The 116,548-nt window shown below is 43.5% G+C and overlaps 5 protein-coding genes across 9 annotated transcripts; 2 read left to right on the top strand and 3 right to left on the bottom strand.

Moving 5' to 3' along the window:
- The first annotated feature begins 4,854 nt into the window (after positions 1-4,854).
- Positions 4,855-7,815, top strand: LOC124033264 (phospholipid phosphatase 5-like). 2 transcript variants are annotated; one of them, XM_046345246.1, is made up of 8 exons: positions 4,855-5,227; positions 5,698-5,819; positions 5,932-6,040; positions 6,279-6,369; positions 6,473-6,536; positions 6,773-6,897; positions 7,170-7,340; positions 7,473-7,815. In XM_046345246.1, exons 2-8 carry the CDS (start codon positions 5,761-5,763, stop codon positions 7,640-7,642), a joined length of 789 nt encoding a protein of 262 aa, XP_046201202.1. In that variant the 5' UTR covers positions 4,855-5,227; positions 5,698-5,760; the 3' UTR covers positions 7,643-7,815. The 2 variants fall into 2 exon arrangements, with proteins under 2 accessions (XP_046201202.1, XP_046201203.1); XM_046345247.1 differs by having other exon boundaries at positions 4,948-5,183.
- A 27,366-nt stretch (positions 7,816-35,181) lies between these two features.
- On the bottom strand, positions 35,182-42,774 carry gp1bb (glycoprotein Ib platelet subunit beta). Of its 2 annotated transcripts, none has more exons than XM_046347103.1 (2): positions 42,391-42,774; positions 35,182-36,073 (listed from the first exon to the last, which is right to left on the bottom strand). In XM_046347103.1, the coding sequence occupies exon 2, from the start codon at positions 36,057-36,059 to the stop codon at positions 35,403-35,405; it is 657 nt and encodes a 218-aa protein (XP_046203059.1). In that variant the 5' UTR covers positions 36,060-36,073; positions 42,391-42,774; the 3' UTR covers positions 35,182-35,402. The 2 variants fall into 2 exon arrangements, with proteins under 2 accessions (XP_046203059.1, XP_046203058.1); XM_046347102.1 differs by lacking the exon at positions 42,391-42,774 and adding an exon at positions 41,345-41,522.
- Positions 42,775-43,425: 651 nt separating this feature from the next.
- On the bottom strand, positions 43,426-57,822 carry LOC124034217 (septin-5). Of its 2 annotated transcripts, XM_046347099.1 has the most exons (12): positions 57,390-57,822; positions 57,214-57,227; positions 48,185-48,275; positions 47,467-47,553; positions 47,229-47,352; positions 46,301-46,435; positions 45,923-46,040; positions 45,675-45,776; positions 45,465-45,561; positions 45,007-45,142; positions 44,722-44,824; positions 43,426-44,615 (listed from the first exon to the last, which is right to left on the bottom strand). In XM_046347099.1, the coding sequence occupies exons 1-12, from the start codon at positions 57,433-57,435 to the stop codon at positions 44,550-44,552; spliced, it is 1,119 nt and encodes a 372-aa protein (XP_046203055.1). In that variant the 5' UTR covers positions 57,436-57,822; the 3' UTR covers positions 43,426-44,549. The 2 variants fall into 2 exon arrangements, with proteins under 2 accessions (XP_046203055.1, XP_046203054.1); XM_046347098.1 differs by lacking the exons at positions 57,214-57,227; positions 57,390-57,822 and adding an exon at positions 49,289-49,465.
- Positions 57,823-57,994: 172 nt separating this feature from the next.
- On the bottom strand, positions 57,995-106,045 carry LOC124034218 (septin-2-like). 2 transcript variants are annotated; one of them, XM_046347101.1, is made up of 13 exons: positions 105,907-106,022; positions 96,922-97,082; positions 96,005-96,056; positions 95,654-95,753; positions 95,331-95,417; positions 94,496-94,619; positions 92,955-93,089; positions 92,550-92,667; positions 66,490-66,591; positions 65,624-65,769; positions 62,056-62,139; positions 61,887-61,944; positions 57,995-60,579 (listed from the first exon to the last, which is right to left on the bottom strand). In XM_046347101.1, exons 3-13 carry the CDS (start codon positions 96,029-96,031, stop codon positions 60,514-60,516), a joined length of 1,047 nt encoding a protein of 348 aa, XP_046203057.1. In that variant the 5' UTR covers positions 96,032-96,056; positions 96,922-97,082; positions 105,907-106,022; the 3' UTR covers positions 57,995-60,513. The 2 variants fall into 2 exon arrangements, with proteins under 2 accessions (XP_046203057.1, XP_046203056.1); XM_046347100.1 differs by lacking the exon at positions 96,922-97,082 and having other exon boundaries at positions 105,907-106,045.
- A 1,026-nt stretch (positions 106,046-107,071) lies between these two features.
- Positions 107,072-108,801, top strand: LOC124034221 (claudin-4-like). Its single transcript, XM_046347104.1, has one exon. The coding sequence runs from the start codon at positions 107,290-107,292 to the stop codon at positions 107,941-107,943; it is 654 nt and encodes a 217-aa protein (XP_046203060.1). The 5' UTR covers positions 107,072-107,289; the 3' UTR covers positions 107,944-108,801.
- Positions 108,802-116,548: the final 7,747 nt, after the last annotated feature.

The following is a 116,548-nucleotide window of genomic DNA, read 5'->3' as shown; positions in this document are numbered from 1 at the left end:
AGCTGGTCCCAGATGAATCCGCAGGTGAAGAAGCCAGATGTGGAGGTCCTGGGCTGGCGTGGTTACACATGGTTTGTGGTTATGAGGCCGGTTGGACCTACTGCCAAATTCTCCAAAACGAAGTTGGAGGTGGCTTATGGTAGAGGAATGAACATTAAATGATCTGGCAACAGCTTTGTTGGACATTTCTGCAGTCAGCATGCCGATTGCACGCTCCCTCAACTTGAGACATCTGTGGCATTGTTGTGACAAAACTGCACAACTGCACGTTTTAGTGGCCTTTTATTGTCCCCAGCACAAGGTTTACCTGTGTAATGATCATGCTGTTTAATCAGCTTCTTGATATTTACATTTACATTTAAGTCATTTAGCAGACGCTCTTATCCAGAGCGACTTACAAATTGGTGCATTCACCTTATGCCACCCCTGTCATGTGGATGGATTATTTTGGCAAAGATTACATTTGTATTTTTGTTCAGTGTGTGTATGTAATAAATATATATATATATACACACACACACACACACACACATTCACTAAGTGGTCAGTTTATTAGGTACACCAGCCCATTCACAAAAATGGTTCACTCCTACAGACAGTGAGTCACGTAACCATGGTTTTCTATATAAAGCAGGCAGGTAGGCATTGAGACATTCAGTTAATGTTTGATTAAATGTTAAATGGGAAAAATGAGAGACCTAAGTGACTTTGAGTGTGGTATGATTGTCGGTACCAGGCAAGCCCGGTGCTAGTATCTCAGAAACGGCCGGCCTGGGCTTTTCACGCATGAGTGTCTAGGGTTTACCGAGAATGATCCGACAAACAAAAAGCATCCAGTCAGCGGTAGTTCTCCGGACGATAAAACAGCTCGTAGATGACAAGTCGCAGGAGAATGGCAGGAATCGTGCAAGCTAACAGGCAGGCCTCAAACAGGGAAAGAATGCAGTACAACAGTGGTGTGCAGAAAGGCATCTCGGAACACACAAGTCGTTAATCCGGGTGGGCTATTGTAGCAGACGACCACACCGGGTTCCACTCCTATCAACTAAAAACAAGAATAAGTGGCTCCAGTGGGTACGCAATCACCAACACTGGACAATTTGAGGAGTGGAAAAACATTGCCTGGTCCGAAGTGTCCCGGTTACTGTTGCATCATGCTGAGTCAAGATTTTGCATAAGCAGCATGAGTCCAAGGCTCCATCCAGCCTGGTGTCAACGGTACAGGCTGGCGGTGTAATGGTGTGGGGAATGTTTTCCTGGAACATGTTAGGTCCTTTGATACCAATTGAGCAACGTTTCCATGCCTCAAATAATTCAGGCTGTTCTGGAGGCAAAGTTGGGTCCGATTCGCTAGATGGGTGTACCTAATAAACTGGGGGTCCGATACGCTAGATGGGTGTACCTAATAAACTGGGTCCGATACGCTAGATGGGTGTACCTAATAAACTGGGTCCGATACGCTAGATGGGTGTACCTAATAAACTGGGTCCGATACGCTAGATGGGTGTACCTAATAAACTGGGTCCGATACGCTAGATGGGTGTACCTAATAAATTGGGGGTCCAATACGCTAGATGGGTGTACCTAATAAATTGGCCTGTGTGTGTGTGTGTATACATACTCAGTGGCCAGTTTATATATATTTGTTAATGTTTACAAACAGATTATCTCACTTCATCTCGGTGAATGGTGTATTGTTTGTTTAGGTGTTTAGAATTGTGCAGATCTCCTTGTGAACATAGTCCTTCTAATAAGGTGACTTATAAGGGCATATAGTGTAATGTATGACATCACATCATTACATTTAAGTTCCATTTGTCAGTTCCCCAGTCTCGCTCTCCATTGTGGACATAATTGGTTCATATTGTAAACCACAAGTGTTTAAGAGGAGGAGAGGGGAGGCATTCTCACTCTTCTATGACTGTCCCCCTTCACTGAAACAGACAGGGATGCATTTTTGGAGAGGAAGTTACATTTCATTCAAATTGAGAGGTTGAGCAGCATACTTTCTGGTGATTATTTCCTCCTAGGATTTAGTGTTACACTTCATTAGATTAGTGAAGTGTTATATTATACAAATATGGTCAAAGTCTGTTTGTACATGGTAATGCAGCCAGCCTTGAGGGACTAATTTCCAACATACTGACCTGAGAGAGAGGTGGCTGTTCATTGGCTCTGTGTGTACTGTACTGTACACACAAATGTTATGTTTTAAATTGTTCTGCTAAACCTTTTTAAAGCACTTTCACAGTTTATTGCTACATACTTTTGGTAGGTCATAACACACATGTATGTAATACATGACATTGTACATGCTTGAAATGGATACCTCTTTTCTGTAGTAACGTAGGAATTTTCAACTGTTTTGTAACTTCTGGTATAGGTCCAACGACATGATAAAATATCTTTGGGTCTGAAAACGTTCTCTCATACAAGTTACTGCAGATCACATTTTTTTTTTATCATAGTAGAACGACTAACGCCCTCATCTTAATTCAAGGTATTTAGTACATTCTGTATTTTGACCTGGTGGGTATTTATTTTCACCTTTTTGTATGACTCTGTACATCTCCACAAATTGGTTTTGTATCAACATTAGGTTGTAGAGTACTTTGGTATCAGATAAGTAAAGAAAATGTACAGTGTTTTTAATCTCGTCCTCCTATGACAGATTTTTGAAATTACATCACACCCTTTATACTAGTTGATTGATGTATCAAAAACACCTATTGGAAAACCGCACCCACCCAAAGTATTAAGTAACAAGACTATAAAACAATAGGGAGCTTTAAAATGGATGATTCTGTATGTAGTTGTCGTTTACGTTTCATATATTTTCTATTCGTGTAATGCTACCGCTGTTTGGTAACAGCTGCTCCTCATAGGCCAAGCTCTCTGTATTGTGACTCACTGTACTCCTGTTAACGCAGTTGAAAGCAATTGAACATTGTGATGTGAAGTTAACGAGCACTTAATTCAGCCTAAACTCACATGATCATGTTGAACCTAGAACAGTAGTCTGCTACTCTTGTCTGAGCCCGTGTCTCTTCTCTGGAACATTACTGGTTTATGTATCCATGCCTTTTAAAAACCATAGCTCACAGAAAAATACACGTTTGTCAAATGTTTCCATAGCTCTTGTCGTCTTGTGTCAAACTGTGTCCACGTTCATGTCTCAACGAAATAGAATTAGATTGTGCCAATGTCTTACATTCATTTGGGATCGAAGCCTGTTGATTTCTCCTAATGCATATAGCAGGGTAAACACAATTGAATGGAATATAGACTCGGTGGCTCTCAAACCTGCCAAACAATAGTATTTTCTTTCGATAGGTGTTAGATTTAGATCATTTCAGTACTAGGCTGTGGTCCACGCAGCACACGATCATATAGGTGCATCAAGGCACTGTCATATTTTTAACAACTTTTTAAAACTTGAATTATATTTTGTTCTTTAATTTCATTATTTTTGTATTGTTTGGTACTACAAATCAATATGTTCACAAACATGAGTATTTTATTGATAACTGATTTGACATGGTAGATATCTATGATGGATATTAGGCCTATTCATTCTGAGCCACATCTCAAGTCCTCTGGCTGTCTTGTCATGGTTTGTAAGGAGTACCTAGTCTTTAAGCCTTCTCTGACCTTCAATTAGTGACCATTGTAAACTGGACCATTGTATGCTTACCCCAACACAAAAGCAATTTGTGCAGAACTAATATCATTTTCACCCAAGACTGGATGCACCCCTTCCATTCTGAAAGGAAGGCAAATCAGAATCCGTTTTACCAGTTGGGGACATATTTTGTATCCGTTTGTAATGCTCATTTGTTGTTATGTTCAAAAAACAAAAAACAGGTGGATTGTCTTAGGTCATTGTGTTCTGATTTGATCCTCTATTGGTATTGCACAAAGATTATCCAGGCCAACCCAATAGCCTTCTTTTTTTTTTGCACCTGTTTTGAAACTTACTCACTTTATGCTAGTTGGACTTGAACACAACATTCAGTCTGTACAATGACCATATAGTTGTCATTCTGTTTGCCACAGACATTATAGATTTGAACCATGTTTTTACATGATCCTCGCTGAAGAGGATGTCAAACAGTAGGGTTACGAAGACTGAGTTATCAAAGTATTACCTTCCAACACAGACTTTGGAAGGGGCCCTTTCTGAATCATATGTTTCTGTTCCACACCTTCCAGTTATTTTTTATTTTGTGCAATAATATTTGTTAATTCTGTCATTACAGGTGATTGACATGCTCTCCCAGATATTAGGAAAAAGTGTTTTCAGAGGAACTAATTTCTCCAGTCATATAGTGAAACTGCTTTGGGGATTACGCCGGGGTCGTATCTATCAATGTTGCTTCAATGAAAAAGTGGATGAACACAGAGTTACCATATTGTTTTACTGTTCAGCAGTCATTATTGCATAATGTTAAGACTTGTACATAAATTGCATTTAACTTGCATAGGATGTTACTGTGGCGTGCTATTGCCTGTAAAATGCTGCTTCTAAATGTGTGTGTGACTGTGAGGATGCCGCTCTTTTGTACATGACTGCCTTTTTATTTTTTTCATTCTAAAGGAGGTTGAGTTGGAGCTGAGGAGTTCAGACATACCTGAAGTTTGACTTAAATAAAGCTGTACTGTGTCTCAGTGGAAGTAAATTGTCAATCTCTTCGTGGAAAATAGAATAGGACTTTACATTGCCAGATTAAAATAATCGATAGTAATTGCGTTTTTATTTATTTTTTTGTCAATGAGCCCAAGACACTCTTGGGTCATAATAATCACATTTGTTATTTTACCATTTCCCCACTAGAGGTCTTCCCGTTATGTGACGTGGCATCGCACTTTATGCTGCGTTAAAGACAACTGGAAACTCGTGAAAAACGGGCTCCGACTGGGAAATATCGTTTTGTATGGTCACCCAACTCGGAATTCCAAGTTGAAAACTCGGGCATCTTGGTAGAGCTCCAACTTTCCGTTCTGAAGATCATTAAAGTCATGATTTGACCTCGTTTTTTCCCGAGTTCCCAGTTGTCTTGAAAGCGCCATTATACTTAAACACGACCAACAAAGCTTTCTCCTCTGGGCATCTTTCTCGCTATACCGGTTTAGCGGATGGGTGAAGGTTGATGATGGAGAGGCCCAGGTCACGGTAGCTAGCAGTGCGTGTATGCGGAGAAAGATTTAGTTAAACACCGAGTTTCAGGTTGGTCCTCCTGGTTTAGACCGCTGGAAATACGGAAATGCCCCCAAATGTTATTCACAGATGTGTGGCAAGAGACAGATGATGTAGCTAGGCTAACGTTACTAGCAATAATATAAGATGTATCCAGCTATCTATACAAGAGCAGGGCACTGTTTAAAATGAATAAATTATGAATAATTTGTTTGGGATATGCATTCTACGATTTAGTTGGTCATTTTAAAGAGCACCAGGAGGAAGGTGTATCCTATCAATTTATCGTGACGCTTGGTTCGATATGGAACAAGAAAGACTAGCATGCCTTCTCTCCTGTACCTGTTCTTGAACCAATCGATTTATTTGATTTGGTTCACACTGCCACCTGTCAACAAAGTCGGACTTAAATATTTGTTATACATTGTGTTTATACGTGTGTTAAATGTATCATTTTGAACCCATGTTCTTTCTTCCCCCCCCCCCCCCTTTCCTCCCAGTTTTGGAGAGGATTCTAGTGGATTTGCCAAGTGATCTGTCTGGAAATTAACCTGATAAACAAGATGAAGAGGGGCTTACTGCCAGAGGTGTCTATCCGACTGCTGCTTCTGGTTGTCTTCCTGTGAGTTATTCAAATTGAAACATCGCAATAGCATTGACAAATGTGTTCCTTATGGACTTGTCTGGTGCGCAACACAAATGAACTAAACTCTTGTGTGTGTTATCTCCCTCAGTGTGACAGAGCAGCTTCCACCCTTTATTCGTGAGATCCAGGCAGAGGAGATGTGGCTGTATAGATTTCACAGAGTGGAGAATGACCATGTCCCCACCTCTCTCATGTTTGTGAGTACTGGTGTGTGTCAGGGGGGAAGCACTGACTGAATTCACTGGAATCATGGAATTTTGAATGTGAATATTTGTTCTGCTGGTAGTACTTTAGATTATAGCACAGGATAAACTGGAGAGCAACAATAACTTGTTGCCATGTTATTACCAGGTACTCTTGTGCTGTAATGTAAAGTGCTACCATTCTGTCTTACTAATTCTATTGCTATGGTACTGACCATGTCCCTCGTATCAGAGCGTGGCGTGTTTCACTCCATTCCTGGTGATCCTGCTTTTCACCTTTCTGAAGAGAGTTGAGAGAGGAGACGTGAGAGAGGCCTCGCTAGGTAAGGACTGACTGTAGAACTACACATGGTGTTTGGCCTCAGAGCAGCTGCACAGAGATGTGTGAGAGAAATACTGAGCCAGTTGTTTGCCTCTGTACCTCAGCGGTGACTCTGGCTCTGGTACTGAACGGAGTTTTCACCAACGCCATCAAGCTGGTCGTGGGCCGGTGAGTACTAGTCTGGAGTACTAGTTTGGAATACTAGTCTGGAAATTTACGGTTAGGGTTACATTGCTACAAGCTCAGTATTATGCTGACTGAATGTGATGTAGTGTGTGTGCTTCAGGCCAGCTCAGTATTATGCTGACTGAATGTGATGTAGTGTGTGTTCTGTGTGTGCTTCAGGCCAGCTCAGTATTCTGATGACTGGATGTGATGTAGTGTGTGTTCTGTGTGTGCTTCAGGCCACGGCCAGACTTCTTCTACCGCTGTTTCCCAGACGGACAGATGAACCTGGAGATGCACTGCAGCGGCGACCCAGAAGTGGTCATGGAGGGCAGGAAGAGCTTTCCCAGTGGACACTCCTCCTGTAAGGCCCAATCTGATTGGCTAGTCCTCTTGCGAGAGCAGATCTGATTGGCTGTGAGACTACAGTGGGCTCGTTCAGATTAAAAGATAGTTAGGCTGGACCTGTGTGTGTGTGCAGTAACTTTGATAAACAATGTTGTGTTTATTCAGGCACTGGCCTAAGCATTCTCATGCCAAGCCTTCTCATATCATTATGAATAAAACTGTTGATCCTACTTTGATACATGTGCCTGCCCCATCTCTGATCCCCTCTCTCCTCTCGTCTTGTCCAAGTTGCATTCACTGGACTGGGCTTCACAGCGCTGTATGTGGGGGGTAAGCTGCGGTGCTTTAATCTGGGGGGTCGGGGCAGGGCCTGGACACTGTGTCTCTTCCTCGCTCCGCTCCTCCTCGCCTTCATGATCGCTCTCTCCAGGACCTGCGACTACAAACACCACTGGCAAGGTGAGAGTGCTAGCCATTAACCATGTTCAATTTGAAAAGCGCTATAAACATATAAGAAAATATTATTCTAATCCATTATTGAGAGACGTGCTAAGATCTTTGTGTCACTTCCGTCGTCCCCTCTGTGTTTAGATGTGTTGGTGGGTTCTGGTCTGGGTCTGGTGTTCTCTTGGCTCTGCTACAGACAGCACTACCCCTCCCTCCAGGACCCTGACTGTCACCGGCCACTACGCCACAGAGAGACTGTTCCTGCTGTGCAGGAACGCAAGCTGGCCAACTCCAACTACATATTACCTCTATAGCTGGCCAACTACACATTACCCCTATAGTGCTACTCCAACTATATATTGGAATCAAATTAAATTGTATTTGACACACGCGCCGAATAAAACAGGTGTAGACCTTACAGTGAAATGCTTACTTACAAGCCCTTAACCAACAATGCAGTTTTAAGAAAAAATATGTGTTAAAGTATTTACTAAATAAACTGACGTAAACAATACATAAATAAAAATGGAAAAAAATCTAATAGAAAAATAACAAATAATTAAAGAGCAACAATAAAATAACAGTTACGAGGCTATATACAGGAGTAACCGGTACAGAGTCAATGTGCTGGGGCACAGGTTAGTCTAGTTAATTGAGGTAATATGTACATGTAGGTAGAGAGGGGGGGGGGGGGGGCAGCGCACAATTGGCCCGGTGTAGGCCGTCGTTGTAAATAAGAATCTGTTCTTAACTGACTTGCCTAGTTAAATAAAGGTTAAATACATGTCGTTTTTTATTCAGGAATCTTATGGCTTGTCTGTAAAAGCTGTTAAGAACCCTTTTTTTTTACCTAGACTTGGTGCTCCTGTACCGCTTGCTGTAAGGTAGCAGAGAGAACCGTCTATGCCTATGGTGGCTGGAGACTTTGGCAATTTTTAGGGCCTTCCTCTGACACCGCCTGGTATAGAGGTCCTCGATGGCAGGCAGCTAAGCCCCAGTGATGTACTGGGCTGTACACACTACCCTCTGTAGTAACTTGCGGTCGGAAGCCGAGCAGTTGCCATACCAGGTGGTGATGCAGCCAGTCAGGATACTCTCGATGGTGCAGCTGTATAACGTTTTGAGGATCTGAGGACCCATGCCAAATCTTGTCAGTCTCCTGAGGGGGAATAAGCATTGCCCTTCACGACTGTCTTGGTGTGTTTGGACCATGACAGTTCGTTGGTGATGTAGCCACCAAGGAACTTGAAGCTCTCAACCTGCTCCACTACAGCCCAGTCGATGAGAATGGGGGTGTGCTTGGCCCTCTTTCTCCTGTGGTCCACGATCATCTCCTTTGTCTTGATCACGTTGAGGGAGAGGTTGTTATCCTGGCACCACACTGTCTCATCGCTGTTGTGTCGTCGGCAAACTTAATGATGGTGTAGGAGTCATGCTTGGCCATGCAGTCATGGGTGAACAGGGAGTACAGGAGGGGACTGAGAACACACACCTGAGGGCCCCCTTGTTGAGGATCCGCATGAGAGATGTATTGTTACCTACCCTTACTACCTGGGTCGGCCTGTCAGGAAGTCCAGGATCCAGTTACAGAGGGAGGTGTTTAGTCCCAGGGTCCTTCAGTTGGACAACTGAATAGGTATCCCCCTTTCCTCTTAGCTTATTGATGAGCTTTGAGGGCAATGTGGTGTTGAGCTGTTGTCAACGAATAGCATTCTCACGTAGGTGTTCCTTTTATCTTGGTGGGAAAGGGCTCCCGGCTCCTAAGTAGGACAGCGGTCTATGGCCATGCCGTGGCAGCAGGGTAGCCTAGAGGTTGTACTAGTAACCGGAAGGTTGCAAGTTCAAACCCCCGAGCTGACAAGGTATGGATCTGTCGTTCTGCCCCTGAACAGGCAGTTAACCCACTGTTCCTAGGCCGTCATTGAAAATAAGAATTTGTTCTTAACTGACTTGCCTAGTTAAATAAAGTTTTTTTTTAATTAAAAAATAAAAATCTCAGTGCTAGAGGCGTCACTACAGACCCTGGTTCGATTCCAGGCTGTATCACAACCGGCCGTGATTGGAATCCCATAGGGTGCACAATTGGCCCAGCGTCGTTAGGGTTTATCCAGGGTAGGCCGTCAATGTAAATAAGAATTTGTTTGTAACTGACTTGCCTAGTTAAATAAAGGTTCAATAAAAAAAGGACAATGTGAAGCACAATAGAGATTGCGTCGTCTGTGGATCTGTTGGGGCGGTATGCAAATTGGAGTGGGTCTAGGGTTTCTTGGATAATGGTGTTGATGTGAGCCGTGACCAGCCTTTCAAAGCACTTTATGACTACAGATGTGAATGCTACGGGTCAGTAGTCATTTAGGCAGGTTACCTTTGTGTTCTTTGGCACAGGGACTATGGTGGTCTGCTTGAAACATGTTGGTGCTACAGCTCAAATCGTACTACATACTAGTCCTATAGTGCAAATCCAACTACATACTACCCCTCTAGTGAAATAGCATTTACATACTACCCCTGGAGTCTTTAACCTCAACTATATACTACCCCTTCATCCCGGGTTCTTTATATCAGGCCAAAATTTTAACCCTGAGTGGGGAGGAGAGGGACTGTAATTTTTGAGCCCACCAGATACCAGGTGCTAAGCTGTCAGTGCTACTGAAATCATTTGTATTCCCTGGAAGTAGGAAAGTCCTCAACGCACACACTGGATTAACCACAGCAGTTAATGATTTTTTCCTCATATTATGATATCCTATTTGTTTTGTCTGATTTATAGTGCACTACTTTTGACCATAGCCCTATAGGCCCTGATCAAAAGTAGTGCACTGTAAATGGAATAGGGTGCCATTTGGGAGGCAGACCCATCTGTGGAGGCGAGGGTGCACTTTTCTGTAGAGTTCAGTGTCAACACTAGGATTACAGTGGCCTAGAATCACATTACAGTTTGTACATTTAGAGTTCATCCTTTACATCAGTGGTCACCATCTGGTTGATCGTGATCAGATTTCCAAGCCATTCCTAATCGATCACCAAACATTTCTGTAAAAAAACGCAACAATAAAGCCTTGCAATCCTAGTTTTTAAAATTGGTTTTGTGCTTTTCGGGGTAGGTACACTTGGTTCAGCAGACCATGCACCGGGAAGTGTTCCCATTTTGAACCATTTCATGTGTCTGAATGTAGAACACCGCCTACCCGGCAGGCCCAGAGAGCAAAACAAGTGTACCTATAGGTTTACCGCTGACCAATCAGCTCAGATTATCGTGTCTGCACAGTTTCTTTGCGCCATAGACTGTAAAAACAAGCCTCGAACGCACAGCAAAGTTGATGTGAGATTTCAAAACTTTTTAAACCATAACTATAAAGACTCAACGAATACAGCAAAGAGCTGCTGTTTTTATAAGTAAGTTTATGATTAAATTGTTATTCAGCACTGTCAACACTTTGTTCAGCAGTTTTATAATCCATAAAATGTGTGTTCTCGCTATTTCCACTCGCGCTACAACCAGCACTGCAGCTGCAATTAATGAGTTTAGCAAAGCTTGCATTATTATTTGCGGCTTGTTTTTTCAAATATATATCAAGGAATATTTCTCTTTCTCAAAGGAGTAACAACAGGAATTGGTGCATGAGGCAGAAATAATGCAGTGTGACTTATGTTTCGCAATTAGTTGGAAGACTGTCCCCTTTTCTTAGTGGATGGAGGGAGAGAGAGGAGGGATGGTGAGTCGGGTGAGAGGAGGGAGGGAGAGAGGAGGGCTGGTGAGTCGGGTGAGAGGAGGGCTGGTGAGAGGAGGGCTGGTGAGTCGGGTGAGAGGAGGGATGGTGAGTCGGGTGAGAGGAGGGAGGGATGGTGAGTTGGGTGAGAGGAGGGAGGGATGGTGAGTTGGGTGAGAGGAGGGAGGGATGGTGAGTTGGGTGAGAGGAGGGAGGGATGGTGAGTTGGGTGAGAGGAGGGAGGGATGGTGAGTTGGGTGAGAGGAGGGAGGGATGGTGAGTTGGGTGAGAGGAGGGAGGGATGGTGAGTCGGGTGAGAGGAGGGCTGGTGAGTCGGGTGAGAGGAGGGATGGTGAGTCGGGTGAGAGGAGGGAGGGATGGTGAGTTGGGTGAGAGGAGGGAGGGATGGTGAGTTGGGTGAGAGGAGGGAGGGATGGTGAGTTGGGTGAGAGGAGGGAGGGATGGTGAGTCGGGTGAGAGGAGGGAGGGATGGTGAGTCGGGTGAGAGGAGAGAGGAGGGAGAGAGAGAGGAGGGATGGTGAGTCGGGAGAGGAGGAGGGATGGTGAGTCGGGTGAGAGGAGGGTGGGATGGTGAGTCGGGTGAGAGGAGGGAGGGAGGGAGGGAGGAGGGATGGTGAGTCGGGTGAGAGGAGGGATGGTGAGTCGGGTGAGAGGAGGGATGGTGAGTCGGGTGAGAGGAGGGAGGGAGAGGAGGGATGGTGAGTCGAGGGAGGGAGAGGAGGGATGGTGAGTCGGGTGAGTGGGGATGGGAGGGAGTGGGGATGGTGAGTCGGGTGAGAGGAGGGAGGGATGGTGAGTCGGGTGAGAGGAGGGAGGGATGGTGAGTCGGGTGAGGGGAGGGAGAGGAGGGATGGTGAGTCGGGTGAGGGGAGGGAGAGGAGGGATGGTGAGTCGGGTGAGGGGAGGGAGAGTGGGAGGGATGGTGAGTCGGGTGAGGGGGAGGGAGAGGAGGGATGGTGAGTCTGGTGAGAGGAGGGAGGGAGGGAGAGGAGGGATGGTGAGTGGTGAGAGGGAGGGGGAGGGATGATGAGTCGGTGAGAGGAGGAGGGAGGGATGGTGAGTCGGGTGAGAGGAGGGAGGGATGGTGAGTTGGGTGAGAGGAGGGAGGGATGGTGAGTTGGGTGAGAGGAGGGAGGGATGGGAGTTGGGTGAGAGGAGGGGGGATGGTGAGTCGGGTGAGAGGAGGGAGGGATGGTGAGTCGGGTGAGAGGAGGGAGGGAGGGAGGGGGGGATGGTGGAGAGGGAGGATGGGAGTCGGGTGAGAGGAGGGTGGGATGGTGAGTCGGGTGAGAGGAGGGAGGGATGGTGAGTCGGGTGAGAGGAGGAGGGAGGGATGGGAGGGAGGAGGGATGGTGAGTCGGGTGAGAGGAGGGAGGGATGGTGAGTCGGGTGAGAGGAGGGATGGTGAGTCGGGTGAGAGGAGGGAGGGATGGTGAGTCGGGTGAGAGGAGGGAGGGAGAGGAGGGGATGGTGAGAGGAGGGAGGGGAGGAGGGATGGTGAGTCGGGTGAGAGTGGGGATGGTGAGTCGGGTGAGAGTGGGGATGGTGAGTCGGGTGAGAGGAGGGAGGGATGGTGAGTCGGGTGAGAGGAGGGAGGGATGGTGAGTCGGGTGAGGGGAGGGAGAGGAGGGATGGTGAGTCGGGTGAGGGGAGGGAGAGGAGGGATGGTGAGTCGGGTGAGGGAGGGAGAGGAGGGATGGTGAGTCGGGTGAGGGGAGGGAGAGGAGGGATGGTGAGTCTGGTGAGAGGAGGGAGGGAGGGAGAGGAGGGATGGTGAGTCGGGTGAGAGGTGGGAGGGAGAGGAGGGATGGTGAGTCGGGTGAGAGGAGGGAGGGAGGGATGATGAGTCGGTGAGAGGAGGGAGGGAGGGATGGTGAGTCGGGTGAGAGGAGGGATGGTGAGTCGGGTGAGAGGAGGGATGGTGAGTCGGTGAGAGGAGGGAGGGAGGGAGGGAGAGAGAGGAGGGATGGTGAGTCGGGTGAGAGGAGGGAGGGAGGGAGAGAGGAGGGATGGTGAGTCGGGTGAGAGGAGGGAGGGCTGGTGAGAGGAGGGAGGGAGAGTTGAGTGAGAGGAGGGAGGGTGACAGGAGGGATGGTGAGTTGAGTGAGAGGAGGGATGGTGAGTTGGGTGAGAGGAGGGAGGGAGAGAGGAGGGATGGTGAGAGGAGGGAGGGAGAGAGGAGGGACGGTGAGTCGGGTGAGAGGAGGGAAGGGCTGGTGAGAGGAGGGAGGGAGAGAGAGGAGGGATGGTGAGTCGGGTGAGAGGAGGGAGGGAGGGAGAGAGGAGGGATGGTGAGTCGGGTGAGAGGAGGGAGGGTGAGAGGAGGGATGGTGAGTTGAGTGAGAGGAGAGATGGTGAGTTGGGTGAGCGGAGGGATGGTGAGTCAGGTGAGAGGAGGGAGGGAGGGAGAGAGGAGGGACGGTGAGTCGGGTGAGAGGAGGGAGAGAGAGAGGAGGGATGGGGAGTCAGGTGAGAGGAGGGATGGTGGTCGGGTGAGAGGAGGAGGAAGGGAGACGGGAGGGATGGTGAGTTGAGTGAGAGGAGGGAGGGAGAGAGGAGGGAGGGAGAGTCGGGTGAGAGGAGGGATGGAGGGAGGGAGAGAGGAGGGACGGTGAGTCGGGTGAGAGGCAGCATCACCGCTGCTCCCTGCCTCCCCTCAGACGGAACATCAGATGCTGGCCGTTAGTCCAGTTTAAAAAATGTAAAAAGGCAAGTATTATGCTCTCAGCTGTGTCTCACAGGTAATACAACAAATTATTTTTTACCAGTCTGATCATATACCAACATTTCTTAAATATAATTTCAAAATGATCTGAGAAGAACAACATTGGCAGGGCAATTCAAGAGTAGCCAATATGCAGTGATAATGTATTGGGCCTATAGCCTACTGCATAAATCTCATTGCTACAAAACTGCTTTCAATTGGTTAATGTTGCATAGGCTTATGTTTTTTAAGTAATGTTTAAAAAAAATGACTGGTAGGATCTCAGCTTGCATTTTGTCTCGGAAAGTGATCTTGACTCAGAAAAGGTTGGTGACCACTGCTTTACATGGTTTGTATTCCTGTGTATTTATTCCCGTTCAGGACAGTTGTTTCTGCAGATAAGTTACTTAGTTGTACTGTGATGCTGGTAAAACTGATACCAGTATGCAAACTGCTGTATGTCTGACACCATGGAAATGTTTGGACTTTGGAAGCAGTTCTGTGATGGCAGTAGCCCCAGTAAAGGCAATCGGATGGAGATGGTTTGGGATGTGAGGAAGAAACAGTTTCCAGCAGAAACAGCTGACCGACTGATTGATGTGTGCCTTTTTCAATATTTGATTTATTTTTTACATTCCTCTTTAAACCAATAAGCTATTCACTCATTGCATGTACTGCACATACAGTTGAACTCGGAAGTTTACATACACCTTAGCCAGATACATTTAAACTCAGTTTTCACAATTCTTGACATTTAATCCTAGTAAAAAATTCCTGTCTTAGGTAAATTGGACCATTCCTCCTGACAGAGCTGGTGTAACTGAGTCAGGTTTGTAGGCCTCTTTGCTCGGACACGCATTTTCAGTTCTGCCCACAAATTGACTCAAATGATGTGAATTAGCATATCAGAAGCTTCTAAATCCATGACATAATTTTCTGGAATTTTCCAAACTGATTCAAGGCAGTTAACTTAGTGTATGTAAACTTCTGACCCACTGGAAATGTGATACAGTGAAATAATCTGTCTGTAAACAATTGTTGGAAAAATTACTTGTCATGCACAAAGTAGATGTCCTAACCGACTTTCCAAAACTATAGTTTGTTAACAAGAAATGTGTGGAGTGGTTAAAAAACGAGTTTTAATGACTCCAACCTAAGTGTATGTAAACTTCCAACTTCAACTGTATATACTTTAGTGTATGCTTCCTTGTTCTGCTTAAGTATTGTCTGTAGAAAACAACTTGGTCAAAGCGCATCTTGAACCTTCACCCGACTCTCATTGACATCAAGGAATGGTTTTCAGGAAACTTCGACTCGCATGCATTTTTCAAGTTTTGTCATTACTGTGTACAAGCGTACATTGATTGATTGTTTAACATCAATATGATCAGATAGAATTTAACATGACAATGTGTATAGATTTGATTCCAACTTGTTGTATTGACTTTTTACTTCATCCAACGTGGTCGTTGGTTAAACGTCTGTAGACATGGTGGCGTTTTGTAGATTGTGTAAGGATACACAGGGTGTGTTTAGAATGGAATCGGGCCGACATACTGCTTCTAGAATGAAGTGGCAGAGGGAGTCAGTATAAATGAATCTGAATGTAATTTTTAATCAGAATCTGAAGTTATAGAAATTGGCAAGGGGTGTTGGAAGTTTTATTGAAATTATAATGGGTCCTTTTACTTATAACTAATGTTTTTTTCTTTGTAGCTCATTTGTGTGGTAATGTCAGTTGGCAATGAAGATAATTCATTTTAGGGCTGAATTAAAATGTTATTTAGTTGCTAGGTTCCTGCTCCATAGACTACTGATTGTGCCCAATTGTTTTATATTTTGGTGAAGATAATTTAGGCACACTAATGAATGTGGTGCCAACTTGCATGTTCCGCTGCTCAAAAGTCTCTAATTTATCAGGGTATAGGGGTTGTTTTAATATTAGACTACTGCTTGTGTCCTTCCAGCTTCTACTTATCTGCCTTTGCCTGTAGAGGAGACGACTACAAGCTGCTCCTGTTAACACTGTAGGCGGATTGTATTTGTTGTGATGAACTTATTGGTGACACACTTTTACTATTACGTTTCTTAATAAACCACTCAAATCTACACATCGTCTGCTGCCTATTCTTCAACTGAACCATCAATAATGAACTATTTGTCGCAGTAGAACAAATGAATGGCCACATCTTCAAAGATCAACAGATTCAAGCTGCTAAAACAGATTGGAAAGCGCCCTTACAAGGCGGGATAATGATTTAAATCGTTTCACTGTCCAGACCCATCTACACTTGTGAGATATCCAGACACAATGCGTGCCTGACTACCTCCGGAGGAAGGAAGGAAGAGAGAAGGAAGATCACTACCAGATCGCGTCTTTTGATCGTGTACAAATGTGGACACAATCAGGACAACAGGTGCATGTCAGCAGGTAGCCTAGTGATTAAGCACGTTGGGCCAGAAACTGAAAGGTCACTGGTTTGAAACTCTGAGCCGGCAGGGTTGGAAAATCTGCTGTTCTTCCCTTGAGCAAGGCAGTTAACCCCCAACAACTGGACGTCGATTAAAAAACTCTTAAGGATCCGCCCCCTTTTTACATTTTCACCTAAAATGACATACCCAAATCTAACTGCCTGTAGCTCAGGACCTGAAGCAAGGATATGCTTCATATATTTGAAAGGAAACACTTTGAAGCTTGTGGAAATGTGAAATGAATGTAGGAGAATAGAACACATTAGATCTGGTAAAAGATAATACAAAGGAAAAGCCAACTGTTTTGTTTCATTTTTTTGTACCATCTTTGAAATGCATGAGAAAGGCCATAATGTATTATTCTAGCCCAGTTGCAATTGCAAGTTTGGCTACTAGATGGCAGCAGTGTATATGCAAAGTTTTAGACTGAACTAATGAACCATTGTATTTCTGTTGAAAGTTTTTAGTCAAGACTGCCCAAATGAGCCTAATTGGTTTATTAAACACTTTTCAAGTTCATTACTGTGCACTCTCCTCAAACAATAGCATGATATCATTTCACTGTAATAGCTACTGTAAATTGGACAGTACTGTTAGATTAACAATTATCAGTACAATGTATTATAAAACATTTTCTTGATCAAATAAGCCACACATAGCAAAAAAGCCATTACATTTTTTGTAACTCATTGACCTCCATATAAAAACAAATCGCTTGGTGAGAGGGGCTGCCTAAATCGACCTCGTCGGTCCCCAGATGTTGGGCAGCTAACTACCTTGCTCAAGGGAAGAACTGCAGATTTTTCAACCTTGCAAGCTCGGGGATTTGAACCAGGGACCTTTCAGTTACTGGCCCAATGCGATATGGTGACCACTTGACCTTTCCTCTAGCGACACCATCAGGCCTTTCCATTTTGTTTTCCATTTTTCATTTCCACTTTTACAGCAGCTTATTTTCTAGTCGGTATGTGTACTTAGTTCAAAAATCTGCTGCTGATTTTATTATTTTGTTTGTTATATCATTCTATAGATGATAATGTTGATTTATTTTAATTGAAGAGATTAATGTATGTTTAAGTTATATTTATTTTAAGTTATTCATCAATGTTATGAGAACTTTCCATTCAAGAATGGTACCATTAAAATGACATTTAGACTGTAAAAGATGGCCTTTAGTACTTTTCTTATAGAGGGTATCAGTCTTGCATCAAATAGTGAATTCCACTGTATGCAGAATGTTGCATGCATGTCTGCACAGTGTTACATTTTCACAGCCAACTGTCAGTAAATATCGCACAGTAAATATTGGACTATTTAGGTAAATTTATTTAAAGCTTTGAATGGGTTGATTGGGTTCTGGAGGTGTGTGGTTAGAGCAATTGCGAAGTGTTGGTGTGGCCTGTGGAGGTGGGGCCCAATGTGTTATCTTTTCATGGGGCCCAAAATCCCTAGCGGAGCCCATTCCTGTTGTTCACACATGTATCTGCCCTCTCATTGGCTAGAGTCTTCCCAACAGCATTCCATTTTTGAAGACATTTCTCTTCACTGTTAGAACAGCCGCTTGAGTATCTGGTCAATAGAATGGATAATCTGTGATATCGTTCTAGACTTTTTAGGTAATTTCTTATTGAAAGGAAAGGGAACGGGGGATACCTAGTCAGTTGTACAACGAATGGATTCAACTGAAATGTGTCTTTCTGTATTTAACTCAACCCCTCTGAATCAGAGATGTGCGGGGGGCTGCCATAATCGGCACCCACGTCATCGGCACCCGGGGAACAGTGGGTTAACTGCCTTGCCCAGGGACAGAGCCGACATTGCAGTGTTTACCATGAATGCAGTCTCCACTATAACGTGGGAACAATACCTTTACATCTCAATAATGCCGTAACTCTAAATTTCCAGGAAATCTGGTCACAATGTGGACGAATAAGGCTGCTTCTACACAGGCACCCCAATTTGGTTCTTTTTTTCCCTAGGCAAGTTAGCTAAGAACAAATTCTTATTTACAATGACGGCCTACCCCGGCCAAACCCTCTCCTAACCCGGACGACGCTGGGCCAACTGTGTGCCGCCTTATGGGACTCCCAATCACAGCCGGTTGTGATACAGTCTGGGATCAAACCAGGGTCTGTAGTGACACCTCTAGCACTGAGATGCAGTGCCTTAGACCGCTGCGTCACTCGTGAGTGTAGGCATTTGTAGAGGCATATCTGAAAATGTGGGCACAATCAGAATGTGGACAAAATTAGGACACAGGACCAATGTTAGCACCAGGTATAAACGAGGCCAGAGATGCCTTTCTCTTTCACTGTCTCATACCATTTGAATGAAGGAATCCACTGCTAATTGTAGATGTAGCAGTTGTGGTTTCCTTAATTCAAACGGTTTTCTGACAGACTGTTCTCACAGTATCAGTAAGGCAGAGAGTAACAGCTTCTACACCTGCATTGCTGTTTGGGGATTTAGTCTGGGTTTCTGTACAGCACTTTGTGACATCAGCTGATGTAAGAAGGGCTTTATAAATACATTTGATTGATTGATTGACCATCAAACTGAGACACTGAGAACATAATTTCTGCTACAAGGTAAGTATCTATTCATTTAGGAAACACCATGACATAGGAGGGTGGGGGGGGGTTAGAGTAATTGATATGTTTGAACAAAGTTTCAGGCTACTTTTGAACTTTTTCAGTTGAAAAAGGATATTCCGAGTGTAACTAATAGTAATATAAAGACATTGAGCCAAATGGCGATATTTAGATAAACATTGTTTTCCCCAAAACTTCAGAAATGACCACATAAGGAAATGTATCATTTCCTGTTGTACACTTGTTCTGAGTTTACTGGATGGGCAAATTTCCATAATATTTATATATTTTTTGCAGTTTAGTATTTCATCTCAAAATAACCCCAGTTGGTAGGCTGTGAAATATGTGGTAGTTTGAGGGTACATTTTTCAACCTGTAACTCCACCAACTTGGTGAAAGTTTCAGGCCATTTACAAAAACCTGTTAAAGGGAAATTTCACCACTTTTAAACATATTCATCATCTACTGTGGAAACACCTATTCAGGCTTGAGATCAAATGTATATTTAACTTCATGTTTTATTTATTGAAATCTGTTTTAAAGATGCAATATGCAGAAATCACTTCACCATTTCCTGGTTGCTAAAATTCTAATAGTTCACCTAATGTGTCATAGTAAGTATAGTGTAGTGAATCATTGTACCATCTAAACCGCTGAGAAATATATCATCAAAAATGAAACTTAAGAACAGGAAGCACTGAAATAGCGCACATAGAACAAATCTACCTATAATGACACAGGACAAGACCCAAATGCAGACACAGGAGGCAGATGGTTAGAGTCTCTGATATTTATTAATAGACAAGGGGCAGGCAAGAGGCAGGTCGAGGACAGGCAGAAGTTAGTAAACCAGGTCAGAGTCAGATGGGTACAGGATGGCAGGCAGGTTCGAGGTCAGACAGAAAATGTTGGAACCGGAGGGGCTAGAAAACGGGGACTAGACAAACAGGAGCATGGAAAAACACACTGGTACGCTTGACAAGACAAATTGGCAACAGACAAACAGAAACCACCGGTATAAATATACAGGGGATAATGGGAACAATAGGGTGGCCCCCTGGTGGGTGTGGAGACAAGCACAAGACAGGTGAAACAGATCAGAGTGTGACACTTCCGCTTCTTGGAATTCTATGTGAATGACACATTGCAGCTTTATGTCTACTTATCTCAAGTCTTGTAGTGGAGATCAAGTTTATACATTGCTTGGCTGGGCTGATGAGACAGTGGATTGCGTAGTCAGATGGAACAGAGTAAATAGGCATTATAACGTCCTAAATTTAGCCGGTGGTAACTTGTGGAAAAGACACCGGCTGGAATGAGGTTTTAACCAATCAGCATACAGAACTAGACCCACCCGTTGTACAATCTGCCATGTGTAATGTGCAGTAGCCTACATAATACAGTATACAGTGGGGCAAAAAAGTATTTAGTCAGCCACCAATTGTGCAAGTTCTCCCACTTAAAAGTATGAGAGGCCTGTAATTTTCATCATAGGTACACTTCAACTATGACAGACAAAATGAGGGGGAAAAAATCCAGAAAATCACATAAATTTACAACAAAAAATTGTTTTTTCAAATGTGTGTCAGGCTTCATCTTCAAAAAGAGATCCACATCGATTTTTCTTCCGTTCAACAATCTAATCACCAGGATTTAGACGAGCATGGTCACTCTTAAAAATCCATCAAAGTACAACCAGAGAAGGACACATGGTCCAAGTAAAAGACTTGCCCTTTCCCTGAACCCTTCTTTACAGAACAGCCAAAATAGTGTTTCTTGTGGCTGGCTGAGTAATGTGTATCTGGTATAGGTAATGGGGTTGGGTTGTGGGTACTGTAGTAGTATGGCTGGTTTGGTTATGGGTGCTTGGCATGCAACAGTGTCCGTATCAGTGTCCTCAGTCTTAGATGTGAGGCCAGGTCTTAGCCACATCCTGGTGCTTAGCTTTATGGATCTACTGGCAGTATGCAGACCAGAGGACTGGGATGAGAGAAATATGGATACAATTAAGAGAAGAATAAGGGACAGATTGCAATTTAATGAGGGGGGGTCCAAAGTAGGGGAGGGTTGTCAAAAACATTTTTTTTGCTTTGGAGAGGTTTTTTTATTAGGCACAGGGGAGGGTCATGCGTTTTTTTTCCTGGTTTACATTCACTCTTTGGCAAGTTTTACTATATAATTTCTTCCATCATAGACACATTTCCTGCCTCCCCTATATCAAGGTGTTTTGGTACTTCCCTTATGCACTAGGCTTTTTCATGTGCTAACATTTACTATACCACAGGTCAGTATAGTCCACCAGTCTAACGGTCTATCCTGTCATCTATCCAACATTCAACGTGACAATAGTGGTAGGTGGGTCGTTTGTCCAGTTCTGCAATAGGCTAACTAGCAATCATACCACACATAACAACGTTCAAAGCTGTATAAATGTTTAACATTAATCGACAAGTAAGAACAACAGAGAGGCCAGCTGCATCACTGCACATGAAATAACAGTGAAGACATGAAACACAAATCTCTATTGATCTTGTTTAGGGACAGTACAAGTACCCTTCCTAGACTAACCGACAACACCACAATGCAACGAATAATTGCATTATTGTTTTCAAGTGAGTACAACATTCTACTCTAGGCTGAGGTGAAAATGTCATTTGAAGTCATGCGATGTTTCATTCGATTTAGATCAGTTGTGGGTCTACTCTCGACAGTTTATAAGGTATAGAAAGGCACAGTAACAGGCCAGTCTGGCTGTATTTTTAAAAACTTCTGATACTGAATGCGCAGTCTGTTGCAGATCATCATTCTCCATGTATGCTCCCGGCAAGCCCAGTTATTCAGGAAAGTTTAACACGCGCTCTGCCTCCTCTCAAATCCGAGCGGCCATTCCTCGCATACTAAATATTGATCTTTTAACTTTTTAAATGTATTACCATTTATATGTGGCATAAAGACAACCAGTCACAATGTTTTAATCTGATTGGGCTACTTCAAAAGTCTTCCGTGGGCATGCTCACGTTCATCCAAATATAATTCCAGCATCCTCAAAATGGCTTGACATAGACCAGGTTTCCATCCAACCTTTTTATGTGAGTAAAGTAGCATACATGTCTAACAATACATTTCACCACATCATGGGAAAGCATGCAGTTTATTACGCGACAGATAACATCAATTGTAATGAACTTCACAGGGTGGTGAAAGTGCACAGCGATGAGGTTGATGTTCCTTTCAATAGATATGGAAGGTTTTATTCTGGTGACATGATGATCGTGTTTATTTTACAAATAAAAATAATCTTGCACTTGTGTCCATAATAATCTCTTAATGTGGTCGCACTTTATTTGCAAACTGTTGGCTAGGGCGCACGTTCCAATACCAGTTTGGGCACATTATCTATTGCAATGATTTTTGTGACAACCATCAGTAGACCTAGAGTTAAAAATGTGATGGAAACCCATTGAACTTGTAATTTTTTATCTGGTACATGGGAATTTAACCTCCAAAGTTATTTTTATGTGCACTACGCCCAGACTTTTATCTGAAACAGGTCAATTGGATGGAAACGCAACTCTGATGGAAAAATGCGCCAGGATTTCCCTTAGCTGGTAATTGACTGTATTTGGCTAATCATTTTTTTTTTTTTAAATCTGATAAATGAAAGTGTCTATCACAGCCTACACTCCGAATTTGCACTTCAGTACCATTCTCTCATACATTGCACACATGTGGTCTGCTGCTGAGAAGAGACAGCAGTTAAGAACAACTTCTTATTTACAGCCTAGGAACTGTGGGTTAACTGCCTGTTCAGGGGTAGAACGACAGATTTGTACCATGTCAGCTCAGGGGTTTGAACTTGCAACCTTCCGGTTATTAGTCCAACGCTCTAGGCTACCCTGCTGCCCCTGCTGTTCCAACCACTAGGCTACCCTGCTGCCCCTGCTGCCTTGGCTGCCTTGGCCACTGTTGATTGTGAAGATGGAGGCCTTTTTCATTGAAGTAAAACAGAAGAGAGGTAAAAGAGTGTGCCTGTAGTGAAAAGCCTACAAGGGGAATTTAATATTGTAGTGGACTAAGATGAGAAGAATGCAGGTTACCATGGAACTCTCTATTTAGGTGATGCAATTTTGGAACTTACATTTATTTATAATTATTTGTTTTATAATTATTATTAGTTTAAGATAGGTTATAAGTAGGTCTGATGTAAAATAAATCACATTAGCCTATTTCTTTCATTTGTTGGGTATGGTTGGCACTTGCCTTTTTTGGTAATTGCAGCAATATGGCCTGTTCAAAACGTTTGTGAAGGTTTAAACCAGTTCGTAAGTGTTTTGTTTCTGTTGAGCCAGTTTCTTTGGCCAAATTAAGTTCCAACTGTAATGCTCTGTTTTCCGCAATATAATAGCCTGCTCGTATTTTCCCTATAAACAATGGCTTGACTTACTTTTGATATTATCCTAATACATTTTAGAATGTTTTGTGAAGGTTTGGTATGTTCTGGCTTTTGTTAAGCTTTAGCTACGGCAAGCCTATAATAAGAAGGGAGTGTGCACTGGTGCTCAAACTGACTCCAACAGTTGAACTTGAGGTGAGGAAGAATGTTTCAGACCTACCAGAGTTACTCCTATAATCTAACAATATAATGCCTATCTTTATACAAAATATTCTGATAGTCAATTTACGAATTAGTCTCCTGTACATCTACTATATCTGAATAGCAGACGCAGTAGACATCTGACATAAAGAAGTGCGTGTCGGTGTCGTAACATGCCGCCGGAATATCTCTATTTCTCTGGAGCTAGGCCTAAGTTTCTCTTCTTTGATATAGGTTACATATTTTTTCTAAATATCATACTGAGCAAAAATATAAACACAACATGCAACAATGTCAAGGATTTTACTGAGTCACAGTTTATGGGAAGAAATCAGTCAATTGAAATGAATTCATTAGGCTGTCATGTTTTGTCTTATATTGTCTTGTCATTATGCTTTCCCTTCTGTTTGTTTCCCCCTGCTGGTCTTATTAGGTTCGTTCCCTTTTTCTATCCCTCTCTCTCTCCCTCCCTCTCTCTCCTCTCTCTATCGTTCCGTTCCTGCTCCCAGCTGTTCCTCATTCTCCTACTCACTCATTTAGTCTTTCCACACCTGTTCCCTATCTTGCCCTCTGATTAGAGTCCCTATTTCTCCCCTTGTCTTCCGTTTCTGTCCTGTCGGATCCTTGTATATTGTTCACCGTGCTGTGTCTTTGTCTCGCCCTGTCGTGTCGTGTTTCCCTCAGATGCTGCGTGTGAGCAGGTGTCTGAGTCTGCTACGGTCGGTGCCTTCCCGAGGCAACCTACAGTTTATGGTCGAGTCTCCAGTCTGTCCTCGTCACCACGAGTGGAATTAGTTTTTTATGCTTTGTTTACCGCTCCGATTTGTCTAGGATTATTGCATATTTCCTTTACTGGAATAAAGACTCTGTTTTCGCCAAGTCGCTTTTGGGTCCTCATTCATCTGCATAACAGAAGGATCCGACCCAGAATGGACCCAGCGACTATGGATTCTCTCTACTCTACTCTCGAGTTCCAGGGAGCGATGCTCGGCAGACACGAGCAGGAATTGTCTGCTGCTCGGCATGCCGTTGAGACCCTGGCCGCTCAGGTCTCCGACCTCTCAGGACAGTATCAGAGTCTTCATCTCGTGCCACCAGCTACTTCCGGGTCTTCCGAGCCTCCGGAACCTAGGGTTAATAACCCACCATGTTATTCTGGGCAGCCCACTGAGTGCCGCTCCTTTCTCACCCAGTGTGATATAGTGTTCTCTCTCCAACCCAACACATACTCAAGAGAGAGAGCTCGGATTGCCTACGTCATATCACTCCTTACTGGTCGGGCTCGGCAGTGGGGCACAGCTATCTGGGAGGCAAGCGCTGAGTGTACTAACAATTATCTGAACTTTAAAGAGGAGATGATAAGGGTTTTTGATCGTTCAGTTTTTGGGAAAGAAGCTTCCTGGTCCCTGTCTTCCCTATGTCAAGGTAATCGATCCATAACGGATTACTCTATAGAGTTTCGGACTCTTGCTGCCTCCAGTAACTGGAACGAGCAGGCGTTGCTCGCTCGTTTTCTGGAGGGACTCCACGCTAAGGTTAAGGATGAGATTCTCTCTCGGGAGGTTCCATCCAGCGTGGATTCTTTGATTGAACTCGCTATTCGCATTGAACGACGGGTAGATCTTCGTCACCGAGCTCATAGAAGAGAGCTCGCGTTAACTGTGTCTCCCCTCTCTCCGACACTACCATCTTTCCCCACTGACTCAGGTGTTGAGCCCATGCAGCTGGGGGTATTCGCATTTCGACTAAGGAGAGGGAACGGAGAATCACCAACCGCCTCTGTCTCTATTGCGGTTCCGCTGGTCATTTTGTCATTTCATGTCCAGTTAAAGGCCAGAGCTCATCAGTAAGCGGAGGGCGACTGATAAGCGCTACTAGACGGTCCTCTCCGTCAAGTACCTGTACTACCTTACCGGTCCATCTACGCTGGACCGGATCGGCAGCTTCCTGCAGTGCATTAATAGACTCTGGGGCGGAGGGCTGTTTTATGGACGAAGCCTGGGCTCGGGAACATGACATTCCTCTCAGACAGTTAGGGAGCCCACGGTCATGTTTGCCTTGGATGGTAGTCCTCTCCCCAGTATATTATGTGAAACACTACCTTTAACCCTCACTGTATCTGGTAACCATAGTGAGACCATTTCTTTTTTGATTTTTTGTTCACCTTTTACACCTGTTGTTTTGGGTCATCCCTGGCTTGTGTGTCATAATCCTTCTTTTGATTGGTCTAGTAATTCTATCCTTTCCTGGAACGTTTCTTGTCATGTGAAGTGTTTAATGTCTGCATTTTCTCCTGTTTGTTCTGCTCCCTCTTCACAGGAGGAACCTGGTGATTTGACAGGAGTGCCGGAGGAATATCATGGTCTGCGCACGGTCTTCAGTCGGTCCAGAACCAACTCCCTTCCTCCTCACCGGTCGTATGATTGTTGTTCTGATCTCCTCAAGAAGCGTTTTGCATCCGCTCCTATCCTTGTTGCACCTGACGTCACTAAACAGTTTATTGTCGAGGTTGACGCGTCGAGGGTGGGCGTGGGAGCCATTCTGTCCCAGCGCTCCGATACTGACGATGGGGTCCACCCTTGCGCGTATTTTTCTCATCGCCTGTCACCGTCGGAACGTAACTATGATGTGGCTAACCGTGAACTGCTCGCCACCCGTTTAGCCCTAGGCAAATGGCGACAGTGGTTGGAGGGGGCGACCGTTCCTTTTGTCGTTTGGACTGACCAAAGGAACCTTGAGTACATCCGTTCTGCCAAACGACTGAATGCGCGTCATGCTCGTTGGGCGTTGTTTTTCGCTCGTTTCGAGTTCGTTATTTCTTATTGCCCTGGTACTAAGAACACCAAGCCTCATGCTTTATCCCGTCTCTTTAGTTCTTCTGTGGCTTCTACTGTTCCCGAGGGGATCCTTCATGTTGGGCGTGTTGTCGGGTTGACTGTCTGGGGAATTGAGAGACAGGTTAAGCAAGCACTCACGCACACTGCGTCGCCGCGCGCTTGTCCTAGTAACCTTCTTTTCGTTCCTGTTTCTACTCGTCTGGCTGTTCTTCAGTGGGCTCACTCTGCCAAGTTAGCTGGCCATCCCGGCGTTCGTGGTACTCTTGCTTCTATTCGCCAGCGCTTTTGGTGGCCTACTCAGGAGCGTGACACGCGCCGTTTCGTGGCTGCGTGTTCGGACTGCGCGCAGAATAAGTCTGGTAATTTTTTTTCTGCTTCTGCTCCTGGTCTTGCTGGGTCTCAGTCTGTTCCCTGCCATCGCATCTCTCCTGTTCTTGTTCCTGCCCTTGCTGTGTCTCAGTCTGTCCCTAGTTGTTACTCTCCTGGCCTGTTTGGTCCTGTTTGCTCTAAAGCTTTCAGTTCTCTACCCGTGTCTCATTTTTTTTTTTAGAGTAGTACCCTAGTTTCCCTTTTTATCGTTTTCCGTTACGGTCCTGAGGAGAGGAGTTGGGTTCTTTCTCGGGACGTGCTGGACCGTTTGTGATCTATGATTTCCTCCGTTGCCGCCAGTGTTCCTCCTCGAGAGCGCCAGGAGGCGCTCGGTGAGTGGGGGGGTACTGTCATGTTTTGTCTTATATTGTCTTGTCATTATGCTTTCCCTTCTGTTCGTTTCCCCCTGCTGGTCTTATTAGGTTCGTTCCCTTTTTCTATCCCTCTCTCTCTCCCTCCCTCTCTCTCCTCTCTCTATCGTTCCGTTCCTGCTCCCAGCTGTTCCTCATTCTCCTACTCACTCATTTAGTCTTTCCACACCTGTTCCCTATCTTGCCCTCTGATTAGAGTCCCTATTTCTCCCCTTGTCTTCCGTTTCTGTCCTGTCGGATCCTTGTATATTGTTCACCGTGCTGTGTCTTTGTCTCGCCCTGTCGTGTCGTGTTTCCCTCAGATGCTGCATGTGAGCAGGTGTCTGAGTCTGCTACGGTCGGTGCCTTCCCGAGGCAACCTACAGTTTATGGTCGAGTCTCCAGTCTGTCCTCGTCACCACGAGTGGAATTAGTTTTTTATGCTTTGTTTACCGCTCCGATTTGTCTAGGAGTATTGCATATTTCCTTTACTGGAATAAAGACTCTGTTTTCGCCAAGTCGCTTTTGGGTCCTCATTCATCTGCATAACATAGGCACTCTATGGATCCATCTATGGATTTCACATGACTGGGAATACAGATATGCATCTTTTGGTCACAGATACCTTGAAAAAAAGGTAGGGGCGTGGATCAGAAAACCAGTCAGTAGCTGTTGTGAACAACATTTTGCCCTCTCCTTTGCATAGAGTTGGTCAGGCTGCATAGAGTTGATCAGGCTGTTGATTGTGGCCTGTGGAATGTTGTCCCACTCCTCTTCAATGGCTGTGTGAAGTTTCTGGATATTGGCAGGAACTGGAACACGCTGTCGTACACGTCGATCCAGAGCATGCCAAACGTGCTCAATGGGTGAGATGTCTGGTGAGTATGCAGGCCATGGAAGAACTGGGACATTTTCACCTTCCTGGAATTGTGTACAGATCCTTGCGACATGGGGCCGTACATTATCATGATGATGGGGGATGAATGGCACCACAAAGGGCCTCAGGTATCTGCAATTTTGTTCGTTGTCCGTAGCTTATACCTGCCCATACCATAACCCCACCATGGGGCACTCTGTTCACAACGTTGACATCAGCAAACCGCTCACCCACACAACGCCATACACATTGTCTGTGGCTGTGTAGCTGGTTAGACGTACTGCCAAATTCTCTAAAATGACGTTGGAGGCAGCTTATGGTGGAGAAGTTAACATTAAATTCTCTGGCTACAGCTTGGGTGGACATTCGTGTAGTCAGCATGCCTATTGCACATCTGTAGCATTGTGTTGTGTGACAAAACTGCACATTTTAGAGTGGCCTTTTATTGTCCCGGACACAAGGTGCACCTGTGTAATGATCATGTTGATGAATCAGCTTCTTGATATGCCACACCTGTCAGGTGGATGGATTATCTTGGCAGAGGAGATATGCTCACTAACAAATTTGTGCACAAAATTTGAGATTAATAATATTTTTGTGTTGGGTTTGCGCCAGACATAGTGTTTTCAATTTTAGTCTCATCTGACCAGAGTACCTTCTTCCATATGTTTGGGGAGTCTCCCACATGCTTTTTGGCGAACACCAAACGTGTTTGCTTATTTTTTCTTTAAAGCCTCAACCTCCCCCAGTAGCTAATAGATCCAGTTTTTTAACTGCTCGGTCATGGTTGTAAGTAATGCTCTCTCTTCTGGAGACGTAATTATAAAAACGTCCTCCTCCAATGTTACATTTTGAATTTTAGACCGCGATTTCACTTCAGTTTCGCTTGCAGAGCTTGAGGAAAGGTCTTCTCTTGTTTGCCTTTATCTGATTATTTTTCGAGCATATCAAAATGCTGATCAATAAATAGTTCAAGGTTCACTATATTATCCAGAATGTTTGTTTTGCAGTAATCAGCGAATCCTCAATTCTTCATATTAATTCATGGCACAAGCTGAGCCTGCCTGCCGTCATAACTGATTATAAACCTCTGCCTGTCCATCGACCTGCCCTTTGCCTGCCCCGTGTTATAATAAATGATCTGAGAACTGTACTATCCGTCTCCTGTGTCTGCATCTGGATCATATCCTGAGGTGTGATAGCCTGGGCAGGGCCTGACTCCTCTCTCCCCTCCTCCTTTTTACTGGGAGGCCTGACTTCTCTCTTCTTCTCCTTTTTACTGGGGGGCTGACCCTGACTCCTCTCCTCTCCTCCTTTTTACTGGGAGGCCTGACTTCTCTCTTCTTCTCCTTTTTACTGGGGGGCTGACCCTGACTCCTCTCTCCACATTTTTTTACTGGGGGGCTGACCCTGACTCCTCTCTCCTCTCCTCCTTTTTACTGGGGTGATGGGGCTGACTCCTCTCTCCTCTCCTACTTTTTACTGGGGAGATGGGCCTGACTTCTCCCCCCTCTCCTACTTTTTACTGGGGAGATGGGCCTGACTCCTCTTCTCTCCTACTTTTTACTGGGGAGATGGGCCTGACTCCTCTTCTCTCCTACTTTTTACTGGGGAGATGGGCCTGACTCCTCTTCTCTCCTACTTTTTACTGGGGAGATGGACCTGACTCCTCTCTCCTCTCCTACTTTTTACTGGGGAGATGGGCCTGACTCCTCTCTCCTCTCCTACTTTTTACTGGGGAGATGGGCCTGACTCCTCTCTCCTCTCCTACTTTTTACTGGGGAGATGGGCCTGACTCCTCTTCTCTCCTACTTTTTACTGGGGAGATGAGCCTGACTCCTCTCTCCTCTCCTACTTTTTACTGGGGAGATGAGCCTGACTTCTCTCTGCTCTCCTCCTTTTTCTCTTCATTCTTTCCCTTTTTCACCTCCTCCACCTCAATCTCATGACAGGAGGAGGCCGGCTCTTTAGATTCAGGGACATCAGTGGCCTCCAACCCTCCATTCTCCATCATCCACCTCTTCATCAGATTATGTGTCCAACCACTACTCTTCTCCTTTTCCTCCTACTCTTCCTGTGCTCTTCGTTTCCTCTTCCTGTTGAATCCACGCAGGCTGCTGATCCAACTCCCTGAGGCTCCATCAACTACCTCATCAGCAGTCCTGAGAGACATAGAACACCACAGAGGATCATAAACAAGCCTACAGTACATCATCACTCCAACTAATCTATTCCCTGTTAATCAGCCCACCTGAGCATATGGAAAGTGTTACTAAACCAAATGCTGCTGCTACAATGGCATGGCACAGTCCCACTCCCTTACTGTTGGGTCTGGTACTGCTTGTCTCCTGTGCCCAGTATTAAGGTGGTGTAAAGCAACTTTAGTTCAGTCAGGCAGCTGCACCTCACCCAGCTTGGACAGGATGTCTGCCCTCTGGGGGTCAAAGGAGGGAGATGATGATGAATAGAGTACTTTGTGTTTAATGGCCAGAACTATTTCCAATGACACAGCTCATAATTATACACCAACAGAAACTGGGCTGGTCTGGCTCGGAGAAGGCAGATGTAACATGTTATCTTGACTTTCTTCTCTTTGACCTCCAGGACTTTCTGCAGATGTTTGCTTTGTTTCTTGGTCAGGGCTGTTTCTTTGGAAACATCCTGCTTCTGTCCCTTCCAGTTGTGCCTCTTCCTCAGTCGCCCCATCTCACAGCACTCGGCAGACAGGAATTCTACAGTATGTATTGCACAAAGAGAGCATAGCATTGACAAAGAAGTGAGTGAAGCAAGTACCCATTTAAATACTGTACGTCGGTACTTGATACTAATGCCTTGCTAACTGATTTTGAACACATACAACTGGTAGGAAGATTTGTAAGTCGCTCTGGATAAGAGCGTCTGCTAAATGACTTAAATGTAAATGTAAATGTAAGAGCCCAAACAGCTAGATGGGTCATTTCTGTCCCCAGGAAATATCAGTTCATATTTAGTGTAAAATGTCGATTCCAAAAGGCTATGAATATAAATTCAGGTGTCCTTTACCTTAAAAAGACCAAAATATGGATCCTGAAATTTGTTTATCTGTTATTTTACCAGGTAAGTTGACTGGGAACACATTCTCATTTGCAGCAACGACCTGGGGAATAGTTACAGGGGAGAGGAGGGGGATGAATGAGCCAATTGTAAACTGGGGATTATTAGGTGACTGTGATGGTTTGAGGGCCAGATGGGGAATTTAGCCAAGACACTGGGGTTAACACCCCTACTCTTACAATAAGTGCCATGGGATCTTTAATGACCTCAGAGAGTCAGGACACCCGTTTAACTTCCCATCCGAAAGACGGCACCCTACACAGGGCAGTGTCCCCAATCACTGCCCTGGGGCATTGGGATATTTTTTTAGACCAGAGGAAAGAGTGCCTCCTACTTGCCCTCCAACACCACTTCCAGCAGCATCTGGTCTCCCATCCAGGAACTGACCAGGACCAACCCTGCTTAGCTTCAGAAGCAAACCAGCAGTGGTATGCAGGGTGGTATGCTGCTGGTAAAAAGTAGTTTTCTGCATTTCTGTCGCTTTTGTCAGAGGATTTAGCAGTTTTTGCCATGTCCCCAGGACATTATCAACTTCCACAAGAAATATAAGCGGCAAAATAATATTTATTATAATGTTTATTATTCATGTTTAAAATCTTCATTATTTTATAGTCCTAGTTAAAGTCTTTCACCAATAACGTTTTTTTTCATGATTATTGTATTTATTATTTTATTTCAGCTTTTTCTGTATGTCCCTGATATCACTTTCCATCCTGTTAGTTGTAATTCTCCATTTAAGAAAACAACCCTTCCTACAATGACACCACATTCAGGAAGTGTGATCATTTCTTTGGTGGAAAAACTATGGTGCAAAGCTACATAAATACAAACACTCAGTTTTATCTATTTGCCCATGTTTCATGTTGTTGGTCTGTAAAGTATATCCCAGTCATAAATGTCCACCCTGTTTGGCTAAATTATATATATATATATAAAAAATATATATATATATACAGTACCAGTCAAATGTTTGGACACACCTACTCATTCCAGGGTCTTTCTTTATTTTTACTATTATCTACATTGTAGAACAATAGTTACCCTATTCGGTAAAAGACCAAGTCCATATTATGGCAAGAACAGCTCAAATAAGCAAAGAGAAACGACAGTCCATCATTACTTTAAGACATGAAGGTCAGTCAATATGGAACATGTCATAAACTTTGAACATTTCTTCAAGTGCGGTCGCAAAAACCATCAAAAGCTATGATGAAACTGGCTCTCATGAGGAGCGCCACAGGAAAGGAAGACCCAGAGTTACCTCTGCTGCAGAGGATAAGTTCATTACAGTTAACTGCACATCAGATTGCAGCCCAAATAAATTCTTCACAGAGTTCAAGTAACAGACACATCTCAACATCAACTTTTTAGACTAGAGACTTGCTTGGGCCAAGAAACACGAGCAATGGACATTAGACCGCTGGAAATCTCTCCTTTCGTCTGATGGGTCCAAATTTGAAATTTTTGGTTCCAACTGCCGTGTCTTTGTGAGACGCAGAGTAGGTGAACGGATGATCTCCGCATGTGTGGTTCCCACCGTGACGCATAGAGGAGGAGGTGTGATGGTGTGAGGTGTGATGGTGTGGCTTTTCTGGTGACCCTGTCAGTGATTTGTTTAGAATTCAAGGCACACTTAACCAGCATAGATATCACAGCATTCTGCAGTGACATGCCACCCGATCTGGTTTGCACTATCGTTTGTTTTTCAGCAGGACAATGACCCAAAACACACCTCCAGGCTGTGTAAGGGCTATTTGACCAAGAAGGAGAGTGATGAAGTGCTGCATCAGATGACCTGGCCTCCACAATCACCCGACCTCAACCCAGTTGAGATGGTTTCGGATGAGTTGGACGGCAGAGTGAAGGAAAAGCAGCCAACAAGTGCCAATCAGCTTATGTGGGAACTCCTTCAAAACTGTTGGAAAAGCATTCCTCAAGAAGCTGGTTGACAAAATGTCAAGAGTGTGCAAAGTTGTTGTCAAGGCAAAGGGTGGCTACTTTGAAGAATCTAAAATCTATTTTGTTTAACACTTTGTTGGGTACTACATGATCCCATATGTGTTATTTCATAGTTGTGATGTCATCACTATTATTCTTCAATGTAGAAAATAGTCAAAATAAAGAAAAACCCTTGAAAGAGTAGGTGTGTCCAAACTTTAGACTGGCACTGTACATGTTCAAATATGTTTGATAGAGAAGATCAAAAGTGTTCACCATTATGCTAGCTAATTTTCCACCGAAGCTCACGTGTAAACAACATGAATCGTTGTGTTCTGACACAGAGTAGGAAAGTTCCTTCCTTAAAACTTTATTCTGCAAGCTATTTCTTTATGCATTGCAATATTTTTGAATGATCCAGTGATCCAATAATATGTTTTATGTGATGAAAGTGACAAACAATAGCTATTATGACAAAGCTATACTGTGTATTTGTATGTTGGTGTTCTCCACTGCGCTCTGTGGAAGTATATGGAGTAGCCTATTGTAGTTAGATCAATGTATAGAGTAGAAATACATGGCTCTGGCTGTAGTTATTAGGTCTAAAAAAAATGGATGTCATTGCAGGCAATTAGACAAGCTTCTACTTCGACTGGAATGAAAATTCACAAACATATTTCCAATGTCATTTTTAATGGGCTGGATTAGGAATGTTATATAATGAAAACCTCCAAATAAAATATAGAAAATAGCCAACAGCTAACGTGCTGTATCAAAGTACATAAACACAAACATGTATTACAAGTCAATATAAATTGTGCTGATTCACCATCATATTGTAATTACACTGAACAAAAACATAAATGCAACATGTAAAGTGTTGGTCCCATGTTTCATGAGCTGAAATGAAAGATAAGTGAAATGTTCCATACACACAAAAAGCTTATTTCTCTCAAACGTTGGGCATAAATTTGTTTACATACCTGTTAGTGAGCCTTTGCCAGGATAATCCATCCACCTGACAGGTGTGGAATATCAAAAGCTGATTAAACAGCATGATCATTACACAGATGCACCTTGTGCTGTAAACATTAAAAGGCCACTCTAAAATGTGCAGTTTTGTAACACAACACAATGCCACAGATGTCTCAAGTTTTGCGGGAGCGTGCAATTGGTATGCTGACTAAGTCCACCAGAGCTGTTCCCAGAAAGTGTTATGTTAATTTCTCTACCATAAGCCATCTCCAATGTATGTTTTAGGGATTTTGGCAGTACGTCCAACCGGCCTCACAACCGTAGACCACGTATGGTGTTGTGTGGGCGAGCGGTTTGCTAATGTCAACGTTGTAAACAGAGTGCCCCATAGTGGCGGTGGGGTTATGGAAAGGGCAGTCATAAACTATGGACAATGAACAAAATCGCATTTTATCAATGCCAATTTGAATGCAGAGATACCTTAATGAGATCCTGAGGCCCATTGCCGTGCCATTCATCCGCTGCCATCACCTCATGTTTCAGCATAATGCACGGCACCATGTCGCAAGGATCTGTACACAATTCCTGGAAGCTGAAAATGTTCCAGTTCTTCCTTGGCTTGCATACTCACCAGACATTGCACCATTGAGCATGTTTGGGATGCTCTGGATCGACGTGTACAACAGCATGTTCCAGATACCGCCAATATCCAGAAAGTTTTCACAACCATTGAAGAGGAGTGGGACAACATGCTACTGGACACAATCAACAGCCGGATCAACTCTATGCGGAGGGGATGTGTTGCGCTCCATGAGGCAAATGGTGGTCACACCAGACACTGACTGGTTTTCGGATCTTTTTTTAAAAGGTATCCGTGACCAACAGATGCATATCTGTATTCCTTGTCATGTGAAATTTCAATTGACTGATTTCCTTTTATCAACTCTAACTCAGTAAAATCTTTGAAATTGTTGCATGTCGCATTTATATTTTTGTTAAGTATATATACATCCAAAAACCTTTAAAAATGCACCCATTTACAATTGTTTTTTTTTATTATTGCGATCTAAATAAATGATAAATAGCAGCTTTAAAACAATGACATAAAACAGCATTATTAAATGTAAATTAAATGTTATATTCTATGTACTATTGATTCATAGCATGATATATTATTCTAACAGTGTTATTGACTGATGTAACCAACAAACACATTGTAACAAGTCTCTGATAATATAATAATATATGCCATTTAGCAGACGCTTTTATCCAAAGCGACTTACAGTCATGTGTGCATACATTCTACGTATGGGTGGTAATAGATGCAGAACCACTTCAATTTAGCCTAATTTCTTGTCCTGCGAGTTTCTCTGGAATCTCCTGTTTCCAGTGAATCTAACAAGCCCTTTTCTCCTCATCCTCATTCTTTTCTTACCACAGACCTGAAAGGGCTCCATCATTTTATTGCTCACCAGCTTGTCCCCTTCAAGTGTCTCCTCTCCCTCTTAACTCTCCTTGCCTACCTGACCCTTCCCTCCCCTCGTCAGATGATGCTTTCCTTCATTGGCTCATACTCACTATACTCATTACTCGTAAGCCCCTCCCCCCCAGCAAAGCTCTCCTCTGTGGTCCACCGGGCCTCGCGTGACAGGCTCTCAAACCTCCTCAGGAACACGACCACAGCAGCCAGCAGCCCCGCCTGCACCGCCACAAACACAAACAAACACACCTGGGAGGCCAGTGCCAAGTCACAGTACCAGTAGTGACAGGACTCCAGCACCTCCTCCTCAGCCAGGTAGACCACCAGCGTCCCTCGCAGGTGGGGAGGGGAACTGCATGTGATGTTGCTGTGGCTGGTGTAGCTGGCAGGTTGTCGGAGCAGCCAGGCACGCAGGTAGAGCACACTGCAGTCACAGGCCCAGGGGTTTCCATGGAGCGACACGGAGCGGAGGGAGGAGAGGAAGTCCAGAAGGCTGTTTGGGAGCGTGGTCAGCTGGTTGTCATGGAGACGGAGCTCGGTGGTGGCAGGAGGGAAGCGGGAGGGTAAGGAAGAGGTGGTGAGGGCACGGCTGCTGCAGTCTACCTGAGCACCATGACAGGAGCAGTACAGGGGACAGCTTGATGACCCTTGAACCCTCCCTGGGGTCAACAAGATGAGAAGACCCAGTAGTGGGGTCACACATGGCAGGAACCCCCTCATCCTTACTGTCAACTCTAAAGAGAGAGAGAGAGAGAGAGAGAGAGAGAGAGAGAGAGAGAGAGAGAGAGAGGATATGTCATACTGAAAGGGTGGAGGGGAAACAATTACAACTAATGTTTGTGGACGTCTCTGCCATGTGAGGGATGTAGATATCATTTTAGTATGAGAAATTAGTCATTAAAAGAGAACATGTCATTCCAAACAAGGGAGATAGCCACGCAAAGGAATACATATTTCCGGAGAGCGGGTGCCAAAGATGCTAGTTTGAATTCTTGAAAAAAAGTGATGATTAACAACACTGGAATAGTCCCCTTGTTAAATAAAATGTGAGAAAATAGGGACAGTGAGGATTCACAATTTGGGACAGCGTTGCAGGGTCAGGCAGATGACCCTGCCCATCTCCATGTAACAGTTAAAGTTGGAGTTAGTGTTAACCTAATATTATAAACATAACCAACATCTAACCATGAACGGAAGAATGAGTTACTACTGTGTAATGTATATTTTGAGGATTTGAAAATGACATCTAACCTTTGAATTTAATAACAATTCAGGGTAACACTACACTTACACGTGTAATTAGACCGAAACATGTATTGTAGTTAATTGTAATAACTCGTAGTTACACTGTAATAACAACATCTAGCTGGTGGTAATTGCAGTCTGTAATTATAGCGGTGTAACAACAAATGCTTGTTACCATGCCTGTTACAAATGGGCAAGTTTCCACTCAGCTGCATCTGATTCAGTACTGACTATCACTAGGTTGTAACCCCCTGTGAACAAAGGCTCTGGGTGTCTGAAACTACAACGGTTGGAGACTCAAAAGACTCAAATTACCTGTCCATGAATGCCCACTCTTCAAAATCTCCACTCAAGGTTGTTGCTAGCACTTTCTCCCAAAAGGGTTAACTTGGTTGAGTTTCCAAGTCAGAAAATCAACACAGTAATACACCACAGAGTACATATCTGTAATATCTGCATAAATACAAGGTTGTCGCTAGTTGTTACACAGGATTTTGCTATTTAAAGTTAAGTGTAACTTTATACTTACATGTGAGCAAGTTCTATATAATGACTTATTACTAATTACCAAGTGAAAATACCTACAAACAAAAGATGAGCTTCTACTTTAGTCAACTTTATTGCAACATGTAAAATACCTTACATTTCTTTACCTTACATATCAAATCAAATCAAACTTTATTTGTCACATGCGCCGAATACAAGTGTAGACCTTAGCGTGAAATGGTTACTTACCAGCCCTTAACCAACAGTGCAGTTCAAGAAGAGTTAAGAAAATATTTACCAAATAAACTAAAGTAAAAAATAATTAAAAGTAACACAAAACATAACAATAACAAGGCTATATATATACAGGGGGTACTGGTACCGAGTCAGTGTGTGGGGGTACAGGTTAGAGGTCATTTGTACATGTAGGAAGGATGAAGTGACTATGCATAGATAATAAACAGCGAGTAGCAGCAGTGAACAAAACAATTGGAGGGTGGGGGGGGGGATTTGATTCGTTGTTCAGCAGTCTTATGGCTTGAGGGTAGAAGCTGTTACGGAGCCTTTTGGTCCAAGACTTGGCGCTCCGGCACCGCTTGCCGTGTCTATGACTTGGGTGACCGAAGTCTCTGACAACTTTGTGGGGTTTCCTCTTACACCTCCTATTTTATAGGTCCTGGATTGCAGTAAGCTTGGCCCCAGTGATGTACTGGGCCGTACGCACTACCCTCTGTAGTGCTTTACGGTCAGATGCCGAGCAGTTACCACACCAGGCAGTGATGCAACCGGTCAGGATGCTCTCGATGGTGCAGCTGTAAAACTTTTTTGAGGATCTGGGGCCCCATGCCAAATATTTTCAGTCTCCTTTTGTCGTGCCCTCTTCACGACTGTCTTGGTGTGTTTGGACAATTATAGATCGTTGGTGATGTGGACACCAAGAAACTCTGGACCCGCTCCACTACGGCCCCGTTGATGTTAATGGGGGGCAGTTTAGCCTGCCTTTTCCTGTAGTCCACGATCCGCTCCTTTGTCTTGCTGACATTGAGGAAGAGGTTGTTGTCCTGGCACCACACTGCCGGTTCTCTGACCTCCTCCCTATAGGCTGTCTCATCATTGTCGGTCATCAGGCCTACCACTGTTGTGTCGTCAGCAAACTTAATGATGGTGTTGGAGTCGTGTTTGGCCACGCAGTCGTGGGTGAACAGCGAGTACAGGAGGGGAAAGTACATACCCCTGAGGAGCCCCAGTGTTAAGAATCAGCATGGCAGATGTGTTGTTGCCTACCCTTACCACCTGGGGGGCAGCCCGTCAGGAAGTCCAGTATCCAGTTGCAGAGGGAGGTGTTTAGTTCCAGGGTCCTTAGCTTAGTGATGAGATTTGTGGGCACTATGGTGTTGAATGCTGAGCTATAGTCAATGAACAGCATTCTCACATACTGTAGGTGTTCCTTTTGTCCAGGTGGGAAAGGGCAGTGTGGAGTGCAATTGAGATTGCATCATCTGTGGATCTGTTGGGGCGGTATGCAAATTGGTGTGGGTCTAGGGTATCCGGGAGGCTGCTGTTGATGTGAGCCATGACCAGCCTTTCAAAGCACCTCATGGCTACAGACATGAGTGCTACAGGGGCGGTAATCATTTAGGCAGTTTACCTTCGCTTCCTTGGGCACAGGGACTATGGTGGTCTGCTTGAAACATTTAGGTATTACAGACTCAGTCAGGGAGAGGTTGAAAATGTCAGTGAAGACACTTGCCAGTTGGTCCACGCATGCTTTGAGTACACGTCCTGGTAATCCATCTGGCCCCGCGGTTTTGTGAATGTTGACCTGTTTAAAGGTCTTGCTCACATTGGCTACCGAGAGCGTTATCACACAGTCATCCAGAACAGCTGGTGCTTTCGTGCAGGTAATACCCTTGGGGTACAGGGATACCTAAATAACTACCTACTAACTACCTACTATGCTAAATTGAAGTATAAAAAAAGGCTAAACAAATTGCATGGAAAACCAACTTTCTCATTCCCGCAATGACGTTTTTGACCTACACCACTTTCTCAGCCATCGTGTCTGGATTTTGCAAACGGACCTTCTCCGCCTGTTCTTTGCTCACTGTTACATGATGTCAGCGTCAACTCCTGAGGGGAGGTTCGAGGTCTTCTTTATTTTGAGTGTGTTGAGCAGATGGGCAGATCTTGACATGGATAAATAAATAATTGCACCAATGCATCCCATCCAAAAGTGAGAATGTTCCTCAACAGTGAAACCCTTGCAAGGTTACATTATGGTCTTATGACCCTTTTAAGTGCATTTTTAAACCATTCAGTGGCGACGCAGGCGGGGCTCTGCCCCAAATGTTTCTAAAAAACAAATGGGCTTGCCTGTTTTGCATGTTATTTTTCCATTAATATGTGTCACATATCAGTTTGCAAACAATGCAGAAAAAAATATATAATTGAGTTAATAAAGCCGCTTGCAAACCTGGTCTCCTTTTTGTTTTCTTGAGTAAGGCAGCTCCAAAATTGAAGTGTTTCAGCCTAGCTCAGTGCTTCTGTGGTAGCGGGGCAAGCCAGCAGAAAATATGGAGTGTTGCGCCGTGATTGGCTCAGTGTTCTGTCACTCATGGGGATACTATGTCACCGCCAAGTCTAATGGTAGATTTAGAAAATGCAATCCCCCTGGGTGCTGGCCACAGATAAAATTATGTCAAATCACATTATATCTACGGTAGCTTTGATTGGACTGATCATACTTTCAAAATCTTAGCTAGCTGTCATTATCATGAATGAAGTCGACAATATACTGGAAAATCCTTTTTAATCCTTGTCATATGAAGATAAATAATTAAGAGAAATTATAGATAAAATGTGTATGTGCTCATCGGCCATTGGACATAAACATGAGACAAATGGGAAATTGCAAATTGAACAATGAGTGGCGAGTCCAAAAATCTATTGTATGCTGCTGCATAAATTATGTAATATGCCAGGGAGATATGTATACTGTAGCTAAGAAAGTAATACAAAGTGTATGTTGTGTAGTAAGCTGTTGGTAGCCCATGTGCCTCACCCTAATAATTTGGTCTATTTTCACCTCTTAATTTTGCCTACTGTTCTGACTTGGTGGTGCACATGTAGTCTGTAACCTGTTTTTGAGAAATGTAATCATAGAATATTGTAAAAGCTTTCATTCTCTGCTTATATGCCCACTTTATTTATTCTACGGTTCTGACTTGGTGTACAGGGAGAACAATGTAAAAATGGCCCATGTTCTGAATTCTATCGCTGTATATGTCAAAAGTGCTGAACAAATAGTTATGACTACGTCGGTCCTAGCTCGCTCATTGATGTCTTAATCAAAATTATGGATAGCCTTTTATCCGCTTGTCATCCCCTTATCCATAGTTTGTACATCTCAATTGTCAGTAGAAACCACATTTGTTTAAGCAAGTAAGCCGTATCAGCTATGTTTTTTTATAAGGCAGAAAATTAGGCTGAATTAACTGTTTCGCTGCTAGACAAGGTTCAGCTGTCGCAGAGTATAGTGCAATTAATGTATTGTTTAGTATTGTGTTGTAGCTTTGCTGGCATGCATCCCATAATTTTTTTTCTGTTGCCCCACCAACATTTACATGCTAAAATTGCCACTGAAACCGTTATTCAAACAAGCTTATTAGACTTACAATGTAACGTGTCTAAAATGGTTTAATTAGTGCTTAAAGGTATTGACCCATTATTTAACAATTGAATGTATTTTTTGACGTGAACAGTTTGTAAACCCGTTTTTGCCATTGGGCCTGGGATTCAGACTCCAGATCTTTATTGGAGAGTTGTCTCAATGAGGTGGTCGGTTTTCAATTGGCTAACACTTATCATGTGGTTTGTGCAGGGTGAGATGCTATCGGAATCTTTAACATTTGTAACAAGCACGGTAAGAAGCATTCCTTGTTACAACCCTGTAATTACAGACTGCAATTGCCACCCGTTTACATGTTATTAAAGTGTAACTATGAAATATTACAATTACAATACTTGTTAGTGTAATTACATATGTAATTACACTGTAATAAGGACCCTTTAAAATGAAGTGTTACGCAGTTCAGTTATACACCACAGTAGTTCTCTACAACTACCGCTGGAAGAAAAACTTCTCTTTGACATGGTTATTCAGACGTCTGAGACCGTTCTCCAATCATACACTGAGACAGCCTAATAAAACAGTAAAGTTATGGTCACACTGAAAGGTGTAATGGTCTTGTCATGGTTAGGAGATGGTGACTTACCTTGGCGTGTGTTCGTGGCAGGCAGGGTTGGTGAGACTGTGCTACTAAGTCACTCAGAGGCATGAGCGTGTATGAAGTCACAGCTGGCTTGCACTGATAAAGCACCCTGACACTCACATGCACACACACACACTCTTCTGATGGGACACAGGAAGGACATGTCTATTTGATGCCAGCAGCATTTTTATTCCTTATTTACTGACCACAGAGGCTCCTGTCTGGGAGGCCAGATGTAAGTTTCAGGGGGATTTATGTATACAGTTAATACTTCCTTCTCTCTTGGTACCACCCAGGGTAAACTGTCCCTACAGCGGCTCGTAGGGTTCACCATCTCCCACAGTAACTATACTATAGCTGCAGCAAGGCCCTTCCCATCATTCAGCTCCATACAGTCAGTTGAGTTAGTGATGGATCTGACACTGTGGGCCAGAGGGGTAGTGAGGTCCAAGGAGATAAATTGTGACTCAGTGCTTTGTTCAGCTACGGGTGTATTGTGTCTTTGGCATCATTAAATTGAAGACTGTTATTTTATCAAATCAATTCTCTGTAATTATTATTATGTGATTAAAATAATGATGTAAATGTAATTAACTAGGAAGTCGGGGCACTCAGGAAAATCTTCAGATTACAAAGTTATAATTATCCGAATATAACTCTTCAGATATTTTAATATCTGATCAATTAGTCTTCTAATTTATGAATGATTCTTTACCTCACGTTAGTCTCATTCCAAATGTCGTAAATTGTTGGTTATCTGCACGAACCCAGTCTTTGCTATGATTCATTCATACATCAATTGTCTTAATCGTTTATTTACTAACTAAATAATCACAGAAATGCATAACAAACAAACAGTAGGCATGGTTACAAGGGGATGTGCCCTAGTGGGTTAAACCGGTATGACGGCTTGGTAGACAAAGGGACTGAGAAGTGCGCGAAAGACAAAAGTCACTACACAGTTGATCATTATAATAATTGAAATGCTAATCCTTTGCACATGAACGCTCACTCATTCGGGAATAATTGCAATCAATATTTATATTTACGCTCAGCGTGTCGTCATGATCTCTGTTGGAATCGTCCATCTTTCTGCTGGAAAGTTCAGCTTAATTTCTCTCTCCCATGAAGTCTTTCGTTGTTGGAATGAATACTTCAGAGGCCCATTAAGAAATGTTCTCATAGAATAAATGTTTCGGTGGTTGTCGATCTTCGCATTCAGTCAACATATATTCTAGCTGCAGACTAGAAATTAGTATGGAAGATTTACTCTTATTCTGTCGGTATCGATAGTCTCAAGAGGTTAACAACCATTACAACCTTAGCTTATACTGAAGGTACGCATGGTTTCTACTCAAACCTTAGCCCTCTCCATAATCGAGGTACAGCATGGTCGAAAGTGGGCTTCTCCAGGTGGGGGTTTTATTCGGACTGTGGAAAAGCTTTCCCATGATGCCAGATCGATGTCTGTGCTCATGGGGGCGGGCCAATGACTTAGTGAAACTTTAAACAGAAATACAATTTTAAAATCACATTACACAATTAGTTATCTTTACTCATTAATTTTATACAATAATTAGATGCAAGCTTCAGAACGGAGGCTCCTGTATAAACAGAGTTATGGTAATGTGCTGTCCTGAGGTCACAATCATAAAACAAAATGGACAGGTCGTAGCTGAATTTTCCACCGACCGTTTCCACATTCTCCAAAACATGGATATTGTTCAGTTCAAGTTCTGTGATGTATTTGAAGTTCCTTTGTTCTGTGAAACTCTGACTATAATGCCTGGCCATGAGGAGAGAGAGTCCTCTAGAAATGTACGAGCCGAGATAACAGAACCTGGGTGTAAGATGGAGAAAGGCACTCGCTATACTCAGAGGGCCACGTCATGACAGTAGGAAGACATCTCTCACACAGGCCTGCCTGCGTGGGGCCTACAGGAGATCTCAGGGCTGTGTCTCAAATGGTACCCTGTTCTGTGCCATTTGGGCTCCGTACTTGCCTAAATATTAGTGTCCTGTAGATTGTACTAGAAACCATATACTTTATTTAGGAAATAATTCAGCTAAATAAAACAAACACATGAATCCAGACTGTTTATTCATCATCATAAATGGGTCACTAGTTCCCCCATGGTTTCTGAGCAAAAGCACTATAAAAAGCCAAACACCATCCTGAACACAACAGGCAGAGGGCAGCATACACCACACACTATATGCTATATTGGACAAAAGCATATACAGTAGCTGCTCTTAAAAGTTTGCCTATTTTTACAGTCACATAGTGGTACCGAGGCATAGCTCAAAATGCATTTAAGAACAAACACATTGCATCATATGAGTGGAAATTAAGCTCTAAGCAGTTATGAGTAACTTTAGCATGCTCGCACATGCACCACTTACCGAACCTACCCTTTCATTAGCTATGTAAGTCAAACGGGTCTCAATGCACTGTAAGGTAAGCAAATGGCGCTGAAGACATTCTCAATCTGACTTGCAAGCGCCAAGACATTGTTAAAAAAAAACGAAAAACGAAAAGGGTCTCCCCAACAAGTTGAAGTAGAGACCAGCAGTAAAAAGGTAATACGTTACATGTGTTTAGATTCTTAGGTAGCCTATTATTAAGTCTGTACCAAAAGCACAAGAAATGCCACTGAAAGGGTAAACAGATTCTCACAGTATCAAAGCAGAATAAGGTTCTCCTAATAGAGTGTCATACATCTCGAATCACACAGACACACTCACTCAAAATCAACAGACTCAAACCTTAACATCAGTAATATTGCCGTTTTACAAAACATCTTATGCGTATTCATAACCTGACAGAATATCCCAAAAGTATTCAGCATATTTATAAATTAGATACATTTAACAGGTCATTTAAATAAAATGCTTATATTATGACATACGCTAGGACTGTTCATAATATTAAATGGGGTTCAAAACGGACACCAGGTTCAGTAAAAAACTAAATCCACACCACATTTCTCCTTGCAGGACAGACCAAATTAAAAAAAGCACCAAAAAAACAAATGACCAATGAATGAATATATAGCAACTGTCCCTCCCCCAACACAATGCTGATTATATCAGTAAATAACATGTTGGTATGTATGGTATTGTTTGCATTTGTTCATCTGAAGTTATGGATGTAAATCAGTGGCTGGCCAGCAGGTGGGGCTGTAGTCTGGGTCTGCCAGGGAGGGGCTCACTGGTCCTTCCCATCATGGATCTGCTGCTGCATCTTATTCAGCATCTCCTGCATCCTCGCCAACTGCAGAGAAAGAGAGTGAGTGGTAATGTCATTTGTGTCTTTTCGCGCAGGACATCTTTCTATAAACTGGAGACTAGCCTGTATGGGCGGTGTTACCCATAATTACCTCTTCATCTTTCATCTTGATGAGTCTATCAGTCTCCACGTCGGGGGTGGGCTGGGGCAACATGGGAATCGGGCTCTCCATTCGGTTGTCCTGCGTCAGTTTACTGAGGGGAAAACACACAGGGAACATGAATACAGACTCACACACAACGGCATGCGATATAAACAAAACTAAAGACAAATCTCAACACCAGCAATAAACCAAACTACTCATACTTTCTTTTGTATTCTCTCTGACCTCTACAGTAATATGTATATATACACATACATGCAAGCACACACACACCTGGTCATGTCCTGTATACACTGCGCTCTGTAGTTCTCATAGTGCATGTCACAGGTCACGTCTTTGAGGTCGTGCATGTGGGAGCGGATCAATATGTTCCTCAGCTTCACAAAGTCACAGTGAGACTGGTTCTCCACTGAAACACAAAACAGACAAACTGGGTCATATTATACTGACAGGATTTGCTAAGATAAACCATTCCTTCTGTTGTATCCACCAGAACTGATGCACTGTGTAATATTAGGGACATGGATTTCTACTTGACCAAGTGTTCTGAGCAAGAACTCCTGAGCCTAATCATAATGCTTTGGTTGAGACATAGCGATAGTTGGTCGTTTTTCATAGTTTTAGTTAGTAATTTTTCCTTCAAAAATTGTGAGGAAAAGCATGCTCTACCATGCAACTTAAGAGTCAAAGCCTTGAGTAATATTGTTATGTCCTCCATTGTTGTCACCCACCTTCCACAATGCCCCATGGATAGAGTCTCCCTCTCACTCTCTGGCCCCTGGCCTCAACCACAGTGTTACTGCCAATCACTGCAAACGGACAGCACTCCTACGCACACACAGGATTTGGCATGATAGATTGACAAGGGATGGTTGAGTTTAGTGGTCTCGTTCCACTTGTAGGTGTCTTACTGATGTTCAGTCTTCAGCTGTGTGTCTCACCTTCAGTTCTTTGTCCAGTTGTTTAAACTCCTCATCCTCATCAGAGTCACACTCTGGGAACTGGTACACCTTAATGCCAAACCTCTCAATCTCATCACGGACCTACACACACACACACACACACACAACTGGGTAAGACATTGCTTGGAGGGGGAGTGCAGAAGCTCTGAGGGACTTGCTCTTAAATAAACCAAATTAACCCGAGACATGATTCAGCAGTTGCAGTCTGTCTGCTCTGATGGACTAACCCGGTCTTTGAGTTTCTTGATCTCGCTGGGAGTGAGACAGTCAGCCTTGGCGATGAGAGGAACCACGTTCACCTTCTCATGGAGAGCCTTCATAAACTCCACATCTACTGGACGCAGTCTACAAGGGATAGGAGGAAACAACCTGGTCAGTGTGTGTGTGTGTGTGTGTGTCATGGAGGAAAAGCACACACTGACTATGAGTAAGGTTGAGAATTCTAACAGTGTTTGTGATTGAGTTGTATTGGTGCTGTTTACATAGGATCCTAAAGGTATATCCTCCTCCTGTCATCACACTCAGGATGTTGCATTACGATCTAGTCATCACAGCTATACCGGTCATTAGCCCATCACATTCCTCCGTCTGTGTATGCTTGTTACCCATGTCCAAATGGAGGTATGAAGTAGAGGCAGCAGTGGACTCTGTTGTCCTGGATGTTCTTCCTGTTCAGTCCACTCTCGTCCCTGAAGTACTGCTCAAACTGCTGGTCAATGTAGTCGGTGATCGGCTTCCAGCTACACTCACACACGGCACAATCAGTCAAGGTTTACAGGAACAACATACAAGATTCATTGCCGCCATCATTCCTATTTTAGGTCAATCTACTAACCCATACAGAAGCCGTACCCCTTTCCTGCAGTCAAAATGACCAAATCACCCTCTAGTGGCCTCATGGCTGGAATGTTATTCATTTTTTTTTTAAATGTAAAGCTGAAAATCGGGTGTTTCTATGTCAAATGGTTTCATTGCATTACAGTCTTCTGGGATGTATATAATTAAGCAATAAGGCCATTGGGAGGTTTGGTATATGGCCAGAATATCACGGCTAAGGGCTGTTCTTATCCACGACGCAACACAGAGTGCCTGGATACAGCCCTTAGCTGTGGTATATTGGCCATATACCACAAACGCCGCAGGTGCCTTATTGCTTTTATAAAACTGGTTACCAACGTAATTAGAGCAGTAAACATTTATAAAAAAATAAAAATGGGGGTATACTGTCTGATATTCAATGGCTTTCAGCCAACCAGCATTCAGGGCTCGAACCACACAGTTTATGAAGTGTAATATTGGGATGCAAACTCAAAATGTAATAGATTTTAACTCTATATATGACATGGTACAGGTGTCTTCTTTTTAAGGCCACAACCCATGTGTGTGAGGTGTATACTTCTGTTTCAAAGTAGATTTGTTTAAGACTTCCAAGAATCCCCTGTGTGACCCTGATTTAGCCCACTACAGTAAAAGGTAAAAGAGTCTGTAGGACAGGACAGGGCCAGGATTAGTAGAGGACCAGAGAGGTCTCACCATTCATTGTTGTTGACAGCGTCTCCAAAGCCTGGTGTGTCTACAATGGTCAGCTTCAGCTTCACTCCTTTCTCCTCAATGTCCACCGTGTGCTTAATGATCTCTACTGTCTGGTTGATACGCTCTGAGAAAGGGAAGGCGAGAGGTAGAGATGGAGGGAGGGAGGGAAGAGAACCTCTGATGAGATGGCACTTTATTTAGCTGTTGACGTTTGAAGGTGTGTGTGTGCGTTTCTCACCCTCAGCATTGAGAAGTTTCCTGTCCTTGTACAAGTCTGTGAGGAACAGGCTGTTGACCAGAGTAGATTTACCCATACCAGACTCTCCTGTAACATGACAAACATACAGCATTATACAACATGTTTCTAACAGTCAGCAACACACACACAGCCTACACTAACTGATTTTTTACCCATTTTTCTCCCCAAATTTCGTGGTATCCAATCGGTAGTTACGGTCTTGTCTCATCGCTGCAACTCCCGTACGGACGCGGGAGAAGGTTGAGAGCCGTGCGTCCTCCGAAACACGACCCAACCAAGCCGCACTGCTTCTTGACACAATGCCCACTTAACCCTGAAGCCAGCCGCACCAATGTATCGGAGGAAATACTGTACACCTGGCGACAGTGTCAGCGGGCATTGCGTCCGGCCCACCACAGGGGTCGCTAGTGCGCGATGGGACAAGAACATCCCTGCCGGCCAAACCTCCCCTAACCCGGATGACGCTGGTACAATTGTGCGCAGCCCCATTGGTCTCCCGGTCGGGGCCGGCTGCAACAGAGCCTGGATTCTAATAACCCAGAATCTTAGTGGCACAGCTAGCAACTGCGATGCAATGCCTTAGACCACTGCGCAACTCAGGAGGCCAGAGTGAACATACATGAACACACACTAAGTACTTAATAGCACTGGGTCGTTTTACTTTTTTAAGAAGGCTACAATCAATACTTTCACTGACCGGCGACCATGAGGGTGAAGTCAAATCCCTTTTTCACTGACTTCCTGTGCACCTGGTTAGGGAGGGTAGCAAAACCCACATACTGCTTCTCCTGAGCGAGAGAGAGAGCGAGAAAGAGAGAGCGAGAGAGATCAGTTCAAAGCAACATTTCCAAAAGCTGAAGGAGCGCAAAACTACCATTGAAATTAAAATACAATTGAAATTTAAACCCACCATGCTACAATTACAGTTTGGAGAAATCCATTGACAATAGGAGGAAGGGAAAGGGGGGAAATGCATTCATAACATTCCATTTTGAAATCTAAGACCTGGCGCTGTGCTTTTTCCACACACAGTGAGAGAAAAGTATGACTGATCTATGACTTTGCGACTACACAATGGAGTGCACAGCTGTCTATCTGGCAGCTCTCCCCATCCCCTTCTGACACCATTCACACATCATCCAAAGCTGCTCCTTACTCTGCCCTTACAAAACTGAAGACACACACACACACACACACACACACACACACACACACACACACACACCCTTGCCAGTCTACCAAGGCCAGAGTCTGGCAGCCAACAGAGGCTGACAGAGGCTGTATTGACCAGACCTGAATGGTCCTTTTTAAACCCAAAAACAAACACACATGCCAAAGAAATACTCAGTCAGGGTCTATTATAAGTTGTCATATGCATTTCCGACAGCCCCTAGGGCACGGCTTAACTAACCACACATACACACAGCATGCGTAGACATGGACTAGATCCAGGGCTGAAGTCACACACAGAGAACACGGAAATCTACAGCGCTGGATTCATAACCTATGAGGAATCATACAAACTTCTGGTTTACTTCTAGGGTGTGTGTGGGAACACAAATCCCACAGACAGAACAAACAAACTATCCATAAATCATTCATGAACCCATCAGGACATGACATAAGACAACAGTATGTCCTACACACCTCCATACTAACATGACATGTTAGAGACAGAGAAAGGTGTTTTTATGAGAGTTAACTGGCGTGAGCGTGTGAGACATTGACCCCGCTCTCCCTTCTCTTTCCTCTCTCCTCAGTGTCCCTCTATCCCCTCTCTCGCCTGATCCAGATGATTTACCTTCTGCCTGGAGGTTCTGACTCGAGGGCAAAGCAAGCGTTCCACCAGTTTCTCCTGCAGCATGATAGCATCCATACCAAGCCAACACCACACCAATAGGAGAAATGTTTTCCAACAGAGGACAAAAACAGAGCGACCTCTTCACACGCAGCCAGAACGCTTCTCTTATGCACCCTCTACTCCTCTGTAATCCTCCGTTCGTCCACACTCGTCTTTCCTGTTATGTCCTTTGTTCCTACTCCTTCTCTCCTCATCTCCCTTTATTTCCACCCTTTCTCCTCTGCCCCACTGCTCCCTGTTCAGACAGGTAGGGAGGAATACTGTCAGAGAGAGAGCTAATGGGGGTAGCAGTTTAGGTAGCAGAGAAAGGTAGTAAGAGGTAGCGAGGGGATGGGGGAGAGTGAGGGGTGGGGGGGGGTGAAGGCATAAAAGACACTTATTCATTCACCCAGTTGTCCCTCCCCCCCTTTTGACCGTTAGATAAATAAAACACTGACTGCTACAGTAACGACCTATAGCAGCCCAGAGCGAGAGACAGACAGGAGGGCTGAACAATCTAGCCCATATCGGACCATAATAGTGATCATTTGTCAAAGAACAACACAGTGTCTTTTAACAGAGACACAAACCCTCTGTGTGGTTCAAGTGTGGACTTGTACGAGTCAGTAACTCGTCACACAGAGCTTAGTGAAGCTTAGTAGGGACTCTCAACCCACCCCTGGGATAACACTAGCCAGAGATGAATGATAAAATGAAGAACCTAGCCAACGTCTAGACTGCACATCAGCCATGCACCAAGTCATGTAGCGGTACCAGAGTGGTACCAGAGGCCCAACTACTCCAAACACTGAAACAAGACAGGGCGTGGTGAACAATTGTTGCCAGATGTTGGCCTACGGTGTGTGTGGGTGGGCTCAGTGGTGGGTTCAGGACGGGACACAGGTTTCAGGACAACTGGAGCTCAGAAACCTATGATACCCCAGACAGAATGGGCAACATCTACAGAGGACATTCTAACTACTAATCAAGCTCTTGAATAGCTGTAGCAGATGTATTAGTGCAGGGTTGGAACGAAAGCCTGAACACACTGTGGATCCCAAGGACCTTTCTTCATGGGACGTCTCCAGAAGCTGTAATACCAAGCTACTTCACATGAGGGAGACAGAGCTTTTATTTAAAAAATGTATTTAACCTCTATTTAATTAGGCAAGTCAGTTAAGAACAAATTCTTATTTACAATGACAGCCTACCCCAGCCAAACCCAGACGACACTGGGCCAATTGTGCACCACCCTATGGGACTCCCAATCACAGCCGGATGTCTCTTGCACTGAGATGCAGTGCCTTAGACCGCTGTGCCACTTGGGAGCCCACCTTAACAGAACAGGGTACAGTACATTATGAAGGCATTGGCAACAGAAATGTTCTTTACTATATAGCCAGGCTAATGTTTTTTAGGAAGAGATAGGAACACATCAGATACTAGCAATTGAAGGAAAACTTGACTCTTGAGAGAGAAACAAAAAAAGGGGGATTCATTTGAATAGAACAGATGTCATAGAGTGACATCACAATATACTCCTTCAGGCCCCTCCCTCTTTCACTCAGTGTCCAGCTGTCCCTCTAGTAGGTCACTGCACCTTGAGCTCTCTCACTCAACTTCACACACACACCGACACAACCTGATGCACGTGCACACATGTAAACATACACACATGGAAACAGCTGACATCATCAGTTTAATAAAGCACATCCTATGGACAGTGTTTAAGGGAGGCCATGTGGAAGACACTTTTCAGGGACACAGTCAGGCAGTAATAACCATCTCCAGCCCATCCATTACCTCCTGTATCTGTCTGTCCTGACCTCTGTGGATGAAATATGATCGGAGAAACCAGTAAGCTGTCTGTCTGCTGCGACTATCATGCTGTATGCTTCCCAAATGGCACCCTATTCCATTTATAGAGCACTACTTTTGACCAGGGCCCATTGGGACACAACCACAGATACCTTGGGCTCTGCTAATGTGTTATTAGGGGCTAGTCAGTCAAAACATTCCACAATGTGAGGTGCTGGGTATTAAACGTTGACAGCCATCGGAGGCCAAGCCCAGTCCTCCTGATGACAGAGTGACACACACACACACACACACACAGCTGACCGCAACTAGAAATCAAATATATACAGTCTGAATGCTCAGTGACTTCCTTCCCTTTAGAGAGACACACAGCCTTCGTGCTGGGTCCAGAGGCATGGGTCCAGAGGCATGGGTCCAGAGGCATGGGTCCAGAGATCAGTCAGTCACACAGTTAGATGCACTGGTCTACTTGTTGGCTGTTGGTCTTTTCGGAAGCTCTTCTGAAAAAGGCCACAGCAGTAAACTACACACCTATTACTGTGGACAAGTACGCAAATACATAAACACTCGTGCCACACACACACGTCTAGAGACAGAAGATGTGGAGAGGATGCATTCTGTGACATAGATATAAAGAGAGGTGACCTTTCCTGAAGACATCTCAGTCCTGCCCAACCATGCCTTTACACACAATTAAGTCCAAAAGCAGAAACAAAACTGTGGCAGGGTGTTAGACCAAAGACAGAGAAAAGGGAAAGTGATAGAGAGAGCAGAATGGAGGGAGGTAGAGGGGGTGAAGGGGGAAAAGACGGGGAATGACAGTTGAATTTGAAAGATTGAGAGACTGAAGATGAGAATGAGTGTGAGAGAGGCTCTTTGGACCCCCATCCCCCCATCCGTAGTGTTTGTTCTACTTGGAGACGTGAGTCTCCGGGTGCTAGGCTCTTCAGCATGCTAATCTAACAGCATGTAATTGGCCTGGCAACAATAGGCCTTCTAAAGAACACTTGGCTAGCATAGCGTAGCCTAGCGTTAGCGTCTGTCCATTCAGCAAAACAATAGGCTCTTCCACAGCCTAGCTCCAAATGGACCCGTAGCCCATCCTTGTAAGCACTTCAGTAGATCTCTAAAGACCCATCAGATCACAAGGTGGAACTGTTAGCCACCACATACATTCGGAAAGTATTCATACCTCTTGACTTTTTCCACATTGTTAAGTTACAGCCTTATTCTAAAATGGATTCAATTGTCCCCCCCTCCCCAATCTACACACACTACCCCATAATGACAAAGCAAAAACATGTTTAGAAAGTTTTGCAAATGTGTAAAAAAAAAAAATGAAATATCACATTAACATAACTATTCAGACCCTTAACTCAATACTTTGTTGAAGCACCTTTGCCAGCGATTACAGCCTCAAGTCTTCTTAGGTATGACACTACACGTTTGGCACACCTATATTTGGTCCCATTCTTCTCCGCAGATCCTCTCAACCTCTGTCAGGTTGGATGGGGAGCATCGCTGCACAGCTATTTTCAGGTCTCTCCAGAGATGTTCAATCAGGTTCAAGTCGGGCACTGGCTGGGCCACTCAAGGACATTCAGAGACTTGTCACGAAGCCACTCCTGCATTGTCTTGGCTGTGTGCTTAGAGTCACTGTCCCGTTGGAAGGTGAATCCTTCACCCAAGTCTGGAGGTCCTAAGCGCTCTGGAGCAGGTTATTTTCAAGGAACTCTCTGTACTTTGCTACGTTCATCTTTCCCTCGATCCTGACGAGTGTCCCAGTCCCTGCCTTTGAAAAAGATCCCCACAGCATGATTTCCTCCAGACGTGAAGGCAAAAGAGTTCAATCTTTGGCCTTCTCATGATCTGAGTCCATTAGGTGCCCTTTGGCAAACCAAGTGGGCTGTCATGTGCCTTTTACTGAGGAGTAGCTTCCGTCTGGCCACTCTACCATAAAGCCCTGATTGGTAGAATGCTGCAGAGATGGGAGAACATTCCAGAAGGACAACCATCTCCACAGAGGACCTCCGGAGCTCTGCCAGAGTGACCATCGGGTTCTTGGTAATCTCCCTGACCAGGGCCCTTCTCCCCCAATTGCTCAGCCAGCTCTAGGAAGAATCTTGGTGGTTGCAAACTTCTTCCATTTAAGAATGACGGAGGCCACTGTACTTGGGGACCTTCAATGCTGCAGACTTTTTTTTTGTTGGTACCCTTCCCCAGAACTGTGCCTCGACACAATCATGTCTCGGAACTCTACGGACAATTCCTTTGACCTCATGGCTTGGTTTTTGCTCTGACGTGCACTGCCAACTGTGGAACCTTATATAGATAGGTGTGTGTGCGCGCCTTTCCAAATCATGTCCAATCAATTGAATTTCCCATAGGGGAACTCCAATCAAGTTGTGGAAACAGCTCAAGGATGATCAACGGAAACAGGATGCACCTGAGCTCAATTTTGAGTCTCATAGCAAAGGGTCTAAATACTTTGGTTTTTTTTTAATACAAATGCAACAACAAAAAATCTCAAACTGTTCTCTTTGTCATTATGGGTTATTGTGTATAGATTGATGATGAAAACAATGTAATTTAATCAATTTTAGAGTAAGGTAACAAAATGTGGATAAAGTCAAGGGGTCTGAATACTTTCCGAATGCACTGCATGATCCTTTCAGATCTACATGAATTGCCGAGGCGGGAATGGAACAGGGGTTTAAGTGGGGGAATAGAGGGACACTTGACCAGCGCATCCTAGCATTTGCATCTGCCCATTCAGCAGCAAGGGGCTGGTCACCAGGGAGTCCCCCAGGATACAATACAGTGGAAAGTAAAGAGATATTGCGTCACAGGTACTGGGAACTAGACATTCCTGCAGACGAGTCACACACTGATGACCTTTATTGTGTTTGCCAAGGACAGGTTTAACTGGGCATGCCATAATGACAACACATTTTATTATTTCATTATCAGATCATGTTTGGTAATGTCCTCTAAACGAGGCGGAATCTGTGTTCAGCGTTTATCAGCTCAATTTGCACCACCATAGTAAGAAGGTTCCGCTTCCTAATGGTTCACTATATGGCTTTCATTCATCTTACAGTTGTCAGTTAAGCAGCTTTCAAAATTCCTCAAGGGAGCTTTTCTTCCCACAGTAGGAGGCTAAGGTAGTCCTCTAATTCTCCTTATCATTAGATCTTAGATTAGACCCAAATCTCTGATTCCTCGCCCCCTAACATCATCTAATCTCAAAGTTATCGAGGTCACCCAAACTCTTCATTCTTGAAAATGGGTTTGGAATCCTTCTATCTGGGCCAGGGATGGGTTATTTTCAACAGCTTTTTAAATGCCTACCCAAAGCCTGAGACATGGCAAGCTGTACAGGGAAAGAGGGAGACCAGGGGTTAGAGATAAACTTGTTATTCACGTGTGTGGTTGTGAACTCCCTCTCTGAACTCTCGCTCTACTGGATCATTGGCATTGCATACATGTTTTCAGCATGACAATGACATCAGATGCCAGAGAGCAGAAACATTTCAGTTTAGATAAAGAACAAAGACAAACACACAAAAGACACTCAGGAGAGTTGAAAGTTGAGCTAACAGGTCAGGCAATTTACTGTAAACAACCATAAACAGATAGGGGCCTTTTCTATTAAAAGTGCAATGTGAATCTAGTGGAGGGTGTGGAGTGCTGTACAGAGTGCCAGTAGGAACATGGTAACGAATCAAAATAGGCTTGGAATTCCCATGACAACCATGAATGGATGGCCTCGGCTGATAAATACATTGTGTGAATACTAACCTACACTATCTTTTCAATCAGAAACTCTGAGGCACGTGTGTTCATAGGTAGCTAAGTTAATGAGTACATCTTTCCTCACGCCTGATTTAGACCTGAGAAACCATGCCATGCGAGTATACGGGTGCCAAGGAGAACTATAGATTCCACAGCATCGTAGATCTGTCATAACTGGGTGTCGTTAAATCTACGCCTAAACACGTCAATCAATCATCCTGAGGAATTGCGGATAGGTTCCTCTCCCAGCGTCTCAGAGTGAGGAAAATGGATAAAATTGTTCCCTAGCAACGTGCCAGCACACCAGACTGTGATTGGCAGGCCCAGTTTGGTGAAGCATAAGAGAAAGATGCTTCCAAGAAACAATAATTATCATAGCAGGAGGAAAGAAAGAGGGCAAAGGGGGACGAAGGGCTTGATTTGAATGTGATTTACTCAGACTATCCTCTGCATCTCCCTCATACACACACCCTGACCCCACTCTGAGGGTCTCAGGTGGAGTGGGATGTGCAAAAAACACATTTCCATTTCATACTACACACTTGTACATATGTGAAACAGGACAAATATAAGCAATCCCTATCAGACCTTTTGACTGACACACACACACACACACACACACACACACACACACACACACACACACACACACACACACACACACACACACACACACACACACACACACACACACACACACACACACACACACACACACACACACACACACACACACACACACACACACACACACACACACGTGTTAGTCCCTCTCACTATCCAAGAAACCACTCCCCCTAAGCACCCGGCCAGGTCAGGCAGAGTGTGTGATGTGGCAACAGACATGCTACTTGAATATCTCCAACACAGTTTTGCATCGCACAAACAGTATGATACTATCTCAGCAATATAAATAAAAAAGAGAAAAGTTCTTACAGGGAAAAACAATTGAAGAAATTCCTTGGGGGACACGCACCCACGCTGAACACGCACCCACCCACGCTGAACACGCTGAACACGCACCCACCCACGCTGAACACGCACCCACCCACGCTGAACACGCACCCACCCACGCTGAACACGCACCCACCCACGCTGAACACGCTGAATACGCACCCACCCACTCTGAACACGCACCCACCCACGCTGAACACGCACCCACCCACGCTGAACACGCACCCACGCTGAACATGCACCCACGCTGAACATTTCCAAATCCACACACAGGCTATTGTGTGTATTAACTGCACTGTAGTAATCAAGGTCAAGGTCTTCAAGCGAGGTTCATTCCGCAATGCTGCCCATGTGATTTCACAGGCTTACTGAAAATCTATCTGCTTACAGCTCAAACAATATGAATTATGTCTGCTTGCAGTATGTGTGAACACCAGAAAGATCAGCAAGGACCAGTGGACCTACGGGAGCCATAGCCTCTGAATGACCGTAACACTATACTGTCAACAAGGTCAGGATATAGAAGCCTTACAATATGTTTCGCAATTAGCTTTGACTGAGATAGACTTCTGCTAACATTATGCCTTAAGTTACCATTGCTGCATGCTGCCTACTTACAATGTAGCTACACAAGGTTCCAGCAACAACCTTCAAACAGAACAGCATCTAAAGCTTCTGTCATCATCACCCCCAGAGCAAAGAGAGAGGAGATCGATACACCTGAGACTCAGTGTGCTGCTGGTCTCCCACCAAGCTACACCTGAGCTACATACGGACACACACAGGGCTCACTCAAGGAAATCTATAAAATTGCAAGCAACCCCGGGATTACAGAGGGAAAGACCAATAGGCTGACTAGTAACTATAGGGAGCGGGTCACTTTCACACCCACAACAAGTGGCTTGCCTAGAATGATGCATGGATGCCCGAGGATGAGAGGCGAGCCCTTGGGTACCACTCGCTGCGTATGCATCTTGTGTCTGTATGCATAAATGACATCTTATCCTTCTGGCTGTGTGATGCTCCCTCTACCCTGTATTGCGGTGGCAAGACAACAACAGTAGTAATCTTTAGGGCATCGGAATGATGATGCAGCTCACGTTTGCTAGGCCAAGGCATGCTACGTAGGCTATCTAGGCTATATGACGCCATACGAAGCGAATTTGGGGGAAAAAACTGTGTCTCTAGGCTACCACGCTTGATATGAAATATGATTCTATGTATCGCCTAAAAGCCTAGACCTAGATCAAAAGCGTTGAACACAAATAACAATTTTGTACATATTTTTTAATAGAAATAGGAATAAACGTTGTCCTTACCTCAACTGTCTCGTCTGTTGGTCATTGTGGGGGATGAAACACAGGTGGAGAGATGCAGAACGACGCCCATAGAGAATTTATAAGGCCAGAGAGACCGACAGAGAAAGACAATAATTGAAATGGACCGCGTTATAATTGCATTTATGCATAATCGTAATTATTATCCTTATGCTTACCCGATTTGATCGGGATACGGCTCTTGTATCGGATGTTGGTCGTCATTTTCGCCGCTCTCCTCCCCTCGGTGTCGCTTCAGAACGGACGGACTGCTCGGTAAAACGTACGCGTCCGTTCCTTCTCCGCGCTACCACAGCAGCCAGACAGGTTGTGGGAGAGCGTGTTGCAATATCGTGCAGAACCCCGCCCTCATCTATGTGGTACCCAATCGTGGTTGAGAGGTTTCCGATGATCTTACTTGTCCATATCATCAATATTGTATGCAGCTTCCATAATTAATGCTGTTCAAACTTCTCACTCATATGTTTGAAATCTTAATTTTTCAACATCTAGACGTGCACCAAGTATAAGGGAATAAGACTGTGGCATGCTTCCTATCCATGCATCATTCTGTGATATCAGCTTTTCACCATTTAGCAACACTGCTACACCAACCTCCACAGCAGCTTCTTATCTAGTGTTTTCAATTTGATAGAGGTCTAGAAGGCTTGACAACTAGAAACCTTCGTCTCCATTCAATCTCATTGGCTTTGTTTTTCTACATGGCCACTCAAATGCACATCATCATACCTATGACCTGTAAACAAAGCACTCTGACAACAAGTGTGTTTCTATGGAAACTGTATTTCTGAAAATGGAGTACAAAAGTTGAGATACTACTAAAAAACGTTTCAAGCACAGTTAGGTTAATTATGGTGTTTCCCAAATTAAGTTCTAGGGACCTTAAGGAGTACACGTTTCCCCCATCCCCCTAGCATTACACAGCTGATTCAAATGATTCAAGCTTGATGAGTTGATTATTTGAATCAGCTGTGTAGTGCTTGGGCAAACAACTAAATATGCACCTCTTGGGGTCCCCAGGACCGAGTTTGGGAAACGCTGGGTTAATGCCTCCAGGGTTCAAAGGTACAAATCTGTTGATCAACTTGGTAGAAAGAAACAAGTTACATGGACAATGACACACTGACTGACGATAACGCTCTTAAACACGAAGGACACATTGAGAGGTGTTAGTGTGTTCACTGTATAACAGTCAGCAGCCGAAAGTGGGCTGGCAGACATGGTGAATCAGAATATAGTTAGGAATTCAGAAAATTGAATTGTGTTCAATACTGTAAGTTCCATGGAGCAAGCCAATATCAGAAGATGTCAGTATGTCTGTGCATACAGTAAATCATTGTGATAAAATGAAGACACCCTTTAGGAAAACCCAAAAGAACATGACCAAATAAACAAAAACACACATCTATACTAAGGCCGCTCATAATATAATGTAGCTATTAAAGACAAAGGGTGATGTAAGGTTTTGTAGTGCAAGTCTTAGGCGATTAAAAAAAAGTGTATTAACCAACACACGGTTGTGCATGGTTTGAAAACACTTGAATTAACATGATCACTTAACAAGCATTTCATCAGTTGCATCTTGAATGCACCAACATTTATTCTAGACAGTACGTCCACCCACATGATGCATACATATTTTAGCTATCAAGTCACTTCAGAGCATTCCTCAAACACAAGGGCAAATATTCTCTGTATAATGACGACACAACCAACAGCCCTCTGCTGTTGATACTTGACTTATAAGATTACATGGTGAGGAATTCAGCTCAGTAAAACCTCGTCTGAGGAGACTGACCCAGAGAGACCAATGCAAACCGTCTCCATCAGTGGAGGCTGGTGGGAGGAGCTATAGGAAAACAGACTCATTGTAATGGCTGGAATGGAATAAATGGAACATTATCAAACACATTAAACATATGGAAACCACATTGACTTCGTTCCATTTATTTCATTCCGCCATTCCAGCCACTACAATGAGCCCGTCCCCCTATAGTTCCTTCCACCAGCCTGCACTAGTCTCCATCCAATACAACAGAGGCACAGACAAAGTTATGTTACATAAATCTTTCATAATATAGAGCAAAAGTGATAAAGTTTAAAATAAAATGTGAGACTGTGGGATACTTCCACACAAGCCTGTATTACCCTTATATATTATTACCCTTATAGTTATTTTCCATGTGTTGTGCTGTTGAACATAGACTACAGCGCCACCCGAGGGACACTATTATTACTACACCTACAGCTTGGACTGAGTCCTCAGCTGTGCTCCAAATGTGAAAGCAAAGACAGGTTGCAAATGGTAAAAACACAACATCCAGCTCTCAACAAACCTTCCTTTAAAGGGGCAATCAGCAGTTGCTACCATCGTTTTTGGATTTATAAATGAATTATATGTACCTATTGATTCTTGAAGAATATAACTTACAAAAGCCTCATGAGCAAAGCACAACTGTCATACCCAAACAGAAACCAAAATATAATATTTTTGACTCCAATGGTTGTAAACAAAGTAAATGTAAACAAACACTGTATAGCCTAAAAACATGGTTAAAACTATCATTTTGATATAATGGATGGTCAGTCCTTGCATCCATAACTCTTGTCTTTGAATTTGAGTGGTCACATTTCTCCAGTCCTTCTTCCCCCCAGCTTTTAACCGTAACAACAGTGGGGTGAAAGCTTTGCTATTGTTTCAACTGCTGATAGCCACTTTAAATTACACAAAACATTCCCCAAACATTCTGTAAACACTGAAGTCTTATTGTTGTCTAACCAATGAGATATTAGTACTGTTGGCAATGCAAGATCTACATTGTACATGAGACAGAATACTAGTGCGGATGAAAACACATGGACATCATCTTTAGTCACCTATTGGGAGAACATGGAATTTCTGTCTTTACAGTATGCCTTAACATTATATCATAACCCATATCATAACATTACACAATAAAGGAAAACACTCCAGACAAACATACCTTAGTATGAAACGTGTTACAACGGGAGTAACAGTTCCCAAAACAATACTGAGACTTGCAGATCAGTGGATCTCAGTACCATGGTAAAATAAAGGCCAAATTTAAAGATTTTATAATTACAATTATGTTAGAGAGGGGAACATCCAATTGCTTGATTGATTGACTGACACACAGAGATACAGAGTGATGTGTGTGTCCAGCAGAACGTCCATGATGGAGATGCAGACGCACAGTGGGGTTGAGGGGTGTGGGGCTCCTCTCATCTCTTCCCCAACTCCCTCTTTCAATCCCTCTATTTTCACTCGTCTCCCTTCATCTTCATCTGCGCCTGCATCTGGGAAATCATCTGCTGCATACGCCTCAGCTACAGAGAGAAGGAAACAGACAGTTGAGTGAAACAAATACCAGAGACTATCAGTCATTCCAAACATGACAAATTGTATCCATTGTAAAAAGATAATACAATGAGCCACGTAACTTTTTGAGAGCCTTAATGTAAAAAAAAGACATTTACACAATAGAAAATATATCCATCTAGTGGTTGTGGATAAGACTTCAAGTGGAACATTTGACTTCACTCAATCGGGGTAAAATGGACTCCAACTCATTTTCACAGTTGGGTAGGGGCGTGTGACTGAATAATAGATTTACTTTCATATTTAAATCTACATCAAACCAGGTTTGTACTTTATAGAACTCTGTGTGTTGCAAACTGAAGGAATGCGATCAAACGTAACACTTTGCTAAACTGATCTGTTATCCCAAGCTGCTTTTCTACAGGAATGTGGGTCTGTGACTCTGCTTATAGGGTTACATCCCTAATTTGGTACTAGTGTTAAAAACTACACCACTACAAGTGCAAACACTAAGGTTCTTCAGAATTCAGCAAACAATGTGCCAAATCTCTAAAGAATATTAGGCTGTTTGACTGAAAAGCTCTTAACATCAGTTATTGAACATAAACCTTGAACACATAGTGTAGCTTCTTGCTAGCTGAATACTAGTGCTCTCAGAACCATGTTGTGGAGTTGATAACATTATTTGAAGGTGCTGAATGGGTGAGATGAGAATCTGTTCCATTTGGGGTTAGGGTATCATGTGGACATTGGGTTTAAAACAGAGCCACTACCGTTTATGCATTGTACCTTGTACTTATTGTATTCAGATTGTTTTTATGCACATTACTAGCAGATGTATTTCACTTGATTGTGATTTAGACTGAACTTTACGGTGACAAAGTGTTAGGTGTTAAGCCTGTTGAAAATATGCTTAAAATGGTTAAAAGACAAAAAAGCGATTATGATTGTGTTGAATTTTGTTTGTAAATTAAGATAGACGTGGTTTTAAAAGGTAGAGGTAATATTTTATTCAGTACATACATTTGTAGGCGGCTTAACGTACCCTGTCCCGTGGCTCAACTTACCCCATTCATTTATTACCTAGGACCTAGTTAACCCTATGAGAGCATCCTAGGACCTAGTTAACCCTATGAGAGCATCCTAGGACCTAGTTAACCCTATGAGAGCATCCTAGGACCTAGTTAACCCTATGAGAGCATCCTAGGACTTAGTTAACCCTATGAGAGCATCCTAGGACCTAGTTAACCCTATGAGAGCATCCTAGGACCTAGTTAACCCTATGAGAGCATCCAGTGCTGCAGTAGCTACTCACCTCAGCCTCCTTCTGCAGGAGAATCTGGTCTTTGTCCATCATATCCTCCTCCACAGCTCTGTAGGGAATGTTTAAGGGAACATATTAACTACTGTAATATGTTAGAGTAGTATCAGCCCAGACAGAGTGTGTGTGAGAGAGAGAGAAACACTGCAGATAGGAGACTGACCTGCCAGGTCTCTTCAGTCTCTCTGAACGGAAGTTCTCGTAGTGAAGGTCCTGAGTGACCTCCTGGAGGTCCTGCATGTGGGTGCTGGAAACACACACAACCATCACACATTTCAATATCACAATTTGGCTTGTGCAAACCCCCATAAAACCCACTAGACTAGACTACTACACTGTGCAACAGATGGACAGATTTGAAGTTCTCTGTTCAACCACTAAGTGGCAGTATAGTAATACATATCCAACATAAGTAAGAGCATAAGAGCATGCATAGATGACTTTTACATTTACTCTAAATCAGGGAGGGGTACGCCAAATAAAAATGTGGTTCTCTTATTTTTCTCACATTTTCAAACATATACATTTTCCAACAGGGCCATACATTTGGGTGAGGTTTTTTTCTCGCCTGAGTAGCCTCGTTTTACAGTACTGCACCTGCACCTGTCGACAACACAAGTTGTTCTGCTTCCACGAGTACATCCAATGCTAGCATCAGTAATTTTACATTTGTTGTTAGCCCAGCTAGCATGGACACTGACAGTTGTGAATCTGATGCAGCTGAAGAGCTACTGCCTCCTTACCCGGAAAAGCCCCGAACAACCGACAGGGATGTTAGACCATCGGAGAGGCACAAATAAGATGAGAGCTACATTGATTTGGGTTTCACTTATATTGGGAGTAGTGCCTTCCCTCAGCCACAGTGTGATGTATGTGCAAAGGTACTGCCTCACAACTCGATGAAACCTTCACTGTTGCGCAGACATTTAGAAACAAAACATGCCAATTTGAAAAATAAGCCACGGGACTTTTTTGAGCAACAATTAAGACGGCTTCAAGTAGTAAGACATGTACAAAAGAAACAGATGTATATGATGTATACATCTGTATATGATATGATGGTACCAAGTGGCTAGGACAGGCAAGCCCCATACTATTGTGGAGGAATTAATTCTTCCTGCTGCCATGGATATGGCTGGAACAATGTTGGGGGAAAAGGCCAAGAAAACTATACAGACAATGTCTTCATCAAACAACACTGTTTCACGACGTATCAGTGACATGGCAGGAGATGTTTCGAAAACAATTACTGCCTCGCATACAAACCAGTGAATTCTATGTGTTACAGCTAGATGAGTCAACAGACATTGTGTGCAAAAGGAATGAGGAGGTAGGCAATAAATAGGCCATAGGAGTGAATAATTACAATTTAGCAGATTAACACTGGAGTGATAAATGATCAGGTGAACATGTGCAGGTAGAGATACTGGTGTGCAAAAGAGCAGAAATGTAAATAAAATAAAAACAGTATGGGGATGAGGTAGGTAAATTAGGTGGGCTATATACTGATGGACTATGTACAGCTGCAGCGATCGGTTAGCTGTTCAGATAGCAGATGTTTAAAGTTGGTGAGGGAGAAAAAAAGACTCCAACTTCAGAGATTTTTGCAATTCGTTCCAGTCACAGGCAGCAGAGAACTGGAATGAAAGGCGGCCAAAATAGGTTTGGGCTTTAGGGATGATCAGTGAGATACACCTGCTGGAGCGCGTGCTACGGGTGGGTGTTGCCATCGTGACCAGTGAACTGAGATAAGGCGGAGCTTTACCTAGCATAGAATTGTAGATTACCTGGAGCCAGTGGGTCTGGCGACTAAAGCATACAGGTCGCAGTGGTGGGAGGTATAAGGTGATTTAGTAACAAAATGGATGAAACTGTGATAAACTGCATCCAGTTTGCTGAGTAGAGTGTTGGAAGCTATTTTATAGATGACATCGCCGAAGTCGAGGATCGGTAGGATAGTCAGTTTTACTAGGGTAAGTTTTGCGGCGTGAGTGAAGGAGGCTTTGTTGCGAAATAGAAAGCCAACTCTAGATTTGATTTTGGATTGGAGATGTTTGATATGAGTCTGGAAGGAGAGTTTGCAGTCTAGCCAGACACCTAGGTACTTATAGATGTCCACATATTCTAGGTCGGAACCATCCAGGGTGGTGATGCTAGTCGGGCGTGCGGGTGCAGGCAGCGAACGGTTGAAAAGCGTGCATTTGGTTTTACTAGCGTTTAAGAGCAGTTGGAGGCCACGGAAGGAGTGTTGTATGGCATTGAAGCTCGTTTGGAGGTTAGATAGCACAGTGTCCAAGGAAGGGCCAGAAGTATACAGAATTGGTGTCGTCTGCGTGGAGGTGGATCAGGGAATCGCCCGCAGAAAGAGCAACATCATTGATATATACAGAGAAAAGAGTCGGCCCGAGAATTGAACCCTGGGGGGTCAATTAAGGAAAACTTCTTCTGGAAACCAGGAGACGATATTTTTTAAGTACTGGACAGCTTTGTGACATCAAATGGACTTTGGTAACTGTACTGATGGAGCAAAAGCCAGTGGAGTGGTAACGCTCGCGCAAGCAGTTACTCCCGATGCCCATTGGGTACACAGCAGAATTCACCGAGAGGCTCTTGCTGCCAAGGGAATGCCTAACAGCTTGAAAGATGTTTCGGACACTACAGTGAAAATGGTTCACCTTGTTAAAACAAGGCCCCTGAACTATTGTGTATTTTCTGCACTATGCAATGATATGGGCAGCGACTTTGTAATGCTTTTACAACATACAGAAAAGTCCGCTGGTTATCAAAGGGCAAAGTTTTGACAGGAGCTTAAAGTTTTCTTTACTGACCATAATTTTCACTTGTCTGACCGCTTGCATTATGACGAGTTTCTCACACGACTGGCCTATCTGAGTGATGTTTTTTCTCGCCTGAATGATGTGAATCTAGGATTACAGGGACTCTCCGCGACTATATTCAATGTGTGGGACAAAATTGAGGCTATGATTAAGAAGTTGGCACTCTTCTCTGTCTGCATTAACAAGGACAACACACAGGTCTTTCCATCATTGTATGATTTGTATGCAAATGAACTCAAACTTACAGACAATGTCAAATGTGATATAGCAAAGCACTGGAGTGAGTTGGGTGCGCAATTACGCAGGTAACATCCTGAAATGGATGACACAAACAACTAGATTTGTTATCCCTTTCATGACCTGCCTCCAGTACACTTACCGATATCTGAACAAGAGACCCTCATCGAAATTGCAAGAAGCGGTTCTGTGAAAATTGAATTTAATCAGAAGCCACTGCCAGATTTCTGGATTGGGCTGCGCTCAGAGTACCCTGCTTTGGCAAATTGCACTGTTAAGACACTGATGCCCTTTACAACCACGTACCTATGTGAGAGTTGATTCTCGGCCCTCACTAGCATGAAAACTAAATACAGGCACAGACAATAAGGTTTTATATGTAAGATGGTTAAATAAAGAGCAAAATTATTTATTATTATTATATTATTATTTGTGCCCTGGTCCTATAAGAGCTCTTAGTCATTTCCCAAGAGACGTGTTGTAACAAAACTCACACTCATTCGTATGTTTAATAAATGTATTGTATAGTGTGTGTGGCATGCTTACAATGATGGCAAAAAACAACATTTGAGAGTGCACTGACCCTAGTGCTAGAGGGGTACGTACGCAGCTGGAGTTTGAATGTTTGAAGGGGTATGCATTGTCATGGTGACTTACACAAGCATGGTGCGTAGTTTGAGGAAGTCGTTGTGCTCGGGGTTCTCCACCTCTACGACCCCCCAGGGGTAGAGACGGCCTCTGATCTTCTTTCCTTTCACCTCAATCAGCTGGTTTGAACCAATCACAGAAAACGGAATGCTCGCCTGAGAGAGGGAGACAGAGGGGGAGGAGTAGAGAGACATGGATGCAAGTGCAAGGAAAACAAGGGGATAGAAAGAGGATACAGAGCGGGAGGAGTGTGAAAACAGAGGGATGCAGAGATAGAGGGATCAGGGAAGGAGAGAGAGGTGGAGAAGAGAATAGGAGAATGGTTGATGGTTATTGAAGATGAGTGGAATCTACTAGAGCAGGGGTGTCCAACTCATTCCATGGAGGGCCTAGTGTCTGCTGCTTTTAGTTTTTTCCTTTCAATTAAGACCTCGATAACCAGGTTCTTTGCTCATCAGTGACCTTAATTCATCAATCAAGTACAAGGGAGGAGCAAAAACCCACAGACACTCTGTACGTACCAGAGTAAGTAAAAATGACCGGATCATTTACGTTTAACATAAAGCCCATTCAAAAGATCAATGGGTCAGTTTCAATAGTATGATTCTCACCCATTCTAAAACCCAGTGGTTAAGAGAAAAATGACATAAGTGGTTCTACGTCACTCCCAGTCTCATTCAGTTATGGTGTTTCTCCCTGAGTTTTTTTCTCTTTCTTAGTTGGTGTTAGTATTTTTACGTCCCAAATGTCACCCTATTCCCTTTATAGTGCACTACTTTCTTTTGACTAGGGCCCTTAGAACTCTGGTCAAAAGTAGTGCATTATATAGGGAGTAGTGTGCCATTTGGGACGCAGACTTTCTGTGTGTGTCGTACCTTCAGTATTCGTGTCTGCTCCTTGAACTCCTCATCCTCATCTGAGTCAGCGTCTGGCAGTTGGTAGATCCTGATGCCATGCTCTGCAATCTCATCTAGGATCTACCAATACAGAAACACACAGGATCAATACAGTCTTAGCCCCGCTGTGAACTTATGACCTCTCACATTTCCTCAGGTCAATCCCCATCCGCTTCCCAGAGGAATAACTTGTCCCTAGGCGTTGATCTAAGGTCAGTGTTGCAATCTGTGCCTAAGGGAAACCTGTACCCGAAGGCCGGAGCCGCTCCCCCCAGCCCAGCAGCAATCCCTCTCATCTGAACCTTGCAGTTTTGGATGGCTGTCATGTTGGGCTGAGAGACAATCAATCCTACAGTAGGACATGAACATGCTCCCTCTGCAACATAATGAGACTGTCACTGCTGTCTGTTAGTCAGGCCTCTCCTCCCTCTGTTCTCGCTCTCCTCTCTTCTGCGACACTGTTTCAGACATGGCCCAGCCTCCATGACAGGAGTGGGATTCTGGACATGCCATTTCTCTCTCCCTCTTGTTACTTCTAGTTTTACCCACTTACCCCGGAGGAGCAGGGGGGGGGGGTGTCTAACAGTCATAAGAAAACTTATCCCCTCTCCTTTGTTCAACCCCCAGTGGTGAAGCAACAACACAAAGGCCTTCCTTCACCAGTATCTAGGGGACAGATGGAAATATTTATTATTTTATAAATCAAAAGGTGTATTTTTCTCTGTTTTCTCAAGAGCAAAATTGAATTAGCAATGCATGAGTGTTGCATAAAGTGTTGTATTCCTGACATTTTTGGGGACTTTCATGTAATCTATAAAGGACAGTATGGGGAGAGGCAGGAGTCCAGGATGTGAGAGCACATTTTTCCTATAGAGCAGGCCACTGTTCCAGCTCCTGTTATGGCTGTGGGTTGTTTTCTCAGTGCGCTCAGAACAGAGTGTGTGTGATAGGGTCAGTGTGGGGAGTGGAGGGTATTGTTAAGGACCACATCTGAAAGCAAACAGACTTACGGGACCCGGAGGAGAGCGTGGCACAGGACCAGACCCTCTCCCCATCGCACACACATGCAAGTTCCCACACAGAACAGACAAGTATCAGTTTGGTGGGATAGGACTGGGAGTTGAGGAACATGACACAGAGGGGCAAAAAAAAGGATTAGACAACAGCAGGAAAAAAGTAACAAACAAAACTGGTTTTGTAAATCCACAGCTATGAGGAAAATGAAGAAACATGCAGAAAAACATGTTTTTGAACGTATCAGAGACAGGAGGGATACAGAAGTAGCATCCTGCAAAACCACAGATATGACAAACAATACACTCAACAACTAACTATCATAACACAAGGATGAGAAGCGATATCAGTGGGAGAATTACGAGAGGGCTAGAGTCGCATCTCAAGTTAGAAATTCACCTAAAAACAGAATGTTAAGTCATGGAATTCAACCACTCAATAGGTGTTTGGACATGTTTCCCAACCTGCTTAACCTAATAACTATTTACCTGGAATTTACACTACCATCTAATTACAGCAGCCTGACTTAACCAACCACACCTGTAATCACTAGCTTCAGCAGTGATAGGTGTTCATACCACTGCCCAGTCTAAATCTGTCTAAATTGGACAAATAGAACATTTATTTATATATCTTAACACATTAAAGCAGGGATCATCAACTAGATTTTTCTAAAGCAGATTGTCAGGGGTCCGGAACATAATTCCAAGTCATTTGTAGAGGCAAAATGACTGCAAGAAGCCCAAACAGAAATAACATTTGGCTAAAACATAGCAATTTGAAACCTTGCTTACATTTGTATACGATCACATAAACTGAGTGTACAAAACATTAGGAACACCTGCTCTTTCCATGACAGACTGACCAGGTGAAAACTATGATCCCTTATTGATGTCACCTGTTAAATCCACAGTGTAGATGAAGGGAAGGAGAGGTTAAATAAGGATTTTTAAGCCTTGAGACAGTTGAGCTATGGATTATGTATGTGTGTCATTCAGAGGGTGAATGGGCACGACAACAGATTGAAGTGCCTTTGAACGGGGTGTGGTAGTATGTGTCAGGCGCACCGGTTTGAGTGTGACAAGAACTGCAACGCTGCTGGGTTTTTCATGCTCAACAGTTTCCGGCGTGTATCAAGAAAGGTCCACCACCCAAAGGACATCCAGCCAACTTGACAACCGTGAGAAGCATTGGAGTCAACATGGGCCAGCAACCCTTTGGAACGCTTTCAAGTCCATGCCCTGACAAAAGGAGGCAGTTCTGAGGGCAAAAGGGGGTGCAACTCAATATTAGGGAGGTGTTCCTCATGTTTTGTCTATCTCTCTCTATTATGTGTGGGAATACTTTGGAACATATTTCCTCAAATAAAATCACTTGGAACTGATTTGCTGGTATTTTTACAGTCTTTCATGTCCAACGATAAAAAATGATTATATGTAACAGTGCCTTCAAAAGCATTCATACCCCTTCACTTATTCCACATTTTGTTGTGTTACAGCCTGAATTCAAAATTGATTCAATATTTTCTCATCCATCTACACACAGTACCCCATAATGACAAAGTGAAAACATATTTTTAGAAATTTTAGCAAATGTATTGAAAATAAAATACAAAAAGATCTCATTTACATAAGTATGCACACCCCTGAGTCAATACATGTTAGAATCACATTTGGCAGCGATTACAGCTTTGCACACCAGGATTGTACACTATTTCTTTTTTTATGTTCCAAGCTCTGTCAAGTTGGTTGTTGATCATTGCTATTTTCAGCCATTTTAAAGTCTTGCCACAGATTTCCAAGCCAATGTAAGTCAAAACTGTAATTAGGCCACTCAGGAACAATCAATGTTATCTTGGTAACAACTCCAGTGTATATCTGGACTATTGATTTAGGTTATTGTCCTGCTGAAAGGTGAATTTGAAAACAGACTGAACCAAGTTTTCCTCTAGGATCTTGCCTGTTGTTAGCTCCATTTATCCCAATAAACTCCCTAGTCCTTGCCAATGACACGCATACACAAAACATGATGCAGCCACCACCATGCTTGAAAACATGAAGAGTGGTACTCAGTGACACATTGTGTTGGATTTTCCCCAAATGTAACACTTTGTATTCAGGACATAAAGTACATTTCTGCCACATTTTCTGCAGTTTTATTTATTTCCTTTCTTAGTGCCTTATTGCAAACAGGATGCATGTTTTGGAATATTTGTATTCTGTACAGCCTTCCTTCTTTTCATTTAGGTTATTATTGTGGTGTAACTACAATATTGTTGATCCATCCTCAGTTTTCTCCCATCACAGCCATTAAACTCTAACAGTTTTAAGGTCACCATTGGCCTAATGGTGAAATCCCTGAGCGGTTTCCTTGCTCTCCGTCAACTGAGTTAGGAAGGACGCCTGTATCTTTGCAGTGACTGGGTATATTGATATACCATGCTCAACTGGATATTCAATGTCTGCTTTAAAAAAAAAACTCATCTAGCAAATCGGTGCCCTTATCTGCAAAGCATTGGGAAAACCTACCTGGTCTTTGTGGTTGAATCTGTGTTTGAAATGCATTGCTTGTCTGAGGGACCTTACAGATAATTGTATACGTGGGGTACAGATAGTGATAAAACAATAATGTTAAACACGATTATTGCACACAGTCAGTCCATGCAACTTATTATGTGACTTGTTTAGCAAATTTGTACTTCTGAACTTATTAAGGCTTGCCATAACAACGGGATTGAATACATCTTTACTAAAGACATTTCAGCTTTTCATTTTTAATTCATTTATAAAAATCACTAAAAACATATTTCCACTTTGACAATATGGGATATTGTGTGTAGGCCAGTGACACAAAATCTTGACCATGCTCTTACACCAGCCTCTTTCTGTCCAGCTAGCCTGACGATTACAGTTCTGTGCTGTAATTAGCAGAGAGAAAGGGAATAGGGGGTCCATTTTTTGACCCTCCGCCTCGCTCTCTTAGTCTCTCTCGCTCTCTTAGTCTCTCTCTTAGTCTCTCTCTTAGTCTCTCTCTTAGTCTCTCTCTTAGTCTCTCTCGCTCTCTCAGTCTCTCTCGCTCTCTCTCGCTCTCTCAGTCTCTCTCGCTCTCTCAGTCTCTCTCGCTCTCTCAGTCTCTCTCGCTCTCTCAGTCTCTCTCGCTCTCTCAGTCTCTCTCGCTCTCTCAGGCTCTCTCAGTCTCTCTCAGTCTCTCTCAGTCTCTCTCAGTCTCTCTCAGTCTCTCTCAGTCTCTCTCGCTCTCTCTCGCTCTCTTAGTCTCTCTCTCTGTCTCTCTCTCGCTGTGTTTGAGTTGGCAGGTCAGGTCTCTGGTAACAATGGCACAAAGGGCTCTTCCTCAGTATTAATTAGAAAAGTGAGAGCCTCTGATTTGAAGGCTTAATTTGTTTTGATACGTGTTATCTAATGACTGTGTGTTAGTGAAGGCTAGTGGAGGCGGAGGAGGTGGAAAGATTCCCCTTGGGGGTAATAAACGATAAGGGTGGGGATAGACATTCTTACTTTATGGGGTATTATGGAGGCAGTGGATATGAGAAGTTTAAAAACAATGCTTGTGTCCCAAATGGCATCCTATTCCCCATATAGTGCACTACTTCTGACCAGAGCCCCATATGCAACAATACAATACAAAATAATTTAGTTCCTTTAGCATCACATCCAATAATAGCACTCTTCTATATTTAATATAGGGACAGAGGGAACATTGAGTCATTTAGGTCACGTAAGCCTCCAACCACACTAACAGAAGCAATATGCCTGTTTCTCACTACAAACCCCTTATTACAAGGGGTTACACCAGCGAATAACACAATACAATAATATTTTCATATGGTTTACTCATAAACATAACCTCAAAGTAAACACAGTATGAAAACACCCATAACGGAGTATGACTATCATAGCCACAAACCAGTTGAAAAACAGCCACAAACACACAGCTGGGTTAAGTGTTACTTCAACACATTACACCTAGCTACAGTACGAGTACAAATGGCCACAGACCATAAGTGTTTGTAGCTAAAACAGTACCATTATGGCACCCTATTTCCTATGGGCTCTGGTCAAATGTTGTGCACTATAAAGGGCATAGGGTACCATTTGGGAGTTATCCTGTGTAATCAGTTACAGACCACAGCTCTGTCTGTCCCCCTGGCACTGCTCCTGGTCTGACTCAGCAGAAACAGCCTTTTCAGGTCTGTCATTGTGGACTGTTTGTCCCCACTAAACAACTAGTCCACCAGGGAACAATACTTGGAAGTGGAAATATACACTGAAGCAAAGTCTAATGAAATCAACAATGCAAAGCGAAAAAGCTCAATGAGAAAAACAATCGAATGGCATCTTATCGACCCGGGGCGAGGAGGGCAAGGCATTGGGAGCCCAGAGAGCTCACCAAGTCTATGCTGGGAAAACCTTGATATAAGCTTTATGTAACATTACAGACCAAAGCCTCTTGAGCCACTGTAAAAAACCTATCCAATACACAATGATGTTGACAACAACATAATAATAACATAATAGAACAGATTAATAATAACAACAAATGGATTATTGTTTTGTTTTACCACTGACTGGGCTCACACACACATGCTCTTACTGACTGGGCTCACACACATTACACATCTAACGTGGGAGTCAGTAAGTGGACAAAACGCTGACTCCTTGTTAGATTCCACTAGGTCCCTCACTCAAAAACAACTTTAATTCAAAACTGAACTTGTTAACTTTATATCCAAAATGATTTAGCTTTTCCAGGAAATGTCTTGAGACTAACCCTCCTGCTGCCCCCATGGAGTCAGCGGGTGTGACATAGCCCCAACAATACTCACTCTGAGGGGAGCAGACTGAGAGTGTTAGAACCCAACACCACCCCCTCCACAGACACACCTCTCTCTCTGCAGCCCCAGCTCTTGGGCTGAAATAAATCAGGCGTCAGATGGAGAAGCAGAGGAGAGAGAGCGAGAGGGCGAGAGAGCGAGAGAGCGAGAGAGTGTGGGGAGAGGAGAGGTGGAGCGAGATGGCCAGGGAGAGGGTGCCCCACCCTTTCAACATTACAGAACTAGCCTCTCTGACTCCCTGTCCCTGCTTCATCTATAGCACCCATGGACCCTTACCCCGGGGCCTAGGAAGCTCCAGGTAATTCTGTAGCAATCATACACTCAGTCATAGGGCTCTGGTTAAAAGTATTGCACTATATAGGGAATAGGATGCCATCTGGGACACATCCTCATACAGACATCCTGATGCCTGCACCATACTCTAGCTGCCCAGACAGTAATGTACTGTAGCATGCAGGTGTACAGGTGCCCAGGCTAACAGAGCTCCTCACAGCTCTGCCTTGGAAAACAAAGTAGCTTTCTTATTTCTTTCAGATTAGAACTGAAAGAGGTGAAGCAACGAGTGACTCGTTCTGAAAGAGCACTTAAACAAAGACATCAAATCGGCATTCCTGACCTAGTCACTGGACCATTAGAGCAGAGGTCCTTCCTGTAATTACTGTACCAGGCAGACTGGACAGGCCCTAGTGGGTCTGCCCAGCCAGGGGGCATGGGAGTGGAGGGGTGGGGGGCAGACAGTTACCAAGGTAACTGGTGGGATTAACGCTTAATATAAAAAAGGAAACGGAATGAAAGTACACCCCCCCCCCTTCTCGACTGAGCCACAGACCACCCACCTCAACCTATGATCACAGAGAGTGAAGGAGAGTACAATACACACAGCATTAATTAAGCCATGTAGTAATGTACTGTATATATGCTATAATCACCAAAGAACATATCAGTTTAAGAGTTTGAAAGGGGCTTATGAAAATACCTCCGTCTGGTTCTGGTTGTCACAGTGCAGTTTCACAGTTTCAAAAGAGTTTGAACAGTTTTACAATCAAAGAAACTATTAAACTAATATCATTCCTTATATTAGTCTATTAAACATAACAAATGATATGTCTTTCTTTAGAAGGGGTGTCGGGAAGGTCACTTCAGACAGTGACCGTAAAATGTTCCAAACGCAAGGAAACTGGCTGTTATCTCACTGTAAAAGGCCTGTTCCTAATCCACTCCTGAAGAGGTATGTGTGTGTTGAAGTCATTTTCTCTCCATGGAGGGAAACGTGTATTTATTGTTTTAAATTCTGCAGAAGTGCAGGCATGCCCTGGCACAATGACTGCCACAGGGCAGAAAAATAAATACACCTGCGTCCCAGGGAGGAAAGGGACTGGGCAACGACCACACAGACACGGACAAACACAGCAGAGAGGGCTGAGTAAGGATGAGGTCATCATCACTGAGTATTTGTGTTGGAAAATACCCATTAGAAGCTTAAAGGATGAAAGAGAAACAGTGCAGGCCTTGAGGAGGCAATAAAAGGTCTTTGGCTAACTGCACCAATGAATGCTAGTATCCAGATCATTGAGGCTAATGCTAGGCTAAGCCAACTACAGTGTATGTAGGACTGACTGGCTAGCTATAACTTAGCAGCTTGCTGACTAGCTAACTGTACTCCACAGCAACTGTATGAGCCTGGAGACTGAGGTACATTGCTATGCTAAGATAGGTGCCTGAGCAATGGAGCAAACGGAGCAGCTGCACACTCACTTTCAAAATAGGGGTGTAAACATATTTTTTTACCAGAAAATTATCATGATCCCTTGAGTAATTTGTGATTAGTAATGTTTTGAGCTACTCTGTATTACTCCGGTACTAGATTCAGTTGAAGTCGGAAGTTTACATATACCTTAGCCAAATACATTTAAACTCAGTTTTTCACAATTCCTGACATTTAATCCTAGTAGAAATTCCCTGTCTTAGGTCAGTTAGGATCACCACTTTATTTTAAGAATGTGAAATGTCAGAATAATAGTAGAGAGAATGATTTCTTTCAGCTTTTATTTCTTTCATCACATTCCCAGTGCGTCAAGAGTTTACATACACTCAATTAGTATTTGGTAGCATTGCCTTCAAATGGTTTAACCTGGGTCAAACATTTCAGGTAGCCTTCCACAAGCTTCCACAATAAGTTGGTTGAATTTTGGCCCAATCCTCCTGACAGAGCTGGTGTAACTGAGTCAGGTTTGTAGGCCTCCTTGCTCGCACACGCTTTTTCAGTTCTGCCCACAAATTTTCTATAAGATTGTGGTCAGGGCTTTGTGATGGTCACTCCAATACCTTGACTTTGTTGTCCTTAAGGCATTTTGCCACAACGTTGGATGTATGCTTGGGGTCATTGTCCATTTGGAAGACCCATTTGCGACCAAGCTTTAACTTCCTGACAGATGTCTTGAGATGTTGCTTCAATATATCCACATAATTTTCCCTACCTCATGATGCCATCTATTTTGTGAAGTGCACCAGTCCCTCCTGCAGCAAAGCACCCCCACAACATGATGCTGCCACCCCCGTGCTTCACGGTTGGGATGGTGTTCTTCAGCTTGCAAGTCTCCCCCTATTTCCTCCAAACATAACGATGGTCATTATGGCCAGTTCTATTTTTGTTTCATCAGACCAGAGGACATTTCTCCAAAAAGTATGATCTTTGTCCCCATGTGCAGTTGCAACCCGTAGTCTGGCTTTTTTATGGTGTCTTCCTTGCTGAGCGGCCTTTCAGGTTATGTCGATATAGGACTCATTTAACTGTGGATATAGATCCTTTTGTACCTGTTTCCTCCAGCATCTTCACAAGGTCCTTTGCTGTTGTTCTGGGATTGATTTGCACTTTTTGCACCAAAGTACATTCATCTCTAGGAGACAGAACACATCTCCTTTCTGAGTGGAGACAAGAAAATAGCCATCCGTGACAAGAATCGACAAGTTGTGCGTTCCAAGACGCCATTCTGCACATCATTGTTGTAAAACGTGTATGTTTATTGTGCTATAGTGTGATATAAAACAGAATTCAATATAATTCAAATGCAAGAACCCAAATGTCGCCCTTGGGTATAGCTACATATCAGTATGTATCATCATAGAAATAAATAACCATAGAAATAGAATGTAGGCACTTGGTAGCCTATTGTTTTTCCCGGTTGTAAATAGAACTGCACGTATTGGACATACATGTTTATGGTTGGCCGGGATTACTTCATTGAATACTTGGGTGAGTCGAATTTGATCCACAGAAGTGCCATATCGCAACGTGCTTCTGAACACATAAGCTGCGTGATTTCCCATGTTTGAAGCGGGCCTATAGGCCTGTTTATTTGGCAAGACACCTTGTTGCATCTCACTGTAGTAGGCTATGTTTTAGTTATTTGCAATCGTAAAACAGCTGTGTGTACAGCTGTATTCCCATAGGCTGTTTATGATATGTGAATTACCCGTATAGCCTATATTAATTGCCAAAATGGCCTTGCTTTAGTGTGTAGGGCGCTGTCCATTGTGCTGATACAGTGCAGATGGGCTACAGATTTTGCGCCAACCTGTCACTTCAAAAGCACTCAATGGTCTCAGAGTCTCGGCATTCAAACTTTATGTTTATTGTGATATAGCATGATAAGCAGAATTCAATAAGATTCCAATGGAAGAACCCCCAAAAATTGTGCCCCCTCACCGATTTCAACTGCCCCCCTTAGTCACTTTAGGCCTATCCTGGCACCGGGTCTGTCTGCTTGGCTTGGTAAGTAATATCCATCAAATAAGCCATATCTACCATCTTTGGATTAAATATGTATGCTGTTAATCTTAAACATTTTCATGGTGACAGCACTTCAAACAAGGCGCCAAGAAAAGTTAAGACCCCCCCAGGATCCCTGTGGGGATGTAGTCGAGCTAGTTCACACAGTAGCAGCAGGGCTGAGAGGACTGAGGATTCATGGGGGAGTCGACAGGAGCGAGACAATGACGGGAAAGCTGTGACAGCACCACAGGCCGTGGCCTGGGTGAAATATGGCAGCTGCATGGCCAAACTGCCTTCCGTGAGAACAGGAGTGGACGGGGGAGAGAGAAGGGGAGAGGGCTGAACAATTGGTTGTCCCCTGGCTCGGTGCAAGAATAGAACTCCTCCTGAGCTCTCTAGCCCTCTCTGACCTCTTCCTCCCTTCAAACTATAGAGGCCATGTACCGTCTCAGAGTACTTAAACTACTAGTAGCAGTTGCAGTCAAATACCCAACTCAAGTTCTACTATACAGATACAGCAGGTTAGTGAGTACATACAGTACAGTGTACTAGCACTACATGCCATCCCTCATCAATATCATTTAAAACCCATTGCTGAATAAACATTGTATTTTCTTTTTCATATATCAGTCTAGAAATGCTAAATGTCCATTATAGCTGATATGCGAGAATTCTGTATTCTCATATTATTTCAATAAAATCCAGTCTAAACCAGCTCCTGTATAAAATCTGATCATATAGAGAGTAATATGAGTTTATGAGTAAAGCCCCCCAGGTCACAGTAAGTAAGTAGCCTTGCATGGGCAGGAGCCTATTTCCTGTAGCATGAGGCAGCTTGATGTACAAGTACACCCCCTGGACAGGACACTATTCTATCGCAGGGCCTTACCCCCAATCTATCTCCTTGCTGAGTGCCAAGCGGAGACGCATCAGGTCCCATTTTTACAGCCTTTGGTATGACTCAGCCAGGGATTGAACTCACAACCTTCCAATCTGAGGTCAGACACTCTAACCACAAGGCCACTGATTTCAGCCAGGGAAACGTAGGGTTACTTGCTTAACCCCGGTTCAATGTGAATATGAATGAGATACGTCACTTATGGGATATGCCTTAGGGCGGGTCACAATCTCAAATAATCCAATCACACAGAGTCTGTTGGAGACAGACAGGTCGAGTAGCGAATGAGGTGAGCTCCTTTCCTCAATAAAGGGAGCCACTCGCCTGCCAACTTGTCATTCTCAAGCATGCGTCTCTTCTTTGCGCTCTTGCGAGTAGGAGAAAGCAGCGACACATCTCACTCATATTCTCATAGACCCTATATTTCTAATACTTGTTTTGATGTGTCACTTATGGGATATGGCCCACTCCCGTAACTCAGACATGTTCTCCGAAACAAGGGTAGCTCCACCAGCATCACCCCTCAGAGGCTCCGATACCGAGGACAATATGCACCATTGAAGGTGCAGTGAGATCCAGTCGGTAAAACCTCAAAAGTATCAGGGGTGGCCCAACATGCTGCCTCGCAAATCTCTTGTTAAGAGATGCCTTTGAACAGAGCCCAAGAGGTAGCCATACCTCTGGTGGAATGAGCCTTCAGGCCCTCCGGGGGCTGTAAACCCCTGCTCTGCTAGGCTACCTGCCACACCATATACAGTGCATTTGTTAAGTATTCAGACCCCTTCACTTTTTCCACATTCTGTTACATTACAGCCTTATTCTAAAAATGTTTAATCCCTCAAATCTACACACAATACCCCATAATGGCAAAGCAAAAACAGCTTTTTAGAAATGTTTGCTAATGAAAAAAACTAACTGAAATAACTTATTTACATATGTATTCAGACCCTTTGCTATGAGACTCAAAATGGAGCTCCTGTGCATTCTGTTTCCAATGATCATCCTGTGGTAAATTCAATTGATTAAACATGATTAAACAAATATAAGGTCCCACAGTTGACAGTGCATGTCAGAGCAAAAACCAAGCCACGAGGTCGAAGGAATTGTCCTTAGAGCTACAAGACAGGATTGTTTTGAGGCACAGATCTGGGGAAGGGAACCAAAACATTTCTGCAGCATTCAAGGTCCCGAAGAACACACTGACCTCCATCATTCTTAAATGGAAGAAGTTAGGAACCGCAAAGACTCTTCCTAGAGCTGGCCGCCCGGCAAAACTGAGCAATCGAGGAACAAGGGCCTTGGTCAGGAAGGTGACCAAGACCCGATGGTCACTCTAACGGAGTTCCAGAGTTCCTCTGTGGAGATGAGAGAACCTTCCAGAAGGACACCCATCTCTGCAGCATTCCACCGATCAGGCCTTTATGATAGAGTGGCCAGATGGAAGCCACTTCTCAGTAAAAGGCACATGACAGCCCATTTGGGGTTTGCCAAAAGGCACCTAAAGGACTCTCAGACCATGAGTAACAAGATTCTCTGGTCTGATGAAACCAAGACTGAACTCTTTGGCCTGAATGCCAAGCGACACGTCGGGAGAGAAACCAGGTACCGCTCATCACCTGGCCAGTACCATCCCTACGATGAAGCATGGTGGTGGCAGAATCATGCTATGGGGATGTTTTTCAGCGGCAGGGACTGGGAGACTAGTCAGGATCGAGGGAAAGATGAACTGAACAAAGTACAGAGAGATCCTTGATGAAAACCTGCTCCAGAGCGCTCAGGACCTCAGACTGGGGTGAAGGTTCACTTTCCAACAGGACAACAACCCTAAGCACACAGCCAAGACAACGCATGAGTGGCTTTGGGACAAGTCTCTGAATGTCCTTGAGTGGCAGCCAGAGCCTGGACTTGAACCCGATCAAACATCTCTGGAGAGACCTGAAAATAGCTGTGCAGCAACGCTCCCCATCCAATCTGACAGAGCTTGAAAGGATCTGCAAAGAAGAATGGGACCCACGGGATAACCCTGGGTTGAACTCTAGGCACGAATGGTGTACTTACAGTGCAGCTCACTCACTGCTTTATGGATGTAAGGGCAATCAGCCCTTACAAGGAGAAATATTTCAACTCCATGCTTTCCAGCAGCTCAAAAGGTTGCTGAGAAATCACCTCAAGCACAATAGATAGATGCGGCTAAAGGCTTGGAGACTGGGCGTAAGCGACGTGCTCCCTTCATGAAACGACATAACAGAGGGTGTTTCCCTATTGTGTTGTTGTCGAAGCCTATGTGACAGGCAGAGATAGCGGCTAGATAGACCTTAACAGTGGGGAACACCTTCCCTCTGTCCAAAACAGGGGTGTCAAACTCAATCACAGCACAGGCAATATTGAAAAAACTACTAATTCACAGGCAGACATAGCCTATACATTTGCTTTTAGAAAAAGACCTGCATACAACTGCAACTCAAACTGCCCATTGTTTTAGATACAAAATATGGCACTTTATAAAAGTCCACTTATAAACACACATATTGTAGGATGCTGTATATAGCATTTTAACATAAATAAAACAAGAGATCATGTCACGTTCTGACCATAAAGCTTTTATTTTCTATGGTAGAGTAGGTCAGGGCGTGACTGGGGGGTTGTTCTAGTTTATATTTTCTATGTGGGGTTCTATGTTTATTTTCTATGTTGGTGATTTGTATGATTCCCATTAGAGGCAGCTGGTTATCGGTGTCTCTAATTGGGGATCATACTTAAGTAGCATTTTTTCCACTTGTGGTTTATGGGATATTGTTTCTGTTTGGACTTAGTGCACATAGCACCTCAGTAGTCACGGTTTGTTAGTTTCACTAATATGAAAGAATGTGGCTCATATCGCACATATTTGTCCAGCCTTTCCTGCTGTCCTTGCAGATATAAATAATATGCTGCGACCTAATTAAAAAGTATTTAAAAACTGCCTATAGCAAAAACGTAGGTAGGTTCACTATGCTGATGTAACAATAACATTTAAACTTAAAACATGTTTTTCATTTTTCGCGCTGCATGGGATGGATCCCTGGTGCAGTTGAATGCAGCAATACTGTATGGTGCGCTCAAAATGTCTTGCAGTTGATTAGCCAGCCTAGGCTACTGCTCAAATGTCGCTGTAATAGGCCTACATGTTTTCTATTTGCATGGTGTTTTGATGCAGGTTTTGTTTTTTGGGTTATTTATTGTAAAGCTTTAAAAAACGAAGCCAGACTGCAACATTTTAGTATCCTAGGACTGTGGCATGTGTCTGTGCACTATAAATGGGACACACAAACAGCGCAGTTAGATGCGAGTGCATCAGGCTGTGTAATTTCATAAAGTAGATGACTCGAATGTTGATTAAATTATGTGTCCTTTAGTAGTAATGTATACTTTGGTATGAATCCTTTATCTAATACATTTTTGATAACCAAGATTACATTTTCAATGTACATTGGAACCAAAACTTGCATCGACATTTAGCCTAAAACACTTTCAACTTTTGGTCCGGTAGAAGACTCGGTCAGTGACATTAACCTGTTTAGGAATGGGGTTCCACTTCGCAACAGCCAATGAAATTGCAGAGCGCCAAATACAAATCAACAGAAATCTCATAAAGCAAATTTCTCAAACATACAAGTATTAGGCACCATTTTAAAGGTAAAATTCTCATTAATCCAGCCACAGTGTCTGATTTAAAAAATGCTTTACAGCGAAAGCTCCACAAACGATTGTTAGGTCACCACCAACTCACAGAAAAACCCAGCCATTTTTCCAGCCAAAGAGAGGAGTCACAAAAATCACAAATAGAGAGAAAATTCATCACTAACCTTTGATCATCTTCATCAGATGACACTCATAGGACTTCATGTTACACAATACATCTATGTTTTGTTTGGTAAAGTTCATATTTATATCCCAAAATCTTATTTTACATTGGCGTGTTATGTTCAGTAGTTCCAAAACATGCAGTGATATAGCGGAGAGCCACATGAATTCACAGAAATACTCATTATAAAATGTTGATGAAAATTCAAGTGTTATGCATGGAACTTTAGATACACTTCTCCTTAATGCAACCGCTGTGTCAGATTTAAAAAAAACTTTACGGAAAAAGCATAATCTGAGAACGGCACTCAGAGCCCAAACCAGCCAGAGAAATATCCGCCATGTTGGGTAGTCAACATTAGTCATAAATTGCATTATAAATATTCAATTACCTTTGATGGTCTTCATCAGAATGCACTCCCAGAAATCGCAGTTCCACAATAAATGTTTGTTTTGTTCGATAGTGTCCATAATTGATGTCCATTTATGTCCAAATAGCTTCTTTTGTTAGGGCGTTTGGTAAACAAATCCAAAAGCGCGTTCTGGTCCAGTCGGACGAAAAATTCAAAAAGTCATATTACAGGTCGAAGAAACTTGTCAAACTAAGTATAGAATCAATCTTTAGAATGTTTTTATCATAAATGTTCAATAATGTTCCAACCGGAGAATTCCATTGTCTGTAGAAAAGCAATGAAACGAGAGATACCTCTCATGTGAAAGCGCTGAGAACGAGGCTGCTGGAAGAGCCCTTAGTCAAACAGCTCTTATCCGGCCCCCCTTCACAGGAGTAGCCTGAAACAACGTTCTAAATATGGTTGACATCTAGTGGAAGCCTTAGGAAGTGCAAAATAACCCATATCCCACTGTGTATTCGATAGGGGAGAGTTCAAAAACGACCAACCTCAGATCTCCCACTTCCTGTTTAGATTTTTTCTCAGGTTTTTGCCTGCCATATGAGTTATGTTATACTCAGAGACATAATTCAAACAGTTTTAGAAACTCCAGAGTGTTTTCTATCCAATACTAATAATACTGTGCAAATATTAGCATCTGGGACTGAGTAACAGGCAGTTCACCTTGGGCACGCTATTCATCCAAAAATGAAAATGCTGCGCCCTATCCCAAAGAAGTTAAGGGCAGTTGAGCAGCTGCAAATGTTTAGTGATGATATGATACAGTGCACTGGCTGACTCGTGGGTGATGTGTGTGTGTGTGTGTGGGTCTGGGAGGAGGAGTGTTCGTGTTTCAATGCACTGCCTTTGGCTTAGAATGTTGGCACTAGCAATGCTTGCTGGGAATTGTAGTGCAGCACATTACAGGCGGTATAGAAGAGGGCCAAAATTAATTGACAAACCAAATCATTGCATAGTCCAAAAGGCTGTGCAAGAAGTATAAAACTTTTAGTTAAAGAGCATTGGAAAGGAATATGTTTTCGGTCACACCACTTTTAAAAAAAACACACCACTTTTGTCCATACAGTGAGCGTGTTGAAGAGGCTCTTGCACTCTGGATAGTCTCAATGACTCCGAGGCAAGCCTGTCGAATGAAGATGTATCCAGGCCCAGAGGGCCATGGGTTCCGGGTGAGGGTGTGAAATCTCTCTGTTCGCCTGGGTCAAAAGATCCCTGTGTAATTGTCAGGGATCTTCATAAAGCAGGAGAATGATCTCCGCTAACCACAACCTGCCTGGCCATCGAGGGGCTACTATGCCTTGTTGAGGAGAATCAATCATAGAGGAGGAAACATGTAGAGTCGTATTGTCTGTCCTGACAAGGATGTGACAATTTCAAATGAAGGGCAGAAACTGTATCAATGCATGAAACACTGTCAGCAGTTTGAGGTCATTTATATGACAATGGCAAAGATGTGGGAACCACAATCCATTTATTGCTCTTCCCTCGTGAACTGTGCCCCACCCTGTGAGTTACGTGTCTGTCATCACCACCTTCGTCAATGACAGTACCCCTAGGGGAGTGCCTGAAACAAAGATCGAGGGGCTCGTCCAGTGACGGAGAGCTGAGAGAAAAGCCCGATTGCGGTGCCGTTGTGGACACAGACGAAGGGCAGCAACCCAGAGTCTCTCATTCTCAGTAGTCCAAGCTGTACTACTGAGATGGTGGACGCCATCAACCCCAGAACTCAGATACACGTTCTGAGCGTGACCGAGCGCCTCCTGTTGAATATGGCGAGGCACTGTTGGGTACAACATGACGCGGTCGTCCGATAGTGTAGCCCGATAAGAGAGAAAATCCAGTTTGACACCTGGATATTCCATTCTCTGTGTGGGCACCAAACAGCTCTTTTATCTGGAATATCTTGAACCTTAACTCGGTTAGGTGGGTTGCAAGGAAAGCCGTGCCTCGTACCACTTGCTCCTGTGAAGGGGAGCAAAGCAGGTCATCTTCTATGTAGTCAGAGACTCTTAGCATCCTGGCTCTCAGGGATGCTAGAGCTGCCTCCACACACTTGCTGAACAAATGAGGAGCAAGTGCTAGCCCTAAGGAAACCACAAGGTCTCCGTAGGCTGTGCCTTGAAAGGCAAACCTGAGAAACCTCCGGGCAGAATGCATATGTAAAAGCGTCCGGCAGGTTGACTGAAGTGAACCAGTCGCCTTGACGAATAGATTGAGACAGCTCGTTGAGCATAAGCATATGGAACGTGAACTTTCTCAGAAAGCTGTTGATGATCCGTAGGTCCAGAATGGGGCGTAACTCAGAGGAAATACATATTGCACGTTCCACAAGGCTAAATTTTGGGTCCGGTAGTGTTCAGTTTATATATGTTACCCCTTGGCAGCGTTATCAGAAGGCACAGCATTTATTTTCACAGCTACGCAGACGATACACAACACTAGAGGATTTTAGCTCCATGGATATATTATTAGATTGCATTAGTGATTTAAATACTTGGATGGTTCACAACTTCCTCCAGCTAAATCAAGACAAGACCGAGGTCCTTATTGTTAGAGCCAAAGCAGACAGAGAATCTAGCTGCACATTTTAATTCATGGACAATAAAGATAAAACACCAGGTAAAAAACCTAGGTGTTATTTTAGATTGTGAACTAAATTTCAACAGTTGAATCCGAGCCTGGTCGCTGCCCATTTAGATGTTGATAAGCCCAACATTTTCGTTAGGTGCTGATGCTGCAGAGGGCAGAAGAGGGCTTGAGATTTCTCCGCCTCAATGATTTTGAGTATTTCTTCCTCATCGATATCGAGGTTCTCATCCTTCTTGCCCGCTGTTTAGTTTTGATACAGTGAATCGAGGGCCCCATATTAATTAGCTTCCTCCAAGGAGGGAAGGATTTGTGGGTTAGCCTCATTGCCCGAAGGCTGTGAGGGCGAAGAGTCTTGTTTCGAGGTTGCTCTTCGCACTCACTGATGAAGGCAGTTTGCAGGCAGTGCCTTACAATGCTTGCAGAATTCGGGGTTAGCGTGCTCAAAACCCAAGCAGGCGATACACATGGGGTGTGTATCCTTGCCTGCAATAATCCCCTCGCATGGGCACGGGTGTGCCGGTGCTGAGGGGGCAGGAGGCCTGCTAGGTTCTCACTGTGTAGGGGTAGCAGGCTCTGTGGCTGCGAGAAATACTATTCCTCGAGCAAAGTGTGAGCTAGCTAGCATTCACCTAGCATTCGCTCATCAACTCATCCCTGACCGTTGGCTACGTCCCTTCCGTCTTCAAGAGAGCGAGAGTTGCACCCCTTCTGAAAAAACCTACACTCGATCCCTCCGATGTCAACAATTACAGACCAGTATCCCTTCTTTCTTTTCTCTCCAAAACTCTTGAACGTGCCGTCCTTGGCCAGCTCTCCCGCTATCTCTCTCTGAATGACCTTCTTGATCCAAATCAGTCAGGTTTCAAGACTAGTCATTCAACTGAGACTGCTCTCCTCTGTATCACGGAGGCGCTCCGCACTGCTAAAGCTAACTCTCTCTCCTCTGCTCTCATCCTTCTAGATCTATCGGCTGCCTTCGATACTGTGAACCATCAGATCCTCCTCTCCACCCTCTCCGAGTTGGGCCGGCGCGGCCCACGCTTGGATTGCGTCCTACCTGACAGGTCGCTCCTACCAGGTGGCGTGGCGAGAATCTGTCTCCTCACCACGCGCTCTCACCACTGGTGTCCCCCAGGGCTCTGTTCTTGGCCCTCTCCTATTCTCGCTATACACCAAGTCACTTGGCTCTGTCATAACCTCACATGGTCTCTCTTATCATTGCTATGCAGACGACACACAATTAATCTTCTCCTTTCCCCCTTCTGATGACCAGGTGGCGAATCGCATCTCTGCATGTCTGGCAGACATATCAGTGTGGATGACGGATCACCACCTCAAGCTGAACCTCGGCAAGACGGAGCTGCTCTTCCTCCCGGGGAAGGACTGCCCGTTCCATGATCTCGCCATCACGGTCGACAACTCCATTGTGTCCTCCTCCCAGAGCGCCAAGAACCTTGGCGTGATCCTGGACAACACCCTGTCGTTCTCAACTAACATCAAGGCGGTGGCCCGTTCCTGTAGGTTCATGCTCTACAACATCCGCAGAGTACGACCCTGCCTCACACAGGAAGCGGCGCAGGTCCTAATCCAGGCACTTGTCATCTCCCGTCTGGATTACTGCAACTCGCTGTTGGCTGGGCTCCCTGCCTGTGCCATTAAACCCCTTCAACTCATCCAGAACGCCGCAGCCCGTCTGGTGTTCAACCTTCCCAAGTTCTCTCACGTCACCCCGCTCCTCCGTTCTCTCCACTGGCTTCCAGTTGAAGCTCGCATCCGCTACAAGACCATGGTGCTTGCCTACGGAGCTGTGAGGGGAACGGCACCTCAGTACCTCCAGGCTCTGATCAGGCCCTACACCCAAACAAGGGCACTGCGTTCATCCACCTCTGGCCTGCTCGCCTCCCTACCACTGAGGAAGTACAGCTCCCGCTCAGCCCAGTCAAAACTGTTCGCTGCCCTGGCCCCCCCAATGGTGGAACAAACTCCCTCACGACGCCAGGACAGCGGAGTCAATCACCACCTTCCGGAGACACCTGAAACCCCACCTCTTTAAGGAATACCTAGGATAGGTTAAGTAATCCCTCTCACCCCACCCCCCCTAAGTTTTAGATGCACTATTGTTAAGTGACTGTCCCACTGGATGTCATAAGGTGAATGCACCAATTTGTAAGTCGCTCTGGATAAGAGCGTCTGCTAAATGACTTAAATGTAAATGTAAATGTAAATGTTAACAGCCTAGCTAGTTAGCACACTTCTAGCCAGAGAATGAGCATGCTATCTTTGTCTCTCGGTGAACCATGCGTGTCTCTCGACCGTCGAGCTGTGAAGCTAGGGCAGTCAGTCTGGTCAACACAGCCGTGAGTGTGTTGTGCTAAACGTGAGAGGAGAGCCAGCAATTCTACCCTTGCAGGTAGAAAAGCTTGTTTAGTGTAGCTAGACTTGTGGCGAGTTACACTGGTTAGCTAAGCTTTGCGGTGACAGCTAGCCCTTAGCTAAAGCCTTGAGGCGAGGGCTAACCAAGTCTCAATAACTAGCCATGTGACGTTAGCTAAACAGACTTTGCTGATAGCTACTTTAGTGAGGAAAACTGTACTTACTATGACTGAGATATGTGGTTATCCCACCTAGCTACAGTATCTTATTAAGACGACTGCACTAACTGTAAGTTGCTCTGGATAAGAGTGTCTGCTAAATGACTAAATTAGAAATGTAATCAACAGGAGCTGAGGTCCTATGTTTGGCAGTGTTAACCTCACGGTTCACCTGACAGTTCAGTAGAATGACAATCAATTCGTGCTGATGAGAGCTTTTAGTGAGCGCAGACACTACCGCAAGGAAGAAAGGCGAGAATGACCAGTTGGCGGGCGAATGGTTCCCTTTATTGAGGAGAGGGGCTCACCTCATTCGCCACTCAACCTGTCTGTCTTCAACAGACTGTGTGATTGAATTCTTCGAGCTTGTGACTCGCCCTAAGACATATCCCATAAATGACACATTGAAACAAGTATTAGAAATAGAACTGGCATTACAAAGAATAAAGAAGGGTGAAGGAGAGAGGGGGGGAAAGAAAAAGCAGGGAGAACAAAGTAAAAGGGGAGAGAAGGAGAGAACAAAAGAAAGGAATGGCGAGAGAACGAGAGCAAGGTTTATTCAAAGGTTTATATTGCGCAGGGCGGCAGGCTGCGTCTTGTCGGCGGAATAGTCTTGACCCATTGCAGGAAATGTATATTGTTCTCTACAAGCTCTTTCCCCCAAATAATACAGACAGCGTAGGACTGGGGATGAAGGGAGGGCAACACATTTAGCTGACGGACAAACAACGTAAAAATGGTGAGAATGTGGCCAGTGAAAAACACTTTAGGGAAAACACTTTAGTCATTAAACCAATGATTTCTGGTAGCTTCTTGGCTGCTGCTTCTCTGACCTCAATAGAAAGACCGGTACTCAACTACCCTAGTATGGCAGGGGAGGGGTATTGTACTACCCTAGTATGGCAGGGGAGGGGTATTGTACTACCCTAGTATGGCAGGGGAGGGGTATTGTACTACCCTAGTATGGCAGGGGAGGGGTATTGTACTACCCTAGTATGGCAGGGGAGGGGTATTGTACTACCCTAGTCTAACAGGGGAGGGGTATTGTACTACCCTAGTCTAACAGGGGAGGGGTATTGTACTACCCTAGTCTAACAGGGGAGGGGTATTGTACTACCCTAGTATGGCAGGGGAGGGGTATTGTACTACCCTAGTCTAACAGGGGAGGGGCACCCAACTACCCTAGTATGGCAGGGGAGGGGTATTGTACTACCCTAGTCTAACAGGGGAGGGGCACCCAACTACCCTAGTATGGCAGGGGAGGGGTATTGTACTACCTAGTCTAACAGGGGAGGGGCACCCAACTACCCTAGTATGGCAGGGGAGGGGTATTGTACTACCCTAGTCTAACAGGGGAGGGGCACCCAACTACCTTAGTATGGCAGGGGAGGGGTATTGTACTACCCTAGTCTAACAGGGGAGGGGCACCCAACTACCCTAGTATGGCAGGGGAGGGGTATTGTACTACCCTAGTCTAACAGGGGAGGGGCACCCAACTACCCTAGTATGGCAGGGGAGGGGTATTGTACTACCCTAGTCTAACAGGGGAGGGGCACCCAACTACCCTAGTATGGCAGGGGGGCAATTGCATGGTGACACAGACTCAGATTTTTCACTTTATATGTCAAACAAAAAACAATGATTGCAAAGTTAAACTAACCATTCATCTCTGCACAAGGACTACGTTTAACAATTTCCACAGAAAATTTCACAAAAACACATTTACTTGAAGAACAATGCAGATGGACACTATGGTAACAGAATGATGGCATAAACAGTACAAACCTTAATTCTGTTACCAAATCTTGCATCTGCACAGTTTTTCAAGTAAATGTGTTTTTGTAAAAAAAAATGGAAATTGTTAAGTTACTGTGGTATTGACCAGGGGAGGGGCACCCAACTGCCTTAGTCTGGCAAGGGACTGGTACTCAACTACGGTGCTCGGCAGGGCCCACAGAAGCACGTACTGTATATATAATTACTTATCTGATTAAACTGGGAAACAAACAGTGCAAAGGACAACAAGTAAACCCAAGATGCGTAAATCATCAGATTGTATACTTTCTCTTGTAGATTAACATGCAGTTAGAGTAGAGTAGACTTTAAGCATCACAACATTACCTTGGCCGGAAGATTCAAGACAAAGAGCCAATAACTTTCAGCATCCAGGAGGCTGATTGGGAAAAATATATATTTTTTTCCATAGAAATATAAATGTAATTGATGCTTAGCGATGGGTAAGATTGACATGCTACGACTATGGGTACCACAGGAGTTTATATATAAATGCCTGGAATATTTCAATTTTGGAGAATCTCTTATAAAATGGGTTAAAGTTATGTATAGTAACCCTAGGTGTAAAATAGTACATAACGGCTACTTCTCAGAAGTACCAGTCAAAAGTTTGGACACACCCACTCATTCAAGGGTTTTTCTTCATTTTTACTATTTTCCACATTGTAGAATAATAGTGAAGACATCAAAACTATGAAATAACAGATATGGAATTAAGTAGAAACCAAAAAAGTGTTGAATCAAAATATATTTTATATTTGAGATTCTTCAAAATAGCCACCCTTTGCTTTGACAGCTTTGCACACTCTTGGATTTCTCTCAACCAGCTTCATGAGGAAGTCACCTGGAATGCATTTTAATTAACAGGTGTGCCTTGTTAAAAGTTAATTTGTGGAATTTCTTTCCTTCTTAATGTATTTGCGCCAATCAGTTCTGTTGTGACAAGGTTTATTTATTTAAACGTTTATTTAATTAGGCAAGTCAGTTAAGAACAAATTGTTATTTACAATGACTGCCTACACCGACCAAACCCGGACGATGCTGGGCCAATTGTGCGCCGCCCTATGGGACTCCCAATCACGGCCGGATGTGATACAGCCTGGTAGGGGTGGTATACAGAAGATAGCCCTATTTGGTAAAAGACCAAGTCCATGTTACGGCAGGAACAACTCAAATAAGTACAGAGAGATGACAGTCCATAATTACTTTAAGACATGAAGGTCAGTCAATGCAGAACATTTCAAGAACTTTGAAATTACAAAAAACAGCACTATGAGGAAACTTGCTCTCATGAGGACTGCCACAGGAAAGGAAGACCGAGAGTTGATGCAGACTATTACATTGATGGAAGCTACACACTACCTGCAATATTAAAGCTGATCTACCCCCTTAAAAAATTCTCGAAAAATAACAAAAGAAAGGAATAAAAGAACATGGGTCCTTATGGATAGCTTGGTGCCATGCCTAAATATGGACCCCCACATCCTATCTATAATGATTTATGTAGTAACTCACTATTAGGCTTGAGCGGTATACCATATATCGAGGTATTTGGAAATAGCCACGGGATGGTTTTCAATATTGTCAATAATGTTGAAACTAGTTTTTCAATACATTTGAATATTTCTAGCTATTATTTAGAAAATACCTGCAGTCAACTTGTGCGATGCATTAGGAGATAAAGCAGATTGCGCTCTTAATTTCACCTGTCACATTATTTTAAATGATGAAGCTTATGTAGTTCCCCAGAACAGTTGAGCCAGTCATGGGTTTGTTTGTAAATAGCACAACGGGAGAAAGTGGAAGCTGTGTATTGACAGGAGTTGCATTTTATATTGAAGGTCAAGTGAATTTTTGTTTCAATAGAGTGATCAGGGACGTGCAACTGTAGTTTTCCTTCACAGAAAATACATTAGTGCAACCCTTTTGGCAACTAATTTTCATCAAATGACAACAGAAGTGCAACACTATTTGGCTGGCAGCCACACAAGTAAATTAACTTACAAAAAAAAAAATCACGTTTTTTGGGGCAAGAACTATGCTAAAACTAAAGCTAGCAGCCTTCATGGAAATTCACAATTACTTGTATTCATTTGGTTAGTATTCTCGTAGTAGACGCCCAATGGGCTTTTTTTCTGTTTTTTTTGTGCCCCCTTGTGAACTAAACCGGTGGGGAATTAATATGTTTTGTTGGCGGTGGAGCAGATGAGAAGGGGTTTGTGTGTGTATAGACCTGCGTTTTTGTAAAACTGTATGTGAGTTTGAGATGTGTTAGTGTGCACATCTGTGTAGGCTATCCATTCTGTTTATCCTAATTGCTTGTTAACTGACAGTTGTTATGGGAACGCTAAGTGGACCATGGGAACTAATGCGACAGACAGAGTTTTTAGACAGTTGAACAGGGTGTGCAATTTGTCCCTCGCACACCCCATTCCATCCCCTCTGGCTGTCAGGACACTCACCCTTTAGAGATAATTTTGCTACATCCACAATAACATCTGCTAAACATGTGTATTTGATTTGGTCAAAAGCAACAAAAAAAACACAAAAAAAAATGTGTTTGAGGAATTGTGTGTGTGTGTGAGTTTTTACTAATCTGTAACATCAGCACTTTACACAACCAGACTGTGTGAGTCTTCAACAAAGCTGCTTCACAGTGACTGAGTCTGCAGTCACACATACATATACTCACACTCCTGTAGAACCAGCTCTGTCCAGACCTGGGCCTCCAACAAAGCAGCTGTACAGTGACTGAGTATGCCATCCTCCACTGGAGCCCAGGTAGGAGAGCTGTTCCCAGCCTGAGTGCCAGGCATGCCCCACTCCCATACATGCCAGAGCAGAGGCCTCCCCACTGGGGGAAAAGACCACTGTTTCTGGGGTCTGAAAGACAGGCTGGTTGGTGTTCTGGGACTGAACATACAATACTAGCTGGGACTGTATCTGACTGTTCTGGCCAGTACAGGGGTTAGTGAGGGGAGGGGGGAGTGTCTCCAGCTGCTAGGTAAGCAAACAAACTTGTTAAAGTATAGCTAACGAGATCGCTCAGGCAAAACGAAGTGGGTAGTGGGCAGGAGTTTGACAATAAGATATTCACTAGTGATTATATTGGATGGATGTTACACACACACACACACACACACATACAAGTGCACACACACATGCAAGCCCTGTCCGGATCTGGTTGCAATCCCTCCCACCAGAGAGAAAAAAGCACCGTTGAAACATTTGAAATAAACTGACTCAAACACAAGAGTCAAAAGTGGAGGGAGTAGATTAGATAAGAGGAGGATGAGGGGAGATGGAGTGATATCACAGAAGCAGGAAATCCTATTTACACAGCCTCATTCTCCTCTGCCTAGCGTGGGCTATATCAGCTTAACAAACCTCTCATGGTGTGTGTGATGTCAGACCAGATATCAGGAAACCAGAAGCATGCAGGTCTGCTCCAATAGGAAGCATCTGGAAGGAAAGGACACTGACCAAGATCTGTGTGCTCTCTCTCCCTCTATTTAATTTGTATTTATTTTTCCTTTATTTAAGTAGGTCAGTTAAGAACAAATTCTTATGTACAATGACTGCCTAGAAAGTGGGTTAACTGCCTTGTTCAGGGGCAGAACGACAGATTTTTACCTTGTCAGCTCAGGGATTCTATCTAGCAACCTTTCGTTTACTGGCCCAACGCTCTAACCACTACATTTACATTTACATTTAAGTCATTTAGCAGACGCTCTTATCCAGAGCGACTTACAAATTGGGCTACCTGCTGCCCCCCCCCTCTCTTTCTCTTCTCTCCATCTCTCTCTGCACTTCTAAATAAGCCTGCTGTTGTCCAGCAGTAATCAAGCTGCATCATTAAAAATGTACACACCCACACACACAGGCAAATGTGTGTGTATTCACACACAATCACGGATGTTCAACTTGCATAGTTGCCTCTGAGCCAGCTTGCCAGTGTGCTGATAAGAATCTAATTTCTATTATTATTATTATATAATCTACTTTCTAATGACAGTGCCATATGGCTCAGGACACAAACAACACAGAACAGCAAACTGATGCTAATGCAGCCCTCAACATTCTGGCAACAACCTCATCACTAATTCCATTGGTTCCATTGTGATCTCAGTGAGGGGCAATGCTATGTTTTTTACACCTGTGTAAAAAATAAATACATAGGGGAATGAGGGAAAACTCTTGAATGTCTGACATGCTTGTCACATTGCTTGTGTATGCGTATGTATGTGTGTGTGTGTGCACGTGTCCCACTCACCCTCTTCTTAAGGCGGTCCCTTTCTTTCAGTGTGAGTGTGTCAGCCTTAGCGATGACAGGGACGATGTTGACCTTGCTGTGGATGGCCTTCATAAACTCCACATCCAGAGGCTTCAGACTGGACAGGGACAGGTAGAAATACAAATAGTATATAATAGTAGCTAAATAAAAAGTATAAAGTCATTATGTCCCCCCCTACCTAGCCTAAATGGTTGTATGAACTAGAGGTAGCTGTGAGTGTGTGTGTGTGTGTGTGTGTGTGTGTGTGTGTGTGTGTGTGTGTGTGTGTGTGTGTGTGTGTGTGTGTGTGTGTGTGTGTGTGTGTGTGTGTGTGTGTGTGTGTGTGTGTGTGTGTGTGTGTGTGTGTGTGTGTGTGTGTGTGTGTGTGTGTGTGTGTGTTCTTACCCGTGTCCAAAGGGAGAGATGAAGTAAAAGCAGCAGTGGACTCGGTTGTCTACGATGTGTCTGCGGTTCAGGCCACTCTCGTCATGAAGGTAACGCTCAAACTGGTTATCAATGTACTGGATGATGGTCTTAAAGCTGAGGACACACAGGACAGAACACACACATCAAACAAAAAACAACCAGAGACACAATCTGCACTAGAAAACCACCTCCAGAAATAGACGGTGGAATTTTGGATGCATAAACTGGCTATATCTCCTCACCTCTTCTATCTCATCTGCACCAATTTGAAAACCAGGGATAAGAGAAAGAAAAGACCAGAAAAGGAAGCTGTTTCATTGTATTGAGATGCAGCATATCATCTCATAGACCAACATGGAGAAAAGGAGACCAGAAAAGGAAGCTGTTTCATTGTATTGAGATGCAGCCTATCATCTCATAGACCAACATGGAGAAAAAGAGACCAGAAAAGGAAGCTGTTTCATTGTATTGAGATGCAGCCTATCATCTCATAGACCAACATGGAGAAAAAGAGACCAGAAAAGGAAGCTGTTTCATTGTATTGAGATGCAGCCTATCATCTCATAGACCAACATGGAGAAAAAGAGACCAGAAAAGGAAGCTGTTGCAGAGTATTGAGATGCAGCCTATCATCTCTGCCATCTGACCTGCTTTCTCTGATGACTTCCTGCAGGGCCAGTAGGCGTGGTAACATGTTCATTAGCAGGGCGCCTACAGCTTCCCTCCCAGCCAGAACTAACATCAACACAGTCTGCATCCCAAATGGCACCCTATTCCGTGTATAGAGCACTATTCTGGTCAAACGTAGTGCATTATTATATAGGAAATTGGGTGCCATTTGGGATGCAGTTTACCTCTGACCTATATTCACCTCACCCTATTGGACCCAGGTAGTGTTGTGGTCCATTCCATAGCAACTCCAGATAACTCAGGCCACTACTGTGAAAAAATGCCTTGACTAATTCTGAGAGGAATGGAAATGGAATTGAAATAGAATGATCCCAACTATGGATGTAAGCATATCCGTAACACCTGCTAATGGGGCAGCAGGTAGCCTAGCTGTTAACATCGTAACCGAAAGGTCGCTGGTTGAAATCCCCGAGCTCACTAGGTTTAAAAAATCTGTTGACGTGCCCTTAGGCAAGAAACTCAATTGCCCTAATTGCTCCTGTAAGTTGCTCTGGATAAGAGTGTCTGCTAAATGACTAAAATGTCAAATGTAAATGTACTGTTGTTACCAACACCACTGAGAGCTGTCAATAGAGCTGCTAACCTGCTCTATTGCACTCAGCCTAGCCCTTAGATCACTGCCAGTTGTCACCAACCTCGAGTTGTATGTCAAACCACCAGGCCCAAACACAGGTATGTCAGGACAATCAAAAGGAAACGGAGCAGAGAGGAGGAGGGGAAGAGAGAGAGACGAGGGGGAGGGAGAGAGCCCACACAGCAGCTGATGGGGGCAAGGGCACAGGAAGAATAACTGCTCCTGCCGTCATCAACCATTGTACACACACACACACCAGTCTTGGCTGTTGATGGCATCTCCGTATCCGGGGGTGTCGACCACAGTAAGACGGAGCTTCACTCCTCTCTCTTCAATCTCCACCGTACTGGCTTCTATCTGCACCGTCCGCTCAATCTTCTCTACAGAGGTGGAGACAAAAGGAAATATCTTTTCATTGTGTGTAACACACTAGGTTAAGTTTAGAGGGATCCCAGGGGACACAGCTTAATAATAAGCAGTTTCATTACTTTTCACATCAAAGTTTCTGTTCCATGTGACTTTAGAGCTTAAATAACAAAGTCTGCCAAAGCCAAGCCTCTGGACACAATATCCTTATGCAGATCTTCTGGCACTGGACAGGTGTAAGCAGTATGGCAGAAGTTGCTACCATAAGCCATCACCATATTGCTTACACCTATCCTATCCCTTCAGAACTACAAACACAAAAGTGGTAGGAGCTGGAGGTGCTTTTTCAGACTGGCCAAAGTCATAAAGAGGGGATGGGCCTTTTCAAGACTAATACAAAATAAACATTCTTAACATTCCACTCCAGGCAATACAATGCTGGAGACAGCTGAAAACAGACCTTTCTCTGTTATTACAGTGTGTGTGTGTATATGCACTGTCTGGTCTGAGAGCAGAACTCATTCCTCCCTGCTTATTTCCTCTCTCTGTGTGTGTGTGTGTGTGTGTGTGTGTGTGTGTGTGTGTGTGTGTGTGTGTGTGTGTGTGTGTGTGTGTGTGTGTGTGTGTGTGTGTGTGTGTGTGTGTGTGTGTGTGTGTGTGTGTGTGTGTGTGTGTGTGTGTGTGTGTGTGTGTGTGTGTGTGTGTGTGTGTGTGTGTGTGTTCACCTGCGGCCCCAGGGATGTATCTCTCTGGGTAAAGGTCTGTCAGAAACAGGCTGTTGATCAGCGTAGACTTGCCCAAACCAGACTCTCCTGCAGGAGGAATACAGACCAGGCATAGTACTCTAGGATCTATACATATCTACAAGGTTACTGTAGCGCACTACTTTTGGCCAGGGTTCTGGTCAAAAGTAGTGCACTATATAGGGAAAAGGGCACCATTTGGGACACAGACTTCAACTAGACAGCATTCTGGCACAAAATAACTGCTGTGTAGGTAAGCTTCTCTTGAATTGAATCAAAATAGTTGTGTAATAAGTCATACTCACCAACGACCATGAGGGTGAACTCAAATCCCTTCTTCACGGACTTCCTGTGTACCTGGTTGGGCAGGTTGGCAAAACCCACATATCCAGCCGCCTCAGGGAACTAACAAACACATGGTTATAGAGGTAATGTACAGTATTATATAACTCAATAGGATTAGCATTGGAAAAGGGGTCTTGAATTGTTTCTGAGATGAGAAAATCCCAAAAGCAATAAGGCTGTCGATGAAACAGAAGCATTTATACAGGATGTCCTCTGGGATAGGATGATCGCTCTCTATGTGTGCTCTGTATGTGCGCCCACAATGTGTGTGTGTGTGTGTGTGTGTGTTGAAGTGGTAAGGGCACACTCACTTTCCCTTTCTCTCCAGACTGAGACATGGTCACTGTTGCTGGTCACCCAAACCTGCAACCAGAAACAAGACATCAGATAAGTCACAGTGTAACATCAGCTAGTCTGTTTCTGCTTTACTAAACTTGTTATCTTCTTGGAAAGGCAACAATGTACAGTAGCATTGTTGTAAGCAGTAGACTGGCATCCAGGCTGTCTCAACATCTCATAGACAACAACTGTATAATCACTCACCACCAAGCCTGCAGTCATAACTCCTACTACAGTACTACCATTAATTTGCAGTAGTCACTATCATCGGCATTCTGAATAATAATAATGACACTGACAGCATCCACACTAGGGCACTTTAAGACTGCACTGACATCCAGTCACTCACAGCCAACCCCATTAACTATGTATCACAGTCAGTGGATGGAGCAGAAACAGGGTGGGCATCAAGTTGATTCCCAGACCTCCAGTAAGGCCTGGTTTGTTTAGTTAGGCTCCTGCTGTCCAACTCAATGGTACTACTCAGATGACAGAGAAATGAGCCTGAATGATAAATTATCACATAATGGCCACCAACTGGTGCCCTGCGCTGCCCCCCCCCCTCCATTTGATCACTAATGCACTGGGCACTGACTGACAGGTCGTGTGCGATAAGGCGAAAGCGGGGAGAGATGGCAAGCGCAGCCAGAGACGACTGAACTTTGTTATGCAACTTTATTAGAAAAACAAACAAAAGAAACTTAACAAAATAATTTTGAGGAGTGTCCCATATCTGACACTTTAATATTGTCTGGCAACCATTAAAAGAGTGATGAAGACTGATTTATTCTACATGGTGCCAGGACCTCCTATCTCCGCAGCAGGCAACGTGGCCAGATATCCCTCTCCGTTTCAACGAGCTCTCAGGAGAACAATGGCTGTTAATCACCCAGGTTCCTGAGTCCTTTCATCTTTCCACGTTCCTGAGGCCTTTCGGATCACCACTCGCTGGGGTAGGAGAGGAAACAAGCACCGGCTCGCGGTCCCGACCACGGTCCCGCTGGCCCAACCTCGGTCCCGCTGGCCCGCGATCACACACACCACCAGGAGCTTAAGCACAGAGGTGGTTAGCTTGTGATATGGACCTTAGCAAGCAGGACAAAGCAGGCTAGCGCAGGGTGAGATTCGGCTGAGTGGGGAATTATGCATCCGAGTGATATCTTACATTTAATTCACAGCAGTATTATTATTCATTTGTTACTTAGCTCTACATTCTAGGGGCCATTATAATGTACAGGTTACAATGCAATTATTGAATATGCAAAAGCAATTTATGTGATATGTTTTATGTCTGTATTTGAACAAGCTATTTTATCTGTAACAAAAAATGTATCTCCCCCCACACACACACACACTATTCCTGGGCGGTCTCTGTGGGAAATAGCAGTAGATTATTTAAGCTGTTCCATTATCACTTTGGTAATATCATAAAGGCAACACTATGGGGGATACAGGTAGGCGGCAATAATACCCACTTAATGAGGGAAAGGGGGATATTTAGTCAGTTGCACAACTGAATCAGAGAGGTACGGGGGGGCTGCCTTAATCAACATCCACGTCATCGGTGCCCGGGGAGCAGTTGTTACTGGGGGTTAACTGTCTTGATCAAGGAGACCTTTCGGTTAATGACCCAACACTCTTGATCGCTAGGCTACCTGACCGGCTTCTGTAAGCTGTTATGAACTCACACACCCACACACAAACACAATCAGAAGGCCCAACCTGAGGGAGATTAAACGGTTTGGCAAAGAAGGAAAAATGCCACCTTAGTTAAGCCAAAGTCCTGGCATGTGAGGTCTACACTTGATTTATTAGCTGGATTAAAGCCATGAAGGGCTGTGGTAGGAGTGAAGCTATTTACTTCACCTCTACCACACAGAAACTTAAAACAAAGCATTTACACCATACAGAATTATTTAGACCTATAACCAAATCTATATTTGTTATTATTATTTTGAATTATTTTAAGATTAATTAGTTAAGAACCTCTTCAAGAAATGGCAGCTAAAGTCCACCCTGATCTGAGCTATGCTATGACTCGGTTGTGAATTGATAAACTATTTAGCACTTAAATATACATTGCCTTCTCTAGCCTACATAGCTACCTGGCATGACATCCATATCTTCTTGTGGTGTGGGGGCTGTGCTTTGGCAAAGTGGGTGGGGTTATATCCTTCCTGTTTTGGCCCTGTCCGGGGGTGTCCTCGGATGGGGCCACAGTGTCTCCTGACCCCTCCTGTCTCAGCCTCCAGTATTTATGCTGCAGTAGTTTGTGTCGGGGGGCTAGGGTCAGTTTGTTATATCTGGAGTACTTCTCCTGTCCTATTCGGTGTCCTGTGTGAATCTAAGTGTGTGTTCTCTAATTCTCTTTCTCTCTTTCTTTCTCTCTCTCGGAGGACCTGAGCCCTAGGACCATGCCCCAGGACTACCTGACATGATGACTCCTTGCTGTCCCCAGTCCACCTGGCCATGCTGCTGCTCCAGTTTCAACTGTTCTGCCTTACTATTATTCGACCATGCTGGTCATTTATGAACATTTGAACATCTTGGCCATGTTCTGTTATAATCTCCACCCGGCACAGCCAGAAGAGGACTGGCCACCCCACATAGCCTGGTTCCTCTCTAGGTTTCTTTCTAGGTTTTAGCCTTTCTAGGGAGTTTTTCCTAGCCACCGTGCTTCTACACCTGCATTGCTTGCTGTTTGGGGTTTTAGGCTGGGTTTCTGTACAGCACTTTGAGATATCCGCTGATGTACGAAGGGCTATATAAATAAATTTGATTTGATCTTAGCTTCAGCACTGAATTAGACAAAAAGTATAGAATTTGGCATGTACAATAGTTCCATTTTTAATTAAATGAAATTTTTAATGTATAAACATACCAATACCTATACAAATACAAATACACCCACCCACACACACCACACACACACACACACACACACACACACACACACACACACACACACACACACACACACACACACACACACACACAGAGGGGGGTTTGAGGCTCAACTGCAATAAATTGGTCCTTTGGGGGTTGGGAGGTGCTGGTGGGAAACAATAATAAAGCTGTTATACTTTCAGGAGCTCTCTACAGTCTGAGCCATAAGTTTAAAAAACACAACAATGGGCAGAATGAGAAGGCCTTTCAAGCAGACGGAAACCAGCAGGGCCACTCCTAATACACACTTTAGAAAGAGCACAGGATGGCCCTTTTATGATGGGGACAGAAAGGGAAATAGCCAAGCAAAATTAAGGTTGGATGGCAAGTAGTGATGGGGGCGGGGGGGATACAGTTACATATCGAAATATTATTTTGACAATATCACAATATTATTTTTGCACTAGTTGGCTGTACCTGCACTAAAACTCCAGTAGTTTTCTTTCATAGTTTGTTCTTCATCTTCTTTTTAAATATGGAACCAATTTGTTTTTAGCACTTATTTCCATGATTGATCAAAACTCATTTTCTCATGGTTCTCCCTCTGCAGCAGACATGGTGAGTAATGTTTGGAACATTGAATCGCAATAAAATCAGTATCGAATTGCAATACATATCGTATTGGCACTTAAGTATCATGATATAATATCGTGAGGTCCCTGGCAATTCCCAGCCTTATTGACAAGGTAAGAAAACGGTCTCATAATGTTAAGCTTCACTACTCACAAAGGCCTAGCTACTGCATGACTAGCATGGGATGATCACAAAGTTAAATGGCAGAGCAATATCAATATGTCACATTTTACTATCTGTTCATGGTGTGACATCATAAAGCTATGCACTTCTACAATGCATAAACATCTCAATACTGACCCAACTCAATGATGCGTAGGCCTAAGTTTAGATTCTGGGCAAATCCACCGTAATGGATCTCTGATTTTTCACTTTAAAATGTATGTCAAACAAAAACCAATGATTGCAAAGTTAAACAAACCATACAAAAGGACTACTTTTAACAATTTCCACAGACATTTTGACAAAAAAAAATCATCTGAAGAACAGTGCAAAGTTTGGTAACAGAATGTGCTATTTGTGCCGCCATTCTCTTACCAAACTTTGCATCTGCGCTGTTCTTCAAGTAAATGTGTTTTTGTCAAATTATCTGTGGAAATTGTTAAAAGCAGTTGGATGATTTGTTTATTTTTGAAATCATTGCTTTTTGTTTGACATACATTTTAAAAGGGTAAGGAAGCATGAGTTTTAACTCACCAAAGTAAGTGTGGTCCAAGACTTAGTAACTTAGCTGTAGTCACGATTATGTTATGATTATTATGTTATCATTATTACATTAAGTTATGTAGTTATGTTTTAGCGTTTTTACATTTATTAACTTATTTCTGGAAATCTTCTGAACTAACCACAATGCACTATTTCTCAACATCATATGGAGAACCGGTGCTACCAAGCTATGTTCCAGCTGGCTAACGTTTGCTACTAGTCATGCTAGCATGTACAGTGGGGCAAAAAAGTATTTAGTCGGCCACCAATTGTGCAAGTTCTCCCACGTAAAAAGATGAGAGAGGCCTGTAATTTTCATCATAGGTACACTTCAACTATGACAGACAAAATGAGAAGAAGAAAAAATCCAGAAAAATCACATTGTAGGATTTTTAATTAATTTATTTGCAAATTATGGTGGAAGTGATGTTTTTGGGCTGTTGCTGGGCAACACGGACTTTCAACTCCCTCCAAAGATTTTCCATGGGGTTGAGATCTGGAGACTGGCTAGGCCACTCCAGGACCTTGAAATGCTCCTTACGAAGCCACTCCTTTTTTATTTTTTATTTTTTTTATTTCACCTTTATTTAACCAGGTAGGCTAGTTGAGAACAAGTTCTCATTTACAACTGCGACCTGGCCACGATAAAGCATAGCAGTGTGAACAGACAACACAGAGTTACACATGGAGTAAACAATTAACAAGTCAATAACACAGAGAAAAAAGGGGAGTCTATATACAATGTGTGCAAAAGGCATGAGGAGGTAGGCGAATAATTACAATATTGCAGATTAACACTGGAGTGATAAATGATCAGATGATCATGTACAGGTAGAGATATTGGTGTGCAAAAGAGCAGAAAAGTAAATAAATAAAAACTGTGGGGATGAGGTAGGTGAAAACGGGTGTGCTATTTACCAATAGATTATGTACAGCTGCAGCGATCGGTTAGCTGCTCAGCTAGCTGATGTTTGAAGTTGGTGAGGGAGATAAAAGTCTCCTACTTCAGCGATTTTTGCAATTCGTTCCAGTCACAGGCAGCAGAGTACTGGAACGAAAGGCGGCCGAATGAGGTGCTGGCTTTAGGGATGATCAATGAGATACACCTGCTGGAGCGCGTGCTACGGATGGGTGTTGCCATCGTGACCAGTGAGCTGAGATAAGGTGGAGCTTTGCCTAGCATGGCCTTGTAGATGACCTGAAGCCAGTGGGTCTGGCGACGAATATGTAGCGAGGGCCAGCCGACTAGAGCATACGAGTCGCAGTGGTGGGTAGTATAAGGTGCTTTAGTGACAAAACGGATGGCACTGTGATAAACTGCATCCAGTTTGCTGAGTAGAGTGTTGGAAGCAATTTTGTAGATGACGTCGCCGAAGTCGAGGATCGGTAGGATAGTCAGTTTTACTAGGGTAAGCTTGGCAGCGTGAGTGAAGGAGGCTTTGTTGCGGAATAGAAAGCCGATTCTTGATTTGATTTTCGATTGGAGATGTTTGATATGGGTCTGGAAGGAGAGTTTGCAGTCTAGCCAGACACCTAGGTACTTATAGGTGTCCACATATTCAAGGTCGGAACCATCCAGTGTGGTGATGCTAGTCGGGCATGCGGGTGTAGGCAGCGATCGGTTGAAAAGCATGCATTTGGTTTTACTAGCGTTTAAGAGCAGTTGTTGGCCGGGCGGTGTGTTTGGGATCATTATCATGCTGAAAGACCCAGCCACGTTTCATCTTCAATGCCCTTGCTGATGGAAGGAGGTTTTCACTCAAAATCTCATGATACATGGCCCCATTCATTCTTTCATGGATCAGTCGTCCTGGTCCTTTTGCAGAAAAACAGCCCCAAAGCATGATGTTTCCACCCCCATGCTTCACAGTAGGTATGGTGTTCTTTGGATGCAACTAAGCATTCTTTGTCCTCCAAACACAATGAGTTGAGTTTTTACCAAAAAGTTATATTTTGGTTTCATCTGACCATATGACATTCTCACAATCTTCTTCTGGATCATCCAAATGCTCTCTAGCAAACTTCAGACGGGCCTGGACATGTACTGGCTTAAGCATGGGGACACGTCTGGCACTGCAGGATTTGAGTCCCTGGCGGTGTAGTGTGTTACTGATGGTAGGCTTTGTTACTTTGGTCCCAGCTCTCTGCAGGTCATTCACTAGGTCCCCCCGTGTGATTCTGGGATTTTTGCTCACCGTTCTTGTGATCATTTTGACCCCACGGGGTGAGATCTTGCGTGGAGCCCCAGATCGAGGGAGATTATCAGTGGTCTTGTATGTCTTCCATTTCCTAATAATTGCTCCCACAGTTGATTTCTTCAAAACCAAGCTGCAGATTCAGTCTTCCCAGCCTGGTGCAGGTCTACAATTTTGTTTCTGGTGTCCTTTGACAGCTCTTTGGTCTTGGCCATAGTGGAGTTTGGAGTGTGACTGTTTGAGGTTGTGGACAGGTGTCTTTTATACTGATAAGTTCAAACAGGTGCCATTAATACAGGTAACGAGTGGAGGACAGAGGAGCCTCTTAAAGAAGAAGTTACAGGTCTGTGAGAGCCAGAAATATTGCATGTTTGTAGGTGACCAAATACTTATTTTCCACCATAATTGGCAAATAAATTCATTAAAAATCCTACAATGTGATTTTCTGGATTTTTTCTTCTTCTCATTTTGGATACATTCAATGTGGATTTACCTCACTACATCGCTATTGAATTAACGGACTCTCCCTTTGCCGGTGAAATGGCCTCTCCTTCACTCTTCTTTGACTTCGGTAGTTAACTCAGCCGTCAAGCATCAATTCTCTGATTGGCTTGCTGACTAAGATAACTGCATATACTGGTAACATTGTTTGATAGCTGGTTAACTATTACTAGTCTGTTCAACCTCTCTTTCGTATCGTCTGAGATTTCTAAAGATTGGAAAGCGGCCGCGGTCATCCCCCTCTTTCAAAGGGGAGACACTCTAGACCCAAACTGTTACAGACCTATATCCATCCTGCCCTGACTTTCTAAAGTCTTCAAAAGCCAGGTGAACAAACAGATCACCGACCATCTCGAATCCCACTGTACCTTCTCTGCTATCAATTCGATTTCTGAGCTGGTCACGGGTGTACCTCAGCCACGCTCAAGGTCCTAAACAATATCATAACCACTATAGATAAAAAAACAGTACTGTGCAGCCGTCTTCATCGACCTGGCCAAGGCTTTCAACTCTTGTCAATCACCGTATTCTTATCGGCAGACTCAACACTTCACTAACTACTTCTCAGATAGAGTTCAGTGCGTCAAATTGGAGGGCCTGTTGTCCGGACCTCTGGCAGTCTCTATGGGGGTGCCACAGGGTTCAATTCTCGAGCAGACTCTTTTTTTCTGTATATTTTAATGATGTCACTCATGCTGCGGGTGATTATTTGATCCACCTCTACGCAGACGACACCATACTGTAAACATCTGGCACTTATTTGGACACTGTGTTTGTGTCCTTATTTGGACACAAACCTCCAAATGAGTTTCGATGCCATACAACACTCCTTCTGTGGCCTCCAACTGCTCTTAAATGCTAGTAAAACTAAATGCATGCTCTTCAACCGATCGCTGCACACACCCGCCCGCCTAGCATCACTACTCTGGACAGTTCTGACTTAGAATATGTGGACAACTACAAATGCCTAGGTGTCTGTCTAGACTGTAAACTCTCCTTCCAGACTCATATTAAGCATCTCCAATCCAAAAATGTAATCTAGAATCGGCTTCCTATTTCGCAACAAAGCCTCCTTCACTCATGCTGCTAAACATACTCTCGTAAAACTGACTATCCTGCCGATCCTTGACTTCGGCGATGTAATTTACAAAATAGCCTCCAACACTCTACTCAGCAAATTGGATGCAGTCTATCTGTTTTGTCACCAAAGCCTCATATACTACCCACCATTGAGACCTGTACGCTCTTGTTGGCTGGCCCTCCCTACATATTCGTCGCCAAACCCACTGGCTCCAGGTAATTTATAAGTCTTTGCTAGGTAAAGCTCCGCCTTATCTCAGCTCACTGGTCACCATAGCAACACCCACTCGTAGCATGCGCTCCAGCAGGTATATTTCACTGGTCATCCCCAAAGCAACACCTCATTTGTCCGCCTTTCCTTCCTCTGCTGCCAATGACTGGAACAAATTGCAAAAATCACTTAAGTTGGAGACATATCTCCCTCACTAACTTCAAGCATTGGCTGTCAGAGCAGCTGTACACAGCCCATCTGTAAATAGCCCATCCAACCTACTACCTACCTCATCCCCATATTTGTTTTTTTTCTGCTCTTTTGCACACCAGTATTTCAACTTGCACATCCTCATCTGCACATCTATCACTCTAGTGTTAATTGCAAAATTGTAATTTCTTTGCCACTATGGACTATTTATTGCCTTACTTCCTTAATTTGCACACACTGTATACAGATTTTCATTTGTGTTATTGATTGTACATTTGTTCATCCCATGTGTGTGTTGTTTTTGTCGCACTACTTTGCTTTATCTTGGCCAGGTCGGAGGTGTAAATGAGAACTTGTTCTCAACTGGCCTACCTGGTTAAATAAAGTTTATTTTTATTTTTAAATGGCGTTATGTATTTCGAAAAAATGCTGGTTTACTTTAATGAGTTGGGAATGCACTGGCTGACTCACGTAGTGCTAACGTAACGTTAGCAGGCTGGTAGGGCTAACATTAGCAGGCTTGTTGGCTAGCTAATTTGCAAGCTGATTTGTAACAATAAATTCATACAGTATTTGCTTGTAAATTCTCTGAAAATGTAATGGAAACCAGAAGTCATGAGTGATAACAATTTGTTTTAATTTAAAATTATACATTTTAAGTGATTTCTGTTGGGAGTTTAGAATGATAGGAAATAGGCTGGCTCGTCAGGTCCTCCATATTAAGTCAAACCCTGCAAATGTTTTTTTTACTGTGTGACTTCGTCATTCTTCGGAATTCTGATCAGTTTAATGTAATAACTAAAACAAATGGAAAAGTGAGGAGTAACTTTGTATTGGGACTTTTGATGTGTATTCTAATGCAAAACCATGTTACATATGATACGTTTCTGCTACCTACCCTTTAAAGTGAAAAATCAGACTCTCAGAATGGAATTGCCCCTATTCACAATGCATTGTCAATGCAAAGGTAAATTGTCAATTTTGTCACAAGTGAAGTTTTGTATTATGATTTAGTATTTTTCAATGTTCCTTCCTTGAATTAGAAGATAGGATATTTGTAATGTAGCGGAAATGATTTGGCCTTGTGTTGTCTACTACAGTTTTGACGTCCACACCCAGTTTGGGAAAAATTTACATTTTTCAAACACACCATGCATACTATGAAGTATTTAACGGCCAAATGAATAGGAATATGTGTGGCATATACTGTATATGGAAACATTGTATCTTATCTTAAATAAGAAACAGGCCTATCAATTAAACTTTCGAAACACTATGAAACTATTTGTTTCATGTCAAACTTTAGCATGCAACAGTTTTTCCTCATGTGACTGGTGTCATGTTGCCAAATTTCAACTATCTGTAACGCTAATCTCACTCAAGACGCTCAATCCCTTTTCATCAGACTCATTCGGGTAGATAAACATTCATATACGACCGTTTGATACCTTACCTGTGTGTGATTTATGAAATGGAAATAAACATAAGTATTTTCTCCTCTTCTTTCTATCCCAGGACAGGAAAGAGATTTCAGAAACCGCTCAATTGTTCCGCCCCATGATGCCCGTTTGTCACGGGTGGGAGTCAGTGCCACTGGGTCCATTGCGGCTCAAACTATGGTGGAAGTACAACAATAGGCAGCCTATAGGTAGTTTAACATCCAAAATGGCAGCCATGCTTCTCAGTTTCTACACAAGGCGGTTATCATTGTTGATGGATGATGACGTCAGATTTTGATGTCTTGACACGCTTTGGTCGTTTCGGATGAGGAAACATTCATTCTCCTAGCCTACTCGCTTTAGCCTTGCAACAGTAACAATGTAACAAGCCTTGTCTAAATTGCAACTTTGTTTTGATGTCAATGCAAACTTAGTAAAAAATACAACATTGAGTCGGGGAGAGAGTGCATGGGGTGGATGCATTTTTTCCTAATAAATATATTTCAAGAAATGTTCTATGGTAGCCTAGATGCATTGTACAGCCTAACCTACCATAAAAAAACATTTGTAACGTAACTAGTTACACCTGCTTACAACTGTGTTGTCAATAAACTGCAAACCGCAAGCTTTCACAGCATTGGGCAATCCAAACTGCTGTGAATGGGGATTACATAGGCTGTGTGTTTTTCTTTTCTTTTGGCTATTATTACAATGTTACAATATTCAACCAAATAAAATACCATTGAATGTGATTCTACTAGGCTATACGTGTTGCAGGTCTGGGTAGAGCCATATACAGTATCCTCTGGGCACAACCAATTCATTGCATGTGCTTAAATTATACTGAGTTTCCTTAAAAATATTATACCATTTAATGATTGTGTAGGCCTAGACAAGACCATTCCAGTAATAATGAATTTGGTTAGAACAGGTTTTATTACAGCCTACGGTCAATTGGTCTTCCAAGTGTCTTTTGCGTTTGTTCCTAAACCTATATTTAACCAAATAACATACTAAACCATCTTCGGAATAACTGTAAACACACACAAAGCGCTCCTCTGGCTTTGTTCATTCTCATCCAATTTCCCTGCCTCCTCATTGGGGCTAAGAGGATGCGGTGACTTCTGATTGGGTGAAAGTTTTTCTTCTGGCTTTAGCACTTGTGGAGTCGCCCACACCCCACTCAAAATATATCCGTGGTCCAGACACTCTATGCTACCAGTTGTTTTTACAGCCATTCAGTAACATACTGACTAAAATAAATCATTTTTGTAGACTATTTGTAGCAACTTCCTAACTGAAGATCATATATCCTAAAGCGCAGCATCCAGATTGAGACGCGTTGTTAAACAGAGGACAAATATTATTATTTTTAAATCCGTTAAAAAGGAGCGAAGATGGTGTCCGCTGGACTGGAGATCCTTGGACTGGGACTGTGCGTCATTGGTTCGCTCCTGGTGATGGTCGTTTGCGGGCTGCCCATGTGGAAGGTGACGGCGTTCATCGAGGCCAACATTGTGGTGGCTCAGACCATCTGGGATGGGCTCTGGATGTCCTGTGTGGTGCAGAGCACGGGCCAGATGCAGTGCAAGGTGCACGACTCGGTCCTTGCGCTCGGCCACGACCTGCAGGCGGCGCGAGCCCTGACCGTCATCGCATGTGTGTTTGGCGTGCTGGGGCTAATGGTGGTGATCGCCGGGGCGCAGTGCACCAACTGCATCAATGACGAGAACGTCAAAGCCCGGGTGGTGAACGCCGGAGGGGTTATCTACATAATCAGTGGCTTGTTTGTTTTAGTCCCTCTCTGCTGGATGGCCAACAACATAATCTCGGATTTCTACAACCCACAGGTGCCCGCGTCCAAGAAGAGGGAGATTGGGGCTGCGCTCTACATCGGTTGGGCGGCCACTGCGCTCCTGCTGATCGGGGGCGCGCTCCTCTGCTGCTCCTGTCCTTCTAACGGGAATTCGGGCTACTCGGCGAAATATGCCCCGACCAAACGGGCCACACCGAACGGGACCGTGGACTATGACAAAAGGAATTACGTGTAGCCCTGCGTCTCACCCTCACGATGGGGTGGCTAGGCTGTGCTTAAATGTGGTTTTTTGAAAAACTTTTTTTTGCACCTGCAGTTTACTCTGAACTTTGAAATAAATGAAAGCATCATTCCCTTTTGTAACACTGACTTTAAACTAAACACAATATTGGAGAACATATTCATTCATCCTTTTTTTTGCAAACAGAAGAAAATAAACGTTTGGAGACTATGCGTATAGCCTAAAGTGATAGCCAATGACAAAAAGGAGCGTCTTTGTTTTAGGTACAGTATTGTTTTAAATGTCCAAGGCTATATTTTCTATAATTGCTCATAAACCTTTACATTTAGAAATGTTTACCGGAATTTGTTTTTCTAAAGGAAGTTCTAATGACAATATATCTGCTGTCTTTTTACTTCAGTGTAGGCTACAGTGACTTCAGAGTGGTTTAACTCCAAACCACTTAAAAGGTTTTTGGACAATGGATTTTTGCTGCATGAGACTGTGTGAAGATAGACGAAAACATGTTGGCCTATTTTCAAACCAATACACAACTCAGGCATTCTTACATTTGTCTATAACAGCGATAAATCACATATATTACACAAATTAGGACCATAGATTTAGATGTCAAATATAGGATGTCCACAACACCTGTTCTGGAGTCTAAATTATTTTAGGATAAAACAAAACATTTAGCAAACTTGTGTTTTATATATGTACATATTGTGCCGGATGTGTTTCTTTTCATGGATTTTTAGGAATATACTGCTGTTTTACTGACTGGTTTTGATGTAAAGATCCATTGTGTATTTGATGCAATATTCTTCTTTCCATTGTTACGCTGACATTAAACGGATATTGTTTAAAGTATTTGTTTACGAGTTTATTTAAACTGATCGAAAATGTAATTGAATTAATAGAATAAGGTACCAAAACATCAGAACATGTAGTTTGTAAGTCCTTAATATTATTTCTGGTTGGGCCTGCATGCAATGCATCCTGTTCCCATCGTGGTTCCCCAAACCCCAGCCTGGCGGTTGTAAACCCCCACAGCAGGAGAAAGTACTTTGGTGAACTATAAATCCAGATGACAATACCTATTCAGCTAGAATGGGGCTCTGCTGTTCAGCACACAATACTCCCCGACCCCATCCCCCTTTCAGCCAGCGCTCCCTCTGCCCAACGCGCTGTTTAGCAGGCGTGTAAATTGAAGCTCGGGAGAATGTGCTAGAAACGTCTCCCCGCATGTCTGTCTTTCCAGCACTATCACTCTTTCCCGCCAATGGGTGGGTTTGGTTATATAGGCCCGAATTGTGATTGTGTGGTTTATGAGTGGCTGATTGGGATGGCAAAACACATTTCCTGGTGGGATTAATATCACCAGACTTCATCAAAGAAATTGGAAATACAGACATTGCCATCCTAAAAGAAACATGGTATAGAGGAGATGGAACCACTGGTTGCGCTCTAGGTTATAGAAAGCTAGTAGTCCCATCTCCTAAACGACCAAGTGTGAAACTGGGAAGAGACTCAGGGGGTATGTTAATTTGGTATAGAGCAGACCTAACCTACTATTAAATTAATAAAAACAGGAACATTTTACATCTGGTTACAAATTAATAGGGAAATTCTCAGAGAAACATTTCCACATGTGTGCAACCTATACCCCCCCCCCCCCCAATAGAATCATCATACTTTAACAATGACAGCTTCTCCATCCTAAAGGGGGATCTCAATCATTTCCAGGCCCATGTACTAGTCTGTCATGGTGACCAACATGCCAGAACTGGACAAGAACCTGACACTCTCAGCACACAACAAACACTTACCTGGAGGTGACAGCATTCCCTCACAAATATTCCCCCCCTTGATACAACTATCACAAAACAACCAACAAAAACAGGTCACAACTCCTGCAGCTCTGTCACACAACTAAGAAGGAAATTGAGAAACCTATCCAACTGAAAACATAAAGACCCAGAAAACTTGAGTCAAGACCTTCACTATGGTGAATCACTAAAACAATACAGAAATACACTATGGAAAAAGAAGGAACAGCACGTCAGAAATCAGCTCAATATATTTGAAGAATCCATAGAATCTTACCACTTCTGGGAAAATTTGAACACACTAAACAAACAACACAAAGAGTTATCTAATCCAAAACAGAGATGTATGTGATGAACCACTTATCCAAACTTTTTGGCTCTATAACAAAGAACAAACACCTGATCAAATACAAATCTTAGAATCAGCAATTAGAAAGACCACCAGAATCCACTGGATTCTCCAATTACATTGAATGAACTACAGGACAAAATACAAGTCCTCCAACCCAAAAAGGCCTGTGGTGTTAATGGTATCCTAAATTAAATTATAAAATATACAGACCACAAATTGCAATTGGCTATAAACATCATCCTCAGCTCCGACATTTTCCCAATATTTGGAAGCAAGGTGTTACGCTCGTCATAAGGAATAGTGGACCAAAGCGCAGTGTGGTAAGTGTTCATGATTTTTATTTATCAAAACACTCAAACAAAATAACAAAGTGAAAGAACCAACAGTTCTGTAAGGCAAATAAACTATACAGAAAACAACTACCCACAAAACACAGGTGGGAAAAAGGCTGCCTAAGTATGATTCCCAATCAGAGACAACGATAGACAGCTGCCTCTGATTGAGAACCACACTCGGCCAAAAACAAAGAAATAGAAAACATAGAAATAAAGAAACTACAATGCCCACCCTAGTCACACCCTGGCCTAACCAAAATAGAGAATAAAAACCACTCTATGGCCAGGGCATGACACAAGGACTGATCACCCCAATCCACAAAAGTGGAGACAAATTTGACCCCAATAACTACCACGGGATATGCGTCAACAGCAACCTCTGCATTATCATTAACAGCAGACTCTGAGACATTTCCTCAGTGAAAACAATGTACTGAGCAAATGTCAAATTGGCTTTTTACCAAATTACTGTACGACAGACCACGTATTCACCCTGCATACCCTGACAAATAAACAAACCAAAACAAAGGCAAAGTCTTCTCATGCTTTGTTGATTTCAAAAAATTGTTTGACTCAATTTGGCATGATATTTTACTATACAAATTGATGAAAAGCGATGTTAGGAGAAAAACATACAACATTATAAAATCCAAGTACACAAACAAGTGTGCGGTTAAAATAGGCAAAAAACACATTTCTTTCCACAGGGCTGTGGGGTGAGACAGGGATGCAGCTTGAGCCCCACCTTCTTCACCATATATATCAATCAATTGGCGAGGGTACTCGGCCTCGCCCTACTAGAATCTGAAGTCAAATGTATACTGTTTGTTGATCTGGTGTTTCTGTCCCCAACCAAGGAGGCATACAAGAGCATCTGTCTTATCTTCTGCACAGATTCTGTCAGACCTGACACTGACAGTAAATCTAAGTAAGACAAAATAATGGTGCTCCAAAAAAGGTCCAGTTGCCAGGACCACAAATACAAGTTCCATCTAGACACCAATGCCCTAGAGCACAAACAAAAAAATTATACATACCTCGGCCTAAACATCAGCACCACAGGCAACTTCCACAAATTTGTGAACAATCTGAGAGATAAGGCAAGAAGGGCCTTCTACGTCTTCAAAAGTTTGACATCCCAATTAGAATCTGACAAAAGATACTTTAATCAGTTATAGAAACCATTGCCCTTTATGGTTTTGAGGTCTGGGGTCTGCTCACCAGCCAATAATTCACAAAATGGGACAAACACCAAATTGAGACTCTGCATGTAGAATTTTGCAAAAAGATCCTCTGTGTACAATGTAAAACACAAAATAATGCATGCAGAACATAATTAGTATAATACCCGCTAAGTATCAAAATCCAGAAAAGAGACTTTCAATTCTACAACCACCTAAATAGAAAAGGTTCCCAAACCTTCCATAACAAATTAATCACCTACAGAGAGATTAACCTAGAGAAGAGTGATTGTAGGATCCCCTAAGCAAGCTGGTCCTGGGTCTCTGTTTCAAAATCACAAACATCCCCAGGACGGCAACACAATTATACCCAAACAAATCATGAGAAACAAAATTATAATTACTTGTCACATTGGAAAGAATTAATAAAAAAAATGGAGAAAACTGGAATGCTATTTGGCCCTAAACAGAGAGTACACAGTGACAGAATACTTGACCCATGTGACTGACCCAAAATTAAGGAAAGGTTTGACTATGTACAGACTCAGTGAGCATAGCCTTGCTATTGAGAGAGGCCGCCGAAGGCAGACCTGGCTTGCAAGAGAAGACAGGCTATGTGCACACTGCCCACAAAATGAGGTGGAAACTCAGCGGCACTTCCTAACCTCCTGGCAAATGTATGACCATATTAAAGACACATATTTCCCTCAGATGACAGACCCACAAATCACATATCTATTAGGTGAAATACCACAGTGCCATCACAGCAGCAATATTTGTGACCTGTTGCCACAAGAAAAGGGCAACCAGTGAAGAACAAACACCATTGCAAATACAACCCATATTTGTTTATTTATTGTTACAACACTGTACATAGCCATAATATGACATTTGAAATGTCTCTATTCCTTTGAAACGTTTATGAGTGTAACGTTTACTCTTAATTTTTATTGTTTATTTTACTTTTGTTTATTATCCATTTCACTTGCTTTGGCAATGTAAACATATGTTTCCAATAGGGTTGAATGGAGAGAACCCGGTTAAAAAGATTTACCAGGATTTACCGCCCAAAACCACTCCCTTTTCCCAGGATACGTAACTGAGAGAAACCGGTAAATTATAATAAATGATTTATATGAACAGCATGGCATGAAATGGAACTGTTACATTATATACGATGTCTAAATCTGGTTTCTCTACGGCCTCTGCATGACGAATCATCAACGCTCAGGGTGGGGGACAGACAGCCCATTTTAGTATGGAGAACAATTCACAATGCATGTAGATCTATCATCTCATCATGGTAACTTTTTTATTGCGACAAGTAGCCATGCATTTGCTGCTGTCAGGACCCGGTTACGAACCCGGGTCTCTGGAGTGAGAAACAGTCACTAAACCAACTGAGCCACGAATAGTCAGCAGAACCCAGAAGATGAGGCAGACACAGCAGTACTTGAGACGGTGTATTTAATGAAGTAAAAAGTGAAGTTCTTCAGGAAAACATGTAACTCCACAACCTCAAAAGGAATTCCACAAGAACAAAGGCAATCCTCCAAGACAAAAAGGCAAATCCACATGGTGGAAGGCACAGCACAAAAAGCCTCCAAAGATACTTAAAAACAAACAAACAAGAACAAAAAACAGAACTCCACAAGAGAGTCCACCGGGATCAACAAGAGCTCACAGAGTACTAGGGCTGGGTGCTAACATACAAACACAGAGCAAAGAACTGAGTAAAACAAAGGGTTTAAATACAATCAGGGGAAACGAGGCACAGGTGCAAATAATAATGGGGATCAAGGGAAAACAAAAGGTCAAAAGGCACAATGGGGGCATCTAGTGACCAAAAACCGGAACAACCCTGGCCAAATCCTGACAGCTACAGCATAACCTATGCTACAGTAATATAAAGACAGAATTTAACCATCTACATCTGGTTTTGGGGGGTCATCTTATTTTTTAATTTGTTTTAAAATTGCATTTGCAGAGTTTTAAAACAGCCTATCACTCGAATATAGCTGCTTTAAATCAGTGCATGTGCAAGCACACTCTGGCAGTCTTTCTCTTTATACATCAACTTCATTAAAATTGCATCCAAAATAGATAATCGTGTTCTAGATTGATATATAGCCCTATATATAAACTCAGCAAAAAAGGAAACGTCTTCTCAACTGCATTTATTTTCAGTAAACTTAACATGTATAAATATTTGTATGAACATTAGATTCAACAACTGAGACATAAACTGAACAAATTCCACAGACATGTGACTAACAGAAATGGAATAATGGGGGGGTCAAAAGTAACAGTCGGTATCTGGTGTGGCCACCAGCTGCATTAAGTACTGCAGTGCATGTCCTCATGGACTGCACCAGATTTGCCAGTTCTTGCTGTGAGATGTTACCCCACTCTTCCACCAAGGCACCTGCAAGTTCCCGGACATTTCTTGGGGGAATGGCCCTTGCTCTCACACTCCGATCCAACAGGTCCAAGAAGTGCTCTATGGGATTGAGATCCAGGCTAAACACACCAGCCAGCTGATACCATCTGGGCCGGCAGCCCTGCGAGGGTTAATACTCATAAATGACTTATTCAAGTTGGCCAAGGAGGAGGAGAGCCCACAGTCCTTGATAGCGGGCCGTGTCAGTGCCACTGTATTATCCTCAAGCGAGTGAAGAATGTGTTCAGATGCAAGATGTCGGTCTCCGCGACGTGGCTGGTTTTCCTTTTATAATCCATGATTGTCTGTAGACCCTGCCACATACGTCCCTATACCGACGTTTAGCCTTTGCGGAGGCAATAAATACACTGTTTGTATCTTTCCATATTCCCAGTCTTCTTGCCCTGGTTAAATGTGGTTGTTCGTGCTTTCAGTTTTGCGCAAATGCTCCCATCTATCCATCCACAGTTTCTGGTTGGGGTAGGTTATAATAGTCACAGTGGGTACAACATCTCCTATGCATTCACTGTATCGGTATATGTGTCAATATTATTTTCTGAAGCTACTCTGAACATATCCCAGTCCATGTGATAAAAACAATCTTGAAGCGTGGATTGCTATTGGTCAGACCAGTGTTGAATAGTCCTTACCACGGGTGCTTCCTGTTTGAGTTTCTGCCTATAGGAGGGGAGGAGCAAGGTGAGGGCAGGCGAGGGCCTTATATGCATTCTGGAAGGTAGTATAACAATGATCGAGAGTTTTAGCAGCGTGTGTACAACAAACAATATGTTGATAGAATTTCAGGAGCCTTTGTCTCAAATTTGCTTTGTTAAAATCCCCAGCTACAATAAATGCAGCCTCAGGATATGTGGTTTCCAGTTTGCATAAAGTCCAGTGAAGTTCTTTGAGGGCCGTCGTGGTATCGGCTTGAGGGGGGATATAGACCGCTGCAAATTCTCTCGGGAGATAGTACGGTCGGCATTTGATTGTAGGATATTCTAGGTCGGGTGAAAAGAAGGACTTCAGTTCCTGTATGTTATCACAGTTACACCATAAGTCGTTAATCATAAAACATATACATCCACCCTTCTGGTTTCCGGAGAGATGTTTGTTCCTGTCGGCGTGATGTACTGAGAACCCAACTGGCTTTATAGACTCAGACAGTATATCTCGAGAAAGCCATGTTTCTGTGAAGCAGAGTATGTTACAATCCCTGGTGTCTCTCTGAAAAGCAACTCTCACCTTGAGTTCATCAACTTTATTATCCAGAGATTGGACATTAGCGAGTAAAATACTCAGGGGCAGTGGGTGGTGTGCATGCTTCCTAAGTCGAACAAGGAGACCGCCCCGAGTACCTCTGCTGCGCCAGTGTGGTTTTGGGTCAGCCTCTGGAATAAGTTCAATTTCTCTGGGGAGAGCAAACAAAGGATCCGCTCCAGAGAAGTCGCAATCCTGCTTGTAGTGCTGGATGATGCTCTAATATCCAATAGTTCTTCCCGGTTTTATGCCACAAAACAATTCCTTAGCTATTAATGTAAAAAATAGTACATAAACAAAATACTGCAGAGTTTCCTAAGAGCTAGTTGCGATGCTGCCATCTCCGTCAGCGCCATCTGTGAAGCATGGTGGAGGTAGTGCTATGGTGTGGGCATGTATGGCTGCCAATGGAACTGGTTCCGTTGTATTTATTGATGATGTGACTGCTGACAAAAGCAGCAGAATGAATTCTGAAGTATTTATTTAATTTGTAAGTCGCTCTGGATAAGAGCGTCTGCTAAATGACTTAAATGTAAATGTAAATGTATTTAGGGCTATAGTATCTGCTCAGATTCAGCCAAATGCTTCAAAACTCATTTGACGTTGCTTCACAGTGCAGATGGACAATGACCCGAAGCATACTGCGAAAATAGTCCAATACTTTTTTAAGGTAAAGAAGTGGAATGTTCTGCAATGGCCAAGTAAATCACCTGACCTGAATCCAATTGAGCGTGCATTTCACTTGCTAAAGGAAAAACTGAAGGCAAAATGCCCCAAGAACAAGCAGGAACTGAAGACAACTGCAGTAAAGGCCTGGCAGAGAATCACCAGGGAAGAAACCCAGCATCTGGTGATGTCTATGGGTTCTAGACTTCAGGTAGTCATTGACTGCAAAGGATTTGCAACAAAGTATTAAAACTCACTATTTCATTTATGATTATGTTAGTTTGTCCAATTACTTTTGAGCCCCTAAAATTGGGGGGCTATGTATCAAAATGGTTGTAATTCCTACACAGTTCATACAATAATTTTGACAAAACCCTTAAATTAAAGATGAAAGTACACTTAAAGCACTTGATTGTTTCCTTTCCAATCCATTGTGGTGGCGTACAAAGCCAAAATTATTCAAATTGTGTCACTGTCCAAATACTTATGGACCTGACTGTATGTATTGGATAAGGCACAATCATTTGGGCTTGGGCTCATAAAATGCTCATCGGGCT

Source organism: Oncorhynchus gorbuscha, linkage group LG04 (assembly GCF_021184085.1).
Source record: "Oncorhynchus gorbuscha isolate QuinsamMale2020 ecotype Even-year linkage group LG04, OgorEven_v1.0, whole genome shotgun sequence".
NCBI lineage: Eukaryota > Metazoa > Chordata > Actinopteri > Salmoniformes > Salmonidae > Oncorhynchus > Oncorhynchus gorbuscha.
Note: the sequence above shows the minus strand (reverse complement) of the source record. Positions and strands in the feature narration are given on the sequence as shown.

Coding starts and splice junctions, on each gene's coding strand:
- LOC124033264 (XM_046345246.1), top strand. CDS start 5,761: ATGAAGAGGGGCTTACTGCCAGAGGTGTCTATCCGACTGCTGCTTCTG. Junction 5,820..5,931: donor CTGCTTCTGGTTGTCTTCCT/GTGAGTTATTCA, acceptor TATCTCCCTCAG/TGTGACAGAGCAGCTTCCAC. Junction 6,898..7,169: donor TCCCAGTGGACACTCCTCCT/GTAAGGCCCAAT, acceptor GTCTTGTCCAAG/TTGCATTCACTGGACTGGGC.
- gp1bb (XM_046347103.1), bottom strand. CDS start 36,059: ATGAGGGGGTTCCTGCCATGTGTGACCCCACTACTGGGTCTTCTCATC.
- LOC124034217 (XM_046347098.1), bottom strand. CDS start 49,363: ATGGATGCTATCATGCTGCAGGAGAAACTGGTGGAACGCTTGCTTTGC. Junction 45,777..45,922: donor TCAAGAAACTCAAAGACCGG/GTTAGTCCATCA, acceptor GTGTGTGTGTAG/GTCCGTGATGAGATTGAGAG. Junction 45,143..45,464: donor TCCATGGGGCATTGTGGAAG/GTGGGTGACAAC, acceptor TTTGTGTTTCAG/TGGAGAACCAGTCTCACTGT.
- LOC124034218 (XM_046347100.1), bottom strand. CDS start 96,031: ATGTCTCAGTCTGGAGAGAAAGGGAAA. Junction 93,090..94,495: donor GCCATCAACAGCCAAGACTG/GTGTGTGTGTGT, acceptor GTGTGTCCTCAG/CTTTAAGACCATCATCCAGT. Junction 62,140..65,623: donor AAACTACGCACCATGCTTGT/GTAAGTCACCAT, acceptor GTGTGTTTCCAG/CACCCACATGCAGGACCTCC.
- LOC124034221 (XM_046347104.1), top strand. CDS start 107,290: ATGGTGTCCGCTGGACTGGAGATCCTTGGACTGGGACTGTGCGTCATT.